The sequence below is a fragment of the Metopolophium dirhodum genome, chromosome 1, assembly GCF_019925205.1.
Source record: "Metopolophium dirhodum isolate CAU chromosome 1, ASM1992520v1, whole genome shotgun sequence".
NCBI lineage: Eukaryota > Metazoa > Arthropoda > Insecta > Hemiptera > Aphididae > Metopolophium > Metopolophium dirhodum.
Window position 1 is genome coordinate 107,979,776 of NC_083560.1, and position 144,179 is coordinate 108,123,954.

A 144,179-nucleotide genomic window follows, 5' to 3' on the forward strand; every position below is an offset into this window, starting at 1 on the left:
TTTAGTATAATAGTATGTAAGTAATTCTAGTTATTACATATGTGCATAGCGTATAATATGGTGTTGGTAGTATAAATATGTAATATTATTTTAATATGTATATTGTACCTATACCCTGCAACTGTATAATATAGGTGCCAATAGCTAACTTATTCACGTTTTTACAAACCTAGTAATATAACTTATAAGAAACAGACAAAATATTCTTTTGTTTATATAACATACACCCCAATGAATAAATCAAATAGAAAACTATAAAATATGTCGTTATATATTATCTACTCGGTTTATTAAAACGATCATCGTACGGTTATAATTGTATTTAATTTACACTTAACAAACCAATAGACAACGAATCATCATTATTGTTTCATTATTGACAATTTATATTTTATTGTGATTTATGATATAATAGTTTTACGAGTTGCGACGTATCGATCTAACCTAAATTAAAATTGAATCGGTATAGTTGAATTCGTTTTCACTGATAGAAATTATACACCAATAAAGATAATTTTAATTTGATACATAATATGCAAATTAATGGGAAATATAATAAAATATTTAATTTAATTTTCTAGAATAAAAAAAATTGAATATTAAAACCAGCTTTGTGAGATTAGGTACTCATTATAGTCATTAGTTGTTTTACAATTATTGCTATTTATACAATATATGGACTTATATATAACGTACACGGTTTCGTCCATAATTTAAACGTAATTGATTTAAAAATAGATAAATCAGAATAATATGTCCAAACCAAATTGTTTCGATAACAATATGCTTATGTAAAAATACTTGATTTTAATAATCGTACAAAATACAGATGACTAATTTTTAGATATTATTTATTCTGTGGACTCAATTATATAAATGCGTATAATTATTGAAAATTACTCAATGCTCATTATTATTACTTATTCAAATATTCAATATATATATATATATATATATATATATATATATATATATTATAACACATACAAACAAGAATTGAAGAATGGTATTTAAACACTAGCTGGGCGGCTGATTTAATGTTCGTTTCAGGACGGAGTAGAAATATTAATAATAATTCCATAATGGGTTTCACTGTAGTTAGTTTATAGTTATTTAAACATTGGGAATCGGCGTTGTTAAAAGAAGCGTATTATATTCTTTCAGAGATAAGGAACACACGTGTTAAAGATTAAAAACGAAAAAACTCATAAAAAAAATTGTGGTGTTGCCTCATGCCTATAATATATTATAATATTATGAAGTTGTTAGGTATATACTAGTATATATTATTCGCATAATAGGTGAATTTTGAATTTCAAATTTAAACCTTTTTGTTTTCTTTGTCCGGCTAAAATGGAGTTTCGATAGTCTAATATAATATTATAATACCTATACATATCGTCTTATAATAATATGTCGATAGTCGATGAGTCGATCATACTACTAACCTCGCGTATTACGTATATGGTAGGTATATAGGATTAGGTATACCTACATATATTTTATACCTTAACTCAGTTACCTACATTACTCAGTGCCTTATACATATTTTAGAATTCTGTTTGCGGGGATTGATGATCCAATAAATTGTCCAGTTTCATGACCTGCAAACAGAATTCAAAAATATGTATAGGGTACTGAGTAATATGGGTAATTAATTATACAGTCTACCCTGTTTTTGAGGACATATGGTATAGAATATAGATATTATATTGCATTGATATTTACATAATGTGCGTAGGTAATATACTGTACGTAGTACGTATAATGGTATTATAATGAATAGTGAATTGTGAAAAGTAAAAACCAATAGGACATTTATTTTTACATATAAAATATTTGAATTTCAGGTACAATAATTGTATAGTTGGTAAGTGGTAACCTGGTATGATTTTGTTGGTGCATCCGAATTACAAAATTCCAATAATACTAATAAACATTTTTTATAAGTGTTTAAATTTACAAACTATTTTGTAACTAGTCCAAAATTCATAAAATTTGAAATTTATACATTATACTTGATATCTATAGTCTTGAAAATTTGATACTAAAAATTAAAAAACCTATTTAGTGTGAAGACACGAACATATTTGATGAGCGATTGAAATTAAAATTTTGTAAATTGGATATTCAAATGTGTATAATAACGATTGTTAATAATATTATCCAGTAATCTAAATACTCAACCATTGTGAAATAACCTATGTATATGCACAAAGGTTAAACATTCTTAATTTATAGACGTACTTAAGTTTAGTCAGGAAAATTATTAAAAATAATTTAAAAAAAAGCTGGTTAGTGAATGTCACTCTGCTGTACAGTAGGTTACAAGTGGGTCACTGTATAATGCGGATGGTATTAAATTTGAATTCAATGATATAATATCATATTATTCATATTGCATACGAACAAAATTTTGAGCGGAGACGGTTTTTCAGTAAGAAAAATACACAGTTCCGAAACATTTCACCATGCGTAGGTATAGGCGAATACCTTTTATTATTTCTAGTATACCTATATATATATACTCACCTACACAATGACATTTAAAAATATATTATAGACTTTTTTATTATTTATTCTACGAACGACGAACCTATTCACACCATTCCGGCACGTGCGTCGGTATTGAGCACTATATTATGACCTACAAGGTATTACGATATTTTTGGCAAAAATTAGTTGAACCTATGGGAGCTCTAATTTTTAAAATATAAATACAAGACAAGCGTATTAAATTTTTATACTTATACATATGAATCCCCTAATAAATAACCCCCCCCCCCCCCCCAAAAAAAAAAAAAAAAGAAACACTATAATAAAAATTATGTAGGTAACATAACAAATATTATATAATCACGAGATTTCAATAAATGTAATACAAGGCTCCTCATTATATAACGTTACATAGCAGTTGAACAATATTTAAAATACATTGGCACAATTTTTTTTTTACGAAAATGTGGAAATTATTTTGAGTTAGAAATTCATAAAAATGTTTCTTTTTAAATCTAAGAGTTTAAAATTGTATAAAAGATTTCTCATAAGTTTTTCTTATTGTATCAACAGCAAAAAAGTCTACCGGAAAGTCAAATTAAATTTTTATGAGCGTTTGAACTATTGACATTTTTACAACATTCGGACGATCGGTAAATCGGTTCATCTGCAGATTTAAACGGGTTTTCTAATTTTTAATATCATTTTTAATAGTTGTGGATAACTGTATTCGATAACTTTGCTGATCGAAACGATTTCCAAGATATCTTATTCCTATTATTGGCCATACCGAGAGAACCGTCAATTTGGGTTTTCTATATAATGTCATTACTTTGCCCAATACATTATAGTATTAAAAACAAAATAATCATGTATGGCTTCATAATAATGTAATGTAAAACTACAAATAAAACGTAAAACGTCTGTATTAAATATTAATACACATACCTACACGTGAGCTAGTTTGCCAGCTGTATACACTGCAAATTGCAAAACCAAAAAACAAATAATCTCCATTCATCGAACAATTTATCTTATATTCTTATCGTGAAACGTTTTTGTACATATCGTACTTTTATTTTTTTTAAATATTTTACTTAGATAGCTGTAAGAGACAAACAAGAATAATCTTAAAAATTATGTGCTTCTGCTGAAAATAATCATAAAACTGATAACATAATAAGTAGGGTGGTACCTACGGCACTGTATTAAATCAAAATGATTATTGGACGATGAATGCTTTTTATCCAGTATTAGCTGATATTATTATTGTACAAAATTTTCAAAAAAAAAAAAATAATTTTCTGATGAGAGCCTTCAATTTGCGATTTGTGTATACACAAGATCTATAGATAATTAGGTAGTTCTGTTTTTTTATGCATTCCAATCAAAATTATACGTTTGTATAATGTATTTTACTCCTTACTACTTAGGATTTGTAGTTTACAATGAATGATTTGAATGCGAGATGACTGTTTTAAAAATATGATTAAAGGAACTCTAAATTATTTATGTATCATAGAAAATATATCAAAAGATGCATTTCTAAATCTTTCTGTAAGTTCTATACTTCTGTCAGTTCTTGAACGGTCATTTTCTGCGACGAGAATAATCAACATTAATTATCTAAAACCTACTATGACACGAGAACGCGTTTTTAAATTTATCAATCTTTAATATTAAAAGATATATTAATATTATCGATATTGAAATTATTTTTAAACCATTCACTACAAATAATAGCAAAATTAAGTTGTAAAACGTAAAATAAATTTATTAAATCTGTTTTACTTTAAACAGCTAGTTTAAACTAAATTTTATTATTTTTTTATATTCCCACTTTTCAATAGACGTATATTTGTCAACAGAGGGGGAATAGTGAAAAAAAGGGTCTCTAATTGCACATATATGTATGTCATTGTGGTAAAAAGATGACGTTCAGAATAACTTCCCCCTTTAAAGACACCACACACTGCAGGTGTGATGCCATGGCAGTAATATTTTATTGTCCTGTAGGTGCATTTTTGATCACGGTAAATCGTGTCCATCTGCATTTTACCGCCACCACTAACGCTGCAGTAAATAGTACTAATTTTTATATTTTGTGGTACTAAGCAATATGGCCTACGGGAAGAGAGGCTTGAGTCTCCCCAAAAAATTTAGTCAATTTGCGCCTATGGTTTACACAGTAATAGTATTGCAGGCTATCTATAGGCACTGTCTATAATATAATCACAGATGACATAATATTATGTATATTCGGATATTCCACCACCTTTGATTAAAACGAAAAAGTATTTTTTTATGTGTTCGACGTTGCACTAAAGCAAAATTAAAAATGGAATCGAAGTAAAATAAATTAATAAATTTTTTTTAAATATTAGCTACCTATCAATATACTATTATTATGTTCATTTTTTATATTAGGTATCTTATACATTATACATGTAAACATAAATGTTGTCGTTTGCACATTTGTTGCCTTGTATTATAATTTATAGTTGCACACTTGTATTACTGTATAACAGTCTGTATCCTTCAAACACTAATTTCGTTTTTTTTTATATTTCATTTTTAGATCTCCGTAGCTGTTAAAATATGTTAAACGCTGTAAATTTAAAACAGTACAGGCTTACACTGTAAATTATAATAATATGATTGCTATTTATTTTGCTAAAATAAAATCTGTTATCATTGAACACTTATTATTTCAAAAGAATATTTTACAAATTCTTATTTGATATATAAAAATCAAATGTAAGACAAATATAGTTTATAAGTTATCTGTAAGCTCATATAAGTATTTAAAGTATAAATTTACTTAATTAACGGAAGGGAGTGGTACGTGGTCACCCCGCAAAATGTTAGTTCACTACTCCGCTCATCAATATTTTAAATACTTATAAATTATAAGTTATAAGCTTTTCGCTCTAAATTCGATTTGTATACAATTAAATACTCAAAAAAAATTTTGCTTTCGAAAATGAAATTAAAATTGCAGAATATGCATGATATTGCAGAATGTTGTAATTTAAAAAAATAAAACACTTAAGAAATTATAAGGATAAAAAATATTTCAAAATATTGTTTTTTGTAAAAACTTTGTTTTATAACGACTTAAAACCATGTAAAAAATGTTTAATGTTTTTTTTTCAAACACATAAACACTTTGATTAATGAGTGTCCTGGTTAAATGATTAATCCGGTAAATATTTTAGGCACATTACAATACACCTAGACTAAAAATTACTGACAATAAACAACAGTAGGTACAACACGGAGACTGAAATAGGTACCTATATTTTATATTTATCGTTATTATTATCTATATTCTATTGGCTATTAGAATATTACTTAGGTAAGTAATACGTGACTACGTCTTATTAATTATTAGTTATTACTGTTATTAGTTATTTAATAGTCGATACGGGCGGTGCTATATTCATTATTTTAATTTCCGAATCGAATGACAGTAGGTAGTTAAGTAGTTTTATTATTTTATTAGTTCTTTTCCGTTGGTTTGGTTTAAGGTTTTAAACACATTAATTATCTACAATCACGGTAACATAATACATTGCATAGGTTATACAGATTGTAGATATAGTGTACATTTAAGCTTATTTATAACTTCCTTTTTTTATTGGCCACAAGGAAATACTACACCGGAAAACAATATTGAGCATTTTTTTCCCGGTAGGTATTATACTCCTATAGGGTACTATTTAGTATTTATTACTATAATATCTATAGGCCCGAGGTTAAAGTATATTTGACTTTACCGGACGTCCATCATCGAATATAGGTAGGTACGTATTATCATTGAGTGATGGGTAATTATTGTATACCAATATATTTTTTTTTACAATATAAACCTACACTCTTACTCATTAGTATTAATGTATTATGTATAATTATTATTAATTTATGTAGGTAGTTACCTAATTTGTTATAATTGTTACTTCTATTTTTTTTTAATCTCTCTCTACCTTAGGTACTGCGTGTATAATTGTCATGTATTTTATAATATAGGCAATAGATTGTATCATACAATTTATATGTAAAAAATTTTTATTTTTTTTTTTTAGTTAACTTTTTATCTCCAGTACAAGCAACGCTTATAGGATACTATCATTTTAAACTGTAAATATATAAATAATTGCAATATTGTTCCATTTTGATAAAATTATCACTTTAGTTGCTACTAGGCACCAGCGGTTTGTGTGCAACCATGATCTAATTTGTATAGGGTCAACAACTCAACAAATTAACGTAATAGTTGTAACAACTATGCAAGTAATGTAAATGTGTAATGCTAAACTGCAAATTGTATACGAGTAGTTATAGTTAGGTACTTAGAGTTTAGTTTGCGAAAAAAAAATTTGGCAAAATGGACAAGGGGATTTTAGATCAGCATCGTTGTGGCGCCAATGCGAATAACTATAAATTAAAAAACAAGTCGCCCCGGTGTGGTGCCTTACAAGTGTACAGCATCGTCGGAACGTGCTCATGATAAGGCCGGGTTCGGACACGTACGCGCACGCGCAAGACCGTGCGGCTTCGTGTCTTGAGTGGCGGCAGCAGCTACAGCAGCTGTGCGTGGTCGTGGTGTGAAAAACACGCATCGTCGAACAACAACGGGAGAGACATTCACGCGCATGCGCACTACTGCTCGACACATTGAGTCGTATTTTAAACCGATCGCAACACATGTTTTATTTCCCCCGTTCAAAATGTGATGTAGTCGGTGTAGACAGCATAACATAAATTCTAATAAGAATCGGTTGTTGTTTCTTCCCCTCACTCAATCCTTCTCTCTCACTCTCTCTTTCTATCTGTCTCACTCTCTCTCCATTCCATTTAATTTGTTATTCCTTTCCGCTAATTATTCAATTATTATTTATTATTATTATTCACGTTCGCTCCATTCGTTCGCCGTCGTTACCGTTTTCTTCCGATATCAGACCGCCCGCCCGCACGCCGCCGGTCAACAAACACCCCCCCCCCCCCCCACACATGCACACACACACACACAACGCGAGCGAGCGCGCACGTTTCGTATTTTTCCTTTCTCGTTGTTAATTTTTTGTTGGATTTCTCCTCACTTCGGAGTCCGGACAATCCGTTTTAGCGCGAGCCCGCCCGTCCGCGTGCTTGTGTGTGTGTATGTGCCTCTCCGTACGACCGTACGTAATTGTCCGCGTGCGTGCGTGCCCGCATAATAATATTTTACAATAACGCACATACGCATATTACGTACATTGTATAGGTATTATTATTATTAATTATTTAATTATTATTATTATTACTATTGTAATAATTCATATATGACACTCTCTCTCGTCCTGCTCCTAACACTCCGGTTCCGCCGGCCGCCGTCGACTCACGCGCTCGTCTCTCGCGTCGTCGTCGTCGTCGGTGTCGCCGTTTTCGCAGCAGTAGCGTTGTTTGGTGTAGCTGTGCTAGCGAGGCAACACGAGCGCCAGCTGACCGGTGCCGCCACGACTGAACAGTCAGAAGCTGCCGGAGGATTGCAACCACCGGTTAACGCGTCCGCCCCGACCCACGAGACAGCGTACGTTGACTACTCGACATCGGACTTTGACTCGACATCTGAAGCCGACTGGACATCGGACGACGACACAACAGCTTCATCGGACATCGACGATTATACGGTATAAAGCACTGTGTTTTCGCGCCCTGTACACTCGCCTGTCGCTACGGTGTGACCATGTGCTAGAGCGCCGTGCCTAGTCGTAATCGTCTACTGCAAAACGCCGGGTGCGTTCAATACCGATTCACTAGAGAATTGAAATGTCAGTCAAGGACGGACCTATCGTCAAGATGGATGTAGACTGCCCGTCAAATCTTAAGAGATCCAACAGTGCGCCGATGATCAATGACATGAATGCTTCCACCATTGTCGGGTCACCTACTACTCTGTCTAGGTAGGTACCTACTATTATATCCAGACGGTAACTCTAACCGTCTTCAGTGTCTGCTATTATAACTTTTTCTCTTTTATTATTTGCTGTTCTTACAGTATGTATCTACCTAACCTAATGATTTGTTTGTTTAAATAGATATTTTCAGTACCTAGCATTGTTAACTGAGTAAGACCTTTTACATTTTGATCCTGGTTTGGTATCGGAACAATAATATTATTTTAGTCCTACTATGCCAGGTGTATTAAATACATTTTGAATTACTAAGTAAACCATTTCAATAAATAGATATCCATTAGAAATTATTTAAAAATCAAGCAATAAATGTAATGCAAAATGATGTTCATGTAACGTTATACTAAATTGGATTCTATTTTGTTTCAGAGAAAATACGTGTAACATATTTTTACGAAATGTACAAGTACAACCACGCTTTCGTAGATTTAGCACAAGTGGAAGTCCTCATAATGTAATGCCAAATGTAAGTCACTAATGGTTCTTTTGTCAACATAATATGCACTTATCTTTGTCTGTAGTTTATAAGGCAATCTTTTGAATTTTTATATATTTACAAAATTAATTTTAAGCTTAATTAATGATAATGATATAAAACTCGATATTATTTTCAAATGATCCGGAAAATGATATGTGTATATTAAGTTACCCATTTTTGATTTTATTATGGTTTTTATTAAATTATAAATGTTATAATACAATTACGGGTCTAGTTTTATGGAATGAAAATATTCTCTTATCAAATCGCTTTTTTATGTTTACATCATAACCTATATAAATCAAAGTTATTAATATTCATACTAGTAGGAAAAATATAAATTTATTGGAAATATATTAACATATTTAGGTAACTTCAAGTATGAAAAAGTAGTGAAATATTAAAATAAATATTTTTATTTCAGACTTCACCAAAGTTAGTTCATAGAGTTAATCAGCTGCGACAAGAAGAAACAGTTGATTTGATTAACAGAGAAGTGGCCCATGAAAGAGAAATACACTCTGCAATGCAAATATCACAATCATGGGAAGATTTATCTATCATGATGGATTCACCGACAAAGGTAATCTAATAATTCATACCAACATCATCATTATGATCTAATAGTACCTACCATATTATGATATGTGTTCACTGTGAATACGATTGTTTCGATAAAAAACTATCTTTTGGTTGTGGCTATTTGAGATGTACATCCTTGTACTAATGAAATTATTCAACTACCAATTAATACATATTGAAATGATTTTACAATATGTTTGAATATTGATACTTGTAGCATGAAATATCTTTAAGTTATAAAAACATTTTAGTTAAGATTTGTATTTATATTTTTTTTAACATAAAAACAAGAACACCTAATTAGTAAACTGAAAGTTGTATTGTGTGTAATATATTTTTTATTTTACAGCCAGATGAAGGAGGACAGTTTGGTAAACAACCTGGTGGAATGCATGGTAGACCTAATGTATATGATCCACTGCATTTAAATTTTTCAATGACTTCTGCTCCATCATCACCATCGCCAACCAGATCATTGAGACATTGCGTATCTCCATCACTTTTTAAACCAAATTTATCGCCTAGTCCTACTCGTAAAACCTTTACATCGGGGTAATTATTTCTAAAATATTTAATTTAAAAGTTAATGCTTATAATACAGTTGTCATAAAAATTGAGCCACTTAAAATAAACTAACAACAATGTCATTGTAATTTATAATAAAGGACCCGGTGCCGGTTTTTTTAAATTTTGAGCAATTCTATACAATTCGAATTTTATATTTTAATTGCCACCTTAATTATAATACTTTTTCACTAAACTACTGTCCAATACTGTCGAATCCAGCGCTCGCCGACGCGGTTATACGAAACCCCCCCGATCTATCTCGTACGAGAGCAGTCGGCGGGGGACCGTCAGCCTGGCGCCAGGGCGCCCTGACGTAACCCGTCGGAGGGATGTTTCCGCGTCACCCAAAGGCGTGAAGGAGCCGCCCTCGCGACATATGGCTAAAGGTGTAAAAACCCCCGAGGGAATGGTCTTACAACTCCCCGTCACACAGTGGTTAGAAATGTCCAATACTGTGGTGGTAATACGGTGTATTATATCCGAAAAAATGACTTCACTGGAATAATTCTCTGGCCTTGTAGAATTATTAAATTTTGATAACTATTTTTTTATCTAAACGAAGATACACAGGCTGCATTGAACTCTGATTTTTTATTTTAATACAGATAATGGTACAATATAATTTGTAAAAAAAAAGCTTAAAATTGAATTATTTTTGAAACCATATTATAAATTTTTGATGAAAATATTGATAAACTGAGTTCAATGCAACCTGTAGAATATTACCCTCTATTAGTTAAACAATAAATTATTAAATTTGGTTGGTTCTACAGAACAGGATCATAATTCCCATACTGTATTTTTGTGGATAAAATTATATTGGTGCCTTAACAATAAATTTAATAACATTATTCTCTTTTTTGAAGCATAATGCTTCTCAACACATTCAAGTTGTGCTGCATAATTCATAATAAAGTACGAGTTTCTTGTCGTAGTTGCTCACAGTCTTTTTTATGCATAATATATTAATATTTTAAAGGATTTTAGATTTGATAATTGTTTACATAGTTTATGTTTTAGACGAAGCTTGAGTCCAATTTCAATGCGTCCTAGCACTTTAGGACCTGTTAAAAGGAAATGTGACATGGATGACTACGAACCAATTCCAAAGAAATGGGGATTGCTGATTACCAATAATAGGTTTGTTAAATCATTTTTATTTAACTTATTTACTAACAAAATCATTTTGCATCAGAATATTAAATGCATTTTGATAAAACTATTATTATTGCACAATTAATGCAACGAACAATTAAAAAACAATTTTATATATTGTTGTATTTTTATCCTTTTTATATAGGTACATATAAAGATACAGTGTGTTAATAAATAAGTTCTGTACAGTACACATATTATTTAAATGTTGATTATTGTACTCTGATTAAATATTTCATCTTGAAACTAATGCTTATTTATATTTTAATTCATATTTCAGTTATTTAATTAGCACTTGTCACATTTAATTTAACTAAATAATTTAAATTGTTTGGTACACAATTAATTTTATTCTTACATTATATAATTAGGAGAACACTGTTAACACTGAGTTAATCTGTAATCTTGTTAAATAATAAATACATAACATAGACAAATTAAATGATAAGAATTTTATTTTAATTTGAGTCTCTGGGTTTTGTTTTGATTAAATTAAATGCTTAGCATATTAATTTAAAAATTAAATGCATTTCAAATTATCACAGATTTTATTATTTAATAGATTCCCTAAGTAATAAATATAACATTTTTGTTATCTGTAAAAGTGATACCAAAAAATAATATACTCAAACAAAAATATTTAGGTATTGTTTGTATTTATCCTTATACTTGTTATGCTTACATGTTAATAGTTATAATTAATGTCGTTTATTATTTATTAAATGTGGTATTAATACATTTTAGGCCTGAACCAATGCAAGTGACCGGTATTGTTCCTACAACAATGAATGCAACTTTAGTTACAGATTCCATTTGTAGTAGCAGTGGTGATTCATCAAACAGTAATCATTCATTTTCCTTTAGACCATTGCAATCTCTAATGGATGAATCAAAAAGTAATTCCCAATAACTACAATATTTTTACAAGAAATAATATTTTCACATTTTACTGTTGACTATTATAATTTTGGCTATTATTATTTTATTATTACAGAAACAATAATTTTTATTACTATTATTATTTTTATTATTATTATTATTATTATTATTATTATTATTATTACAATTATTATTATTATTATCATTACTATTATTATTATAATTAAAATTATTCTTATTATCCTCATTATTATCATGTCTCGGTTTTACAAAGGTCTAAACAAATAGAAAATTATTGAAAAAATTATTTTTGACTAGTCTCCATGTATATAATCAAAGTATAAGTTTGCATTTAATTAATATTGATTTTAACAAAATTGCATTATTCGATTTGTGTGAATTTGGAATTTTGTTGAAATCTAATTAATATATGATGTTAAAATTTTAGTTTTTTAATATTTTATTTTGTACTTTTTAAAACTACCTCTATCGTATTCATTATTATTGCTTGGTTAATCAAATCCTAAAATATGCTAATTTAAGCATTAAAAAATCATTATTTTATATTACAAACGACAAAACATATTTAAAATAATGTTATTAAAGAATTTTGTTAACTAGTCCAATGTACATAAGTTATCATTTATTAATTAATGTCGATTTTAACAAAATTGCATTATTCTATTGATGTAAATTTGGAATTTTGTTGAAATCTTATTAATATATTATGTTTAGTTTTTACTATTTTATTTTATACTTTTTAAAACTACCTCTATCGTATATATCATTATTCATTATTATGGCTGGGTTAATCATGTCCTAAAATATGCTAGTTAAGCATTGAAGAAGATTTTTTTACTTTTAGTTGGTATATGTTAATGTTTTTATGTTCTGATGTTTTTTATAAAACAAAAAATATAAATTGTTACAGCAAGACTGAAATACCGTATTAAAATTGATATTGTATATTTGTGTCTTTTATTTGTATTTTGGTGATAAAAAATCGATAAATAAAATTTTAATACTGACTTAAAATTGAAAATAAAATTATAATTGCCAGTTAGTGTTAAATGAAACATGATATTTTAATTTACCTATAAAGCTATATACTAGTATAATAAGCCTATAAAAATATATATGTGGTAATTTTGATTTTTACTGATATGTTATCTTTGATATGCTACTGCCGTAGCAGGGGCCAGCAACCCATATAATCTATATAAAAACTAATAGGAGTAATCAAAATAAATACATTATTGTGCTCCTTACATTTTAGATAATGTGTTTGTTAATGTGGAACTAGTAATTCATAAATCATGTTCTTTGTGCATAATATTGGTACATGTAAAATTTTAACAGAATTCTACAGTGTTTAATACTTTAATTTAAGGTTAAACCATGTAATTTCTATATATTTTTTTAAACTAGTATATACTATATTTTGTTATGTGAACACAATTAAATCTTTTATAATTTATTTATAACTTCCAATTCCTTACTAAAAAAAAATAAACATAACTTTTTGTGGCCATTGATATAAAAAAAATGTTAACTGGGAAAAAAATTGTATTACGTTTTATGAGTGATTTGAGATAATATCATTTAATATCAATGAATATTTTTATTCTTAGTTAATCCTATTTCTATTGTTTAAATTAGATAGCTCAGTTTATGTAATGAAATATTTCAACTCAATTTTATTATAAAGTCGAAAACATTTTGAAATGTAGGTCATATGGTGACTAAATTACAACACTCCAAAAGATAAAAATCAAGTTATTAGAATTGTATGAGAAAGAAAATGTGAACAGGCAGGCCTTAGCAAATAAAATTACCATAGAGAAAACTCAAGCCACCGATCTCATAAGAAAAAAAAATGAAGCAATATTTAAAATAAAGACCACAATTGGTAATAAAACTGAATCGGCCAATGTCTACATTGTTTATAAATAGTTTTGTGCTGCTTTACAAAATATTAGACAATTTTAAATGTATATGCGGTTTATAACATTCAGCTACATGTAACCTACTTCTATATAGCGTTCATCACTTCTAGTCCATTTGGTGACTATTATACCGAAGTTACACTGTTTATTATGTAATATGAACTATAAATTAATATGTTTAATTATTGCTAGGTACAAATTACTTTGTTTTCTTGTTTTTTAATTTTTAACATAATTATTATTTTATTAATTTAGGTGTATTGTTTTCAAACCTATCTTCACTGATTGCTTCAACTATATACTCTGGCCCCCCATGGCACGAGTTTAACATAATGACTTAGATGGTCCTAACTTTACTATCATATTCCATATTGCTATTTTCTATGTATTATTCAAGTAAAATTCATAATTTTTAAATTCTGAGAGTCACAAATGTATTCATTTCACTATATTTTTTTTGTTTGTTATAAAAATATTTTATTTTTTTATATTATTTTTCTGTAAAATTTTTGTAAAAATTTTTGAAAATCTAATACAATATTCTTCATACATTTTTATTATTGCTATTTAAAAATATTAAAAATACATAGGTACAATTTTCTTTATAATCATTCAAAGTTTAAATTTTTACAAAATTCATCAAAATCATAAAAATGTTTAAATAATTTATTAGTTAAAAATATTTAAAAATACTTCAGCCGCAGTTTTGTCTATAGACATTTAAGTTCAAATTTGGACGAAATTATAAATATTTAAAAAAAAATGTTTGATATTTTTTTGGAAATTTAAATTTTAAATATATTATTCATGGTAGGTACTTGAAACATTTAAAATAATAAACCTATTATTATATCTTAAACATACAATGCTATTTTATAATTCAATATTATCATCAAAAATTGTATTACTATTAATAAAATATATTACTTTAATAGCATATAATATATTTAGTAATATAGGTTGATAAACCATCTTGGTGTCTTCACTCAGAATCATTTTTCATATACAAAGATAATTTCATTAAATTAAAATTCAACACATTGATTATAGTGACCCACACGACTCATAATGTACAACACAGCTGTATCCATTTACCCACCTTTTCATTAATAAATTTGTTATGAAAAAACAGGTGACATGCGTATTTTTTCCAGTATCGGGCTATATACATGATTTTATGAAAATTTGTTTAATAGCATACTGCATAAGTATTCATAAATGTACTAATCAGTGTTCGGACTTATCTAGATAAATAGTGACAAGGTATCTAAACGTTCATCTTAGATAATTTGTTCACTAATCTAAATAAATTCATCTAGATACATTTTTTATTGATAAAAATCGTGAAAAACGCATTTTAAATATTTATACAAATTCTCAAACCAAGTTTATAGTTTATAAATAATGTAATTATTTTTATTTATATCTTTATTATTATTATGTTCCTAGTTCTCAACTAAAGTATACCTAAATTTAAAACCCATTTAAAAAAAAATTGTATCTTTTTTTATCTAGATAAATATGAGTTAAGTTATCTTTTATATCTATCTAGATACATTTGAGTTCCATTATCTTTATCTTTATCTAGATAAAAAATTACTTATCTTATCCGAACACTGGTACTAATGTAATATACATAATTTCCAACATAATTATGTTATAGGACTCATATAAAATAATTAAACATATATTAGTTATTTTTATAACTAAACATTATTTAATAAACTTTATTTAGGATTTAATTTTTTAATCATATAATAATTAAGAACAATAATATATGTCTTGCTAAATTAAATACAAATACAGTAGGTAATTCAGTAAATACCATGTTATTACTTTTTCAATGTAACAAGGACAAAGCTAACTATAATACTAACTACATGAATTAAAACAATTTTTTTAATTTATTTTATACTTTAATAGTTTATTAGTTTTAATAGCCAAATAGTACATACAATACATAAATACGATTTTTCATTTGGAATATTTTTATTTACATATTGTTTGAAGTTTCGATTTTTTTATAATACTTTTTTTTTTTGGTTGTCCAACTGGGAACCGTTTATTTCCCTTTTTTAGCTTAGGCTCCTATGTTGCAATTAAATTGAACTTCCAGCTGTGTTTTATTACTGCAGCACTAAAGCTTTCGTGCTGTTAATGATTTCAAATTTTTTAGAGACATTTTGAAATAGCATGGAATGATGGAGCTAGGATTTTTTTTTAAATTATTGATCATGGCTAATTATTTGTCTAATTTTCAATAGTAGGTCCTTTTTTCTACAACTAGACACTAGTACGAGTAGTGCAATCATAGTATAGGTAGGTATTATACTATTTTTTGTATTATCTTTTTTAATTATATTAATACTTTCTATGGGACTATAAGTTAAAGGCATAACAACTTAATTTGTCTGTGCTTCATTACCAAAAGCTAATTTAGCTTGTAAATATTGTATATTCATATTTCAGGTTCTATGAAAAATAGGTAGTAAGTTTGGAATTTGTTGTGATGTAAATACTAAATTGTATGCAGCAGCTTAATAATATGTAAATATATTATGTCTATGGACTATGGTTAATTGTGGTTATTCAAGTCAGATTACAATTAATAAAGAAACAAATGAGGTAAATAATTAAAATTATTCACTAAGTTTTTCAATTTTTCCCTTACCTATTAGGTTTATAATAAATATAGGTAATATTTTAGACATTTAATTATTGCAGATAGGTACATTATATTCATTACACAATAATTTTAAGTTAATTTTTATCATAGACCAGAGGTCTCCAACCTACGGCCCGCCAAGTTTTTTTCACTGGCCAGCCAAGCTAATTAACGTTTTGAAAATAATATATTTCCTATGTTATTTTCATGAAGTTTTTAATTTACTGAATTAGGAACTAAGTACTAACACTGATTAATAATAGAAAAACTCGTTATAAAATAAAAAAAAGAATATAAACAAACATTCATTTTTCTAAATAAATCTTATCTATTCTTCAATTTCTTAATCGCTCTATTCCTCTAAAAATGTTGGCCCACGATACCAAAGCGTGTCTCAAATTTGGCCCGCCGTAAAAAAAGGTTGGAGACCCCTGTCACAGACAATATATTATGTCAATGATTTTTAAGATTTTTTATCAACAGAAGTTTTTTGCATAAGTACATTTAAAATTACATTATACAATACACCCAGGTGATTATTAACTTATTCATTTTAATTATTGTCTTATAGTCACTATCAATGGAGTCTTCGTTTAGTTTTGAAATATGTATGGTATTGATTGAAGAAAACCTGGAATTGCAAAGAAAGATAGCAGAAATAGACCACCTGTTGGCAGTTTGTAATGCTCTGGAAAACAAAAATGTTTAAACAAGAAATATTCTTACATTTAAGTTTGACTATAGGTAAATAAATTCACTATAATATTAAAACTTGCAATGTTGTACATTTGTAAGACGGAGACAACACATGCAAGTATAATATTCTCCGTAATATAACTTATATTGTGATTTTACTTAAATTATTTTTTACACTGCCTTACATGTATCATGGCAATTTAATATTTAAACTTTCTTTTGTATTTTTTTTTTATTTTAAAAGCCACTAGTATATAACTTTGATAACTTTACAATTATTGTAAAATTTGTATCATTTATATTAATATAGTCGTATATAATTTAAATACAACATTTTATATAACATAGTAACATAATACACTTGGACTGGTATCTTTTAATCTGTTAACTTTCAAGAGGATACAATTTATTTTAACCCTTTCATTTATATATTATATATATACATCTTATTTTTTTTGTAGTTCCGTTTACCAAAATGTTAACATGAGATAAGAGGAAAATTCAATTAAAAAAAAATAAAACAATAGATTACTAATAACAATATTTAATATGGATAATCAATTTTACATCAATTTTTCTTTTTCTTTCTGAATGAGTGGATCCTTCATGTGATTGTAAATATCTGTTTGTAGTAGGTACTTTTGCAATTTACGGTTTAATGTGCTGTATGAAACTATAGGAAATTTTGTTTCGTGTAAGTAATTATACCCACTCACACCAAGACTACGTTTTAGCTTTAGTGATTTGACAATAGTTTCTTTAGACCATTCATGCATTTTGTTGGTTGACAACGCCATAATTTGGTCTTTATTCAAAAATGTTTCTAACAACTTTGATCGATCATCTAGTTGTTGTTTAAAATGTTCATTTGTCTGTTCTAGATATTTAACAAACTGCTCATTTTCTCTTTTTAAACGGTCGTTTTCCTTTCTCAACACTTCATTTTCCATTTGTAATGACTGTAAATAAAAATAAAAATAAAAAATAAATTAGTGTATGGCATAGTACAAAGAAAACACAATTTTAATGTATTGTTTCACAAATACTACCAAATCATATAGGTAGTTAGTTTAATATTTTATTTTATGATCATACTTACAGACTGCAATGACTGCATATTTTCATCAGTTTTATTTTCAATTTCATTTTGTCCAACACTCAATGTAGTATCATCAGGTATCTAAAACATTCAACAATTAATTCAATAGATAATATTTTATTAATGGCAGTTTATAATAAAAATGAATGTGCTATATTTTTGTACATAATTCAAGTTGATCAAGTTTAATTTTCATACTTACAGACTGCAATGACTGCATACTTGCACCAGTTGTATTTTCAATTTCATTTGGTTGAACATTCAAAGAAGGATCAAGTATCTAAAACATTAAACTATTTATTCAGTAAATAATTAAAAACATTATTTTATTATTTTTTTAAGGGAGACTCTAACGTAGCTACATAATACTACATATTTACTTAATTAAATTAAATATTTAACTAATAATTGTGTGTACAATTACAAAATTAATTTAAAAAATACTATAAAGGGAATTAAAAGGTTGCTTTAGGTACTAAATTATTATATATTTGTATTCCTCACTGTGTACCTATACATTTTCAATTGTGGTGATAGTCCAAAATCATAGAGTAATAATATAAAATACATTATTTGGTACATTTAATTCTTGACAAGAAAGAAAACAAATTTAATATAATTTAATGTATTTTGTATATTGCACACCTTGTTTTTGCATTTTCTTTTTGTCATTGTGCTCTTCGGAGGATTTGGATCATTAAAAATTGTAGGAATGGCGTCCCATTTTAATTTAATCCAGCCATCTATCCTTTTTCTTTCAAATTGGCTCTCTTCAAAATGAACCTGGTATTTTAAAAAAATAGATTAATGGCAGCAACAACTGATTAATCAAAATAATTAATTAAACCATAAATATTTACGTATATTAATTTTAAACCTTGATAAATCATAAAAATGCAGGTAGTGTAATTAATTTAAATGTACCCACATATTTGTTAATTATTTGAAACTATGATAATGTTAATAATTTTTAGGCTAATTTGGTAGATTTGTATGAAAATCTACTGTAAGAAACTACGTTTCTATATTTTTGTGTTACTCTAATAGTTTTAATAAACAGAAGTACATATTTAATCACTATTGAATATCAAATAATACTTACTTCACACAGACGAGAAGATTCTGTAGGTTGCCATTGAGCTCTTCTGGTTATATTTATCCAAATTTTTCTGCGTTTAAGTTGAGCCGGAAATCTGAATAGACGTATACCCTGACTACTTCGATTCGTGCAGTTTACGGCAGAACACGACATTTTAATATAATATTAAGATGTGAAGAAGTCAAGACCATAGTTAATATAAGAATGGATAGGGCATAAGAACTTATCACATGAAACTTTAGTGATACTATTTTTAAGGTTATATGGGGCAAATATTGATATGATAATTGATAAATAATAATTAATATTTTTAATATTTTAAATATTTAACAAAGTTTAGAGTAATTTTCCAGGCACAAGTGGTACAACAATCAAAATACAAACTGACAAATATCTAAATATAACTGACTATCATTGTTATTCATTATTATTTAATAAAATAGTTTTGCACATAACCTTAAAAAGCCCCATATCGTCTTTCTCTCTTTACGTTCTCTCTCCCCCAAAAAAGCACACGGCCCCATATGGAACTGGTATAGTCATAGATAATATAAGAATGGATAGGACATGCCTATACCAGTTCCATATGGGGCCGTGTGCTTTTTGGGGGAGAGGTTATGTGCAAAACTATTTTATTAAATAATAATGAATAACATGATAGTCAGTTATATTTAGATATTTGTCAGTTTGTATTTTGATTGCTGTACCACTTGTGCCTGGAAAATTACTCTAAACTTTGTTAAATATTTAAAATATTAAAAATATTAATTATTATCTATCAATTATCATATCAATATTTGCCCCATATAACCTTAAAAATAGTATCACTAAAGTTTCATGTGATAAGTTCTTATGTCCTATCCATTCTTATATTAACTATGGTATAGGCATGTCCTATCCATTCTTATATTATCTATGGTCAAGACGTAAAGAAATTAATCAGATAAAATTAAATGCGTACATATTATTATGTTGTTCTGTGATTTTGGCGGTATTTTACTGTTATCTAGAATATGTTATTGCAAAAAAAATGGCGGATGCGCATACTCACATATTATAGAGCCTTAGTTAAAAGGTAACATCTAAAAAATCATAAATTTAAATTGACAAGTTAAAAGTTAATTTTGAAAAAAAATATTTACTTAACTCAGGTTAAAAAAAGTTAATATACTTTTATTAATTAGTAGGTATGTGGGTCACATTAAGAGTGACTGCGTAATGTGTTCTTTCAATTTTCCTAAATTTTAATAAACAAATTTATTGAACTTTCAACTTGATGTACAGTGTATAATATAACCTAACCTATTTTACTTTAGGTACATGATTATTAAATATTTAAACTATACCAACACATATAAATAAATTAATAAATAAATAACACACCCCAATTGATAATTTATCATGTATACATTTTTAATATCAAATAGCAATTTAAGGTCATATAATATTATGCCTATCTAATCTACTAATAACAGAAATGTTTGTATTATTACAGGTAGGTAGTAGGTTGTTGCACTTTTCCTTGTCCCACGGGCACCCGTTTTTCCATGCGTAAACCAAGCAGTCAAGGTGACCTGAAGCATGTCCTCTCGTTCCAGAGGCACCCATTTTCCCGTGCATAAATCAGACAGTTCAGGAGACCGCGCATTGCAGCCCAGGTGCTCGTATTTGGACCCCAGGGGCACCAGGGGCGTAATTAGGGGGGGATTATGGGGATGGATCCCCCAAAACTTTCTTTTTACCGTTAACATTTTGATCAAAGTATTTATAATGACCATTATTCATGTTTGCTAAAACTTATATCCCCCCCCCCCCCCCAAACCAAATTCCTAATTACGCCACTGAAGGGCACCCGTTCTCGAAGACGTATTTTAGACCCTCCATATTGCCCGTTTCCACAGCCATGTCGCACACTGTCCTGCCGACCAATCTTGACTCACTGTCTCAAGGGACGCCGACTTCGTGAGCGAGTTTCATGCAATCGATGTGCATGTGAAACACTGCTGTTTCGCGTATGTAATTAAACCTGTGGTAATCGGTGCGGAATTGCGATCTGCCTCGTTTTGGTTTTTGTCGATTTTTAAAAATTCTAACAGTAACACGCAACAACTTCGCAAACCCGCGTCCGGTGTTTCCAGCAAGTCGAACTTTTTACGCTCGTTCATGTTGCAAGCGTAGTGCGCCGTTTTCAGCAGGCTAGGTGGTTCGTACATTTCCCCGTTAGGTCCGACAACGTAGCTGTCCGCTCTAAACGTGACTAATACTACAGAAGAGTGCTGTCTACCTGTATAAGTAAACAGCTCGCGAGGAAAATAATGTTCAACGATAAAAATATTATTGGCAATCGACGTGTGATGATGGCGCGCACGAATAACGACGTTAAAAAAAATGAAGAAAAAAATAATCCACTATTCCACTCAAGAGCATGCGTGTGTATCCGTGCAACAGAGAAGGCCGTGGCGCAACTAGCGGGTAAGTTAGCAAAGTGAAACTTTGGGGCCCCCGATTTATCGGAGCTCCCATAATAAAAATTGGTTTTTAGTATTTTCTCACATTTTATAATTATTATTATTATTATTATTATTACCTATATTTTTTTTATAAACATCTACATTAAAATGAAATGGTTATGCTATAATTACCTATACTGTTATTTTAATAGTTATTGTTATTTGCCTATGGATCACCTATATTACACTACGAGTTATTGATTTAATAATATTATAAAATCATTACCATGGATTAATGGAGGCCAAGAATAGTCATTATTTAGAATTGTCTTATTCTGTGGAATAGTGTTCTATATACAACAATCAACAGTCCACTCGTACCTATTATTATTATTTTAACAGGGACTTATGTTAAATCAATGTGAAAATAATGTTTAACAATATATATGTTTTGTAATTACATTATGATGGATATATCATAAATGGGAATTTCCACTGGCACCTGCATATATGTATAATATTAAATATTACCTATCAATTAACAATATACAATATTATGTGTTACGGTGTTAACAGTCTCGACACTTGAGTGTTAAGTCTTGACATTTATCTAGTTGTGCCAGTGTTGAGACTTATCTAGATAATTATTTAGTTACCTATCTTTTATCTTATCTAGATAAATAGTTGAGTTTTATCTAAATAACTATCTAAGATAAAAAATTCATCCATCTAGATAAATTCGTATCTATACAAAAAAAGAAAATACACTTTTTATTGTCAATTTACTTTTTTTGATAACTAATACTTTAAATTTGAATTGTTGTCATCTCAGTAAAAAAATTGTATGTTCATAATAATATTATATATTAGGTAGGTAGGTACCTATTATTTATTATTAATTTTTTCGTTAGGGGCCCAGCTTAGTGCTCAAATATACCTACATTTCATTGTTATCTTTTGTTGGTGACTTGTCAACAGTAAATTTTTCTTATGTAAAAAGTGTCATGTCGAAAACTGTGTTGGAGTGTCTAGCAAGTCAGTCATCTCAAGTCAAAGTCGATTAACTTTCAAGTTATCCACCTACGTCAGGTAGGCAATCCATCTATGGTGGATTGCAGACCCGACACGTCGAGCGGATATAAGGGAAAACCCTATCACACAATATACATACAAACAATTAATATAATATGTATTTATCGTATGATGTATAACAATGAACATTTTGAGAAATGTGCAATTATAATTCCTAATAAAATGAATAACATATATAGATACATAATATATTAACCAATACAATACATGTACCTGTAGTGTATATATAATTATATGAAAAAAAATCGAAAAAACTCGGGAGACGGGCGGCTGTGCTAATCCATACGGCACAGTCAGTCTCCGCCCGGAGAGCGTACCTACGACAGATTCGAACTCGGACCTGCCTAACAACCTACGTTTGGGAAATCTACAACTAATCTACCGAGTCACAGTGTTACTTTCAACGGTCAAAACTTCAACACTTAAGCTGTGTGTACTGTGTATACCACGGATTGTTTAGCACTAATGCCTTGTTCGATGGCGACAAAATTGCATATTGCCTAAATATTGCCCCTTATTAAAAACATACGAGCACTGAGCAGGCCTCTACATTATAAAAAAAAATCCATTCACTATAATATTTGTTTGGTAAAACGCCCTTTCGCTGAAGACTGAAGAGTAACTATTCTTTGAAATATATGTATTTATAGTATGTTATAACCGAATGCCCAAAATTAAAATAATAAACAAGTTGAATTGTTAAAAGTAAACATGCTAGTTTAAAAAATGTCTAAAAAGATAAGTAATACAGAGACAATTAGATAATTCGAGTTGTCAAAATCAGTTTATAAATACATAACATTATTATGTAGGTATTTATTATATTCATCATTAACGTGAATTATTCAACAGTGACTCGAGAGATGAATTTTTTACCGGCACAGCCACACATTTTATCAGACTTTATCTTATATAATATAGGTATGTATAATTTTTTTTTATTTCAAATGAAAAATGTGATAATTTTTTGTTGATTTTGAGCATAAACATACTTTGCCGGAAATGACGTGTATACACATTGAAAAAAAAACCTTTGATTAAACATATAGATAATGCATTATTTTTTCTAATATATATTATACACAAAATAAAAAAAAATGACCTATACAACAACATCTTACATCTATATGAACAAGTGTACAACCATTATTTTACGAGCCGCAATACATTTTTGTACTACAATACCGTATACTACTTACTATTGGATAATTTGTAAATTTCTTTAATAATTGTGCACCATTTAAAATAATAAGTAAGTAATAGGAAAAAACCAGTTTAACTAATTTTCATTTTAACCAAAAACTGTCATTTGTTTTTAAATACATAATATGGAAGTTTTTAATTGATTTATATTGCCATAGAGCAAAATTGACATGCATACCCATATAAATATATATATAGATATCAGATACCTATATTGTAAGTTGTAACCGATACACAAAATTCACATAATACCACTCAGATAAATATAAAGATATTTAAATAGTTACAAAATATGAAACCAAAAAACAAAATAATAAAATAATATCAGCATATATAGGTTTAACTATGTGGGAGCTTGAGCTTAAGGAGATAGACCTTAGCCTCCTCCCAAATATTTGTATAGGTCTCTCAAATTTATGCACAAAATAAATGTACAATAGTACATTATATTTGTATATTTATAATGGTCCTAAGGTACTTATTAGTTATTATGAAAAAAAAATTCATAATTTGAAGCTTAAACGGCTAGGAAAATCAGTCTTGCAATGTGCATTTGTTTTGGATATTACATAAAGAGTTGGACTTATAATAAATTTTTAATTAAGATACATAATTCAATAATTATATCAAAACAATAAATAATATATTTTTTTAAATACGTAGATACATAATACAATGTATAAATTTTAAAATGTATTTACATTTATAATTTAGATTGACCAGTCCTCTTAATGCATTCTCCTCTTTTTTTCTAGCAAATTCGTTAACAACTAAGTCAATATCTATATGTTTGTGTGTATGAACATTTAATAGAGGTAAGCCATTCTGCAACCTATAGACTCATTCATTGTTGTGTGCGTGTAATTTTTTAATCTCCTTAAGTTAGAGAATATCCTCTCAGCAGTTGTTGTCGAATTGTCGATACTGGGAGCGTAACTAATAATTGTCCGAGGATTTCGGTGTTTGGAAAAAAATCTTCACAATATGGGAGAGATGTAATAGCAGTATGACTGTATGAGGAACATTTTCAAACTAAGTTTGAATGAATAAAACAATAACATTAATTCACTGAAAAGTCTGAAACTCTGAACATGTACTATATAGTACTACTACATTTGAAATTGTAGAGCAATTATATTGATATGAGTCACCACATTAAATATTCATCATATTCATTATTTCTAGTTTTTTTACTAAAATTAGATGTTATACTGGTATTTGCTGGACTGAAATTTCTTTTAATATTCTTGTTCATTTCATTCATAGTAAATTAATAATGTTAAAATTTTTGATGTAAAAAAAACAAATTTTAATATTTTTGAAAACCGTTTACCGAAAAAATGAAATAGCTAATGGTAAACAAGCCGACCCCGCTAGCACACCCCGCCTATGTGGCAGTAAACGTTTAAATTAACGTCTGAATACGGGTAAACAAGGGTCTATTTTCATGTTGGTGATATCTGTGCACAGTGCACGAACATGCTGCCGGCGAAATCGTGGTAAGTCCTAAGAACAAGTATACACCGAAAAAGAAATTACTATAATATTATAGATAAACAAGTTAAAGTAAATACAACTATTTAATAGGTAAAATAACTAAAATGATCTTATTATTACTATATAAATATAGTTATTAGTTATGGTTAGGCTTACTATATTTTATAGTTAATGCAGTTTTTAATGTTTGAATTAACGAAAAAATATAGTTAAAATAGCATATTTCAGTTCGAATAACTATAATAACTTGACTATAATATTTTAGTAAATCTGATTAATCTTATAGCTATCCCTTTAGCAAAATTATAATGTTCAGTAAATCCTACTATTTTTATAGTACAAACAACTGTTTTGTTTTTTCCGTGTACTTCAAAAATGCTCATTTTTCTATGGTTTCCATGATGTAAAATGGTATATAATTGTTTATATATGGATTGCAGTGTTTTCATCAGAAAGAAAACTATTTAAAATACTTTTAGGTATTTAATTCCGATGTTTAGTCTATACCTACCTATATCTTAAATAATAAAATAATTATAAAACTATTTAAATAAAAATACATTTGTATAAGATAACGTACCTAAACGAATATTTTATTAGTGAACTTTAGGTATACTGCAGTATATAATAAGTGCAATAATATAGGTACATATTATAACATATTACACAAAGGTGGGCAAGTCAATGAAAATAATTAAGTGTGGCAAGTTAAGTTAATTTAATTAAATTGCCTCCAGTTAAGTTAAAATGTAACAAAAAAAAAATTAATTAGTTAAGTTTAAAGTTAAGATGGAAAATACAATTAACTTAACTCAGTTAAAAAAAAGTTAATTTTTTCAAGTTACAATATTTTTAAGTCATAAACTGCCTTAGTATTTTGTTATACACAAAAATTTACTAAGACGTTTAACGCTGTATAAAAAATTAGATTATTATAATATATGATTCAAAAATAAATAACCAAATAATAAATCAAAAAAGAGTCAATGAGTCAGTATTGTCTAGTTCAGCGTTTCCCAACCTTTTTGCAATGGCAACCCATAGATTTTATATTTATTGGGTACGCGACCTCCTGCTAAAAAAAAAAAGTAAGCGTAAATAAATAAGATTTTTATTATAATCCATTTTATCATTGAGTTTTTATAAAATACAATATACTGAATAATAATAACTTAATAAATAAATAAAATAAATTATAAAAGTATAATAGAAAATTGCTGAATTTAGTGTGAATTTTGATTCTGGATGCGCAAACTGATGCGCATGTCATGTGTGACATCTAATCTGTTTCTGTGTTTTGTTTTAATATTAGCCATGGTAGAAAATCCTTTTTCACACAAATAAGTGGTAGGGAAAAGTAATAGTTTTTTTATTGCATTAATTGAAAGTTCTGGATATTCATTATATACTGCACACCAAAAATCTACAAGAGTTTCATTTTTAAATTTATTTTCATAAGTTTTATCACAGGAAAGTTCGATAATCTGAGTTTCAAGAAGCGTATTGAAGTTCATCTCTTCAATAGAAACAGTAAAAGGATTTTCAATCCATTGAAAATCGTCACGAATATCTTTGGGAAATAACTATTTAATGCAATTGATATTTGATTTAAATGCAATGAAATAATTGTTTTGATATCATTGACATTCGCTAAGTTGTCTTCTTCTAGAAACTCGCTAAGTACAAAAAAACATATCAATATTTCCTATTTCTACTTTTTTTTTTGAACGAAGCAATTTTTTTTGATTGTTCAAAAATGTCAAAATTTTTACCTTGCATCGACAAATTTAAATTATTAAGCATGGTAAAAATATCTACTAAATATGCCAACTTTATTAGCCATTTACTGTCACAAAAATAGTTTTTAAAATAGGAATTTTTATTGTTGAGAAATTCTAAGACTTCGTGACGAAGTTTTAATAGTCTGAATACGTATTTTCCTCGAGAAAGCCAACGTACTTCTGAATGAAGTAAAAGTGATTTAACGTTTTGTTCATTTTCTTCACTGAGTTTGTAAAACAGTCTACCATTCAATGCTCCAGATTTAATAAAATTATAAATTTTAACAGATTCACTAAGAACTTTATTTAATTCAGTTGACATTTTTTTTGACACAAGTGCCTCTCTGTGAAGCATACAATGAGTCCATTCGGCATCTGGGGCTACTTCTTTTATACGTCGTACCACACCAACATGTTTACCCGTCATCGATACCGCACCATCAGTAGTTATACCTACACAGTTTGTCCACTGAATATTGTTTTCCAAAAAAAAATTGTCTAAAGAGCTATAAATATCTGCACCGGTCGTCGTTGTGCTCGAGCTATTGCAGTACAAAAAATCTTCGTGAATATTCTCGTCATAATAATACCTTATAAATACAGATGATATAGCTTTATTTTGAACGTCTATACTTTCATCTAATTGAATAGAAAATAGATTCATGGGCTTTGAGCTTAATCTGTTTAATAATTGTTGTTTTATGATTTCGCTTATATCAACAATACGTATCTGAACAGTATTATTTTAAGCTGGTATTGTTTTTAATTTATTTGCCGCTTCTTTTCCTAATATTTCTGTACACATATCTATTACAGCGGGCAGAATAAGATATTCACCAATAGTATGAGGTTTATTATTTTTAGCAATCCTATATGCTAATAAATATAAAACCTTCGCAGCAGAAACTGTAGCGTGACAATAGGTCTTCATTGCATTTGTACTACTTTTAAACTGGTCATTTAAGCGTTCAAAATATTTGGTAGGTTTGTTTTTTACATTTGGGTGTTTGGTATCAAGATGTCTTTTTAATTTGGAGGGTTTTAAACTTTCATTGGCTAAAATTTCTCCATCACATACAACGCATTGTGGTTGAACCATTTTATTATTTTCATAACGTCGAAACCGATTCATAACGATTACCTGATGTTTTCTTGTTTTGTACTGAACTGCCTGATGGAACTGGTTGGCTAGTACCACTGCCTGTAGTTTGACGAATCATAAATTTATCCATTAGGTAAAAATTTGTTAAAATAGTTAAAAATGTGTGTTTAATCGTAAACTTAAACTTTTCTTAGTCTCGATGTACCTCTCGTTGCTCAACTGCATATTATGGACAAAGCTGGGCACTAACTAGTTAGAAAGTTAAAATTAAGTTAGAAAGTTACTTTTTAAGTAACTTTCTAACTTAACTAGTTAGTTTTAAATCATATTAACTTTGTAACTTAACTAGTTGAATTTAATGTGTAAAATAGTCTTATCTAACTCGTTAGAAAAAAAAGTAACTAGTTATTATTATAATTTTTTTTTCATTCCAAAATTCCAAAAGCTGTTCATTAATCATAACATTACGGCTAGGTTATATAGATTATTGGCTCATATAATATAATATTATTAAATATTAGTATTTACTATTTATAATAATGTACGCACAGAAACCACGGTTTTTCCGCGTAGTCTGTAGAATGTAGATATCTACTAGATGTCTAGATATAAATAGTATCTATACGGGTGGCTTAACCAATTAGTATAGACACAATATCGTATAAATCGTATAATATCAAATAATATTTACGACTGTCGCGACGCGCGATTATTCTAGAATCCTACACACATGCACATGACGACTGAGAACCAAGACACTTTTGTGACACTTTACGATCGTGATTCATACGCGCTGTTGCCTGTTGTTGTTTTCTTTTTTTAAACAGTTTTCAGTACCAATACGTCTCGTGCCTACTTTCGTTGTTGTGCAAATTGTTCATTATAAAATTGAAATGAGTGTTATCGTTGCTGATTCGGCTGTTGCCGATAGTAATTATAATTTAAAATGGCCACAGTTACAACAGTTTTTTGAACAACAAGGAAAGATTGAGGATAAAAATATTGAATTTAAATGTGTATTATGTAAACCTAAACATAAAACATTATCCACTTCAAGTACATCGTATTCAAACTTGAGAGCACATATTAAGGTAAATTTAATCTTGGAATATATTTAATTATTTTTAATAAATAAATTTTTTTCTTCTACTTACTGGCATGGTTGTATGGTTATTATTTGTCCAATTAAAGTATACATTTGCTGATTATTATTTAAAAAAATTAATAACATATACTTGAAAAATGAATAAATAATCACCCGCCTACCAGCAAATTAGTTACTATGACTAGATATGGCCTAAGCTATTTAGCCATTAAAATAAAAGGTGGTTCTTTATTATTTTTGTTAATGGTTAAATCTGAAAAATTACTAATTAATAATTATAGATTATATATTTATACTTGTCATTGTTTGATTTTTTTAGAGTACACATAAATCTATGTTAGATAAGTTTAATGATATGGTTAAAAAAAGATCACTTAATCAAGATAAACCGAGTACATTGAAACAATTAAATTTACATGAATTTAAAAAACAAAAAACTAAGTTGTCTCAAGCTACTTTTGATAGAGCCAACATGGAATTAATAATTAGTACGGTGTCCCCTTTTTCATTCATTGAACATCCTGCATTCCTCAAATATACTAATACTGTGGCACAAATGGTACCAGTATCTAGAAGAACATTGATGAGAAATATTAATTCAAGTTTTGAAGAAATGAAAAATTCAATTATCAAAAAGTTTAATGATTTGGAATATGTATGTGTTACTGCAGATTGCTGGACTGCATTCAGAAGGTAAATGTTTTAGTACATATAAAAATATTTCCTGTTTGATTTATCAGCTTTTTCTCTAGTTTTTACTATATTAATGCAACAGTTTTAAATAAAATTACTTTTTAATAATACCTACCTACCAGTCCTATCATCATGTCTTTTTTCAACTACTTAGGTACCTTCGTATTATAATATATATATATTTTAAATTAATCACAATCTATTCAAACTATTCACAAATCATTGTTACTTACACACTTCTAATGCTTGTAATTTATTTTATTTCATTATTTGGTAGGTCTTATATGGGCTTTACTGCACACTGGATTGATCCATTCACCTTTGAACGCAAGTCGAATGCCATTGCTTGTAGGCGTATAATTGGTAAACATACATATGATGTTCTAGCTGATATGATTGAACTTGTGTTGAATGAATACAAAATAAATACAAAAGTAACCTATATGGTTACAGATAATGCATCAAACTTTGCTAAGGCATTCAGGTATAATAAATATTTATTATTAAAAGAATAAAAGAAGAGAATCGGCTAACCATTTGTATTATTTGGTATTTTAATTTTTAAACAAATAGTGAACTGACATCTTCTAAATATTGTATTGTGAGACAATTGTTTTACTCATACCTACTTAAAGTAGTATTTTTCTTTTTACATGCCTACTTACTTATATCATAATTACAATTACAATTTTTTCATTAGACTTTATAGCACTACTGAAGATGAAATAGAAACTCCAGAAAATGATTCACTTATATATTCAACGGATATTTTTGAAATTTTAAGTGAAGGGGAAGAAAGACATTTTAGGCTGCCTAAACAACTGCGCTGTGCTTCGCATACATTCAATTTGCTGGCCACGAATGATGTGAATAAATTACAAATCAAAGATGGACCATATAAAACATTAAGTAGAAGGGCTTTTGGAAAGTGTAATGCACTTTTCAATAAACAAAATATGAGTACATTGGTGGCAGATAAAATTAAAAATCATCTAGGTCGATATTTAATCACACCAAATGATACACGGTATTTAAAATGACTAACTATCATAGTATACATCTATATAATTAATATCTTTATTTTGAATATGCCTATTAGTTATTCTTTTTGTTTTTGTAGTTGGAATGCTTTGTATGACTCTTTGAGTTTTATTATAAGCCACTTTGATGAAGTAGAGAATATTTGTACTGATATTCAGTTGCCTTGCCTAAGTAAACCACAAGAAACAGATTTTTTGACTGAATATTGCAAAGTAACTTTTAATTATAATATAAATGTTGATAGTATTATTAACCCCTAAAGCAGTAATGATTTAACCAATAGACAATCTCAATATGCTTTGATAAATAAACTATTATATTTTGATCTTTAATTTTTCTAGGTTATGAAACCTATTGCAAAAGCTTTAGATATACTGCAAGGAGAAAAATATATTTCTATTGGTTATCTTCTCCCTACATTAACAGCTGTAAAAAAATCATTAAATCAACTTATATTGCATGGAAACCTAAAATATTGCAAGCCATTAGTTGAAGTGCTGATCAGTGGATTAAAAAAACGGTGATTAATGATTTTGAAATTGATTAATGAAATTTTATTAATTTTAAATATAATTTATAAAATATTTCATTTATAGGTTTGATACAAATTTTGAATCTTCAGACATGAAATTAGCTGCTACTTTAGAACCAAAGTTTAAGTGGAATTGGGCTGAAGTAGAAATGGTCAATGAGTTGAAAGAATGTTTAAAAGCAAGATTGTCTGAGCTAATTGCAGAAAATACTGAATGTATTATGAATGATAAAACCAATGAAGTCACATATGATGATTTTTTACATTTCGATGCTTTAGAAAATCCAGAAACAGATAAACTTCAAAATTTATTTAATGAATATTCAAACTCTTCTCCTAAACTACCATTAAACACATTTTCTGAAGAAATACAAAAATTATATATTAAGTATAATACAAGTATTCCCTCTAGTGCTCACGTCGAGAGACTTTTTAGTGCAGGAGGCCAATTGTTCGATGAAAGGCGTGGATCTATGTCCGATGATACTTTTGAAATGTCACTTCTGTTAAAATTTAACAAATATTTTGAATAAAATATACTAGCATATAGTCATATAAATTATATTATGTATTATTATTAAATATTAACTTATTATTTACATTTTAACAAAAAATTTTTTTAATTTTTATAAACTAACTTCTAACTTCTACTCTAACTTAGTTACTATTTTCACCAAACTAACTTCTAACTAACTAAGTTAGAAATTTTTACAGTTTCAGAAACTAACTTATATTCTAACTTAGTTAGTTTTTTTATTGAAGTAACTTAACTTCAACTAGTTGAAAAAAATGACTAACTTGCCCAGCTTTGATTATGGATTATGGACAAACGACCGATACCGATCGCATCGACTAGTGACTAGTCATTAGCACAATTACCGATAAGATAAAAAATACTCCATAATCGTAATAATTTTACGTCATTTATTCTACAATACTAGTTAGACTTCACATTATTATTATACAGTATAGAATATAGATTATAGAAATATAGAGTATGAAATAAAATATAACATAAGCATTTCTCAATTTACGGCTAAAATAACTGTAATCGTAACCGCGAGTCGTGACCCATTAAAAAAATTTCGCGACCCATGGTTTGGGAAACGCTGGTCTAGTTGATTACTCATGACACGAAAAGAAAATTAACTTAACTGCACGACAATGATAATTAATTATAATTAGATAATAAGTTACAACAATAACAATTTTAACTGAATAAATTAAAAACAAAAATAATTAGGTATCTAGTTAAGTTAAAAAAGTTAAAAAAAATAACTTTTTTACTTAGTTTTAACTTTTTAACAAGTTAATGCCCACCATTAATATTATTACATAATATCATATACATACATATACCTCCCAGCTCCCCTGTGCCTGGTGGTTAGCTACAGCCTACCTATATATATAATACATTCACTTAAGTTAAATCAACGGCAGAGATAGATATTTAAATTTTAATTGTTGTGTTTAAATTTATTTATAGGTAAATTCTTATCTATATAGATTGAAAATAAGTAATAAATTAGAATTTACATTTACACATTTTAAGCAAAAATAAATCATTGTTCAATATATAAGGCGTATCAATTGTATATTATCATCATGCTTTAAAAAAATTACGTGTATACGATGGTCCATGAAGTCATGCGGCCTGTAGTCCATCTAAAAATATTCTGTCCAATATAATATTGTATTACCTATACAAGGATTCAAGAACATTACAATAATACCTTTGTGAGTATAGGTGCATACATGTCTATTATAACTTTTACGCTATAGTTATGATTTATGTTTAATGTCTTTAATATTGTAAAAATGTGTGTATACTTGTAGATATATTTTAGTATAGTTATTATTATGTTTTATCATTACTCATTACTCATCAGTGTTAATAAGGGGTTTCACTGTAATTTTTCTAAAAAAATATTTGAAGGACAATTTTTATTAATACGGCAAGGATTTTATTGCAAAAAACGTAGAATATGCACATTTTTATGCATACAAAAGTTAAAAAATATTATTCATTAATTATTTTATACATGCAAATATTTAGGAAATGGTATAACGTTCTTAATGGTGTAAAATATTCTAAATGTTAGTAATTTAAATGTCATTAATAACCACAGATATATACTAATATCTGTATTAGTATATATCTGTGTTAATAACAAACTATAATGAATGTATCCAGCCGATCGTTCGGTTATTTATTAGGCTCGAAATACCTTAGTATACACTATATAGCCACTTAAAAGTCGAAGCAAATATCGCAGTGTATATAATATTATTAAACATATATAGGAAACTACTAAACTACCTATCTATTATAGAAACTATGAGAATGAGACCAATGTCTACAGACTATAGTAATTATAAATAGGTAACTATACTGGCTACTACAATTGTTTGCTTTAAGAACAATTATATTGGGAGGGTTAATAGTAATAGGGCTTTAATATTACATACCTTGGTGAATGAATAATTATGTTTCTTTAACTTAACTCCATTTCATAAATATAAACTAAAGTAATTGTGTTTAGTAATGAACAGATGAATTTGTTTAAATTCTTTTAATGCAATGATTTGGGATACCTAAATACTAAAGTATTTCATAAATTCTTTGATATAGCTCTTTTAAAATGGAAACAATATGTTGTTGCGGCGATGGGCCTTAAAGGCCTGTAAAAGCCCAGAAAGAAAGAAGAAAGAAGAAGCTCTTTTAAAAATAATGTTTTAAGACTTTATTATAATATCGTGCATATTTTAGAACCCAAATAATTTTTTGGGTTTCGGTTGCTGGATGTAGTTAAGTGTCCAAACACCGGAATAAAAAATGTAAACAAACATTCGGGTTTTAATAACCGTTATTATTCAAGTTAATACAGGTGTTCAGTAGTCTAGAAACAACATAACTTTTAAAAGCTGATGAGCCATTCCAAAAATTACTAAGCCGAAAAAAAATGTACTTCTTAAAAAAATGATTTATTTTAAGTATTTGATATAAATTCCTAACACGAATGCACAACATTTGTTTTAGACCAAACTCGGTCTATTAATGTACAGTAGTTCCATTTTTCTAAGAAACTACAAGAACTAAGACAGTGCGAAATTAATTAGGTACCTATTTATTTACCATATATCAACGGATATAAGTTACCTAACTAAAAAGTTTAAAATATAATGTATGTCATAGGGGCCGTAAAGAAATAAAATAAAATATAAGTTACGATTTTGCGATTTTAGAAAAACTGGTAAATATAGCCACGGCCCACGGAATTATGATATTCGTTATTAAATTATAATAACAGCACTTGAGAAGTTGGTTGGCAAATAATAATATATTATTGGTATTAATTATAGGTATTGTGATTTATTAAGTATTGCACTTAAAGGAGGTAGACACTTTATTGTAAATATTTTAATAATATTATGTAAATCATATATCTTATTTATACTTTAAAATAAAATTAAAAAAAAAAAAAATTATACTTATTACTTAATTATTACTTATTAGTATTTGGTATTTTGGTCACGACTGTCAATACGTTGTTCGGTTTTGTTCAGACCATGTCTATATTTTATATTTTTATTTTATTCCTATACAAACCTTATATTCTATCACTTCACTTCTTCCACGCGTAATCGTTACACGCACACTTTTGTTAATTTATTAAATATTCACTGTCGTTATTATATTTATCTATAAATAAGTTACTGTGTACATAATACATTTATTAATATTATGTACTGTATTGTTAAACGCCCGTATGGCGTTTTAGGTAAAAAATAAAAAATAAACTCGAAGCAGGGCAGGTGTTAACAGTCCGATAAAAAATAAAATAATATTGATGTACCTAAATAACCGAACATACTTAATACTTAGAAGTTAGAATTTATTGTTTAGTCATGAAACTAAAGCTACCTATAAAACAAAATTGGTACACAATACCATCATAGGTACGTGAAATCGCTCAATAACTTGTATTACCTATATAATACGCGTAAATGTGTAATTAAAATGACTAATATATATATATTTATAACTACAGGAGTGATACAGACTTATTGATTACCTGAAGATATAGATAGATTTCGTTTATGCTAGATATATTTTGCTTAATCCAAATAGGTAAGGGGTTAAAAGTAACTTTAAAAATATATTAGTAGGTAGGTAGTTTTTGAATAAATAAAAAAAAGATTGTAACCACTCAGATGTTATTGAGTTAAGTTTGGTTTTTAACAAAAAATATTTGGGGGGGGAGGTGTCAACATATGAAATCCACAGTACCTAGTTTTCAAAAGCACCGGGAAAACAAGGAAAAACGAGAATTTTTACGCAAAATCGATTTTGGTTTTTGGTGTACCTCTAAATAATGACCGTACATAAAATTTTATTTGTTAGGTAAAAAAGCTTGAAAATGTAATACAAGGTTCCTAATACATTGTTACAATGGTAGTTGAAAAATATTAAAAATACAGTCACAATTTTTTTTTTATAAGCATTTAAAGTTCCTTCAAATTTTGACAAAATAATTAAAAATCACGAATATTTGCAAATTATTTTGTGTTAGAAATTAATGAAAATTTTTCTTTTTAAATCTAAGATCTGAAAAATTAATACAAGATTCCTCATCAGTTTGCCTAAATTTATCAGAAAAAAAAAATGTTTACCGGAAAGTCAAAATTCAAATCAAACTTTTATGAGCATTTGAAGTTCAAATTTCTACAATATTGGATATTTACTCAATTTCTCTTGTAGTGATTTACATATTATGTTGTAATTCAAAAACAAATAACTGTAGATACTTGAAATGTACACCATATTTTTATTTTATAAATTCCTATACCTATTTGATAAAATTTTCAAAATATTTTGACTCGTTTTGAGCAGTTTGCGGACATTTTCAGTTTTAAATTTTTTTAGTTTTATTTCCATAATTTTATTGACAAAATTTTATTCGTTGGATAAAAAATTTTTTAAATGTAATATAAGGCTCCTGATATATTGTAACAATGGTAGTTGAAAAATATTATTCATAAAAAATTTCTTTGTAAATCTAAGATTTTATAATTTAATACAAGACATATAGTTTGTTTATCTTATCAACAAAAAAAATGTCTACCGGAAAGTAAAATTAAATTTTTATGAGTGTTTGAACTTTTACAAAATTTTTTCATGGGATATTCACTCGATTTCTCATGTAGCAATTTTCTTATTTTGTTGTAATTCAAAAAGAAATAACTGTAGATACTTGAAATCTACACCATGTGTTTAATTTATAAATTCCTATACCTATTTGATAAAATTTTCAAAATATTTTCACTCGTTTTGAGCTGTTTACGGGCAATTTCAAATTTCAATTTTTTTAGTTTTTTTTCTTTAAATGTTATAAAAGCTTATAAAAGCATTATTAAAGTTCAAATGTTGACAAAATGTATCAAATTGAAAATTATTTTGTAGTTAAAATTGTATAAAATGTTCTATTTTAATAGCTAAGAATTTAAAATTTAAAACAGTGTTCCATGTAAGTAGCTCATATTGTATCCAAAAAATTCTAAAACTATACAAACACAGTTATTTTAAGTTAGTTTTAAGTTCAATATAATATAACCATAGTATTATAACTGTAGAGAGAGAACTAACATAAAGTAGTGAAGGAGCCCGCATAAGGAACTGTATACATTTTACTACTTTGATTCCTTTCTCGCTCACTCTATATCAGGGGTGGCTAACTTTAATAGACTTGTGATCGACCTCCGAGTTTTTCTAGGTTGTCGCGATCGACCAAAATTATATTATATTATATGGACCTACACGTGTCATGCGTGTTACACTTTTAATGAGTTCACCGTCTGAAAAAGGTTTACATTTTACCGCTATTTTATGACTTACAATAAAGGAAGCGATAGTTGCATATCTTGATTGATTTAGTGGTTTTAAAAATATGTTACGCTGAGCAATTAGGCTCAAAAAAAAATTCAATAAAATGCGAAAGGGTGTCGCGATCGACCGGTTGGCGGCCACCCCTGGGCCCCGAGTCCTGACTTCTCTCTCTAAGCTCTGTCCATTAGTTTGGATTTCTATGTTCGTAGCTATAGACTATAGTTGTACTGTTGTTGTAGAAGTAAGTAACTGTATTCGTCGTTGATACGGGCGACGCGCGACGGTGCGAACCGTTCAGCGTCCGTCGATAACCGCACCGCGCGATCACGCCCAGTTCATACCACTGTTTTCTACGAATTGCCTACGGGCTACGACTACTTACTACGTCTTGTGCTCGGTGCACAGCAGCTGCTCGAAAACCTCAGATACTATATAGATATGTGTCGAAAACACCAGCTCAACGACACCTGCCGTATCTTCTTTAAAAACGATTACGTCGTTATCACAACATAAGCACAAAAATAATATTGTAATAATATAATCATTATGATGATAATGATTATGGTATAATTATACCAAAATCACAACATTGTCATATTCTGTGATCATAATAACAAAAGTTGGTACCTGTTTCAATGCGTACCGCGTATCATTCGTGTGTGTCAGCTGCTGGTGTCTACGATATAAATTGTCAATATATGATAATATTGTCGCACAATTTATTATTATAAATAATTAAAACAATAATAATTGCGATTTGCGAATACGGTAAGCACCAAGCAGTAAGCACTAAGCACACGGCGGCCGCGCAGCTTGTGCAACAGCAGTTGCGCACTTGCGCGTAAAGTGCGGTGGCGTGCGTGTGTGTGTGTTTGCGTGTGTGTTTGCGTGCGTGTGTGAGTGTGTGCGAATACATGTGTGTGCGCGCGCGCGTGTCGTGTTATCTCGTCCACTCGCGAGTTTGCGACCCAAAACGCACTCTCTCTCCGCTTAAACAACTATAGCTGGTATAGTTAAATAGTTTGGAAAATTAACCCACGCACGCAATTGTTGCTACTGTCATCGTAATTTACTACTGTCATTTATTATTTCAAATTGTACGGCACAATTCGTACGACAATATTGTGTGTGTTAAGCTGATCACGGTCGACCGTATTCGTTCCGAAAGATAATAATCGATTGGTAGTAGTCAACGATCTCTCTGTCGTCCAGTCGCTGAGATCGCCGCCGCTGCCTCAACGGTGACATAACTCGTCGTGGTCTTAAGTGCGGTGCTGATAAACACTCATGGCGTCATCGTGTCCGCCGCCGTAATACAATCGGCGATCGTCGGTAACGGCGGGAAAGACGTTTCGCCATTCTTCCTGCTCTTCTCCGTTTCACTCGGTCCCTGTGCTGCCTACTTCCACCGACGAGTCCAGCGCAGACCCGAACCGGAGCAAGTATTGTAATATTCTATATTGGAGTGCACTTGCCGCCACCGAGCTGCTGTGAGACGTCAATACACGGTAAGTGCCACTCCCCCTCGCCCCTTCACCACGACCGTAGTTTACAGTGTCATGATTCATGACGCAAATTTTTTTGCGCATAATGTTAAATAGTTTTTTGTTGTCTTCTTCCTTATCGTGTTGCTCGAGCTTGCCATTGGTGGTGTCAACCAGACAACGAGCACTATACGCCAGCTCGCCGCTTATCGCATGCTCGTCGTCATGCCTTGACATGAAAATACAATTTCATTCACACTCTGCACTATTACCCTGTCTGCAGTCAGTGAGTGTTCGGCTGGCCGACGAGTGTGGCTGATAAGCGGGACATGGGTCATCATTGTTGTTTCTGGGTCAGGAAGATTGATGAGCGTTTCGGACAGTGCTATTATATTACAACATGTTAAACTGGTGGGTTTCTGTCCTAGGTACTCTTTGGTCTTATCTTTTTTATTACACTTCAGAAATAATATGTCCAAGACTCAAGTGTTAACATAATCCATTTTCAAGATTTATTTTCTTTTTTATTAGACGGTCTTTCTTTTTTGTACTAAGTGATTATAAATTGTATTGGGTAAGTCAATCATAGAACAAATCACTTCTCATTTGATACATTAGCTGCTGATGGTAATTATTATTTTAATTGCGGGTGCCTGTAATAATAATGTAAGTATGACTTGGGGTGTTACTTGAGTAAACTGTACCTAAACTGTTTTATAACTACTAAATTTTGGTGTCACTGCATTATCTAATGTAAAATTTTTATTAGGGCCAAGAACTTGATGACCTAAAAATCTTTAAGAAATGCACACAGAAAAAAATGTTAAAATTTATAAACATCAAAAAATGACCTCAAAAATACCAAAAATTACTTTATAATATCTTAACATTTTTAACAACAAACGATAAACATAATAATTGTCGATAATTGACAAGTAATGGAAACTGAATGACTTACAATAAAGTGTAACTTTCAATAAGAAAATGCAAATATATTTTAAAAGAAGTACAAAATTGAATAAAAGGCACCATGAATACTAAAAAATGGCCATAAAGCAATAAATTCCCTAAAAATTCAAAAAATGCAAAATAAAAATTGTACCATTACCTAATCTTTATATTCCATGAATCTAATTTCTATAAAGACGAGTATCAAATGTAATTCGATTCATTAGAAAAAATGATGCAAATGCTTCAAGTTCCGAGCCCTATTTATTATTAACGTTTGATTCATGATAACGTCACTTCTTTTGTAAATGTTGGGCATAATATTTTGGAGACAACAAAATGGGGTTTCTGGTTGAGAAGCATAGGCACAACTAGGGTTAAAATTCTGGGGGGCTAACAAAACTATTTATTTAAAATAACCTTCTGGGGGGCTTATATCTAAATCAATAAGGGATATTTGTGGGAGGATAAATCTAAGTTAGGGGGGGGGGGTTAAGCCCCCTTAGTTGCGCCAATGTTGAGAAGGTGCTTGAGTTATTTTTAAGACAAAAAATTGGTATGGACGGCTACAACTATAAATTAGTATTGGTAATACTAATCACTAATGTGATACTGTGTAATACCAACTTTGAAATTTAACAAAACAGATTCTAATTTTAGTCAGGAATTCATAAACTTATTAATATGGCATTTAGTTTAGTATAAATAGGTACACAACAACTGCTACTAGTCAGGGCTGTATTTTAGAAATGTCTTGAGGGGGGAGGGAGGCACAAACAAAAAATTCAAATTATACATGGGTATAAATTATCCTAACTCATATTTTCCATCTCAAAATAAGTTTTAATTTATAACCAAATAGTCAAAATACTAATGTTAACTTTTAACTTAACTGAAGGCAATTTAATTAAATTAACTTAACTTGTCACACTTAATTATTTTCACTAACTTGCCCAATGCCCATCTAGGTAATCTGACAAAACTCATATAGCAAATGCTTTAAAGCAGTTCCTACCTATTTAAAAGATTAAAATTAAACTTTATACCTACCAATGCTAATTTATCTAATCCTCGGTCTAACCTTACTAATTACTTAAATAATATTTGGTCTTAATCTAAATATAAAACAAATAAATTAAGACTACCTAATTGATTTTGCCATATTATTTTCTATAATCCTTGAATTATTTTTTTTTAACTAAAATAAATATGAGAATATTAATTATCTAATATGGTTCATTTGTTATAACTTATTATAATCATAAACAGTACTATGAGTTCAATAATGTTGTATATTGTTACATTTTATTCTGAATTAAAAATTAGTAAGATATAAATTTGCTTCATTAGGTATATTACCATTCTAAATAAAAGATTGTATTTATCATATTTTAGATGTAAATGCATATAAATACTATAGTACCTACCAACTAGTTTTTTTTTATTGTAAAAAAATATGGATTTGATGTTGTACACTAATATAATATCCATGTAGGTACCTATATAAATGTGAAAATGGAAGTCTTTGTCATGCATGTTCTCTGGAACCATTCATACAAAATTCATACGAGTTTTTTTAACTGATAGGGTAACTATTTCGCTGAGCAGATTTAAAGTATAGTTTTATGGACCCAACTTCTGTCCAGGAAATATTGAGGGATAAAATAGGAATAAACTGGTCGAGCCCCGGGTGGCACTATCTGTCCAGTTAAATGAAATCAAAATATAATTTTGAAAATGTTGTCTTTGTCAAAGTGGGATAACACAACCAGATATTGTTAACTTAGGTAACTATAATTGAGTAATTATTTATTTATAGTTCTTTATTTTTCAATACCCTATGACGCAGAGCTGAAAAAAAAAACACAGACGCGTGCTCTCCCATTAATGTTGAGTGGTGACGTAAATGGTAAATTAGTTAATGTAGGTATCTATGGTTGTTGCCCATTGCAAACAATCTACTCTTTCTTTGAAACTTCTGATCTGATTATCTTGATTTTTTTTTCAAATGAAACGAATACAATACAATATAATATATAGTTCTTTTGGTAAACTGTTACAAGAGATACATTTTATTGTTTGGGATGAATCAACGATGGCAAATAAAGGCCATGGTTCTATACCTGAGGCTCTTGATAGGACGCTGAGGGACTTGATTATGATAACCCGATGGGAGGATTTGTTATTCTTTTTGCTGGTGACTAGGCAAAATTTAATACTACTAGTTATGCCAATAAGCACTAAAGTCTAAAATTGATGAAATCAATGCTTGCCCTAAGTCATAATACCTGTGGTCTTACATCCTTAAAGCTAACAACCAATATGCGGATGCATCTCTCAGGTGACCATAATGCAGAACGTTTTTCACAAACTCTCTTGAACTCTGGAAACAAAACTTTCCAGAATAACGACGATAGAACAGTACAGATAGATTCGTCTTTTGCAATTTTGGTTCATGAACAAAATGATTTAATCAACAAACTATATCCTAAAATCTCAAATTTCTAATGAATTCAATGAATAGCTTTGTGACTGTTCTACCAAATTTTTTTTTTTGTAAATCCATCAGATCTCCCACCACAAAAACTCAATTAAAAAATCGGTGCTCCTATTATTCTCATCAAAATTTGAATGCACCCAAATTTTCCAATGGAACCAGGGTATAAAATTCTTATTGGTATTGAGAATGGTCAAATTGTATACATTCCAAGAATACCGATAATTACAAATTGATATCCATTCGAATTCAAATGTGTTCAGTGTACAATTCCCCATTAAACTTTGTTTTGCAATTTTAATTAATAAAGCACAAGGACAGACAATGAAAGTTTCAGGAATCAACAACACAGATCCTTTACTCATGGCCAATTTTATGTTGGTTGCTCCTGTGTTAGCTCAGAAATAAACTTATACATCTATATATAGAGAAATTTTAGAACATCAGTAGTTATGTAGTATCCAGGATCGGCTCAAGGGAAAATAGTGAACTAGGCAAAATCAAATTTTGCTGCCCTTAACAATAGAATATTATCAGTATTTTGAAAACGCCTCCCTCTTACTAATGTGCAGCTTAAGTGCCGCCCTAGCGCATGGGCCTATGTCGCCTACCCCTTGAGCCGGGCCTGGTAGTATCTATTATGTAGATTATTTTTGTACCTATTTTTTTTATCTTGTTTTTAATGTTCTACTAGTATTATTTATTAGAACAAGCCGTAAACTGAATTGCTAATTAATTTTATTAAAAACATTTTGCATAATTTTGCATTGTTTAGAATTATTTGTGCATATTTTTCTATTTTTGAGTGTATAAATTATATGTAAATTAATTAATTCATAGCTCTGATCATAAATTATATATGTAGGTAGGTAGTTAATAAACTAAGAGGTTCATTTTGTGACCTATTTGTTGTTTAAATCTAAACGAACATCTATTATATATTTTGACCTTCACATCTATTATATAATAAGTGTTATATCTATTTATATTATTTTTATTAATAGATATAAGTTTACGATCATCTAGAATAAGAAAAACTTATAGTCCATAGGTACCTACAACATTTTTATATATTATATAAGTAAACAATAATTCTAATCTTACTTAATTTAAGTTATTAAAATAATTTTTTTTTTAGTTTCTGAGCGGAACACTGAATGTATTGATTTTACAATAATGTGTTTTTCTTTTAATTTTTTAAATTTTTTTAAATTTTGAGTGTCATCACTGTTTGGGGCAGTAAAACTGCTTTGATTTTCTTTAACAGTATCTTGTTTGATGGGAAAGTGAATCTTGTTGGTGCACTGGGAGGTCAAAATTTATAATTCCTAATAGTTTTCAAACGCGTAGGGAAAAACAAAATTAAGGAAAAACAGGAATTTTTACGCAAATTATGTTTATGATTTTGCAATTTCTCTGAATGTCAATAAAACTTTATTTGTTGGGTCAAAAAGCTTGAAAATTTAATACAAGGCTTCTAATATATTATTACAATGACAGATTGAAATATTAAAAATTCATTGCCGCAATTTTTTTTTTATATGCATTTAAAGTTAGAATTTTTACAAAAGGCGTAGAAATTACAAAAATGTGCAAATTATTTTGAGTTAGAAATTCCTAAAAAATTTTCTTTTTAAATCTAAGATTTTAAAATGTCATGCAAGGTTCCTTATAAGATTATCTATCTTTATCAACAAAAAAAAAATTGTCTAAGGAAGTCATGTTACATTTTTATGAGCATTTGAAGTTCAAAGGTTACAACATTTTTTCTAACTATTTCTCAAGTAGCGATTTTCTTGTTTTGTTGTAATTCAGAAACTTATGTTTTATAATTTATGTCAATAAAATGTTATTTGTTCATCCACTTTCCCATCTTTTTTATTAATGATATTTTCAGCATTTGTTTTTATCTTTGGTTATAGGCTTATTATTCTTTTTAATAATAACTTAGCAATTACATTTTTTTTAAATATTTTGATAAGACATTGAGCCATATAGATATAGTAAGTCGAGTAGTAAGTTATAGTTATAAAAAAAGGTAATTAGGAAAAGAATAGAGAATACAGAATAACGATTCAAAATCAAAAATGCTTAGGTATTGCCCTTTTAATTTTGTTGTTTAAATAATTATTTTATTTTTAATATTAGGTATATAATATCTAATAAATATTAAAAAACTTTACATAATACCAATTTCATATGCATAATGTGTAATAGATATTTATTTATAAAATTTACAATAATATATTATTGTACCTAACCATAATAAATATTATTTTGCTATTCCAACTCTAAAGTTGTAGTTATGAGATAAGTATATTACTATTCATTTGTGAGTATCTAAATTTTCATACTTGGTATTATACATGAGTTTTCTTGTGAATTTTGTAACTTGAACTTAAATTTTATTTTTAATATTCATTAATTTATGAAGTACCTAATTAATAAAATTTAAAATATTTTTTAAAGGTAGGTTAGGTTATATAATATTGGTTAGCTTTAGCTATTTAGGTATAATATATTGGTACCTATTTATTTTTCATTAAGTATCTATTGAAATAAATGAATTTATTATACAGTTTAAATTTAAATCAATTGTTACATTTAATAAGCTTTTTTGATACAATATTACATGTAAACAATAATTTATTTAAATTGATATGAATTATTTAATCACAATTATTTTGTTTTTTATTTTATAGGTTAGCCATAATTGTGTTAAAATATTTGATGGTTTGAAAGTCACTGTAAAGTGAAAAATTCTGATTGCCATGGGTACTATTGTAGAGAGTTTTGCCAATTGTTCAATATCGACTCGGGATAGGGTAATTGCTCCTTCAAATCAAATTCAAATTTTTCAACTCATTGTAACAAGTAAGTTCAACATTTGTATTAACAGAATACCAGCATCTATAAATTGTTAATTTAATATTGTTTCGCGTGGGAAATAACCACTCAAAATATTGTTATAGCTAAGCCAAGTTATATTCACCAAAAAGAGAAGAACTTGTGCAATATCACAGGCAAATTGCAAACATAATACTTTTTTTTTTAACTTAAATGCATTTTACAATAATTAAGTTTGATTGATGATTCATTTGAGTTTTATTGCTGTTTTAGTTGAAAGCGCAAGTTTAAAAAATAATGGTGGATTGATTAAACCGCATCCATATGTTGAACTTATTGTTGATGATTGCAAAAGAAATAAAACTGAAGTTATTAAAAATACATATCAACCGAAATGGAATGAAGAATTCACTGTGTATGTTAATAATTATTATATAAAGATTAAATTAAATTATAATTGGTATTGGTATTTTTTTTTTTTTAGACTTGTTACTCCATACTCAATATTACACTATCGTGTATTAGATTATTGTAAATTTCAAAAAGATGTGCTTATAGCAGAGAAGAGTATTAGTCTTTATGATATTTTAAGTAATTATAATGGTGTCTGTGATAATTTGGAGTTGACAATTGATTTGATACGAGTTCGTCATCATGATCATCAAGCATCAAGTTCATCCACATCTAACAATTTGGTCAAAGTTGGAGAGTTGATTACTATATTACATGGTTTTCATATTGATATGTCTCAAGTTTCGAATCCATCTAGAGAAACAGGCAGTAGTACTCATAATCATCAAGGTACCTACTTATACTCAATATATAAAAGAAAAATTAATTTAAGTCATTATTTTTCTATAGGATTATCAAATGGCGATTTTAGTAACGGAGTTAGAGCTCGTAGTCGTTCCTCGACAATGGTCGCTATTGTATCACCACTAGGTAATTGCTGTTTTTTTATTATTTGAACCATTTATAATAGATTTTTTAATGAAATTCATTTATACATATTTTAGACATGGATGTATCAAATAATCTTGTAAATAATGCGTTAACTAATAACATTCGGACATCACAAACTCCACCATCACACAATAATTCTGCTGAGGGAACAATTACTGTTCATCATCAAAACGGTCCTGTTACATTACCAATAGAAGAACCATTGCCCGCTGGGTTTGTGAAAATAATTAATAATATATTATTTTTGAGCTACTACATTTAATTAACAAATTTTATTTTAGTTGGGAAATGAGATTTGATTCATTTGGACGAAAATATTATGTAGATCATAACACAAAATCAACTTCTTGGGAACGACCACAACCATTACCAGCTGGTTGGGAGCTTAGAAGGGATAGCCGTGGGCGTATTTATTATGTGGATCATAATACTCGTACTACCACATGGCAACGACCAAACGTTGAAAGACTGCAGCATTACCAACATTGGCAAGGGGAAAGAGCTCATGTAGTTCAACAAGGAAACCAAAGGTTTCTGTATCCTCAGGTAAAATGTATAAATACTGTATATTTTTCTATGTAACTAATTATTTTTGTATGGTATGTTTAGCATGCTTTAGGAACAGGTTCTGGACCAAATAATAGACAAACTACAGGAGTTCCACCTACCCCTGTTGTCGAAGAGGAAGGACAGTTACCCAATGGTTGGGAAAAGCGTCTCCAACCGGATGGTAGAACTTATTTTGTTAATCATAAAAGTCGCATTACTCAATGGGAGGATCCACGTACACAAGGGTATAAATGAGAAATATTTTTTAAATTTAATTTTAATGTTAATTGATTTGATTAGAACTGAGATGATTATTGAAAATTCTGATTTACCAACTGGTTGGGAAGTAAGAAAAACCACTGATGGAATTAGATATTTTGTTGATCATAATACACATACAACTACTTTTGAAGATCCTCGTAACCATGTACTACCCATTCAGTGGTAAATAATAAGAAAGAATATTATTATAATAATTATGTATTATAAATATAAACATATTTATAATTTTAGTTCTACTGGTCCTTATGGGGTACCTGCGGCTTATGAAAGGTCATTCCGTTGGAAATTAAGCCAGTTCCGGTATTTGTGTCAAAGTAATGCAATATCAAGCCACATTAAGATAACGGTTTCCAGACAAACACTGTTTGAAGATTCCTATCATCAAATAATGAGATCTGCTGCGTATGAAATGAGGAAACGTTTGTATATAGTATTCCGTGGAGAAGAAGGCTTAGATTATGGCGGTGTTTCACGGTACATAGTTTATTCATTATTAAAACAATTCAATACCAGTATAATAATATAATTATTGAATTCCACAGAGAATGGTTCTTTTTACTTTCACACGAAGTACTCAACCCAATGTACTGTCTGTTTGAATATGCCAACAAAAATAATTATAGTCTACAAATTAATCCTGCTTCGTATGTGAATCCAGACCATTTGTTATATTTCAAATTTATTGGACGATTCATAGCTATGGCAAGTATTATATTAAATATGTTTTAAATCATGTGGAATATTATATAAATATTATGATTACAATTACAGGCTTTATATCATGGACGTTTTATTTACTCTGGTTTCACAATGCCCTTTTACAAGCGTATGCTGAACAAAAAACTTACCATGAAAGATATCGAATCTATTGACCCAGAATTTTATAATTCATTGGTTTGGATACGTGACAATAATTTAGAAGAAAGTGATATTGAAATGTACTTTGGTGTGGATTTTGAAGTACTTGGTCAAGTTGTCCATCACGAGTTGATAGAAAATGGTGACAAAGTGAAGGTTACTGATACTAACAAAGATGAATACATTAGATTAATGACTGAATGGAGAATGACACGTGGCATTGAAGAACAGACTCAAGCATTATTAGATGGATTTAATGAAGTAGTTGCATTAGAATGGTTGAAATATTTTGATGAACGTGAACTTGAACTCATGCTGTGTGGCATGCAAGAGATTGACGTCGAAGACTGGCAACAGCATACAATTTATCGCCACTACAATAGAACTAGCAAGCAAATTAACTGGTTTTGGCAGGTACTAAAGTTAATTGAATTGATATTCTTATTATTAACCTTTTCACTGCTACACTATTTATGCTCAACAACCTGTGTAATATGCTACGTAAAATAAAATATTTTTAATTGTTTTAATTAAATATATTATGTATTTTTTTTATTACATTTAATATTATGATCTAATTATTTAAGTTCAAAATAATGCAAGCCAGGGTTCCTAAAATTGTACAGTTGCCAACAAATGATATTATTATAAAATACAGTAACATAAAAGTATGTCTGATTAGTGAATGGTAGAAATGTTTAGGATGTAATATTATGGCTGGAGCAGTGAAAGGGTTAACAACAATTTTAAGAATTATCCTAAATACGTAATTTTATATTTATATTCATATTATATTTATGAATAACAATAGATAAAACCATTGATTATAAATACTGTAGATTGCAAAGCACAAATTCGTGATTAGTAATGGACAATACCGTTGTAATCGCTAGTAATTTTTTCGTCTAGCCATTTACTGGTAATAAATATTTTGTGCCACCGTTAAACCTGGTCCGTGAGCAACCTATAGTATTTATAACTAATGATTAAACCTACATTCTTCGAAAAAAAGAAATTATTCTAAATTATATGTATATAATATATATTTTCAATATTAAGTTATTACATCTTATATATAAATGTGAAAATGAAAACCTTTGAGTGATATGTTCTCGGAAACTACTGAACCGATCGTTATGGTTTTTTTTTTTTAAATTGAAAAGCTCATTGCGGAGAAGGTTTAAGGCTTTTGATCGATTCTCTAACTTTAAAAACAAAGGAGTTATCAATTATCATAAATAATGGCCTGTTACGTAATAATAAATCAGTATTATTCTCAACTCCTATAACCCATAGCAACCATTAATAAACAACAATTTCTATCGTAAATCTCAAAATTATTGAGATTATAATTATAATTATAATTACAACTTCGTTGCCCGTTAAATGTATCAACTCTATATGACTCAAACTTTGTTCAATTCGTTATTTAATATTCGGTGTATAGTATTCAAAATTTATTTTAACTTTTCCGTTTCACGGAATAAAAATTCTGATATACGCAGCAGTATATTATCAGGTAGGCAATCTACCTACGGTAGATCGCGGACACCATGCTGTTTGTACGTATGATTTAACTCTAAAGTATCAAAGTTATACCAAGTTTGTTGTTTTTACTTAATATAATCAATTTAAACAAAATCCTATCCTAACCTAACTGACTGAAATCCGATGAATGAAATAAAAAACAAATTTAACCCTTTGTAAATATTAACCTATCTTCTTCCCAGAGGTCTAATCTACCAACTAACTATATAAATACACAGACTATAACTACACGGACTAAACACTGGAACTACTTATCAGATCTTATATGTATATTGACAAAAGACACTAATACAAATCAACAAATATGCCCGATTAACCAATAGCAACAAATATATTATACACAGGTGAATTTTCCTAAAATTTTCTTTTATATAAACCTTCTCTGTGAAATACTCTTTCGTTTAAAAAAAAAAATCAAGACATTTATAATATATACAAGAAGATCTGATAAGTAGTTCCAATGTTTTGTCTGTATAGTTATAGTCTGTGTATTTATATAGTTAGATATATATATAAATTAATGTTTGTGGGTAGATTGGACCTCTGAGAAGAAGATATAGGTTAATTTACAAAGGGTTAAATTTGTTTTCTTTTTTATTCATCGGATTTTAGTACGGTTAGGTTAGAATAGGATTTTGTATAAATTGATTATATTAATCCACTGTAGGTGGAATTAAGTAAAAACGACAAACTTGGTATAATTTTAATACTTTAGACTCTTTAGAGTTATACACTATAATCATACACTTACGCACAAACAGCACGGAGTCCGCGATCTACCACAGGTAGATTGCCTACCTGATAATGTACTGCTGTGAATCAGAATTTTTATTCCGGGCAACGGAAAAGTTAAGATAAATTTTGAACACCATACACCGAATATTAAATAACAAATTGAACAAAGTTTGAGTCATATAGAGTTGATACATTTAACGGGCAACAAAGTGCTCGGGATCAGCTAGTTTATTATAAAATCTAAATATTTCAATGAAATTAATTTTAAAATTTTACTTAATATTTACAATCTTACATACCAATTATTTAAAATATTTTTTTCAAATAAATTGTAAATATAAAATAATTAATATTATAATACCAAAAACTTAAGTAGGTAATTAAATAAATTATTTTTTAAAAAATGGATACTATTTTAATGTCCCAATATGATTTTATAATTTTTACTTAGTTTAAAAAGTAGTTTAAGATTTTAATTTTTATTGATTTTATGCATTATAAAGTTAGGATATATAAGTATTTTCCTTTTTATTTTTGAACACTTGTATTTTGGTCACTAAATAAAAACAAATCTACCTATTCTATTTGAATATTCTAAGAAATTGGCCTATAAATAAAAATTAAATTTCAAAACTATTATTATCTTAACAGTTTAATCTTTTATTTGTACTTGGGTTTTGGCGATATTCAATATAATTTGTTTTAAAATATAGTTTGTAAAACAAGCTGACAATGAAAAACGAGCAAGACTTCTTCAGTTTGTGACTGGAACATGTAGAGTTCCGGTGGGAGGGTTTGCTGAACTTATGGGTGAGTTAAACCAAAAACTACAAATATTATTGTTAAAAAACTTTTCATTTTCTTTAGATTTATGCTGTGATTAGTAATTACTATTAAATACAATTATACTTCTGTTTAGGGAGCAATGGAGCGCAGAGGTTTTGCATTGAAAAGGTTGGTAAGGAAACATGGTTACCTCGGTCTCACACATGCTTTAACAGGTTAGACTTACCGCCATACAAGAGCTATGACCAACTAGTCGAAAAACTCAATTATGCTATTGAGGAGACTGAAGGGTTTGCTCAAGAATGAAACACAAATATATTCAGGTTAATGTTCCATCAATTGTTACGATTTGAAATATAGATATAGTAGTATATACTAATATTTACAAGACCGAACAGTGATATCATGACCTCATAATATCAAATAAACGGTGAAACCGTATTTAGCCCTTTAGAGGTTTAAAATACATTCCTTAATTTATATTCTGTTTTTATTTTATGCATCGTTAATTAATTTTGGAGTTAAAGTGTTTTATTCATTGATGTTTCTCGTTATATATCTCCCATTCATATAGTTACTATTACTTATAGAATTTAAGAACTGTGTTTTTATAAATAAGGCGCATGTATGTATTAAATAAATAAATACAAAAATACTTTTAATGTAATGTACAAAAAAAAAAGTGAATAATAATGGTTATGATTTATTACAAACTTCGATTTAGGTGAACGAAAGTATAATTTATGTATAAATAAATCATATTCCACTTATTCACTTTAAATAATTTTTACTATAACATTCAACTAATATCTGTTATAATTTGTTAACTAAACATAGGGTACTTAAATATTATATGATAAATTAAAATATTTATTTATTGCAGTACTAAGCAATCATTAGAATTGAAAATACATGTGACCTAAAGCTGCGATAATAATTACATTTATTATTGTTGTTTTTCTTAGATTGTGCTTACGCTTTTGCGAACATGTTTATTTTTTTAAAACATAAAAAGTTACCATGTATGACAATTGTTTATTTTGTATTCTGAAATCTTATTATGAACAATTTTAGCATTAATTACAATATATAAGATTAGGTACCATACAGCATTTAGTAAACAATTTTGTTTAAAAATGTATTCAATTTTTTTTTTAAGAAAGAGCATTTACAAAAAATAAAATTTAGCTCAAACTATTTAAAATATTTTTTAGGAAATATCTTTAGAAAATGTTTATAAAATTTATTCAGACATTATTTTCCCTAAAATACTTTTAATATGTTATTACAAAATGAAAATTCATCTTAATGATTTTAAATACAATACATACTTTTCTAAAAATTGACCGTTTTATAGTACTACTTTGCTGTGTGTGAGCATATTGTATCGCTTAAATATAAATTAATTTTACTTTATTATTATAAAAAATATTTATATAATTCCTGTGCTCTAAATTTATTCTCTGTTTTTGTTAAATTAAATAAATCTAACCCTGTGAACATAGGCGTGCTCTCAGATGTGGCTTGTAGGGCTATAGCTTCATCTCAAGTTTTTTTATTTAGGTAGGCACCAAAAAAGTCTATCCCCTAAAGAAGAAATCGCAAATTTGTTGCGTGCGAAAAATAAAATATTAATTATATTGTATTTTTAGTAATAATTAACAAGACCACAATTTATTTCTTATTTATATAATATACACCTATATTTCATAATTTAATGGCTTGTAAGAAAATAAATCAGTTCATTTTTGGCACGGAATATTAGAAAAATTTGACTTCCCTGCTCTTCTGTAAAGTCTTTTCAAACTAACTGCTGGAATTCGGAAGTATTAACACAACGACTACATCGCATTTCAGAACATGTGAGATGCGTTATTATATAACAATTATATATTCAATATTACATTTAATTTTTCTGTTTCGAGTATATTTTATATATTCATTTTTTAGTATGTATACTTTTTTTGTGGGGGGGGGGGGGGAGGCAGTGAGTGAATTGTGAAGGGGAAAGTCGTGAATGGTCAAAAAAATAGTAGCCACATCTGCAACAAAAGTGTGCACGCCTGTGCATGGAAATCTAGTTAGTTTTATATAAATAGACACAATTTATGATACAAATATTATACTATTTGGACAGTTATTAAATATTATTGTACATATACTTTTAGAATATTATATATTATCTCAATATTGTTGTTAAATATTATATTTCATTAATAAAAAAAATATTTAAACATGAATTTTGTTTTTAACATTTTTCAAGTTGTTTTAGAAGAATTTCCCACTGATACCAGTATTATTGGTTATATATAATAATTAATCCTTTCACTGCTACACTATTATCCACTGCAACAGGTGTAAGCTACGTAAAATACGATGTTAATTGTTTTATTCTTAAATTTTGAGATCTATAATCTATATGATCTAATTATTTATGTTTAAAATAATGCAAACCATGGTTTCCAAAACTTGTACGGTTACCAGAAAATGAAAATTGTATAAATTACAGGGATGTAACATCTGGATCAATGAAAGGGTCAGTAATCAATATTAGTAATAATACTCTATGACTCAATTTGCAATAATTATACTATTGTTTTGCTTTTTATATTAGTATTTATTAATATGTATATTGAATAAAATTCCAACTAAAACAAAATTATGTAAAAACAAAATTATTGTTATAACTAAATAGAGTTGGTCACCTCCAAGCCAACGACTGTCCAGAGATGAGAGTTCTAATAACTTATAAAGTTTCTAATACATGCCTGGAAAATTGAAGTTAAATTTAAAGAAATAGCGGTTCAAAACTTTTGTAAATTAAATAAATAAAATGTATAGGTGCAATAAAAATCTTAATAATAGTGTAAATTAACCAATTATGTACATCAGGGATGGGGCAACTCAATGCTACTAGAAGGCCAATAGTTGTGAATGTGCGAAAATCTAGCGGGCCAGAGAACATAGGAAGTAAAAAAAAACCCCCAATGTTAACTATACCTCTATAAATAATATAATATTATTTACATTTAATAGTTCAATACTAGATAAGAATTTATATCTACAATTTGCGATAAATTTTATATCGATTTTAATAATTTTATAAATATAATAAAATAAAATACAGAAAATTTTATATTTTTATAAACTAAATTCAAATGTACCGCGGGCCGCCAGTTGCCCATTCCTGATGTATATTATTATGCGCTTGTTTACAATTTATTTACAATGGTATCCATAACACATTGTTTGATACAATTGGTATTATAAAGGTCTTGAGGATTAATTTTAAATGTAACACAGACATTTATAAATGCATAATAATATGGTCCCGATTGTGTTAAAGTTGTTTCTAATTTGGGAATATTTATATTAACCTTATTTAAAATCTTGTATTATATGACTGAGCAGATCTGTATTTGAACATTTTGACATTTGGCTCCCCGGGACAACATATTTTGCCCTCCCCCCCCCATGTTATCAGCTTTAAAATGCACCCTTTTTTTGGAGGGGGGTTAAGGTTATTTTTTTTATTATTTAATGTAATTCATGGTATAGCATATCGATATATAATATAATATTGAGGTTCAAGACCCAAATTTGATTTAATTTGATATTTGTTATTAAAAAAAAATTATTTTTTTAGAATAACTTACTATATAATAAACTATGACTAAAATCAGTGTATAATAGATTACTTTTAGAATCGAAACTAAAAGTAGGGAGCAGCAAAGTTAAACTCTATATTAAAGTAGAGATTGCAACTATCTATAAAATGTGACAATGGATGTGGAGCATTAGAGAAACACATGGGATAAGTGTATTTAAATCACTTCTTTTCTCTAGCTTAATGATTAATATTACAAATACCGTTATTATACATCAAATTTACCACAAAATATAAAACTATTGTTGGAAAAAAAGCATTTATACAAACCTTTAACATATAAACTATCAAATATTTTATAACTTTTTGGTGAATCATATTATTAGAATTTACTTATAATGATTTACAATTTACAAATGGGGATAATTAATCAAAAATGTTAACATTATTGTACTTTTTCAAATTAAAATAGTAATTTCTTTAATAAATAGTTTTTTTTTTCGAAAATTGTTTGCAAAACACAATTCAACAAAATATACTGTTAGCGCACTCTTTTAAACCTGGTGTTTCAAAGGGTACTCGGGTCGGGACAATTAAATAACGGATTCGATATATTAACGATTTAACTTTATTAACCTCTTAATACAGTAGGTACGAGTGTTAGTACGGCACTTGTAGGCGAACGGTGACGGCGATCGCAATAATACAAAACTATAGTAATTATCATACAAATAATTAGTATACGTCAAATAATAGGCTAAAACTGAGCCACAGTAAACGGTTCGACTGGACGCGGGACGAAAACGACGTCACCGATCACTTCAAAAATGAGCAAAATACAAAACGGAACAGACATGTCGGTCGTGCCGTCACCGCGGTCGTATACCGGCCAATCAAGTGGGCCCCGGGCCAACAGCCCTTTCAATAAAAACTTAATTACCGTGGTAATAACATTTTTTATTACTGGGTGTCAAAAACACTAAGGTCTTTCCACTCTTTTATTTCAGAAAAAAAATAGACTTGGGCAGCTTTTTTTTATTTTAAAACACTGCGCGACATGGACATTTGCTGTCTCCGTCTTACTAATGTACAACATAACAAATTGTACGTACACAATAACACATTTTAGAGTGATTGACCTCTTACAAAATGTGAAGGTAAGATTATTATTTAGAGCATCGCGGTGCGTGGCTTTAGTTGAAATTTTCATTAAGAAGCAAGCTATAACCATTTTTAAGCTGTACATTATTTGTAAATCTTAAAACTATTATTACTTACTCAAAAATAATAATATCAATGAAATCCTCCGAGATGCCCTAGTTAATATTTTTACCTTTGCATTATATAAGAGGTAAATTCACTCTAGTTTTAGAAATTACGAAGTAAAATGTGTTATTGTGAACGTATAATTTGCCATGTTGTACGTTAGTAAGACAGAGACAACAAAATATGCCCGTGTGGCATCCTCTTAAGGAACTTAAATAAAACTTGTACTACCTCGGGCAAAATTATAATATAGTGATAGTAGTTCTTTGTTTTTCACTGTTAAATATTGTTAAACTATGTGACTATATTAATATATTATATTGGTGTTAAGATGTATTAATTAAAATATTACATGGTTAAAATTATATAATAATTTTTTCTTAAAAAGAAATTTCGTTTTATTTCTAGATGGTGTTGCATATACAAACATGTGTATTGTGTATATTTCATTTTACTTGAGCACCCGGGTAAAATTACATAGTTCATATTATATTTTTATAATACACGTTTATGCCAGTATGTTATATATTACATAGGTATCATAAAAATAAAATTTAAACTGGAAAAAATGTATTGTTTATTATTATTGCATTTTTTCTGTTCTTAATTTTATTTATAATAATAATTTAGAATCTAGATTGGAGATTTGAAAATAAAGTGATAATTTCTTCAAAATCGGTTTTATCTACTTGCTATTTTTAATTCAATTGTGAATGAAAGCAAATCATTTTTCTTGGTTCACAGTTGACCTTAAATATTTTTTGTAATTATTAATATTATTTTCCGACTAATTAATGAAAACAATATACATTTTTGAGATGTAATAATTGCTTTTAACAAAAGGTTTTAATAATAATTAGAATATATAGAATAAATGTATTTATTTTTCGATACATTTAATAATAATATATCAGTATACATTTGACGCCCCCTAAATGGACTAAAAATGTCTTCCCCAGGCAACAGGATTCACTTTCCTCCCCCTCCCCTAAATACGTGTCTGACTATGAGTATATATGGCGAAGTAATAGTATTCTTATGATTCAATATTAGTGTACAAACAAATAATAAGTGATAGGGAAATTAGAATTAATAGTAAATATTTTTAATTTTTTATATAGGTATACCTATTAAAAAAATAGAGTGAAACCATGGCTTGTTGAATAAATCTCTACTTAATTAATGAATTTAATATGGGTTGGATAATTTGATAGTATACGTTTTAAAAGCATAATCCCAGAGGGCTATATGGATTGTATTAAAAATTTGTACACTATAACTTTAAATTTATCGCTCAGAATAATTTTTAGAGTCTTAAAAACATATACGAATTGTCTTAACTCTTAAGTTACCTATGTATTAGTTTATTTGTAGGTATATTCCACTTTTAAACGGTCGTCAAGACACAGGCATAACTATTTGACTGAGTTTGTCTTTTTAATAGAGCAACAACAATGTCTAGTATAAAAGTGTACTCAAGTTATTATGTAGTATTATATTTATTAAACTCTTATGGTTGTTATTTGAAAGTGTAAAAGTGAGCCGCAGTTGACACGAGTAACTCGGCGCCAATTAGTATTTAACTATAAACATTAAACAAGACGAATATTTAAATATTATGTTTTAGTCTCTTTTGAAATCTGTAATTTTCTGAAAAAAAAATACTATATTTTAATTAAACTGATCAAAAAAATAAATTTTCTTTTATTATTTAATATGTTTTATTAAACACGGGTTTCTTGCTTATCAGGGTCTGGTAGTCGTGTATAACGAACTAACGTTTCTGGTGATCGAAACAAATATATTAACATTGCGTATAAATCTTCTTCCATTTCGTATTCTTTGAAGAATCTCACCACATAAATTTCGTAACAAAGCTACAAATATTGCATTTCACCATATAGACCACAATATATTACCAAATTAGCATGATTTATGTTACTTGTAGTATACGGTCTGGGTAAGGTGTTTCGGTGTATCCCAATTTGAATTTAAATGATCGAAATATATCAAACGCCAACTTATATCCAACATAAACTATAATTATTGTGTATAAGCCTGAAATTCTGAAATTAGTTGAATTAGTTTATATTCGAATAATTATAAATGTACGTCAGTTTCACAGTATAATTATTTAATAACAATAATGATAATATAATTAAATTATTACATTAAATATATATACAATGTTTATGTATGTTAAACAGAAAAATTACCCTTTGTCGTCTAAAAATTGTATTGTGCTTGAATATCTATCGCTAAACACATATATATTATATATGGTGTTCATACAACTGTTGTTGGTTATGCTCAAATTTATATCAATATCAGCACACGATGAATAAGGCAATTTTCTCAAATAACTGGTCTTTTCGTCATTTCTCGGACATATTTCTACCAAATCCCACCAGTACGTAAATTTAGATACATCGTCGTAATGAAATGTTAGACCGACGTCCATGTATGGTTTAGCTATAATATTATTTAATTTTTTTTAACTGTACTTATATAATTGTACATCCATTTGTTTTTCAGATTGGATGTGTACAAAGACACTCTTACAACTATTGACACTACTCTATGTTGTATAAGAATAGCGCTCAGCCCTGTATTTAGCAAAGAGTTAACATAAGGAAAGTGATTTTTTGTTTAATTGTATAATTATTGTATAGTTGTATACATGTTTAATATGTACACTCAACTTAAGTACCTATTTCTTCACTTCACCTATAATATCGCTATAATCCATTCCAAAAAAAGAGCACACCGAGGAACAATAGCGTCATACCCCTGGCGATGTCTAATCGTTCAGTTTAATTGGTTGTCATTGGGTCAACGGTGCCACTCGTACCTACACTCAGGGCCATATTTACGCACGGACAAAATAGACATTTGTCCTGGGCCCACCGGTGACTATAACTATGTAATATATTATTTTGTACTATACAAAGTTCAACAACAAATATATCGATAATAGTACCATTATACAATTCTCTATTTGATTTTATACAAAATGTCCGAGAAAATTTTGAAATATACGAAAATGAATCCTATTTAATAGTAGAAAACCCAATTGATTACAAATGCGAAAGAATAAAAAAAAATGTTGAAGAGAGACAACAAAGTTTAAGACAAAATTTCATTACTGATACACATTATGTAATTTGCGATACATTATTGGCAGAAATAGGTACAAAAAAGAAGAGAAGTTTATGTTAATGTGGAAAAAAGATTTGGATTTTTATTTAAAGAAAACCTAACCAGAAATGAAATGATGACTAAAATTAAAGCATTAATATTGTTATATGAAAATGAGCTTTATATTGACGCCGAAAGCTTCGTAGATAAATTTATTCAATTTCAAAGTCTTATTTCATCTACCAACAATAGCACGACAATGACGCTAACCGATCAATTAAAGTTTATAAGAAATATGCAAATAGCACATGCGTTTCCAAATGTAGAAACATGTTTGCATATATTTTTAACAATGCCAATAACTAAAATTGTTCAAGTGAAAGATCATTTTCATTTCTGAAAAGAATAAAAAACAGATTAAGGTCATCAATGAGTCAAGAAAAATTGGAAGCCTTAGGAATACTTTCAATAGAAAGCGATGTCACGGCAAGTATTGATTTTGATGAAGTTATAGATGTATTTTCCAAACAAAAGGCCAGAAAAAAAATTTACAATAATTTATTACAAATACCTAATTGTATTTTATAAATTATAATACTTTAATTTTATTTATTGACAAGTGCTTTAAAGAATAAAGTATAATTTTGATATTCATATTGTATTTGTGTATATTTATTCTTTATTTATATTATAATTTATAGGCCAAATTTTTTATTTTGTCCTGGGCCATATATATGGTAAATCAGGCTCTGCCTACACTAGCTGGTTTATAGTTTCTATGTACAAATACATAGAAAAGGAAAATAACTAGAACTAGTTTCACGTAATTTTATACATCCATTGGAACTTCAAAATATAATATCAAGACAATTTTTTCTTTTGAAAAATTTCATTGTAGTAAATAAATGGGTATGATTTTCACAAAAGTTTAGAATTTCATATATTTGAGGAGATCACATATTTGGCTTGCTGACTGAACATTCAATGCTTGTCCTAGCATTTTTAAATAAATATTTACAATACATGGGTCAATTTTCCGAGGCGTCAATACCAACATTTGTGTACCTACCCTTGTTATAGGTATATACCTACTGATAACCAGCCAAACTGAAAATGATCTTAAGACAGTGCTTAAACTGTGTTTTAATAATTTTGAGATTGAAAATAAAATGTTAAAAGTAAAAAGGAACTTAAAATAATAACGAAAAGCTTCAATCAACGCGATTAATGACGTATTTGACGTCAACTACTGTTTGTAATCTGTTCTGCTTGTTTTTTTCACTTTTGCCGAAATATTCGGTGTCATATTCAGAAAGAGGGGCTATAATATATTTAAATATTTAATATGAGTGTAAATTGTTTTTCAATATGCATTATATATGAACAAAAGGTGAAAATTTGAAAGTTATTTGAAGATTTTAAACTCATAAACCTATATATAACTTATCCTATTCCACCTCCTGAAAATCAATCCTGGTAGTTGTGCCACTACGGTGTATGGTATTCATATGAATGTTGTTCAGTGGTGGTCGATTTATTTTGTTATTGCGAGAGGAGGGGTTGATACATTCATAGTTCATACCTATCTATTTTTCATGTTCAGAGTACCTATACCCAGTATACCCTGTTCCAAAAGAGAAGACACCAGGCGGCCACAGACAAAACCGATGAATCTGGTGTCTTCTCTTTTGGAACAGGGTATAATATATAGTTTGCCAATCACACCGGTTAATTGAAATAAATAAGAGACCTTAATAAATATTTAATATTATAGACTTGCATGGGTTATGTATCATCAATTCCGATTTTACTTCCGTTTCAGTATATTTTAAATGTAGTATTAAAAATTTTGGTATTAGGTTGGGTATGATCACTTGTTTACAAGAACCCGGCATATCATTAGAACTTTTATTTAATGTTTTCAGGCACTCGGTCAATATGGAATGCACGTAATCTTCCATCATGACTGTGTTTTTTCCGCGGCTTATCTTAACACCATCGTGGTGTGTCAGTGCCCATTCTACTGCAATTTTAATACTGAAACCTGTCGCAGTAAATACCAATTTAAACACCTATCATGCGATTTAAATATAAAGGTAATAAAGTTAATTATATTGAAATATGATTAAAAATTATTCCTACTTAATTAAATAAATTAAATACTATTTCAAAATTAATATAGTTTAACTTTTTTCCTATAAAAGAATATTTAAGATTAATATTAATGTACAGTTGAATATAGTTCAATATACATTTATATCTACCTATATTGTATTTTAATATGAAAAAAAACGTAAGTACTTGTAAGAATAATCTTTTTAAACTTGTTGAACTCATAAGAGGTAATGGGCCATGTATTTATGGCCTGTGGCATTACGTTAATTGAGCTTATTTCGTCAAATACGTATTGATTTGAAAATTCTGGAATATCGACATGGTTTATTTTTGATGACTTATCATATATGTCTTTCATTAATTTAACATCCGTTCTATCTAGTCTGAAAATTAATATTTTGGTTCATACATTATATTTGCAAAACTTGTGAATTCCCTGTAAATTGCAGGGCTTGAAACCTGTTTCAAAATCGATTTCAGAAACCGGTATAAACCTTTAAAAAACCGAAACTGAAAAAATTGGATACCGGTATTATAATCTAAAACCGAAATTAAAAAAATTAAAAACTGGTATACAAAATCTAAACCGAAACCGAATATTATTCAATTAGTTTCAAGCCCTGGTAAATCGACTTACATTGGTTAAATTAAGTGTTAATTGCGCATTTCACTTTTTATAAATATTTTAAATAAAATTATTGTATGGATTATTTAAAGTAGGTAGTTTATTTTATAGATAAATTCAGAATTACCAATAATACATTTTAAAATTTAACCTTTAACTAAAGTGGGTGCTACATTATTTTGTATAATTTATTAGTACCTAATCTATTAGGTATATTAAAGGGAATGTCTAACTTAAAATACCTATGTATGTCATCTGATTTGGTGGAGAACACAGTTGAATCTTCTCCAAATGTTACAGTTAATTCAATTGACGACGGTGTGTCTGGTTCACTTTTAAACATTGAAAACCATACTAATGGAAATATTATTATTGTCAATATGGCTATTATAATCCCTCCACCAACAAATAGCTTAAATATCCAGGATACATTTTCACCTCGTTTACTATCTACTAATTGACGAAAATTATAAATGCTCTATAAACATAAATAAAGTACCAACGCTTTCATTTAAATTCAAAACAATTTAAAGATAAATTACAATTTAAGTGAGACCAGTTTCTTAATTAATTTAATGAGTCATTTATAATAATTTTTCTTCTACCTTAATACAACACACATGGGTAAAAAGTTCATCCATTTTGAACCATTCCATAATTGTCAACGACGAATCCGTCCATATCCAATCCAATACTGTACGGATTTCGTGTAGAAATGGACAATAGTAATATCTTATAAAATATTGAATCGTTTGTAATTTATTTCAATCTCAATAATTTCAAATTAACTTACAGTTTGTAAGCCATCAAATTGAATATTGTATATCGTGACCAAAGAAATGAACTTGCGTGACGATATAAATAACCATTTCTTATTTGATAGGCTGAAACTAAAATATACACAAATCTGATGTACAGAAATAATTTGTCTATTGTATTTCCAATGTCTCTATAAGTATAAAAAAAAAAAAAAACTGTTACAATTTAATAAACAATAATCAGTACTTAATATCGGATACTTGCTTATGAATTATAAAATATATACAAAAAAGTATATAGAATATGTGAAAAATTAGTTTCCCTCGAACAAAACGCTTGGAGTAAAACCATCGATCTATGATTATGATTATTGGGGCTATTAAGTTTGAAAAACTCAAAATTCCAGATATTCGATTAAAAGCAAATTCTGCGACTGTCTACAAGATTACAAAACTGTATGAATTATAGAATTGATTAACTACATAGTCTTTCGTTAGTAATTATTTTCTAAACTTCTAATAATTATTAATAATTTCTGCAGTTTTTAAATAATTTACTTACACTTGTTTGAATAAGTGAGAGAGGTATTTGTATGGCTAGTAATAAGAGCATAGTTGGATACACATCAACAGATCCTTCGGTGTGATCCTTCCGAAGGGCTTGAAAAAATTCATTTATAGGTCTTAAATGAGTTTTGATACTTGCAACGATAATTCAACATTAGACATTTTATATTTAAATTTGAATTAAAACATTCTAATTCTAAACATGGCTTATATAACTTATATTTACTTAAAAATTAACATCCTTAATGATGATACATTTGTATTTTTATACTGTAACATTTTTTTGTTTACAATCCATCCTTTATGCTGGCTATTACACGTCCAAAGACCTAATCTTACCAATGTCCGTCTGCAAGTTTACATTGTCAATACATAATACTGTGAATATTAATGAAACCACACAAACTTACCTGTGTAGAAACAATAGCAACAAAACAATTAGGTCTGTTAGTATTTTATCTGGGTAGTTTCCAATTCCTATGTTCACGGTTGGATACAAATAAAACCCTGCTAAACTTGTTTTCTGTAGAGCTACTTCCTCTTGTATCCATGGAATTTCTTGAAAAGAACAAATGTATTTTACTAAGCCTGTAATCTAGTCAAATAAAATATTTAGGTAGCAAATATTTATGGTTTATGATGCGTTTGTTTCATTTACCTGCATATATGTGATTAAAACAATCCAAAATGTTTTCGTTGGTCTGGGTACCGATAATTGTCCCCACAACAATATCATTGCAGTAGGTATCATTGAAATTGTATCGTTTGACTTTTGAACTGCGTTGTAAAATATAGAGAAGTAACATAACACGTGTGTAGACGATTGTATTACATTCCAAATTGCCAAAAAAAATTGTATTGACCAATGCTTATGTTTGTTAATGTCTTCATGATAGTGCATGCTACAAAGTGAACACATGGTGACAAATACAAAACGAAACCAACATAAATACTATATATTTATTAAATTAATATAAATACTCATAGTCTGCAATGGATATAATATTTTTTATTGGAGTCCATAACATTGAAGATCCTTTGTGTTGACCCAATTTAAATAGTTCTGAATCTTTCTATATTAAAATATCAATAGAAGAACAATTTTACTGATTTGTAAAAAAATTACATTTAATTTTTTCCTAAGGAAATTTTAACTGTTCATAAATAAATGCCATTACAGATTTTATTTCATGAATGTAACTTTTATGCTTAAAATAGGTGAACATGGAGCAAACCAAGGATGCTAAGGTGTGAATTATGTTTAAGTTCTTTATTTTTCATGATATACTTCTATTAATATAAATATAAATACGTAATAATATGAAAATTAATATTATCATGACTTATGACTAGTGTTTGAAGTATGAAATATTTCACTATATGGTGAAATATTTCATAAAAACATGAAACATTGAATTTTTTCAACACAAATAAAAACACAATTTATTTATTTTGCTATACAATAACACATTGTTCAGTGTTCTAAATCCTAATGTAAGAATTCAGTAGGTATACAATAGACATGTATACTATTGTATACCTACTTGTATCATTTCAACATTAAAATATTTAAACATTTTGAATACCATTTTAAATGTTTAATACCAAAGGTTAGGTATACATTTAGGTACCAAACAATTATGAAGGTGATTTATGACAATTATATGTAAACATATAACTTATTTAAAAATAAAACAAAATTTATTAAAATACTGAAATATTTCACACATTTGCAATATTTCTTGAAATATTTAATTTTTTTAAATTTATGAAATTTTCAAACACTACTCATGACTGACATGAGTCAATTGCAATAACATTAATTTTAGTTTCTAAGAAATAAAAGGTCATTTCACCCCATTTATGGGTCAAAAAGTAGTTATTTAAAAAATATTTAATTCACATATTAATGCAATTAAATTAATAAATTAATAAAGTAGGTAGTATGTAATTAATACATTTTGTTCAACGTAATGTACATTTTATTATTATACAATTAACGATGTGAAACCGGATGGAAGCCATGCAAATGCAATACTTATCTAGCCAAACAGTTGAAACAGAAATAATTAGTTGGTAATAATAGATGACTGCATAATATAATAATAATATGTACTAATTAATTAAATCTACCATTAATAATTTTTTTTCTGCATTTAAAGTTCCCATTATTTGCCTGTGTTCTTCAGAATAACTATTCATTTTTTCTGTTAAATTGAACACAAAATAAACAAACTGTCGATATAGCCATGGGCCATTTATTGAATCTCCATGGTACTTAGAAAAGAAATGACGGTCATATTTTTCAACTAGATTTACATCATCATAAATTTTCTCAAACATAAATTCACCATCTAAACAAGCTGAGTAATATGCATTATAAAAAATATTAATATTTCTGCTAATTTTTATATAAGAAGATTAAAAAATACCTCTGGAATGTTTCAATTGTGTTTCACTTAATCGCTTTTTAGACTCTCTAATATTATTAAGTTTTACTTTGATTTTTTCTAATGAATCTAAATCTATTTTACGATTTATGTCTTTTTTAGACTGCTCCCATGCATTGACCATGTGACACATTTTGCTAGCCAGTACGGCTACTACTTTAGTGTCATCAATTAGTTTAAGAAAGTGTCCACTTTCGAAAAACCGTCTTTGAAACAATACCAACATAAATATAAACACATCCAAAAATAAACCAATATCATTTTTGAATATTCCACATGTTTCTAATAAAATTTTGAAAAAAAAAACAATAAATAAATACAATATTTTTAAACAAATCAAATTTTTACGTTTTTCTGAAGTCTGTACTGGACAAAAGATTGAAAAAATACGCATAAAAATGCACGAATGCCATTCAAAATAGTTTAAAATCAAACATCCTAATAAATGTAATAGTACTTTCATAAACATCACTGTAATTGTATATTTCAATAATCCATTCCAACTGAAAATGAATAAAAAAAATAAAATATACGTTACAAGTGTATAACACTTAAATTTATTACTTGAACATTTTACATTATAATTGTTTTATAAAACAGTAGAGTAATATTTATGTGCATAATTGTATAAATATCTAGTTAGTAGTTACATATTTTTGGTTATACATTTTTTTTAATGTTTGAAATGGTATTCTACGGTTTGTTTATTATTCTTTGTGAATTATAATGCTAACTTACAATCATTATATTTTAAAATAAATTTTAAACTTTAATAGTTTTACTCACAGTTGAAGTATCATATTCAATGGCATTAGAAAATAGTATGTACCTTTCCAAAAGAATAAAGTACCTGCACATAAATAGCCAAGAGAAAATATGTTAACATTACTTGTACCGGTCCAAAATATAAAAAATAAAATTAACCACACAGAATTATTGAAAATAATTTTTTTCAAAACGTCTAAATAAGACCTGAAATTAGACATTTTATGTAATATAATATATTTTTAAAGGTTTCGATCCAAACAAACTTGTTTTGTGATAAATAATCCGGAAAATGTTCAAAACTTGTATTATTATTCTCTTGAAAATAGTTTCCGTGTGATAATTGTGAACTCTCTTTTTTAAAAACTGTGAATAGATGTGATGCAAATACTAACAATATAAAATCAAATGCTGTGAAATAATTTAAAAAGTAAATTATCAATATATTTAAGTTTTCTGTAAACATCTTACACGTTAATGGCCGTATCAAAGCGTTGTAGCTTACATCATATAATATTATTGTTGAATTATTTATAATATTGATTGTTTTCCATGAAATTCCTGTAAAAAAATTTATATTTAAAAACAATAAAAGGAATATCATAAAATATTTGGAAGAGTGCATAAAATTACAAAGATTACCAGCATTGAGATTAAATGTTGTTTCAATATGTAACACATACTTAATTATTATTACTAAGTACACAAATATTACAAAATATGACCAATAAAATGAAACTGTTTGTCTGCTTTTAACAGCAAATCTCAAAAGCCATAAAGCACATAATAATGCATACACATCCAAAGACAAATAAATCACAGTCGCAATAGCAGTAAAAGTTATCTAATTTAACAATTTTTAATAAGTTCATTAGTTAATTTATCAAACATTGTCGTATAGTTTGTTAGATGTTTATACAGTTTCCTACCTCCAAGCCAAAAAAAGAGAAACCATTATTTGCCAAGTACATGACAAGTTCTGGAATTCCTTTATTTGTGTCAGTATATGTAATATTTGGAAATATTAATAATGACGACGGTTTTTGAGGGTAGTATTTGAATTTCAAATAAACCAAGATGATATTTTGTAAAACCATAACCGACAAAATTACTGTAAGTATAAAACTATGTAGGTGAATTTATTTTAAATAAATATAGTTTTTTATGACTTACAGAGCTCGCATGCTAAGAAATTAATTAATACTTCATTTGTATCAATTTTTTTCATACCAAATAATTCCGCAATATTTAGTTGATGAGATGTAAAATTTTCTTGTAACTTAATATATTGTTCATCAATTATAGGTAACTACAATGAAAATAATTTATTGTCTAAAAATATTAACATACATTTTATATTTATGATCTTTTTGTATAAGTATAATAATATATACTATAATTAGTAATTATATTGTCTTACTCGAAATTGGGATATAAACTTTTCATGGCTAAAATATGATAATTGGTACACAAGTATAACTATTATATAAATAGCAATGTGTAAGAATAATATATTTGTTATAATTTTATTGTAATCCAATAATATCCATAATAGCATTGAGATGAGTAGTATAAAGTTCAAGAAACAAGGCTAAAATAAGTATAAAATATTGTTAACATAAATATTGTAATGCCTATTGTATTTTTTGTTATCCATTATTATAACATTTTATACAATTGCATTAGCTAGGTAATTAATAAAAGCCAAAAATAATCTATGAATTGGACTTACTTTACTCATGATCAATATCATCACTAACATGATTAATAATTTATTAATATGTACATGAAAAACTAATATTAAAATATTTAATATTTTTGAAAAATACATTTTCTTTGCTAATTGAGCTTCAATGTTGTGTGTCTCTTCACTAGTTTTTGAAATATTAATTGGTATCTTGATATTCAAAGAGCTAATTAAATGTTTGTGAAAATATTGGAATTGAACTAGAATAGTAATTGAAATTGTAGCTGGTACAATTGTTTTAAAAGAGTCTGTCTTATCCAATCCAATATCACTTTGTCTTTAATAATTTATTTTAATTAATTAAAATATGTATGGTATTAAAATAAAATATTTACAAGTCATTTGATATATGTAAATGCGTGATTAAAATGTCTGCAAATCCATGTAATTGAAACACATATGTTACGGTTATCACAATTAAACAATACAACATTACTACTGTCCAATATAGATACAAGGTTTTACTCCATACTTGAAAAGACACCTATAATATTTTTTATATTTAAAAAATAAAAATAATTTTTTTAGTGACTATCAACTTTAACCTATTATTTATACACATTTTCAAGTAAATAAAACATTATAATAACCATAATATAATGATACAAATATAATATTGTTAGTGTTCTTTAAGGAGAATGGATGAAAATTGATAGTCAAGTATCTACACAAAACTATACTCTATTCCAAATAAGATCAGGCTTTGGCGGCGACCAGTTTTTGTTCCCAAACGGTCACACGCCGTCCTCACTATGGTGGCGCATCAGGCGCTGCCACGGGAACAAAGCTACACCTATGCGCATTTATGTGCACAACTCAGCCGCCAAAGCCTGATCTTATTTAGAATAGAGTATAGTGGGTATTTAAATCTTACATTAATAATTGTAGTTACTTGAAAAAGAATTAAAAATAAAAGTGTTAAGGTTATGTAACCAATTTGGATCAAGTTGATCTTATGATAACCAAAAAACCCATATGTAATCATAATGAAAATCATTGATGTAGTCCATATGTAAGATATGTAATATTTTGAATTTGTTGACCACAGTTTCAAATTAACCTCGTTTGATTTGTGTTGATTAATTTGGTCTAATGTTATCCAAAATGTTACAGTAAACAATGTCTGTAGAAAATGAATAATTTATTTTGTATTCAATTTATAATATTTTTATTAATACTTGCCTTGATGAAAATATCCAAAGACAATTGTTTATAAAAAATCCGTTCTTTAAAATATGAACCAAACACTTGTTTAAGCAGATCGTTACCCATAACGATGTATGTATATTCACAAAGAAGTGTGCTAATAGCAAGTAACAGAATAATTATGAGATTTCCACGAGAATTTAAATTCATCCAAAAAACTATTGTCCATAATAGCATTATAAATGTTAGCCATCCAGGATAACAAATACACCAAACCTATAATAATATATTGTAGTACATATAAGACATTATGTTACTAAATACTAATAGTTTCACTATACAAAAGCTTGTCTAGAAATAAACTTACTAGAATACCAATCTTAAATCCTATTGTCTTTATGCCTACCAAAATATACTTTAATATAAATTTATTTGTCATTAATATTTTTGATTGTGTTGAATTTTTGATAGATGCATTTTTAGAAATCTAATTCATTCAAAAATATACTCAAGTTATAAGTTACATACATTTGATAAGATAAAAAATGATTTTTTTTCAATGAAAATATACAAATAAAACATAAATCATTTATACAAACCATATTAGAGTATGTCCATAACATATGGTGTTGAATAATTAATACAATTGGTAATAAATAATTATTCAACTCGAGTTCAGGCAATACCTCGGGTGTATAACATTTTGAATTATGAAAAGCAAAAAACCCAAACTGTCTGAAAAGTTAATATTTTTTAATTAACAATTAATGATTAACACAATATTTGAATAAATTTAATTTTACCCACTTTAAACTCATATTAATTTTGATATTTTGAATCCATTCTATTTGATAAGTAAATAGCATAAATATATGGAGACTTGTGTATAAAAATATTGTTCGAAATAAACGAGCAATAGTTTTATTTGACAGTTTAAATAAAACAATGATTGTTGTAAGTATTGCAAACATTATGTAATAAACACAACATGCTAATGAAGGGACCATAATTCCGCTTAAACACATTGCAGCCAAGCATGAATACTTTGTAACAAACATTGAGTAATAGTTTTTCTTGTCAACAGGTATACTTATTAAAACCTGATTGGTACTTGTGTCAACACTATCACTTTTGGGGAAATAATATAAAATTATTGCAAATATAATTAACAATACAGCATCCAGTGTCACATCGGATATCATATTAACCATTCCTAACGTCTCTAACAATTGCCCAATATAATCACCTTAATTGATGAAATGAAATATGAATCTTTTTTTCATGCTATTATAGTATATGGAAATACAATTACTTACATGACTGATTTATATTTTGATATTGAGGCATTACATAGACCATAACTATGTAAATCATTTTCAATATTAATATAACCAAAGTTATATAGACCATTAATTTAACAAATTGTTTGAGTCTATAACTCTGAAATACATCTAAAAATACAATGTTAAGTGTTAAAAGTTATTGACAGTAAAATCAAAAACCTGTTGACTTGTCATTCAGAAATATTTAGTACCTACATGTTAAATTATTTTTATAGAAACTAGAAACAATTACTGTTATATTAAAATATGAGTAATTAGGTAATAATTAGTGTTAAAACATAATTATTTCTACGAAAACTAAGGAAGCTAGTAGGAACATTTACAAAGTATTAATACATTCAATGTATATTACCTCATTTAACTACAATAATATTATGGATATATAATATATACAAATCATAGTTTTACCAGCAATATATTAGTGTGCTTTTGTGTATAAATGCAGTTTAGTGCTTTTGATGTGCTTAGACATTATTGTAGTCTTAAGTATTATATATTTTTTCTGTACATACCATTTAGATTGTGATGTTTTGATGTTTGGAATAGTGGAAAACAAATAAGAAATATTAAATGGATCATTGAAAAAACATTTTGTCTGAGACATACACCTGTTAATAGACACATCATAAGGAGTGGATTATTTAAATCAAACTCATACATTGTTATAATACCTATACTATGATATTATGTGATGCAATTTATGACAGTAAAATGTTAATGATTATAATTATTTTGTTAACCTTTATATAAATAAAAAATATTCAACTAATGACAATTAATGTACCTACTTATACTTTGTAATAAATGTCAAAAATATTGTAATGAATGGTGGGAAATTATCAAAGGATGGATTAAAAATGTATTGCACAATACGATAGGTAAAATTTAATCTTTTATATATATACAAATTACAAAGTACCTAATGAATTTTGTAAATTTTGTTGCACTTATGTGCATATAATACATAAAAAAATGCATACACAATATTACTTACTTATACATAAACATATTGTAATAATTAAATTGATTAAAAAGAATGACGCGATATGATTCTGCATACCTAATATGCAATTGTCTTATTAAATTAAATCTATAATTCATACTGTTTGGTGGATTTTAGATAGGTATTGTTTGTTTTAAATTGACAGAATAAACATTTAGAATAACTCCATGGTAACTCATTTGACTTAAGATGTTTAATTTAATGCATTTGACGGAATTAAAAATATTAAAAAGCGAATCTTAGTATAATATTTTTGATGACAATTGTATTATCATTATTAGATTATAAGGGACTAGCTGAATTTTGATTGATTAACTCCTTTTGGGTATAACTTGCTGTGCATATGGAAATAAAATCATATTATATTTTAATTTTTAGCCTTCCGTCCATCCCACGGGAGATGGTAATGTGAACAGTAGGAATATTATCAGGTAGGCAATTTACCTGCGATAGATTGCGGAGTGCGGAGACAGCGAGGTGGGTGATAAAATTTAACCTATATTACTATATTGGTATATCTTTGTAGTTCAAATAAATGTTTATACAGTGTACCTAAAATAGTATTGAAGTCATAATAAGTTGATCATCCAGAATTTTTAGGAATATTTAATATTTATATATTAATTTATGTTTGGGGTTATTTTATTTTAATTTATTTCATTTTATTTTTACGGACAAATCGGCGTAATTGTACCTAGCTTTGTGACATAATTCGTACATATAACCTGCAACCAAAAGCAACCGAAAAAAAAGTTTCAATTTCCACCGTGAATCTTAAGATCCCCGCTGTTTGACCACCTCTTTAAAATATAAATATCAGAAAATCCTATTGAAAGATTGATAGCTGAACTGGATAAAAGTATATATGTAAATGTAATATGTCTAAAAGTTCGTATGCGTTTTGACAGTTATAGTCATATTATATCGACATATCGTGTGTGAAGTGTTATTGTTTGAGAATTGTATTAGTTTCGTTCAGTGGAGCAACCAGATTTTTTTCAAGGAAAAGTGTATACTTGTTGGAACGTTATGAAACTTTTTTCATAGTATTTGGGCCGTATTTGGAAAATTTGCTACTCGGGGCAACATATTTCCACCACCCATTACCCTCCCACCCCCCCCATACCTTATTAAGTATTGCATTTATTATTAATAATTATAATCTAAATTGGTACATAAATAAATATTATATAACTTTCTTCTTGACTGAAGGTTTGAGAATAAAACTATAATTTACGAATTTCATTAATTGAATAGGTACTGCGTTATATTATGAAAAAAGGAACATTTTCTTACCAAATTATAAAATAAAGACTCGAGTTTTAGTAAATTATCTAGGATAAAAAAATAACATTACATTAAAACTTTCTCAACCGGATAATATCACTTTATTGGATCTATTTTCGCCATGCAGTAACTTACGTCTTCTTTTTCGTTTCTCATTATCTTTGTAGTCACTTAATCCAGACCAGTCTTTGAGGGGGAGGGGGTCTGGACCTGGGACCCCCCCCCTGGTTGCACAACTGGTTACGTTACATAAAATTTAAAATTCCAAAAATACAAAGTGCTTTTCCAAACCTTTGAAGAGTTTTCTAGTACCTATTAATTTAAAAACTGATAAAAAAACTATATTTTTTCATATTTGTGACCGAGCAGTTTCATAAAATAAGCGCTTTTAATTAACTCAACATATAAGTACAGCAAAACACCTCATTAATTCAATAAGAAAAGAAAAAATGAAACAAATTTTATAAAAGACTTACTCGGAGATAAGAACTCAGAATTTTCCCTCGATTTATGCCGAGCATTTTTGGCTTTCGTTATCCCCTAATAGAAATAGCATAATACAACTTTAAACACATTTTTGGAAAACTTACAGTTAGACATGATCAGTCTACAAATCGTAAAAAATATGTATCAGTTCTTTGCAATGGAGTTATTGCCGAATTCGTAAAAAAATTTAAGAGCGTCGAGGCATCATGTATGTTTAAATTTTTGAAACTGCAGAAGTACAGAAATCGACGGAAGGTACGTGGCTAATGCTTAAGTTGGTCTTGTATCCGAAGAAACATAAGTCATACTTTTTAATATGTGGGAAACTTTCAAAGTTCAACCATTAAACTGTGGGGAAATTATTTAACGATGCTTTAAATATACCTTGGCTTAACAGATTTAATAAAATATAAAGTTTTAGATTCTGAGCGAAGTGATGAATGTATTGATTTTACAATGATGTGTGTTTTTTTTATTTTTTTTTTGTGTCTGTCATCACCTTTTAGGACGGTAAAAATGCTTGGATTTTATTCAACAGTAAATTTTCTGATAGAAAAGTGAATCTAGTTGGTACTTTGGAGGGGCCAAAAGTAAAAATTTCTCAGTAGTTTTCAAACGCGACGTGAAAAACAAAAGAACATTTAAGGGAAAACGGGAATTTTCACGCAAAATCTGTTTTCGAGAAAATCGATTTTGGTTTTTTAATATAAGGCTTCTAGATTATTATTTCAAAGGCAGATGAAAAAAATTAAAAATCCCGTATAGTGACTAAGGATTTTTAATATTTTTCAAATGTAACTGTAACAATATAGTAGGAGCCTTGTATTACATTTTCAAGCTTTTTTACCCAACAAATAAAATTGTATTGATATTTATAGAAAAAAAAAACTTAAAAAAATGGAAACTGAAAATGTTCGTAAACAGCTCAAAATATTTGGAAAATGTTATGGTGTATGGAAAATGCTAATATAAACATTCAGTCAAAATGTCATGTACCTACGATACTGTATAAATAAACCGCCGCGACAGAAATACTGAATTTATATTTTGTAAACATTAAATGAACGCAGAATGGAACGAAAAAAATCGTTCATGTTCCTCTAAAAAGTGAACGAAATTCCAGTACGTTCCTAAACATGAAAAAGGAACTACGTTGCCAATAAGTTCCTAATAATGGAACGAAATTAAAGGAATGGATTCCTTTGAACACGTTCCTTCCAAGCACTGAGTTAGAACTTACTTTTGTTACATAATTTCGTTCTGTTTGCCTTGTATGCGGTAAAAAAAAATGATCTAATACATTTTTTTAACGATTATTATTATAAGACAATTGGTAATTTAATAAAAATCCTTTTATTAAGAATATCTAAATAGTAATATATTACATAATTTCCTAAATATAAAATAATTGACGGACTATAGAATCTGCGAATTCTTATCAATGTCGCTATTTTCTATAAAATCTAACTGATTGTGATGAGGCATCTGTGAATAACTCTTTTGCGGCTGTCGATACAATAAATACAATATCATTCTTATAATCGGCAGTCCCCTCAAGTCAACCCACTGAGATAGATAAGAATATACTGGAGCGCGGACTCGGCCGTAAAAACGAGCCGTCGCGTTTGACGTTACCCCCACTCCTGTATGGCAAAAAATGTTTGTATATTACGACTTATGTTATGGCTGCAGACGTGCAGTATATTTTAGTATTCACTGTATTAAGTATTTGTTTTGTTTTATGTAATTACCTGTATAAAGTAATTAAAGGATTGAGACATTAAGTTGCTCTCCATACAGGAATTAAAATGGTTTTGTCATGTTTGGCTTTTGCATGTACCAACAGGTGGAGCAAAGAAAGTAAATTAAAGTCTATTCAATTCCATAGGTGAGTATTATTTTCTTGTAACATTTTAAATTTAATATAAGTAGTCATGGTAAATATATTTTTAATTTAAATTCATGCTATTTATTGCAATTAATAGCTTCTATTACTGTTGTAATAAAATATAAATTAGAATCCAATTGAAACCTTAATTTTAATATTTAGATTTCCACTCAACAAACCAGAGTTACTACAAAAATGGGTGAAAATGATCAAAAGAAAAGATTTCATTCCTACAAAATACTCTTTTATATGCAGTGAACATTTCATACCTGAGGACTATCAAATTCGCCCTGCAGCAAGTGTGAGACTATTGAAAGAAGACGCTTATCCTAGAATATTCAATGGTTTTCCTAAGTATTTACAAGAAAAAATGCCTGTTAAACGCTGTCTGCTTAACAGAAATGAAGTAAGTTTTTATGAACAAATTAAATTTTTTTTTTTTAAATTAGATTTAATGTTTTAACTATTGTATTTACTGTTTAGTTAACTGGGGATGTAACAATAATCCTAATTGCATTCAGTTTAAACATACTTTGAAGCAGCTATTATTTACAAGAAATATAACAGTTGAGAGTGGTAACTGTTGTGATTTTGATGCACTTGAAGATGACATTTTAGAATTTCGCTCTGATAAAAGAAGTGTAAGGAGTGTACAGGAAGAAACAACATTTGATGATGATGAAAGTGAAATTCAAACATATATAGATCAAATTAACAATTTACAGTTAGGAAAATATACTACTGATATTTTAGATTATATTTCGGGATATATTATTCGTAACTTGGTAAAAAAAATTTCCTGTACTTTTTGTATTGAAGCATTAACAGAACATCAATCTGATCATATTTATGCAAACAGTTTAACATTTACTTCTTCTGTTAATAGAAGAAAACTGTTTATTGTTTCAAAGGCTATTTCTTTGATTGTTCAACATTTAGAAAAATCATTTCAAAATATTGTTGTAAAGGAAAAAGCATTACATAAAAATGTATCCTTAAATATTTTTGAGTGTGCTAAGAGAAGCATACTAGCTAAAAGTAAAAATTTATTTTTTACTGGATTCCATCCTATCAATGTTGATCTTGGTACTCCTAGTCATGAATACACATTATTTAAAGCTATTTGTAAACATTTTATTAATATAAGAATGCGTCACTATCAAAAAGAGTACAATATTCGTGAAGTATAAAAAAATAAATCTTCATTAAAGGTTAAGCTTTCCAAATTAGTTTTATTTAAAAATTTATAAATGTTTTTATGTACTTAATAAATGTATGTATTAATGAATATTATGTTTGTGGAATTACCTAACTTTTATATATAAAACCAAGCAAAATGTTTATTTTTTCATTAGTAAAAATGTTGTTAATATAATTTTTATTTTTGGTAAATTAAATAAATATATATGCATATAAATTATAATTACAATATGTATATAAATTTGAAGTCCACATGAACATAAAAAAGTTGGTAACAAAGTTAACGCAATACGACCATTTATCCCAAAGTTATGTTAAGTTAAAATGTGTAGTCTTTCAATGTTATTTTTATGGGAGCTCAATTTCATGCTATACGGTGGTGGGGGTAGCGGCAGATGAGAAGTCAACCATAACCACAGATAATAATATTATAAAACTGTGTCCATAACATTGATAGCTTTAAATAGTTGTATCCCGTAATAGCCGTGATTATAATTATTGTAAATATATGAATTATTGTTTGATATTGATATGATGGTTATTAGTCGATTATCATTAAGGGGACGCTACACATGTATAAATTCGTCCGTAAAAACTGCTTCGCGCGGGAAAGAACCGAGAAGGCTAGAGTCATAACTTAGAAACGAAATTTTCACCACATATTAAGGAGAACTTAAGCTGTGAAATGTCGTTTTTATTTTTTCGATATCATTTATACTAAAAAAGTTATAATTGTTTAAAAATCGATTTTTTTTTTGATTTTTTAAATTTGAATAACTTTTTTTGAAGTACCAATATTAAAAAAATAAAAACGACATTTCACAGCTAAAGTTCTCCATTATATGTGGTGAAAATTTCGTTTCTTAGTTATGACTCTAGACTTCTCGGTTCTTTCCCGCGCGAAGCAGTTTTTACGTAGAGATTTCAGTTTTATTTGGCTGTAATGTGCTGCTGCCTACGGTCGTTACGGCAGCCAATAAGATTTACCCCACCACATCGTGTCCAGTGCCGCGCGCTATGATTATCGGCATTCAGTGCGCCCATCATAATTTCCAGAAATAGTTTTGTTATGATGTTATTATGAAATAATTTAATAATAAATGACACACTGATATTATGTAAACTCGTAATATACAAAAATAAACACATTATAATTATTGTAATAGACCCTAGATATTATACTTACTATGCATTACCCCATCAGAAATTTACTTTTAGTTGAACATTAATTGTTAAGTGAAGAGTATTCACTGTTCATTCATAAAATTAATTTTATATTAATTTATTATTTATACGATGTCACCCAATTAACACGCGCAAAAAAACGTTCCACTGGAAAGAAGGCAATTAGTAAACGTATGAAAAATTTAGTTTTAAAAAAAAAAGTAAGTAAAACATTTATAAAATAAAAACTTATAAAAAATCGAATATTTCATACGTCTACGTATAAATAACTAAAATAATCGAAATATTTAGAAAATTTAATAATCTAAAATCGTAATCGTATACGATTACGGAAAAATTCAAATTTTAGAATCTCATAAGATTGTTTTCCATAATAACGCTCGAATTTTTTACTGTACCTATCTGAAGAAAAGCTTATAGAACACATTGTATTGAAGTTTTTGAACTTTAGGTATAAATACTAAAAAATAAAGGGGTAGTCAAGTGGGTAACGCTCTGCTGTATAGTAGGTCACTATAATAATGAATGTATTAAATTTGAATATAATGTTTGGTAAAGAGCGGGTTTTTAGGTTCTTAAAAGCTTAATATATGATGAATTGATGAAAATATCTTCTATAAAAAAAACTAAAATATTCTTGAAACTTGTAAGTAAACAAATAATATGTTTTTTTTCTAAAATAGTTGAATAAAAACAATAAATAATTGCTATGCACCATTCCTTTGGTAACAGATAAATTATATATAATTTTATACTTAGCGCCACGGAAGTAATCTATAATATATACAAGTATAAATATATGTATAATATAATATATTTATTTATTCTATTTATCTGCGACAATCACGGATTGAGAGTAATAGAATGACCACTATTACCAATTTGATTACAAAAAAGTAGGTAATTGAATGAATTTTATTTTTTTTTTATGCTTAAATATACGTGGTTAATTATAAGCTAAAAATGTGAAGTCAATATTTTTTTGTGGGGGGGAGAAGGGTGTCAAATATTGTTGCCCTAGAGCGTTATTGGTGGTTAGAGCAGCACTATTTTCTATACGCAACGATATTTTTAAAATATTTAGATTAATTTTGGGCTATTTATATGCATTTGACATTGTTTATTCGACCAAGTATCAATGATCTTTTATAAGTCGTCCTTAAAATATTGAAAATACATACCTAAAATTTATCGAGAAAACATGTTAGAAATTAAATTGGCAAATACCTATGTATATTAGGGTGGTCCTTATTTATATGGGTCAAATATTTTTGTTTGAAAATTGAACACGGTACCCCCTTAATTTGTTAAGTTATATAAGTTAGTTATTTGGGTAAAATTTTGAAGATCTCACTCAACCCCTTCTGGTGCCGCATTAGGGTTGAAATATGGAAAAAGAGGGTGGTTTTTTGTTTTTTTTATTTAATTCAGAAGGTATGGTATTTAACGAAAATATGTGAAAAGCTAAATGATAGATTTTAACATTGTCTATAAAAAAGCATATTTCGTAAATTCTCGTAAGTCCATTGGTTTTCATGGAAAACTATATAATAAAAATATTCAATGTATTGTAATATACATTTTTCTCGTTTATTTAAAAGCATATAATGTAAATATATATGGATGTATGATAACAGTACAATTTTTATTTAATATGTAATAGTTAATCAGTCGAAAAAAAACTGTAAACATTTGTCGGTGGCTATGGAAATAATTATTTTTAGAATTCAACTTTTCTGTTACCCTTGTTATCACTGAATAATATTGCTAAGTCTTATCTTATCTTATTTTTTTCGTTGGCACATATTTTTATCAAAACATTTACGATATTGTCTTCATAGTTTAATAAACCGAACATCAATTAAAAGGTCTCGTGAAGACTATCGACAAAAAATATCGGAAAATATTAATTCCGAATTTCACGAAAAAAAATTAAATTATGTAGTGATCCATTGGGATTCAAAAATACTTCCAGCCCTTACCGGAAAGAATAATGTTGATCGTTTGCCAATTATTTCAACAGTCATGAATGTTGAACAACTTCTTGAAGTCCCGCAAATACCTTCTGGGACAGGATATGAAATATCTTCAGCTGTGTATGATACTTTACAAAAATGGTCATAACTAGATAAAGTCCAAGCATTCGTATTTGATACTACAGCTTCTAACACAGGGAGGTTGAATGGGGCATGCATACTATTAGAACAAAATTTAGAAAGAGAAATTTTATTTTTGGCGTGCCGACATCACATTTTTGAACTTGTTTTACAAGGTGTATTTTTAGAAGTTAAGTTGTTTCCCATGATAGGACCAGATATATTACTTTTTTAAAGATTTCAACACGCGTGGGAAAATATTGATAAAAGCAAATTTTCCACATAGGTTCCTGATTTCTATATTCATAATATTTTAAAAAATGACGCTGACGAAATTATTTTATATGCGAAAAAAAAATTACTGAAAATCTTCCTCGAGATGATTACCAAGAGTTTTTAGAACTCGTCATCATATTTTTAGGCGGTGTTCTACCTCGAGGCATTGCTTTTAGGCAGCCTGGTCCATACCATTTAGCCAGATGGATGGCTAAGGCCATATATTCTTTAAAGCTATACATATTTAAAGATCAATTTAAATTAAATAGAAAAGAAGAAAAGGCGTTAAAAGATATTTGTTGTTTTATAGTTAAATGTTACGTTCAGGCTTGGTTTTCGTCACCCAATGCAATTGAAGCTCCACTTAATGATATATTATTTTTAAAAAAATTAGAAGAATATACATTGTACAAATAAAGAATTTCAGACGTAGCTATAAAGAAAATAATAAATCATTCGTGGTATTTAAATCCAGAGTGTGTTGCATTTTCGATATTTGACGATCGTGTAGATAACAGTACGAAACTTAAAATGGCTGAGAAAATTTTGAGTACCTACGATTCAAGCATAAACGATAATGAGGAAAATATCGAGTTGAAAAAAAAAATAGCACTGAAATTGGTAGATGTTTCATAGTTTATTCAAAAAGATCTTTTAATTGATTTAATAAACTCTAAATCGATTGGAATGTTCAAGAGATTTCAAATTTCCACACAATTTTTAACTATTGACCCGGCCAATTGGAATAATCACGAGGACTACAAAATAGGAAAACAAATTATAAACTCACTAAAAGTCGTAAATGACACAGCTGAGAGGGGAGTCAAGCTCGTTGAAGAATATAACAAGAAATTTACAAAAAACAAAGAGCAAAAACCACTTGTTTTACAAGTAATATATTTTACTATTTTCAAAATAAATTAAACTTAAAAAAGTTATTATATTTTCTATTCTGTTCAAGACTACCGGAAAAAATACCCGCAAAGTGACAGACATACGCTAAAGAAACCATTTTAGGTGTCATTAATTAATTATACCTACAGTTTGATGAAAAAAATTCATATTGGTAATTCTATTTTTATGTTATAAAAATTACACGAAAATCAAGTAAATAAAACCAAAACGTATATTACAGAATCTTAAGACTTTTTTAGCCGTAATGTTTTTTTTATATTATTTAATTCTGTATAATTGTTACTCAACATATTTTGTCATATATCCAACCGTACGTTGTACATATTTAAAAACAAAATAAATCCAATTTCGTTAAATATATACAATATTTTGTAAAGTAATGAGTTTTCTTAAAAATAAATGGACTTACGAGAATTTATGTAATATGCTTTTTTATATACAATGTTAAAATATATCATTTAGTTCTTTACATATTTTCGCTAAACACTATACATTCTGAGTTAAATAAAAAAAACAAAAAACTACCCTCTTTTTCCATATTTCAACCCTAATGCGGAACCAGAAGGGGTTGAGTGAGATCTTCCAAATTTTACCCAAATGACTTATTCATATAACTTAGCAAATTAGGGGGGTACTGTATTAAAAAAATCACATTGAAAAAATAAGGACCACCCTAATGTATATATTAGAATAAAAGCTAGGTACCAATCTAGTAAATTGTAATTCATTAAATTTAAAAGGTTAGTTTTATTTACGATGATTCTACTTATTATTGTCAGTATTTTTGAACCTGAAATTACTGTCAGACCTGTGCGTGTAAAAATAATTAACAAAAAGTTATCTAAGGGTCACCATTACATTTATTTTTTGTAAGTGATATTGTATAGCAATTCTCTGTACCTTCATCTTGTGAAGGTGAAAAATCTTTTTCAGTCTCAAAAAAAAAGTTAAAAATTGGCAAGGTTTGATATTAAGACAAATACAACTATGTAATAACTTCTCTTCTATCAATTGCATTTTAATTGATAATCAAAAATCAATACTCGATAACATAATTTATATTTTATATAAGTTTGTAAGTTATTACATTTTAGTTATATATAACATTTTTATTACCTAAGCTATTAGATAGTCACTTAATTTGTTTATATTTCTGACGGATTAATTTATACTTAAAAATAATTGTTCGAATTCAGCTATTTATTGGAGTTTAAAATGTTTGAAGGTTTGTTGCTAATTCAAATTTGTGTTTAATAATAGTTTTATATTATTATTATCATATCCGTATAGTATTATAATAGTTAATGACGTGATTTAATAACATTATAATTACGCACGATATTATAATACGTACTATTTGAGAATATAATACCTAACCGCAAATTTAAAACAGGTATAACTTCTATTTTCTAAAATAATAGTTTTCGGAAAACTTTGTGAATTAATTTCAATAAATTCAGTGTTGGGAATAGATAACTAAAATATTATCCAGATAAAGATAATAGATTATCGATAGGAATTTATCTAGATAAAAAATAGATAATGATTTTTTTGTATTTTGTTCATGTTTAACAAAAACTATGCGGTGGCTTTTCTAAAAACCTCCCAAGGTGAGGGGAACTATATATACTATATACCTTTGCCTGTATACTACACAAACCAAGGGGTGTGACCGGACCCCTCGAATATCCAAAATACGCCACTGGAACTATGAGTATAACGATTTATCAACAGACTTTAAACAATTAAAAAAATTCTTTAAAACATCAATAGCTGTAGTCTATGTTGCACATATTACTTAAATCATTAATTTAATAATGTTTTTAAACTAATGCTTTTACTCAAATTCAATAAATATACTTAGGTATGTACTTAGATAATAAAATAAAATAAAATATCCTAAAATATTGTCCAGTAATTAAAATATATTATAAATTATAATAAACAAATTGGTTAGGTTACAAAAACACAAGATATAATGATAATGATTAATGAGTAGGTAATGACAGATACTGCCCCCGTTGACGTGTAGTTTTGTGTGTTGATAATCCGATTCCAAAATATAAACTCTGAAGTACCTATATAGATATTATGACGTATTGGTTTTATAATGATGTGTGATTTTTTATTTTTTTTTTTATTCTTGTGTCTGTGTACACGATTAGTAGTCGAAATAATGATCCGATTTTCAACTTCAGAATCTTTTCTGATCGAAAAATAAATCTATAGTTGGTGAATCTTGTGGTAAATACATTCCAAAAGCGTACGGAAAAACAAAAAAAAACAGACAAATCAGAATTTTTACGCAAATCCAATTTTCGACCAAATCAATTTTTTTTTTTGGTGTAGGTAACTCAAAAACCAATAATCATGGATACATTTTCACCAGATGTTAATATCAACATTTTAAAGTTAACAAATCATTTTTCGCTCCATTTAAAAACCTGAAAATATCATACAAAATTCCACATAAGTTGTTAATACTGTAAAAAAGTTGTGCGGAAAACGGAAATCCACAATCATTTTTTCTGATAATCTGATTTTAGAATTTTGACCTATTTCAATTCGTTTTCTTTCATAGCCAACATTAGAAAATGTAGTACAAGGTTCTTCAAGATTTTTCTACTTAGAACAAAAAAACAAGTTAACTTGCAAGAAATTCTATTTATGGCCATTTTTTAGGCTAGGATTTTTTTTTTAGTTGTTAAATTTGTATATTTGATTATTTATTCAAAGTATAGGTATGCAGACTGTCACACCGTCACCTCTCTGAATCGTTTTTTGAATAGTTGTATACTCTGATGTATACAGCAGAAGGTACCCACTTGTTCACCTTTTTATCATACTTTTTACTCATATTAGTTACTACGTTAGTTAAATATGAAATTAAAGGTATTTAGTAATTATATAACCAAACAATTTTGGGAATCATTGTTTTTATTTTTTTTCGGATTTTTACTTTCCGGGAAATTACGTTCCGGGATTTTATATTCCGGAATTTTACGTTCCGGAATATTACGGTCCGGGATTTTACATTCCTGATTTTTACTGTCCGGATTTTTACGGTCCGGGATCTTACTTTCCGGCGTTTTACTTTCCGGAATCCTACGTTCCGCACATTTTACCTTCCGGATTTTTATCGTTCCGCCCTATTATTTTCCGGAAATTTACGGCCTTCCATTAACTATGGTTCATATTTATATAAGCTTTTTTTTTATTGGTATAGAAATTGTACAAATTCTTCTTCGACTACTATGGTCATTAGCATAACATTATAAACATAAATACATTGCATTTATAATGGAGAACAGAGAAAAAAGAAAAAAGGTACAATAAAAGCAGTATTGAATTAGTTATTTTGATATTTTGTACATTGCAAATGTTGGCTAAACTAGCTTAAGTAATTTAGTTGTTTTAAAGAATTTAATTGTGTTGGTTTCGTTGTCTGGATTTGAACAATGTTGTAAAGTATCTGAGTTAATGTATTTGAGTAAAAGTATTCAAATACTTTTTTTTTACTATTGAATACTATTTTATTGAAAAAAAACCACGCCGTCATGTTTATCCTTCAACATAATAACAATATTATATTATATATTTATCATTTATGGACAATTCGATATCGGTTTACGTCGATTAATAGTTTCATTAAATGTTTTTTTCTCCAGTCGTTCGACGACTACGGTACCAGAATGAGCTAATTAAGTCGATAACAAAATATATATTATGCAACAAACTTTTGCTTAACAGCTATTATATTTTATAATTTATTTAACTATACGAAAATATTATTACTAACTAACAAGGCTGGGCATTAACGAGTTAAAAAGTTAAAGTTAAGTTAAAAAGTTAATTTTATTTTAACTTTTTAACTTAACTAGTTACTTTTGGCTTTTCATTAACTTAACTGTTAACTTACTAAATTTCTTTCTTAATTAACAAGTTAATATTTCACTATTTCAGTCTATTATGTTTTCATGTCAAAAAATATGTATTGTAAATTGTATAAAGTTAAAAATTTATATCATTCGAATCTTACTTATATGGAAATCTGTATGAAGTATTAACACTATATCCTATAATTTAGTTTTGGGTTGGAAAAAAATTAAGTACGTTAGCGTTGTATAAACAAATTAACTTTTTTTTAACTTCATAAAAAGTTAACAAAAAATGTGTATTAACTTTTAACTTAACTGAGTTAACCTATAGTTAAATTAACTTTTAACTTTTAACTTTTTGTTATTGGTGCATATTAATTTAACTTAACTGAGTTAAAAAAAATCATTAACTTGCCCAGCCTTGCTAACTAATAACTATTAGTACTACCTATTTACCAAGAAAATGGTTATCAATAATATCATTATTGTTTATCGTCGATGAGGATCGATGACGGTATGGGATATCCAATTATCCAAATACATACCTATATAGTTTTAATCTAATATATTATACCTCTGTAGAGAAAAGTTCATTGTTGTGATGGAACTATCACTAAAAAGGAACTAACATGACTGATCAGATTTTTGATTATAACAAATTATATCAGAACTAAATAGAATTTTTTTTTGTATCTAAAGGTTATTTCAAATACTTTTAAAAAATAATTTAATAAAAATACTAAAAAAGTATTTAAATACTTTTTAAAAGTATTTTTACAACACTGGATTTGGACCTAGGTTTGCACCAATTTTTATTAACTCTGCGCCTTTATTGCTGTCTAAATTCCTTCTGACAAAGTCAGTTGACCTGCAATTGTGTACAGAGCTTGAAAAGGTGCTTCTGAAGTACCATACGTAACCGTACAGAGCTGATATTCGTCAATAAGAAACGAGGATGAAAATCAATACAGGATTCTCAAATAATCTCGATCTGAAGGTTGAACTAAGATTTTGTGATACATCTTTTTCATGTCAGCCATAAAAAGGTACTTCCAGAAACGAGCATTAAAACTTGGATATCTGGGTGTCACTTTGGACCTTACATACTCTCATTCAGAGAAGCTCCAGTTGAAGTACGGGCAGAAGCATTAAATACAACACGCAATTTTGTTGTCTTGCTGTTAGGTTCTATGACACAATAATGTGGTATACAGTAAGTCAATGGACTGTCACGCTTATACATTGGTACAAGTTCCATGGGCCTACTTGACAAGTAATCTCGCATGAAGTCGATGTAGTGTTTATGAAGATCAGGTTGTCGACTAAACCGGATCTCAATGGCCTTGTACCGTTGAAAAGCATGATACTTGGAATCATCTAATACAGGAAACTGTTTTCAAAAAGGAATGGTAACCATAAAATGACCTGAACTTAGCCGAGTGGTGTGTTGAGATGTAGAATCCTTCTGCAACGTTGTCATCTGGACTTAAGTCGTGAACGACAGGCAGTTCTCCCAGGTCCCAAAACTTTCTTAGAGTTGTATCAAGGGTGTTGAACGTTGACACACGCATTGTGGTAAGTGACACAGGTGGAGCTGAATTGGTTGGCCCAAACAGAATCAAATCGTTAATTGTTTTTAACGCCAGTAAGCTCACCTACATTACCCGAAATGAGACAGTCACACAGTATGGATGACAGAATGTCGGCACCCAAAAGCTAATATACATCTACAGGAATGTGATATAACGGATCAGCTAACCGCAAGTTGTGGATATGTTTCCATTGTCCAGAAGTGACCGCAATTTGAGGGGTTTTGCCTGTGGTGCAGTGGCGGTTTTGACATGTAACTTTACATGATGTGGAAAAATATTAAATAGTAAATACCCTATTGGCTATTACTCTAAGGGCCAGTTGTACCGTCTAAGGGGTAAGTGGTAAGGGGTACATAGGGGTAAGAGGTATAACAAAATATGTTTTAAAACATATCACAAAGACAAAACAATTATTTCATCATATTCATAGATATAGATAATATTTCACGACCAAATGATAACAGACGTGCGACACTGCGACGGCAGTGTTTCAGTGACAACAGCCCTCCACCTGGCAAGTAGCGCGGCTGCATACAATACGTATGTACCCGGTGCCCGGTGGGCGGCGGCCAACGTCTATAATATCGTTGAGCGGTTAATTTAAGTCTTCTCTGGTGGTGGTCTGCGCATGCGCTATTCACATTATTTTACGAGCTTACATGTGTGTACGTAGACGAACCTTGCATGCACAAACTTATCGACGGCGGTGAGTGGGAATGTCGACGGCGACGGGCCACCGGGCGCAATATTTAAAATTGAAACAGCTAGCAATAATAGCTCATAAGTTACGTTACAGGGACGCGCAGCCATTCTCGCGTTCGTACAAGTTCTGAACAAAAAAATAATATTCAATATTTTTGTTTATTAAACTTAAATTATAAAGCATTTAATGTCTGAAATATATAAATAAAAATTAAAAATTAAAGTATATGATTAAAATTTTTAAATTCAAAATAGTACAAAATACCAATATAAAGAAACAAATATTTTTATTTTCCTGATAATTACAAGTGAGGTGGTGCCTCACTTGCCTCACCCCTAAAACCGCCACTGCTGTGATGTGTGGTACAATCAAAGTGGCAATACTAAGTGCGGGCGTTTTTTTGCAGGAGTCATAATGACAATCGATGATTCACAAACAGGAGTAGTAGTAGTATTGGCAAACGTGGTTACATTTACAGGCGAACGTCGGCGATTGAACATGAGAATGTCAGCCGATTGTCCGTTATGAAACTAGCTTGAAAACCACAGTCTAATAAGACTAAAAAAGAATGACGACGACCATCGGTAGCACAACTGTTCAGTAGCACAGTGGATAATAAGAACACTTTATGGGGCTGGTCCTTTACAACTAACGATACCGTGCTTGGAGGATCCTGACCGGACTAGCATGGAACAACTTGGTGGTCTAGTTGTGGCTGGATTAGACTTAAAAAAACAGTGTATGGTGGGATCATTTGAGTGATTGACATTTGAATTTTGAAGGACACGAAATTGACGAGTGTCCACAGCCAAGACAGTTTATGCAGAGACGCTGTGTTTTTGCAAGTTAAAATTATAATGGTTAAAAAGGTTGTATTTAGAGCAAATTTCCTGACAAAACTGCAGGACTGGTTCAATCAATTCTAATTTTTAAAACGTTTTTTTTTATTTGTTATCAAGTTTTACTATGTTTAAGTTTATTTTTTTATAATATTTGCTTTTTCTAAAATATTTATAAACGAAAAATTCATATATTTATATTATAGTTGTACTCAGAGATTACTGGGAGGCTCTGTTGGTAAGATTCTCCAACTTGGCGTCCAGGTTAAGGTCAAGATCCTTCACCTAGACCCTGTGTCCTCCACAACCGAGGTGCTAGAAGTTCTACGCTTCGCCATCCCCAAACAGGACGATCCCACCACCAAGGCTGAGCGCGAAGCGATTGAAGGAGTGCGGGTTTTGCTCTACTCGTTCCGGGCAACAAATTGTTACAGCCAAAATGTCTAGACGCGCTGCCACTCGTTGATAACTAGAATTTCTGTTGGGTGGACTATGTGCAGGGTCTGCCCCAGGACACATCTAACCGAGAGATGCTACAGGTGCCAGTTATTCAGCCACAACTCAATAACTTGCACGGCCCCCGATAGGATCAGAGCCAACTGGAGTTGTGGGAATATTGGATACTCCATGAAGGAGTGTAAGGAGGATGAATATGAAATGCGAAATGGTGGGTTTCTCGAAGGTTGCCCACAAGCCTGGCTCGGGTATCTGCGACGCCAGAAAGTCAGCTGTGGGTCAAAAGATCACCTCGATGGTTAATTTTTAACAAATCAACTTGAACGGGTGCTGGTCTGCCGAGCAGCTCATGACCTAGACCGCCGTCGAGAAGGATTCAGACGAGAACGTTGTTACGGAACAAATCATTAAATCAATACAACACCAAGAAAGGTCTTTCTCAAGACCACAGTATGACAAACAAGTGCAACACCAGATGACATAGGGAACACACTTACAAAAGTGTATTTTAAACAATTATGCCTCAGCGTTATGACGGATGAAAAGCACACCAACTAAAGGGAAACAACCAGACAACGGTGTGGTTTTATCCGGCAAAACAACAAAACGTCAACCAATCAGCACCGGTAAAGATAGCTCGGAAGGTATATATATACCGGTGCACTTTCACTAACAAGTCTATCATCATTATCATTATCACATATTAGCCGTTCAGCGTTCAGAGCTGCAGCACGTCAGTTTTCAAGATCCTCCAGCTTCGAATCCAGCAGTTTCGTACTCAGACATGGGCGGCCGCAAAGCTGGCTCAAAGAGAAACCACACACCTCCAGTGACGACCAACGTCAAGAAATCGCGTGGTGGGTGCGTCTCTCCTCAGCCACTGGCCGAGGTCGCGACACTCGCTCAACGTGCAGAACCAAAATCACCCGATCCTGACACCGAGTCATTATCTGGCGAATCCTACATTTCATGAAGTGACTTGGGCTCACAATCATCCAGTGATGTATCTGAAGCTGACCCGATCCCGACATCCAAGCCTGGTGATCATATTACCAATGATACCTCCCCAGGTTATCATATATCTCCTAAAAACTCCCTACCACCGGCATTTATAATCGCCGAGCCCTTGTGGCGTCAAGCGGCTCCGCTTGTTTGTCTTTCAAAACCCAGATATCTTGTCTATCGGCTTAACCACCAAATCTTCATCCGACGGAAAGATCATTCTAAAAACATCAAACGAAGCACAATTCCGTCAAATTCAGAAGACTCTTCATGCCAACAACATCGGGTTTCATTCCTTTTCCCTAGCCGCCGATCGCCAACTAATAGTAGTCATTAAAGGAATCCCTACAGCTATTTCCGACGAAGAACTCAAAAACGAACTGGCAGCCCATAATTTCGATGTTAAAATGGTAAGACGTTTCGGCCCCACCGATAAGCGTATGCCTATCTGCCTTGTCATCTTAACCGGTGCTCATGCTAAAAACATTTATGAAATATCCGAATTATTTTACTTAAAGATTTCTATCGAGTCTTACAAGAAATCTGGGCCTTCCCAATGCCACTCCTGCCAACAATTCGGTCATGGCTCCCAAAACTGCGGCAACCCACCTCGATGCGTCAAATGCGCCGGGTCTCACCGCACCAGCGAGTGCTCGAAGACCCCTGACCAAACTCCTACTTGTATCAACTGTACAGGCTTACACACGGCAAACTACCGTGGCTGCCCTTTGTACATCCAGATCTTAAACAATCAACCCTCGAAACAACCAATCTCCAAAAATCCGTTAACAACTGAATACGCTCCTCTTCCGACCAATTCTCTAGTATCTTCACCAATTTGCACATCCAACTCAACAAAACCCATCACTCAGCAAAAAAGCTATGCAAATGCCACCAAGAACAATCCGAGCACTAACACCACAACAATAATCAACATCCTAACAGAACTCCTGTCATCCATCTCATTGGCGGAAGACCCAAAAGAAGTTATCACTATAACCATTAAATCATTCATATCCCTCTCAACTAACAGTTATGAATGACCTTAAAATTCTTTATTGGAATTCAAATGGCATCAAATCAAAATTAAACGAACTACACGCTCTAATAGTAAAAAGAAAAGTCGACATTGTACTAATAAATGAGACAAAATTAAAACCGCTCAACCAACTAAAACTCCGAAACTACCATGTCTACCGCTTGGACAATACCTCAGCACGCGGTCATGCATGCGGAGGCACCGCCGTTCTCGTTCACCGTAGAATCGTGCACAGGCGTATCATGATTCCGACCTCATTATCATCAACCACCATCGAAATATCCACAGAAATCTATCATCAAATTCAAATCTCCGCCGTGTACAAGAGTCCAAACCAACCATTGAACACCGCTGATATTGACGCCCTGACCAACGGAAACCACTGGCTTGTCATTGCAGGTGACCTGAACGCCAAGCATCCCACCTGGCACAGCCGCTGCGCTAATACTGCAGGTAACGTTTTATACAATCCCTCCCTAAACGACGATTACATCATTACAGCCCCGGCCTCCCCTACGTTCTTCACAGCTGTCACTGGTCATAGGCCAGATGTTTTAGACATCGCACTTATCCGCCTTCCACAACTTTCTCACGAATTAGTTAACCTAAACGAATTATCCTCAGACCACAACCCAGTTCTAATCATACTGTCTGACTCTCCAGTCACCTCGTCGCCACCTATCATCTCAAGATGCATAAATTGGTCTAAATACATGGCTACAATTGGCTCTCTATCACCGCCGGTTAATCCACCAATCAAAACGCCCCACGACATCGACGTGGCTCTTGCCCATCTCACCTTGAGCATTAACACTGCTACAAATGTAAGTAATTACACCAAAAACAACCGTATTTTCAAAAACGCCTTGCCTCCCGAAATCGTCGAGGAAATATTACTAAAAAATCGCTTGCGCCGTGAATGGCAACGCTTCCACGACCCACAGATTAAAAGACATCTCAACATCAAAATCAAATTTATCCGCCTAATCCTCAAAACTCATCTCGCTGATGAATGGGATCATTTTCTTGACTCCTTAGACGCTCACGACGGCTCTATCTTCAAACTAAATAAAAAACTCCTCAACAAAACCCCAGCTACCCATCCACTGATTGGCCCAAATGGCCTAACGTTCAAAGACGAAGATAAGGCTGAACTGTTCGCCGATACTTACAAACAAAAATTCAAATCATCTGCCGGCCGTGACCTACCAGAGGTCACCGACCTCATCTGCTCACTTCGTACCTCTCCATCATCCAGCTGCTACACGTCACCTGGCATAGTCCAACAAATCATCCATAAAATCCCCATTCACAAAGCTCCTGGCTCGGACTCTATCACAAACACGGCAATCAAACTATTACCCAAGAAAATAGTTCTGCTTCTCACCCACATCTTCAACGGTTGTCTACGCATCGGTCACTTCCCGTCGTCCTGGAAGCACGCGATCGTCATTACCATCCCAAAACCTGGTAAGGATCACCACCACCCGTACAACTACCGCCCGATTGAACTGCTATCTTCACTGTCCAAGATTTTTGAACGTGTAATTCTAGTGAAGCTTAACGCTGCTATTGGCCCAGAGATAAGAAATGAACAATTTGCATTTCGCCCACAACATTCCACGTCCCACCAGTTAGTCAGCCTGGTCGACCAATTAACAACGAATTACAATAGTAAGTTGCGCACAGCCACCGTCTTCCTAGACGTGGAAAAAGCCTTTGACCGTGTCTGGCACGCTGGTTTACTGTACAAACTCAACACACTTGGCACCCCTATTTCACTGTTAAACATCATAAATTCGTTTCTTTCGGAGCGTAGCTTCTCGGTACGTATTTACCACTCAACATCTAGCAGCAGGTCGGTCCAATCAGGTGTCCCACAGGGCTCTTGCCTCTCGCCGACGCTTTATCTAGCTTACACCAACGACGTCCCTCTAAATCAGAACACCCAGCTTTACCTCTTCGCAGACGACACTACGTTCTCTACCACGAACAAAAACCCTAAAAGAGCCGCCATTCAACTTCAAAAGCAACTTGATCTAACTCTGGTCTGGTGCAACAAGTGGCGTCTAACCATAAACGCTCAAAAAACAGTGGCAGTTATGTTTAATGGCCCAGCTAGGTTCTCGACTCATCTCCTGAAAATAAACGGACACCAAATCCCCTGGTCCCCGTCATCCAAATACCTTAGAGTGACCCTCGACAGGAACCTGACGTTTTCCGCACACATCAAGTCAACAATAAAGAAAGCCACCGCCGTCCGCGGTATGTTGTACCCAGTTATAAACAGATCCAGTCCCATTCCCACCATAACAAAACTCAACCTTCTCCAACTGTATGTCAAGCCAATATTTATTGTCCTACGCTGGCCCGGCATGGGGACCACTCTTGTCGGAAACAAATTGGCGTAAACTCGAAGCCGTCCAAAACATTGGTCTCCGCACCATAACCGCCTCCCCATGGTTTGTGTCAAATAGGACAATTCTCTCCTCAACTCGTACCTCCTCCCTAAAACAAACAGTTAAATCAAATAGTAAAAACCTCTTCTACCGAAACTCTCTTTCAACTTACACTCACATCCGAAAATTAGGCCTGTCGACATTTCTAACCACTGTGTGACGGGGAGTTATAAGACCATTCCCTCGGGGGTTTTTACACCTTTAGCCATATGTCTCTGGCCTCCGGCTACTGTGGTGCCGGAAGCCCCGCGTCGGAATCTTACTTTAACGCCGAGTCGCGTCTAACGGGCACGTCCTTCCTCAGAGCGGCTCAGTGTTGCGTGTGCAAACTGTTTCACCGCCTGGAACAAGACCTCGGATCTGGTCATGAACTCGGGCTCACACGGCCAGTCCGCACCGGCCGCTCGCACCGTGAGCTCGAGTTTATTTCTTTCCTGGTCAGCAAGAGGGCATTCAAACAGCAGATGCTCGGCGGTCTGGTTCGGGGACCCGCAACTGCAAGCTGCATCGCCTCTCAGGTTGAACATGTGGAGTTTTGCGTTAAAGTCCCCGTGGCCCGTCATCAATTGCGACGTGTAATAGTCCGCGACGCACCAGGTGCGCTCCAACCGATGACGGATACTTGGGAACCAAGCGTAAGTCCACCTTCCCTTGTCTATAGCGACCCATCGCTGCTGCCAGAGGTCAATGGTTTCACTCGTATAATTTAACAGGTTGTGGCCGGCCTCTACAGCCGTCATAGCGCCGTTTCTCACTAAGATCCTGTCCTTCTCGGTTTTTGCCATTTCTTTTAGTTTCAGGTCCAGGGGAGGAACTCCCGCTAGTACCTGCAGCGCCACCGTTGACGTCGTATTGTAAGCTCCTGTTATCGCCCGCAGCGGTAGTCTCTGGGCGGAGTTTGCTCTGCCCCGATGGTGAGCCAGCGACATGCAGTCCATGGCCCACACCGAGGCCGCGTAACTCATTTTCGGTATGAAGACCGTTTTATAAATCAGGAGCGGTGCTCCGGATTTCAATCCCCAGTTGGTCTTAGCGACTCCGTGCAGGCGACCGAACAGGGCTTTCGTGCTTTTCGCTTTTTCCGCCAAGTGGTCGTTGAACTTTGCGCCTTCGTCAAACGTAACACCGAGGTATTTCGCTGACTTAGTTGGCTTTATTCTATCGGCTCCGAGAAGGAGGACCAGTGGCTTGGAAAGCGATCCTTTCAGCCAGAGTGTTTGTGACTTCACCGCTGAGAACGTAAGTTTACGCTGCTTCGCCCATAGCGACGCTCTCTCGAGAAGTGCGTTTGCCCTCGTGGTCAGTTCGGCTCTGTTTTTGCCCGAGATCAGCAGTGCTAGATCATCTGCATACGCGACAAGTTCTGTACCTATGGGCAGCACCTCTGACAGGAGTGGATTTACAGCGTATTTCCAGAGGTCAGGGCCATATTCGCTGCCCTGCGGGCATCCCTTGGTAAGGGTTTTCCTTATGACTTGGTCGCCGATTTTCATTTCTGATTGGCGACCGTCGAGGTAACTTTTCGTGAGCTCGACGAGGCGGTCGCTGCAGCCGGCAGCCTCCATGTCCTTTATTAGTTGCGGCCACCAAAGGCAGTCGAACGCGCCCGAGATGTCCAGGAAGATCGCGTGGACGTACTTCTCCGTTCTCGCCTTTGACCAGTCGAGGACGTGTTGGATAGCATCGACCGTTGAGAGGTTTTTCGTGAACCCGAACTGCCTTTTCGACATGCGCGCGTTGGTTTCGCGTCTTATCTTGTCTACTATTACATGTTCGAGTGCTTTGGATAGCACGAGTAGGAGGCTTATAGGACGGTAAGATTTGGCCTCCGCTGGGTCTTTATCGGGTGATTTCTTGATCACCACGAGCCTGGCCGCCTTCCATGTGCTCGGGAATCTTTTCGCCCTGAGGCAGTTGTTAAATATCGCAGATATATTGTGCCCGAGCACCGGCCAGGCTTGCCTCAGGATTCCGGCCGTTATACCGTCCATGCCCGGAGCCTTCTTAGGTGCCATCCGCCATATGGCCCCTTTCACCTCCTCAACGTCGCAGGGTTCGATGTGCCCAGGGTTTTCAGACCATTTACTGAAGGTGCCGACTCTCACTCCCGTCTCCGTCCTGGCCGCTATCTGCTCAGGACCTTCGTTATCGTAGCTGTCACAGGGAACCAGGGTATCCATCAGCTTTTCCCCGGTTTCCCTTAGAGACGTGGTGAACGTGCCGTCGCTTTTGCGAACGGCTGTTGGAAGGTTCTCAGAGGGTCTAGTACCACCTGTCTTGAGCCATTTGAAGACGGGGCCCCAAGGTTTCTCGTTCCCCGTCGCCGTCACAAAGTCGCGCCAGGCTTTGCGTCTGGCCCTGAAGCAGTTTCTCTTATGGGCCTTTTTCAGCCTCTTGAACTTGGCGCGCGCAGCCCGACGTTCGAATGCGTTGCTGGCATTTCTGAGTTTCACCTTCCAACGGCCGAGGGTGCTCAATTCTTGGCCCAGCGTTCCGGTCCACCATGGAGGAGGTCTATGCTTGGTCTCCTGTCTTTTAGCCATGTGTGCTTCACACGCTTCTCTTAGCACGTCTGAGAGCTTTATCGTACTACTCTCGACGTCCGGGCACTCGAGTTCCCTTATCCTAGCGTCTCTCCTGTCGGCTAAGGTCTTTCTGAACTTTTTCCAGTCCGTCCGGCTGCAGCTAAAGCCTTGTGCATTCTCCCTAGGAGGCCCTCGGGCGCTATTCTGTGTAATGATATTAAAGCAGATCAACGCATGGTCGCTTGACGTCAGGCCTGTCGACAGTCACCGAAACAGCTAATCACCCAAAACCTCGCCCCCACTCATGGGCTAACTCAAATATCTAATTCATTACATCAACTCATATATAAATAACAAAGTTTTAAGAAATCCAGACTGATAAATCGTCTCCACTCAGAATCGTTTTTCTTATACAATGATATTATATCATTGAATTCAAGTTTAATACAATCCATTATACATTGACTCACTTGTAACCTACTGTACAGCAGAGCAACATCCACTTACCCGCTTTTTTTTACTTTTTTTTTTATTCAAGCAAGAGGTACTTATATTGAAAATAATTTAACAGTCGAAGGTAATTTGAGTACTAATTGCTGTTAAATAAATTTAAAAAAAACACGTAATGGTAAACGACAGTTGACGAATAAATCATATGCCAAAGATCACAGCTCCACAGAAAGCAGTATGAAAACTAGAATGTGAAAAATAATTTTTGATAATAACACGTGACACAGTCGAGACTCGGCAGACTATATATTTTGGTTATGAACTTATGTCCACTACTCCATTTTTAAAATCTATTACAGCCCGTAATTATTGGTTGGTTTATTGAAAAATAAAAATGAATCAGCGTCCCGGGTATTTATTTAATTAGGTAAATAGTAAATACGATGAACTACCACGCTACTACAGGTATTATTTACACCGACGGGCCAAGTTATCGCTGTAATTCTATGAATGAATACAATTATAATAATAAGTAATAATATTAATAATGATTAGCAAGGCTGGGCATTAACGAGTTAAAAAGTTAAAGTTAAGTTAAAAAGTTAATTTTATTTTAACTTTTTAACTTAACTAGTTACTTTTGGCTTTTCATTAACTTAACTGTTAACTTATTAAATTTATTTCTTAACTAACGTGAAATTAACGAGTTTATTTTTCATTTTAAGAAGTAAGTTAAGTTAATTTATTTTGTTTTTACTTTTATAATATTTCACTATTTCAATCTATTTCGTTTTCATGTCAAAAAATATGTATTGTAAATTGTTTAAAGTTAAAAATTTATATCATTCGAATCTTACTTATATGGAAATCTGTATGAAGTATTAACACTATATCCTATAATTTAGTTTTGGGTTGGAAAAAAATTAAGTACGTTAGCGTTGTATAAACAAATTAATTAACTTTTTTTTAACTTAATAAAAAGTTAACAAAAAATGTGTATTAACTTTTAACTTAACTGAGTTAACCTATAGTTAAATTAACTTTTAACTTTTAACTTTTTGTTATTGGTGCATATTAACTTAACTTAACTGAGTTAAAAAAAATCATTAACTTGCCCAGCCTTGATGATTAGGTATAGGTTATGTTATATTTAGTGTACGGGATTTAGGTACCTACTAAGTAAATTGTTATATTTTTATTTTATTAATGACGCCGTGTTACCCCTATAACATTTCCGTTTATAATATGGTTAATAGTTAATTAGTTATACAGTAAAACCTCTCTATAACGGAATCGCTTGGGACCAACAATTTTTCCGTTATAAAGAGTTTTCCGTAATAGAGAGGTATGTAAAAAAAAAAAAAAAATGAAGTTTCAAGAAGTATTATGTATGTATTTATGTATGTATCTGTTAAAAAATATATATTTTAGGTAAAATTGTATTTAAATGTGATAAAAATAATAATAAATGTGTAATAAATAAATGTATTAAATACATACTTAAAAAATAAAACTAAGAACTAAAAAAAACATTTTACACAATTCGATATTTGTACTCTTTTTTAATTAAGAAAAATAATTTTTAATATTTGATTGCTTTTTGTGTTTAAGAGCAGCATGTTCGGCACATTCTCGAGCTTTTGTGGTAAGTTCTAACAGATTTGAATTAGATATCATGGCTGAAAACTTTTGTAAATCTTCTAAATATGAGATTGCGGTTTTAAAATCTTTTATTTTTGGCTCATCATTGGTCTCGCTGTCATCATTATCATCGTTTTCTTCTTCTTTTTCCTCGTCTTCTAAAAAAGTCACCGAATCGTAAGTTTGATGCGTCTCTAATTTACTATCAAATGTAATGAAATCTTCTACATCAACATTTGCTGTAACGCACTCCTCATTCATTTCTTTCAAAGCATTTTCTGGTAAATCTATATTGGTTCCTTCATTTGAAAGAAACCCGGCTTTACGAAAACAATTTCGCACACATTCAGCTTTCACATTATTGCAAGCCAACGCTATCCAGTTGACAGCATCCAAGACACTTATTGATTTCGCAAACTGATGGGCTGAAGAACAATTATCCATCTTGCATAATAAAGATTGAAGTAAAAACTTACGATAGTAAGATTTGAACGTGTAAATCACTCCTTGATCCATTGGTTGGGTGATTGATGTAGTATTTGGGGGCAGCATAAGTATTTTCATATTAGATAGTTCGATCTTTGGGTGACATGCAGCATTATCTAAGAACATTAAGACGTTTCTATTCTGAGATCGCATATCTGCGTTAAAATAACGCAACCACTGCTCCATTATTTCTGTAGTCATCCAGGCTTTTTTATTAAATTTCCATATGACAGGTAATGAAGAAATGTCCATGTTCTTAAAACACCGTGGTTTTTTAGACTTGCCTATTACCAATGGCTTCCTTATTTCTCCAGCCATACTACCACACATGAGCACTGTTAAGCGATCCTTGGCTTTTTTTCCTCCAGAACATGATTCACTTTTCATTACAAGTGACTTAGTTGGAATACCTTTAAAAAAAAGCCCCGTTTCGTCAGCATTATAGACGTCTTTTGCTTCATATCCAGCAATGAGTCTTGAGATTTTTTGCTTCCACTCCTCCACAGTTTCTTGATTAACGTCATTGGCTTCACCACTCACTTGTTTCCAAACAATATCATGCCTTTTTTTAAATTTTTCTAGCCAACCATTCGAAGCCTTGAAATCGTTGACATTCATTTTTTCAGCCAATTTCATAGCTTCTGTTTGTAAAATTGGACCGGAAATTGGTAAATTTTTTGACCGAACGCTGTTAAACCACTCATATAACTTTTGGTCAATTTGTTCAAACAAGGGATTTTTCACTCTTTTGCTCTTTCCGGAATTTTTGCTATTTACCCAATCATCCATAATTTTTTCTTTATTTTTTATCGCGTCGTAAACTTGAGTTTTTCCACATTTAAATCTAGTAATAAGTTCTTTCGTACTTAGTTTTTGTGTCTCCTTCAACTCGATTAGTTTAACTTTATCGGACAAAGTCAGGGCTGTACGTGGCATATTAACAATTAAAAACAGTACAAAAACAAGCGAAATCACAACGATAAAACAGACCGTGAGCACTACACGTTGACTAAACGATATGAACAATTCGACAGAAAAAAGACGACTGGGCAGTTCATATTAACAAAATTATATTGTAGGTACATATTATGTACACAAGTATCTAATCTTTATCTAATCTTTGCTATACATTGTACTATAAATATTCGTTAGAAGGTAATAAACAATTCAATATGACAATCGTGAAGCGATACTGTCGACTGATATTTCAGGTAATAATAAAGTTAAGATTATCTAGTCACCAAATATATATGTATGTACATAGTATATATGTATCTACATAATTGTAATTTATCTTTAAATAATTTTATTTTCCGTTTAATAGAGATTATTTTTACTATTTGGATCACGAAAATTGTCCGTTTCCGTTTTGTAGAGGTTCCGTCTTAGAGAGGTTAATTTCATATATTATTTGAACCGGGACTATTGACATTTTCCGTTATAAAGAGGATTCCGTTTAATAGAGGGTCCGTTATAGGGAGGTTTTACTGTATAATATTTTCTGTGAATATGCAATATAATAACTTACTGATATTATAAATCGTCATACAAAAAAAATTAAAAAAATTCTTCGAGTTAACAAATACCATAAATTTTACCTGGAATTGCCCATTACGTGGACTTTTTAAGTTAAGCGGGTGTATACCCACCACCTACGTCTAGTTTCCGAGCCTACGCATAAATTAGGTATTCACTGTTTACTGTTAAGCACATTGATTGAACTATAATGGCACTGTAGTGCTAACACCACATATTTTTTTGTCAACATGACTTGAGTTTCATCATTTTTTTACAACTCCATCTCACGAACAATAGTGTGGATGCTATCGTAGGTAAATACATACCAGTTTGTTCAGACAAGATTGATTTCTCACATAAACATTTTTAAGTTGCTTGTCAATAAGTGGAATGAATTTAAAACATATTTGTGCAAATGTATTTATAATGGAAAATATTCCATTATAAATTGAGTTCCCTTGCTATAATATCAATTAAAAAATGAACTAACTCTGGCGATCACACTCCTTGATTCCCTATAAATAACCATTTATCATCACTTTGGCAAAAATTAACATATTATATGAATCATATGAAAAAATCTAATGGTTAAAAGTCAAAGCTGTATTTGCAAGTTTTCAACCCATCGTTGTTCCATACAGTCTGTAAGTACCTATACCACATAAATATAAAACATAAACTATAATATTTGGAAGGACAAATTCAGCCAATATTATTATGATTTTATCTCTAGGTTTATCATAAGTTAATTAGTTTAGTCAAACTACCCATACAATAAATAGAAGGGTTTTATATAGGCAAATTCAATGCATTTTTAGTATTTATAAAAATCTAAAATTTAGGAAACAAAATATATATAAACTTATGAACTTATGTAGTTTTTGGGATAAAAAAGATTAAAACTAATAGAAGGCCATAGGTTACACAGTTATGTACAACATTTTTATATTTGAACATTTGAACGGGAAAATCGCAAAACTATTAAATTTTCAGTTATATTGCCTATACAAAACTCCTTCAAAATTGTATGTTTGAATATTATAATGAAACTATCTGCTCCTGCGCACTTCATGGCCCGTAAAAAATGACAACTCTTAAAAAAATTGTGACTGTTCAACTCCTTTTTGGTGTAACTCACTGCGGTAAGTGCATATAAACCACCCTGTTAGGCAATGTGCGAAAATTCGATTTGATGCATGCTTGTACTTGATCTGCCCGATTAACCAATGGCAACCAATAATAAATAAATACTTTATCTATTAATTATTTCTTCAATAACCAATAGCGACCATTTATATAAACAAACATTTCCACCGTAAATCTCAAAATCCCTGTTTGAGCACTTCCTCAGGCTTCTATTAATTTGTCGTAGCGTGCTATTATATAGCCTATAACCTTCCTCGATGAATGGACTATCCAACAAAAAAATAATTTTTCAATTCGAACCAGAAGTTCCTGAGATTGCGCTCGTTCAAAGAAACTCTACAGCTTTATATATTAGTATAGATACATAATGTGTTCACTATTTGAAGTCTACAGTATAGTAAAAATAGTATTATTTGTCCCTAAATTGTTTATTTTTTTTTTAATAAAACTCAAGGGGAAAATCATAAGAATTTTGGCTGGATTTGTCCTCCCAAATAGTGTTTTTATAATCATGTACTATACTAACGACTGTATGGAGAGCAATAGGTTAAAAATACAGCCTTAAGTATTACATTTTGCATATGATTCACATTATATGTTAATTTTTGCCAGTGATAATCTATAGGGAATTGAGGAGTGCGTTGTTTTTATTGGAAATTTAACATCCGCTATTTAATATAACAATACTTATTTGCACATCGATAATTGTATTAATGTCTATGCCGTGGTCGCAATATGATGATAATATGGTAAATTTTTACAACTTTTATTTTAATATTATTTTGATAGATATAACAAATAAACTATGTTACTATAATAGATAACTTGTTTTCTACTACCTACTACTAAATCATAGTATTTTTTTTGAATCAGTCCTATTTTACATACTAATTTTTAGGGAAAATTTTATAATTTCTAATTATTTTTCTGATTTTTAAATGCCCATGGAAATACCTACTATCTTACAGTTTTCTAGAAATATTGATTAATTTAAATAAAATAATAAATAATTACACTTTTTGGATTTTTTTCAAGAATTATATAATTCATAATTTATAATATAGTTTACACTAAAATAAATAACAAAACTCCAGTGTTGTATATTGTTAACTATTATAATACATTCAGTAAGTCTATAACATATTTTAATTATTTATTAAGTAAGTAAATAATTACTACTATTTTATAACATAATATTTACAACATTTACCAAGGTAGGGTATTCATGTGTTTCAATATGAAGTTATGTTACATAAATCTAACAATTTATTTTTAAAAACTTCAACGTTACCAAGAAAATTAGATTATTTCATACTTCATTAACTAGTAACTTAACTAAAGACATTTAGACTGAAGTATTTTTTATTTAAACTTTGTTTATATTTTGTATTTGCTTCGACCGTATATTATAAAACAATATACAATAATGAGGTAATCGATACCAGCTGAATAACGACTAATAGCTACATTAAGATGTACAGCCACTGATCAATTTTTTGAATTAAACATAAGAAATGTAATACAAACTGTAGTTTACCAGATACTTGTAAAGCTATTTATGAAGTGGGTACTGACAAAATATTAGCTAATAGGATGAAACAGTTTGGTGAACACGCGTGTTTTGGTTTGGCAGAATTTTCAAGTGGGTACCCGTGGAGCCCGAAGAGAAGTGCCGCCCAAGGCCGAGGTTTGAACCGGCGTCGGTGCGCGTCGCAACCGACGCCTTAGTCGGCTCGGCCACTCCGTCCACCAAAATTTTTTAATTGTCAACTTGAATAACAATTATTCACATTTGAACAATAATAAATAATTGGAACACATTATAATGATAAACATTACAATTTTATAAATAACATAGTATTTATGACATATAATAATTAATAATATTATGTTTTATAAATAGATATACCTAGTCATTTTTTAATATTAAGTAAAAAATATTTTTATTTGAAAACAACCCGTTATAATATTGACTGTCGTCTTAGGTTTGTGATTATTTGTAACAAAAACGGCAAGAAAAACGGTTAGCTAAAATTAATATTTGTATATAAAATACTTAATAATATGATTGATTGTCCTGAATTGCTGTAAAATATTAACTTTAAAATAAATCCAATAAACAGTAGAATTATGAATCTTATTTATATATAAATAGTATTACGTCTGTACCTAAGACCTATATACGGCTATACAATTCCACTTCAATTACTGTGATAAAAGACTTATGAGACCTGAGAGACCCAAAATTGTAACTCTATTAAGATGACGCTACCCATGTATTCGTTGTCTCCGTCTTACACACGTACGACATATACAATTTTCATTCGCTAGTTTCAATAGTATACTGCCACGAAGTAATTATTTGAATGAAAACCCTTTTGACAGTCAACCTGTTCAATAATACCTAAACCGGGGAAGTCGCTCTGCTATACTTATGTATGTTTCGGTTGACGGTTGTACCTGGTAATTGACTAGGTCACTGTTATGTAGGTATTTTTAATTACATTTGGCAACGTTGTGTGAACTGATCGCACTCAATCGTAATAGTTAAAAAGGTATCGATAAGAAACGTTGTCAATTGTATTCCTACTCAAAAAAATTATATGCAGGTAAAACTATCAGGATCAATTTCGGAGTTTCGTCATTATTTAACTTCTGATTATGAGCAACAGGTAAAAATGTTAGCGTACATTGATATGTAAAATAAATATGCCTATGTATAAAATATTATTTTAACGTTATTAACTTATAAGTTATAAGTTAATGGGATATAGCTGGGTAACTTTTCACATGTTGAATGATGTACATGGTGTGAATAGGTTCATGGCACATCGCTTAAAATTAGTCTTAATATGTTAAAAATACCATTGTACTATAGTAGCTATAGCTTATATAAAAATTAATAAAATCAAGTCTTCATCTTATTTAAAAATTTTTTATTTATTTTAAAAATGAAGATATGAGGGTGAAAAAAAGTAAAATATATTCTTAAAATAGATAAGTTTTATTAATCAGTCAAACATTAATACATGGGTCACTAACTTGCGATTAACCGTTGCCGAACTATATTAGTTCGTAATCGGTTGAAGACTTTTGAAACACCCTGTATATGTACCTACATGGCTACGTAATAGCCTTACACGCTACACAAATAATAATTTTTGTTTTACAATAAATTAACTAAATTTGTTATTTCTTGTTTCGATATCAAATGTCACCAAAATATAAAATCTGAACTTCAAAGTCCAAATAATCAAATTCTTTATTTTTTTATGGCAGTAAGAACCTATATAAGTTATCATGGGCTTCTAACCAAATGGTGCTGTCTCGAAATATCAAATGGTACAACTGTACGAGAAAGCAATTTCAAAAGTCTAACTCTAATATATTTTTTTGTAACGAATGATTTGTAATAATGGTCAAATCTAAAAAGGGGGAAAGTAAGCACTCTGCTTTTTTGCTTTACATGCAGTAAGTGTCTATAAAGTGCGTATCTCACCAGTCACCATTGAAGGTAAGTCCTTATTATAAGTTCATATTTTTTTGTTTTTCTCGATTATTTTGAAAAACACTGAGATTTTTAATTTTTATATGAAACATATATGAAATTTGAACACGCTTACATTCTGTTATAAGTGGTATAGCTAGTATAAGTATACCTAGATATAATTTCAATATTACCTACATAAATGAACGACGTATCGTTTATACAAACATTGGAAGATCATATGCGAATGGGAATGCTGTGAACGAATGGGTACTTTTCATACGCCAGTTCGGACAATACACGAATTACAAATAAAGGATCAACAGAAATATATTTTCAAAATAGTTTATGTTTACATCCGTAATGGCATTTCGTCCATTACCGTCGAAATATTTCGATTGTTGTAGGACTGTTATTAATATCGACAATGGATAATAATATAGAAAGCAACAGCATTCGATGAGTTGCGCCTTATATAAAGGATTATACTGCTAGCAGACATCGAGGCAATATATACTTAACGGTTGTTAAATCAATAATAAAACTGTGTCTGCAAAGTGAGACCGTTATAAAAGAGTAATTTTGTTTTGTTTTTGATGGTTGGATACAATTTAGTATCATATTGTTTGTGCAGTACCAATATAAGTAGGTACTCGTGGATAGGGGAATTAGGGGACGAATCTGTGGAGTAAAAATTATTATTATTGGAACCTTGATAAATCGAAAACCTTAATAAGTCGAAATAAATTCCGTTCCTTTGTCTAATCTAGCCTAAGATAATATTACCTAAGTAAGTCGAAAACCACGACAAGTCGAAAAAATTTCATTTTCCTTGGAGAATATAGCCTTATCAAAGTTCCACTGTACATGAATAGCTAAATTCTAGCCTTTGAACGGCCATTATGAGCGTAATAATATGATGAAATGTGATAAAATGATCAGTAGCCAAATTAATACTATGTAATTTTTAGTAATTTTTAATAACTTCAATAATAACTATTTTTATTATTTTTTCTAGTATTTTATGGAAAACCGTGGAGAAATTTGAATACCTAAATCTAAATTGAGCATTGTCAATTTACAAGAACTTTCAGGCTTTAGTGTACAACTTGTTGATCTATTTATTGCAGCTATACAATATTGAAAACACAAATTATATTTTAAGCAATGTAGGCCTATAGTTATAATACCTCTCCCGCTACGTTCTGAATTAAAAATGACTTAGTAGAGGGACTGAAAAATAATTTATGCACACAAATGATGTAGAGCAGTCCATTATAACTACTGGGAATTAAAAAGAAATGGTATAAAATAATTTTAATTGAATAAATATATTACAACTTATAACTGTTTTAGTTGAATGGAGTTCATACTATTGCCCGAGCGGCGTGTGAATTTTATTTTTTTAATTGGTATGCACATTTTCACGTAAATTCATTTCAAAAATGAAAATTGTTTTTTCTGTTCGTCATTTTACCTGTCATTAAATAGTTTGCAATTATTCTAATATTCACCTGTAAGTACATATGAGCACAAGACGTATACCTACATAATAATATAATATACAGTAATATACCTATATAGTTTGTCGTTAATCACTCGACTTTGATATTAGATGCCTTATCCAAATAGGCAAAAGGTAGCTTTTCTGATTTTATATTTTACTAGTCTTCGACTGTATGAATCAACTACGGTGAGGTCTGTGACAGTGTGACATCCAGAGTAACCACGTACGCATACATAAGCACACTGTATAATGTATGATGTATCATTATAATATAGTGTAGGTATACCATATACATATCATATACCATAAGTACAAATAGGCAGTAGCTAGTACAATATTAAATAACCTACGATGAATACCTCTACCTATACTTGTTACGTTGATGCATATTGTAAAATATTATGGTAACTGTAAAATGTACACGCGATCATATTTTGTCGATTATAGACTGATCACTGATCAGTGTACTTAGAGAGTTACATACATACATATACATATAATTTAAATATGTGAAGAGGAAATAATAAACAAATATAATATATAATGCCTATTATAATATGTTGGTACGGTACCGTTATAATAGTACCAATGGTACCTATGTAATATATTATAATGATATGATGATAATAATATTATAGATTAAAGGTATATTTATAATATCGTTAGTTGTAATTTTCAATAACATACTACTTTAAACATTTTTTAACTTTGAGGATGGTTTCTGACAGAAAATTGAATCTAGACTGTACTTTTAAGAGGTAACAATTTAAAAATCTTAGAACGTGGAAAACGGGTATTTTTACGCAAAACGGATTTTGTTTTTTGGTGTAACTCAAAACTAATAACCGTAGGTAGACTTGACATTTTCCCCAAATGTTTATTTTATTTATTATAATATTATTTTCAAAATATTTTGACTCGTTTTGAGCTATTTAGAGACATTCAGTATTTTTTAGTTTTTTTTTTCTATAAATATCAATAAACAGTTTCCGTTGGGCCAGAAAGCTTGGAAAATCTCGAAAATTTGCAAATTAATTTGTAGTTAAATATGTATAAAATTTAAAAAATTTATGTCTAATCCTTAGTCGGGATTATTACTAACCCGACAAGAAAATTAATTATAATAATTCTACACACACACACTTTGATTTTCGGGTAGGGTTTGAACTACACCAATAAATAGTATTACTATTAAAATAAAATTACAGTTAAAAAATTTAAATTTTCTTCATGGTTTATGACTTTTAAATACTCAAATTCTTTAAATATGTGGTGAAGTTAATATATTTAATGCGGCTAAGGTTAGCTAATATATGCTTTATATGGTAATGATAATATTAGGTAACAGAGGGAACAGACCCACGTTCTTCCTGAACGGCCCTTTATGCCTATTATATAAATATAACTATGTGATAAAAAAAAGTAAAGGTACAAATCTGGTATTACCACACATATTGTGAGAAATAATATACCAAATAAAATTATCAGTGAGGACGTGTTAAATAAACTATAATACCATCAGATCATGGCAGATAACTCAGATCGTTGTTAATAAATTGCTATATTAAACGGTTTTAAACAAATAAAATTATTAATTAGGTACATTCATTACAGTCGGCTTTGAACAATATAATATCATATAATCTATGTGGACATGTATAGTATTCATTATTCAGACAATAGTGTTTAGTGTTTACAACTCTACATGGTCATCTATGTGTGTAAAATACTGTTTAGTGTTTACATTAGTAAACGGTTTTTTATTGTTTATAGGCGACATTAATAAAATATACATATGTCTATTGTACCTAGTATACTATACGACATGCTGCATTTAAAATTTAAATTGACAAGGATGACGGCTGACGGGTATTGTATTGAACAGTTTTTGTGATACATATTTGTATATAATATTATGTTATTATGATGTGAAGTTAGAAAAAAATAATAAATAAAAAAATTGTTTACGATTTTTATTCAATATTGTGGTTTAATATATTTGGTAATATTTCTGGTACCTACATCAAACAATTTTGAGTTCAGACATTCTTTTAAAATTCTAAGAGTTATACAATATGTAGACCTTATATCTATTATAGATTTAAAAAAGGTTGTTATAAGCGCAATAATATGCTCTTAAAAAGTTAAAAACATTCATATCATAAGCGGTTAATTAATGTACACTAAAAATACTAAAATATGTAAAAAATGTAAGTAGGTTTATTTAGCTTCTTGGGTTTTCTGAAATTAATTTATAGCTCACATGTGAGGCATCTCTAGGACCTCTCAAAATAATATTGCTAGAACTTACGAGCCATAGTTATTATTGACATTAATATATAATTTTTTTTTTTTGTAATTTTTTGAGTTAAACAGTTTATACATATTTTGTATGATAAGCTTAAGATTACATTACAAGGTTACTGCCAGATGGTATGGCGGAGAAACCGCCCACTTGCGACACTTCTGGTGTGGAATATAATATAAATATACTGTATGATAAAATTACAAAATAAAACGAATTAAAGTAATACGTTGTAGTATTATAGCTGTATTATACTTACTTTATAGTTCATTTACATTTTGATTATTGGTAGAAGTTATTGATTCAGTATCAAGCGTCAAATGTCTAGTATAGGTATATGGCTATAATATAGGTAATAGCATTGGTTAAAGTATTTTATAATCAATGGTAATAGGTACTCTAGTAAAATGTTCACGCGACACAAGATTAATTTTTATAGATAGGTGTATAATATATTATCTTATATATAGACTCATTTAAACGTGTATACGGGTAGGTACCTGGGCACTCGCTGAAATTTTTGAAAAGCGCCGGTCAACCGAGTTTTAAGTCAGATGGGTTACAACTTTATTTTTTAAACAAATTTCTTATAATAAGTACCTATGCATTTTTATAAAGATATGTTTGACAAAATTAGGTAGGTTTGTTAGTAAAATGTATTATCGAATTTATGTCTCCCTCCATTAACGATTCATAACGCAAATCGCAATATAATATGTATATGGGTAACTGGTGCAATTTAAATTAATTATTTTCAAAACTATTGAAGGCAGATAAGTACTATAGTAAATCCCGTAGGCACGGCACGGAGTTGTGGTGCCGACCCCACTTAAGTTCGGTAAAATGTGTAGGTATACTATAAGACTTAATATGGTATGGTATGGTTCAAATCTATTATTGAATATTTTTGTATCATTTTTTGGTTTCTAGGTAAGTGGAGTAATCCTGGGCCGTCAATGAATAATATATCTGAAGTCAAATTTAAACTTTAAAGGTACTAAGAATACTGTGTATTGTCAATTGTAAATAGGCAATACAATCTTTTTTTTTATTACTTAAACATTTAATAAGGAGATAGGGGGGATAGGGCTTTAAAACATAATAGCCTTGGGTGTATGCTTTTTTCGGTTCATTGAGGTAGTGCCGGTCATTAGTTAGGCTGCCACTGCGGATGAAGTCTATAGTCACGCATATGAGTGAAGTGAGTGATATAGACTTATTCGTATTTTTTTACATAAACCGAATTTGGAGCTAACAAAATAGCTCTTTACGTCTTTATTTCACATTTTCGCGTATTAATATTTTATTGATAGACGACTATATACGATGTCACCAAAATACGTAATTATAACAATATAATAATATTAATAATAATATGTTATGTCTGCACATACTCTGTAGCCATTTAGGTGATATTGATATAATATGTTTTTTGATGTAAACAGTAAAAATTACGTTTTTCCCATAGGAACGTATAATAATATTATGTACCTATATAATATATTCAAGATGGGCTCTTGTACAATAGGTATAAATAACATTATAATACTCGTATATACCTACCCAATATTATTATGTGGTACATTCCAAAATCGATTTAAATGGTTTACGACACATATTATATTATTATTATGGTAACGATCGCGAGACCCTAAAAACACACACAATATAATATATAAACGAACAATAATATTCGTATATATGTATGTAATGTCTGATATGTATTATAGGGTGTGGGAAAAAAATGACCCTCGTCGTTCCGTGGGACACACGCACGGCGCGCGTATTACACACGCAAACACACACACACACACACCATCGGAAGAATAATGTAATAATATTATCACTATACACATAATCATCCACATTATAAAATAGGCTCTCTATATAATATATTATAATAGTCGTCGTTCATCAGTTGATATAATGATAATATCTTGTTACGCGTGGTCAACAATCTTTCTCGATATTATAGTTTAGAAGTTTACAGTTGTACACTTGTACATTATGCCTAATAATATACCTAGTGCACGCGTTCCCACTTCCTGCACGAGTGCCTTTTTACTGTATAGTGTATAATATTAATTATTACCAATTAAAATAGGTGCGTATATTATATATCGTGTAAATATATAAAATGTATAGATATACCTGCCCACTTCAATATGTCGTATATTGTAAATCTTTATCAAACGCGAACTTAATAAAATGATATACTGATATAATGATCAAAAAAAAAAATTATACAGAATACGTATTCGAATATTTTTTTCAAAAAGTGTTTTTAAAATAGTATTCGAATAAAACGGAAAATTATTTAAATACGAATTTATTCGAATACTTTACAAGACTGCTAAGTCGCAATGTATTTGACGTATGTCTATATAATATATTGGCTCAAAAGTCTATACTATATAATACTAAATAGGTTAAATCCTTTATACAATTATTAGGTTAAAAAATTACATTGTTTATTTAATGCAGGTACAGTTTAAATTATGTGCACAGTTATATTTATTATTTACTACTATAATAATTCTGACAACAGGTATTCTAGTACCTACGGCTAAAAATACATTTTATACATTTGGGTCCTCTTATTGTTATAATAGAAAATATTATTATAATGTACCTAAGCACCAGTTATATAAACAGAATTTATTCTCAAAGAATAAGACATCGACGGAAGTTGTTTTTCTAAAAAAAAAAAAAAACAAAATAGAAAGAATTTGGAATCCAACATTATGTGTAATTAAATATAATTTTCATATAAAGAAGTTTGAAAAACAGGAAGTCGGACCGGCCGTGTACTCGACTTTGATTTGCTTTGTGCGTCTAACAATACGCATTAATTCAATATAATTTTCTTTAAATAATTAATCTGTTTAACGTAGGTACCTACCTTTAGGCTATATAATGTAGTAAATGTAGGTATATAGGTACTTTACATTTTTTATTTTATTTTTAATTCAAATACGTGTATTCATAAATTCTATTAACTCGACACAAAAAAATGTAAATCTCATCGATGGATCGTTATCGAAGCCCCATATAAATCCTATGGTTTGTTTTTAAATATTATAATAATTAATAGGTGTTAGTGTATATAGGTATTTAAACGTGCCGCAGTTATACACGGGAATGGAATACGGAATTATGTTGGGCGTCTACATCATCATAGCAGGTACATCGATATTTCGATATCGTATACACTTAACAGTTAACGGATGATTTTGGGTAGCAGAATTTTGGTCCAATTCATAAGGTCCAAAATAAGTTAGTCACTCCTATGCCATTTTAGTCTAATATATTTTGTCCTATAAAGTTAAGGCCAGAATATGGTATAGTCCAATATATTTTTCGTCAAATTACATATTTATATTCTAGTTCAAAATACTTAATTTAAAAAATGTGTTAAAGCTAATGGGTATACCATTTATAATATTAGATGACTTGCAAGACATTTTCGATAACTTATTTATGGAAAACTTTGATGAAAGCGTTGTTGACTTTGCTTCTTACATTGCATCAATATATTCGGAGACGACCAGCGAATGATATAAGAGACAACAAACTGTCCCTCCTAAATTCCCCCCAGAAATGTGGAATGTATATATGAACTTGTATTAAGTCGAAGTCAGAGAAACAACAATGTTGTGGGAAGTAGAATGTTGTTGAAACTGGGAAAAGTCCTATTAACTCATCATTCTAATAATTGTATATTTCTAGAAAATACAAAACATATTCAAGAAGAAATCGAAAATACTATTATACAGATAATATGTCAAACCAATAGACCCCCAAAAATATGTACTGCTAATCAGGAACGAGTTGTAAATAGAATAAATAATTATACCTATTGGCTATTACCTACTCATTACATCAGAACGAATTAACTGTACCCACCTATATCTTAAATCATTGGCTTATTACCACTTTAAACTACACAGTGATCTAAATGCTGTAATAAACTTAATTTACAATAAATGTGTAGTAAAGTTCTTATTCAATTGGTTTTCTTAAGACATAGACTTATAAAATAATACATAAAATTACTTTGAACATTAAAAATAATAGATAAAATGACATTGGACCAAAATGTATATTGTACATAAGTAACTGATAGCGTTGGACTAAACAACAATTTTACTTAATGTATGGGACCAATATTCTTGTAACCCTAATTTAATTCTGTATAATATTACAATTAAAATATTGATACAAAAGTGTTTTGGAGAATTTATATTGATTTAGCAGGTTGAAATGTAGATGTACGTCAATATCTTTAAAAATAAAACAAACAATGTTTAATTTCTCGAGTGAGATAATAATTTGTTAGAAAATATTGAATTTTAAATTGGTTATACGCGAATACGTGAGATATGCACAATACTGCTATCATTAATAATTGTAGCATGCAGGCCCGGAGTCTATAGCAATAGTCTATATCAATCTAAGGTCTATAGCCTACAGAACCACAAATAACCATGAATTGAGGGGCACCATCCACGAATCACAATATTGTTTTTATGATACAAAATATAAATTATTTTTCAACTATTTCTGATCAAGTTCAAGAGTCTATGGTAAGTACCTACTGAGTGCTGATACATTAGATTGTATTCATACCAAAAATCCATCTAGTACTTGTCATACTGAAGTTAAATTGAAACTGTTTACAGTTGAACCATAATACGGTAACAGGGACTTATGATTTTTTATTTATTATATACGTATTTAAAATAAAATAAGCCTCATGTAATTTAATTTAATTGTTATTGTACATGTCCGATAAATTGACAATATTTTGTACAATTAATTCAAGTTTTTTCACTCAGTTTTTTGTAAGTTTATTGAAAAATGTAAAAAGTGAGTACAATACATTTATAAACTAACACAAATTAAATATTAAAAATATTTTCACAAAGAGTTTGTAAAATATAAGGGGAACCAAATTGTTTACAGGTCACAGCCTACGGGCACTGTAGATCTAAAACTTACCCTGGTAGTATGATAAGTGATAACATTATTGAAACAATACAAACTTACAATAACTTGACAACATTTTTGATTTAACGGTAATGGTTTGACGTTTTCAAATATGTTGGTGTTTATAAATCTTTTAAACAATGAATATGCCAAACGTAAGTAAGTTTATTTGCATAATATTATTTATAATTATTAAGTATGCATATTTTATAATAATAGTAGAATTTTCGCTCATTTTTTGATGTTATGACGTGGGAAAAAAAATATTTAGAAGTGACTTACAAGTTACAATTATTTTTTCTTTAATAGTTTTTTTTTAACTCAAACAAATTTTATAATTTGTTAAATTAAATTAAATTAAATTAAATTAAATTAAATAACCTACTCATTATAGAAACCAGGAACTGAATTCGTATTTGTATTTTTAATTAGGTAACCAAGACTTAGAAACAAGAGATGTAATGATGAAATTGTATAACGTTGTACAATTTTGACTATCCAAATCATCTTTCCGAAATACTTATACGAGATCCAGTTGGTCAGTGAAGGCACATCGTATATGCTTAGTAATCATAAAGGTAAAATGGGTAGGTATAGTCCGGATAGTTTGTATTTTTTGTATAATATAATAATATTATCTAGTTAAAAAGTTAATTTTTATCAAGTTACTTTATTATCCAAACAACTAGGTACATTCGGTAGGTGCGTAAAGTCATGTGGTATAGATATCTAAAAGCCATCAGTATACAAATAAATTATATACCTAAATACTTTTTTTTTTTAAGTATAATCAAATTTAATATTTTTTTAGTATTTAAAAGATAGAACATTACCTATAGGTGTGTTTGTAGCAACGATGTCCTGTCAACATTATCAGATTGGCAGGGACGTATTTTGAGTATTGTCCTATATGAAAAACTATGGTACCAGATGGTCATCCCCCCACCACTTTTTCATCAAATTAACCACCGATAGTTTTTTAGGTACAAAAAGTTTGCAAGAACTACAATCATGATGTGCACTCAAAATGTCATGACGTCATGTAAAATCTTCAGATAATCATAATATTATACTATTTTCCAATTTAGGAACTTTTAAAATATCAATTGCATTTTTTTTAATTGTTTTCTATTTCTATACTTTTCTAGAAGCACCACTACTTAGATAATAGTTAGATATATTATTTTGTCAAACATAATATTACACACCATGCATTACCTGTAGATAAAATAATGTTTTTATTATCTGTGAAAATATCTATAACTATAATAACCAAGCATGATAAAAAAAAAGAAAATTATATTTTTATAAATGAGATAATCTTGATTTATACAGAAAATGCCCCTGCAGATAACAACTGCTGGATTTGTTCCAAAATTTAAACTAAATTGTACAAAACCCCCAAAATTAATATATAAAATAACGAAACAACCATTGTACGCATATTTATTATACATTATACCATATAAATTATATAATTAAAATTAAGGATTTTTTTGGTTTTTTTTTGTTTTTTTTTTAACAGATCCTACTTGGCCGTTTTCTGCTATATGATATAGACAGTAAGTAGGTACTTATTAATAATTAATATAACTGTAGACATTATATTTATATTAATATATAAATATTTAGGTATACTTTAAGTACAAAAATTAAAGAATACCAACGATACCTGCAGTGAGTATTAATAGTAGTATGAATGAGTAAGAGGCCGTTTCGACAGTGAAGTATTTTCGCTTTGGGGACGAGGATGAACTTTTTAAAAATAATTTATTTGTATTCCAATAAAATATACTTTTATAATACAGAAAAAATTCCAGTCCGTAACAGTTGGTCTTCGATAAATGTCAAATAACAATGATACTCAAAGTGGATTCTGAGCAAATAAATATGGGATATTCGAGATTCCAAATGTACATAATATTATATCGTATAAATAATTTATAATCAATAATAATATTATTAATAATAATAATAGGACGTAGGTACGTCCTATAATAAAGTAGAATTATATTAGATATAGTACCTAGATACTAGATATATCTAGCCTAACTGCCGAACGATCACACACCTTTCAAGCCCGGATTAAAATCTCTAGGGACTGATACTATTGGTCGTGGGCCCTGTTCAAAGCGAAAAAATCCATTCTATCCCTGTTTGAATATTATAATATTGGTCACACAGCAACTTTATAATTATAGGTACTCAGCACTGTTAAGAAATAATGGACTATCAAATAACTAATCAATAATATTAATCTCGTTAAATTTAAATATCGTCCCCGTTCATGCAAAACACACCAAGTCCAAAAACATGATTTTTGAGTATGAGCTTTTGCAATTTTTCCAACCTTTAATTCCATAATATTATGTAACCAAATTTTTTTTTTGCTTGTTTTAATTGATTTTCTCTTAAGTAAAGTAGTCATTTATAAATGGCTGTAAACAATATTACACTGTGAATTGTATTATTCTTATTATAGTTAAAATACAATTTACTAAGTTGGACTTAGTGACTTTTGCATAGTTTACATGGACTTAGTGTGTATTGCAAGTATCTAATTGTTGACCTGCAGAATCTAAATAATATAATATAAAAACTCATTTTAATACAATTTAATTCTTTTTATTTTTTTATAATCAATAGGAAACATTTTATATTTTTTCATAATATTATAATGATATTTATAGGTATAAAAAATGCATAAACTTTAACATTTTAAAGAATAACAATTAAAATAACATTTTAGAAATTAACATAAGCAATATACTTTAAAATAAAATAAAAAACTTTAAAAAAATATTATGTAATAACTTTTTTATTCTGAAATCTTATCAGAATTTCTTTCAAGTCCTGAATTTAAATTTAATTCTCAAAATAAAATAAAATGCATAAACAAATATAAAATATAAATTAAAAAAACTTTCACTTTTAAAATGTAATTAACAGAATGATTTTAAATAAAAAAAAAAATTAATAGAAATACATAATACATATTTTTTATTCTGAAGTCTCATCATAATCACTTTCTAGTATAGGATTTAAATCTAACACTCTTAATGTGGATGGCAGAGAAGCATACCAAGCATGGTATTGAGAAGGAATAACATTTTGCTTGCATAACTTTTGCAAATCATTGTACTTAGCTGTTGATATTGGTAACATACTTGTATAGGCTTTTTTAAGTTGATCAGCTTCTTTAGGTACAAACTCAGTTCGTGCAGTTGACCTTCTTTTGACTAATTTTATGTTTATTTTAGAAAACTCATCAGAATAATCATATCGATATAGCAAATGATTTGGATATTCTTTGTCATATCTCAGTGTTTTTATTAAATTTAATTTTTAAGTTTAAGTAGTTTAACTATTTAACTAATAGTTCTTATCAAAATAATATTCTAATCTTCGCGAGAAATAACTATTTATAAACTTCAATAAATATAAAATAAGTATTTATAATAAATATTTATAATCAATTGAATTGTAACCACTAACCACTAACCACGATTAAATACTTTAAATCGTGATTCTAACTACTCAATAATGATAAAAAAAATAATATTATTAATAATTTATAGATTAAAAATGGACTTAATTAATTTTGCATGTTAGTAACTATATTCTATGAATCAACTCATGCAGTCATGCACAACGCATTAAGTCCACGTGTGGACTTAGTGTGTTCTGCGTATTAAGGAAAATATCGAATGGACTTAGTTAACATTTTGAATTGTATATTAAACATCTTTAAATAATATTGGGACTTAGTTGAATACAGCATATTGTAGATATTTTTAAACTGAATTTTATATGTCAATAAACCGGAAAACCCGATTTTTGGACTTAGTGTGTTTTGCATGAACGGGGACGATATACATTAATTAAAATGTCACGTTTTTTAATTAATACAATTTAATGGTTCGAACACTTTGAACCTATATCTTTAACTCTTACGTAAAATATTACTTAAGTATTCAGAGAAATTACGCAGAACTAACACTTTAAAAAATATGTTCTTTATCTTATATGCCTAATATATTAGTAAAATAATATTTTCTACATCACAATATTATTAATTATTCTATTCTCAATATAATAATATAATTTAAAAGTTAAAATTTGTATAAATATTAACAACATAGAACAATTCATAGACTAACCAAACAAATTAATGAATCAAATAATATTCGTTAATTTTAAAATTACTAGAAATAATGAATGTAGGTACCTACTAATTAAGTGTTATATTTTTCACAGTTATAAGTATTTTAAAATATATTTTTTCTAAATATGAAATTTTTTTGTCCCGTAATTTATTGAAGCTTTAAATTAAAATTATTGATGTTTTCCTTTTTTTTCTCTTCTCTGTTTCACTGCAGTGGTATGATTTGTTTTTTCAGACATTACTGTTCATATTCGATACCCATATAATATTTTCTGTTGTTCTGGTTTATTTAACTGTGACCAAAATGATATTAATTATAAACAGTATATTCGATAAATACATAATTGATGACAATTTAGATTATTGTAATAATATTGTTGTCGTTGTTGTTGTCTTGGCTCATCATTTTTCGGGGAAAAAAATATTATAAATATTCTAAAAACAGATAAATAGTCAAATACGGTCTGGTAACTACATGGTAGATATTAGGTGGTACTGATACAGTACATACTATTTGCACAATAATATATAGTATAGGTACCTATAGGCTATAATACAGTTTAATAATTTTTGTTTTCTAAAATTTATCTTAAAAATGTTATATTTTTCACTATAAAAATTAAAAATGACATTAAATATTAAATTTTACAATTTTAAGCCAACAACACTATATATTTACAGACGCAGGCTCAGGGGAGTTTGTACCCCCTGAGGACCCCTTAATCCCTTAGTATTATGTATCCTTAGTTTATATTAAAATGCAATATTTTCACTAGGTATAAAAAGTATAAATTAAATCAAACCTAAAAAAATTAAACCTATTATTTTAAAATTTTTAAAGTTATAGGTACAATCACTTTAATGTGATCCAACACCCAAATTGGTATACCATTCTATAGACGTAACCACGTAGGTGCTTAAAAAAAAAAATATTAATTTTTTACGTAATCAAGTTAATATTTTTTCCAAATCGTACTTAAACCTGTATTATATAATGATTTGTACGATATGCGTCCATTATAAACTCACGGCACGGCGTGGCTCGAGTAAAGTACACAATTTTTTACATATAATTATAAATTTTCTTTTATCTTTTCGTGTTACAACTACTTATAGCACCGTTGTCCAATTTAACTTTAAATTTTTTGTCGAGAGGGTGTTGAATTTGACTACATCAATACTCTTAGCTTTTAGGTAAGAATATTTATTACTTTAATATAAATTAGTTTCAGGGGGTGGAGGGAGGTGAGTGGGAAGTTATTGGATAACCCTCATCATCCCCTCGACCCCTCGAAATACCCAAATATGACTCTTGTACCAAATTATGCTGGTACCAGTGTAGTGTGTGCCACCGTAACATTTTATTGTGGAATTGTAATATCATGTGATGTAAAAATTGAAAAAATTGAATTTATAACAGATGCCTTTGTAAATAATAGAAAATCATTCAATATAGCTACTGTACCTAAATTAAAAATAAGTTTACTTAAATTTAAAAAAAGTGTGCACGTGTTTTTATTTTTCAAGCGCCCATTTTTCGTCTCGTTTCTCAGAATACACATCATCTTATTTAGTATATAGTACGCTTCTCTAAAGTCGAAGTTCGATCTCTGTATACAATTATGTAGCAGGTACGATGCACTGCTCGAGCGAGCCGTATCAAATACGTCTCGAATCGCAATCATATTATAATAATACTATAGTTGGCCAGTTAGGTACAACTTGCTGCATATAGGTGGTACCCTATATATACAATATCATCTCATCGTCATTATCGTAAACATTATCATACACCGCACAAATAAGGGGTAGGTACGATGGGTACCAAGAGAACGGTATAGGTACACGAACAGGCCGACTATAATATAATAATAATATAATATGTGATTATAAAACGTCGCGCGCGGAAGCGATTCATCGTGCGGATGTACGCAATTATACGGAGCATGAAAAACGCGGACGACTTTACCATAAACAATATATATTATCATTATTATACGGGAATCTTCCGCGGCAGTCTTCCTCGGCGGGTGGGTGGGCGGGTGGCGGGGGGTGGGTAACGGGAGCGAAGCGACGAGCGGGGGCGGGGCGGTCGGCGATATTGGAGTAAAGATCGTCGTCGGGCCACCGCCACCGCCACCGCCACCGCCACCGCCGCCGCCGCCGTCGTCGTCGTCGTCACCGCCGTCACCGCCGTCGTCACCGCCGTCGAGCCGCCGCCGCCGCCGCCGCCGGTCGGTAGCGGCTAGTTCCCACAGTCTTTGCACAGTGTACGACGCGCACACACAAACGCACCGTGGGAACCGGCGAGTTCGCCTTGAAATCGGTTCCTCCGCCCCGCCGCGCCGGTCGGTCGGTCGGTCGGTCATGCTACGGCGGGCTGGATGATGGTCTGGCGGACTGGCGGAGGGCGTCCGTCCGCGGAGAGTCGCGGCATCGACGTGTATAGTGTATATATAATATTAGATATTTATATAATATATATATATATATAGCGCGAGCACACGTACACGCACACTTGTATGCGTTTGTACACGCGTATAATATCATACACACACACACACACACACACACACACACACATATATATATATATATATTATGTATATTCGTATAATATTGTACAGCGCCACTGCCGATTTAGGCATGAATGGTTTACAAGCGGCGGCGCAACCGGAGCGACTACGCTATGATATTATATATATGTACATATAGTACACGATAATAGTAATAGCAATAGCAATTGAAATAGTACAGTACGGTCGCGAGAGAGCGCAACGGCGGCGGCGGCGGTGGTGGTGGTGGTGGTGGTATGAGCTGTGCTGCCCCGTCGTCGTCGTCGTCGTCGTCACCGCCGCCGCCGCCGCCGCCGCCACAAGTGTGGAATGTTCCCACGGATCCCATTGGTCCGGGCCCGCTCGGCCGCCGCGGTCCCTCTTTATTTCGTTTTACGTTTGATTTTTTTCCTTTACCCATTTTATTTTCCCCCTTGCGCCGTCCGATATCACACACACACACACACACGTATACGTTCACGTTCACGTACACGCGAACGGTTTTTGCGCGCGCCGCCGCGGATCACGTTTTTCCGCCGCCGCCGAACAGGGTCGTCGTCGGGCACTCGCCACTCAGTCGTCCGCGGTCGCCGCCCGCGTGTACTCGTGTGCAGTTGTCGTCGTCGTCCCGGTGTACCCGAATCCCGACACTTCGCGCCCGACGCACGTCACAACCCGGGACGGGTAAAATCGCTCGACACCACCGATTAACTCCGCACAGCAATAATAGTGTAAATATTATCAAATAGTTTTCGAAAAAAAAAAAAAATATATATCAAATTAATTTCGAAAGAGACTCATCCCGACTTGGCGTACCGCATATAGCTACCTCCGCATCAGTCGTCAGTCGTCTGCAGCACGCGCGTCTCGCGGGTCGTGTGCTCTCACGTGCTCGCCCGGCGCCGTCCAGTCGAGAACAAAATATTATTATTATTCTTATCAGCCGTCGATTTCGACTTGGCATAATAAAATAATATCGTGACTCGTGTCCGCCGGACCAATCGTCCCCATCCGTCCAAGTCGCACTCGAATCCCCCAAAACCAAGTTTCACCACCCTTCGCCGAGAAACCGAACTTTACGCCGGGCTGCCACGGCCGCCGCTCTCGTTCTTCTTCCTATTCTGGACACCGGCGACAAGACTCGAGGTAATTCACAACAATATTATATACCTACCTATGTCTGTTATTATTTTTGTACAATATGATATTAATAGTATCGTTTAAATACAAAGACTTCGACGAGAAGACGTGTAAAAGCTCATTATTATTTTAACGCACTGCTGTGTAATTAGCGATTATATTATTATTATATTATATTATATAATTACCTATTTATATATCCAGCCTTTGGAACAAACCAGTTCAATATAAATATACGAAAGTTCCAATTTAATATACGGACGAAATCATTTTTATATGTTTTAGAATTTACATAGGTACCATATAATTTTGAATATTCATATTTTAAATTTTTAACAAACTTGAACTTTCTGTTGGAAGATCATTGTGTTTCAAAGTTCATATTAAGATACAATAGGAAAATTGAATTAAAAAATATAATAGGTATGCAATACTAAATAGGTAGGTACTTATATCTACAACAGTTTTTTTAATAAAAATGTTTTTGCCCATTAATTTTACTTACGTAGCTTGTGATGAATAATTACTATTAATTAAAATGAGATCACTAGAATTAGTTTCTCATTTTTGTACTGTTAACATTTTTAACTAACATTATAAACTATAGTACCTATAGTCGTAGTAGGGTAGGTACACATGCTAACACATAACGTATTGTACGTATATTTTATTAGAATCAATAAGGACGAAAATGAACAAGTTCATAAACTTTAATGCCTTATATGCCATAAAATGTGTATTCTCAAATGTATAGTCCTGCACCAATAGTATAGTCTATATGAGTCTATGAGCTATTTGTCCTGCACAACATCTGAATATGCACTTTTCCGCAACAGACCAAATCTGGGATATTTTGGGTTCTGATTAACGTACCTACGTGTTTATACATATATGTGTTTACATGGTAATCCATTTAACGTAGGACACTTATTATACGAAAAGTAGATGGTTAAACAATTAAGTGTTTTACGTTAAATGGATCACCCTGTATATATATATATATAATATAATTTATTGAGCACTTTATTGTGTTGTCCGATTTTATTATTGTAACAGTTTTGTTGTTATTAGTTTTTTGGACTACCTATACGAAAAATACACGGGAGTAGCTAGCGAGGGTGTGCGCAAATATTGTTATTAGTTACTACCCATATTTATTATATTTAGGTACCTGACGACGCGACGGGGGTTTAAATGTCTAATACATATATTTATATATATATATTATATATGTATACGTACATACATAAATATATAGTACTAGCTGACCCTTTGCACTTCACATATATACTTAAGATGAGTACCTATTATAGCCATTATATGTTTCAGTATAATATAATGGTATATATATATATGACATACGTAGGTATACCGTAACTACGATATATACTATACACGATAGATAATAACTTCGGTTGTTTTTAATGACGGCTGATCACATATCAAATTTAATAATTTTCGATATTTTTAAAATTCTTTACGACCTTCGTTACCGTTTTTATTTCGAAACTTTACAGTAATTCAGTCTTAATACAAGATGAGAGTTTCAGTTATTTTTTGTAATATAATACAGGTACCCATATATATTATATATTTATTCTAACACAATAATGCTTAAAATGTCTATATTTGTATAAACTTAAAAGTAAAAACTATATCGTGTACGAGTGGGTTGTCTTGCAAATCACTTCTTCAGACTGAAACTCTATATTGTTAAAACTAATAAACTAAAGTTTTGATTGAATTATTCCTCTCTATGTTCAAACGAATCACCTATACAATAATACTACCTATATATTATATTGTTTGTTAATCGTAAACGCGTGTGTATTAATAAAATACCCAGTGTAAACAATTGTCATAATTTAATATACTTTTTAAATAATGCAGACACATTTTTATTTATTACCTACTTACCATGCATTCAATGTCATCGCATTAACTTAGGCGAAACATTTATGCGTAATTTAGTACATTGTACATATGATATAACACCTATAGGCTATAGAGTATAGGTAGGTACACTGTTCTATATTGTTTTTAAATAGGGAGTCAAATGTTTAATAAGAGAATAAGTAGGTAGGTATAACTTATATAGGTTTATCAAAACATAGAATACATAATCATTAATAATAAACATTGTAAATGTTCAGCATACAATTTGTATTAATAATAAGACCGTACATAAAATGTATATAGAATTGATAATGTTACATTCCTAACTAGCCGTATAGTTAAATAAAAACTTAAAATAACATTCTTTACATGTACCTATCGTGTATAATATAATATATATTATAATTGCGGAAGCTTCAAGTTGTCAAATTTTTTAATAAAAGCTTAAAATTATTTAGAACTCTATACTATACGTTAACCTGCATTAAGTGTTTAATATTTATAACATTTTTTTCTTTAAAGCTAATTTTATTTAGACCGCACCGTCCACACTGGTATACGTCTTAAGATTACCTACGTGTTTATGAATATTAAATATTATTATACTTCTATATTAGTTGTATCCTATAATAGGTAGGTATAATATGAATGTTTTGATATGCATTGTTAAAATATTTATATAATTTTAAATACAGTATATTATCTGCAGATATTGTTATACTATTATTTATATTAAACACCTAAATGACCGATTCTATGGTTTAGTGACATATATATTTTGTAGAGGATTTGTAGTGTATACGGTATACTTAAACCCGATGATTAGAATTTTTTTATTAATTTCCACATGCCGTATAGATTGACGAGAGAATACTATACTTACGTCCAATATACCTTCTGGTGAATATGTTGTGATAAGTTGTGTCCAATAGAGTATAAACTAGTAAAGTTGTATGCGGTATATTTGAGAGTGATATTTAAATACTAAGTATGGGTCCTTTACATACTACATATTATACAATAATGAAAATGTTTCATCAATAATCAATAAAAATCATATTATTATCAAAAATAAAATAATGTATACCTATATATATACATAATGAAATGTTAAATTAAAAATTCGAAACAATATTTTGCATATTTGATATCTGCAATGATAATATATTAAATACCCTATAGATTTAGCCTATAATAGTAACTTTCGTCTTTAACGCAAATAATCTGTGAAATAAATTAAACTGAACGTAATTTGTTATCTGGGACGTGCTTAACTATAGTTTGTCATTTATTTGACAATAAGCTAGGTACACACTTCATGACATAAAAAATCAAGATATTTTGTATTTGCATATTATTTATTTCTATTTTTAATTACTTAATTCATTTTTTATAATATATTAATATAATTATTTAGGCTTGTTATAAAATATCAGTCACAAAAAAATGTGTCTTAAATTAAACATTGAATCAAATACTTGGAATAGTTTTATTTATTTAGCCCAAACGTTTGAATGAAAAGTCAATGTAATTAAACTGATACAAATTGTAGGAGGCTAATCGTTTATGTGAATAAATTATTTTTATTTTTATTATTTTCTATCTATATTTATAAAAAAAACTAATAATAATATAATAGGTTAATAGTAATTATTAATAGTAATAGAAAATAATCGTGTATAAAAAGATATTGACAATGTACCTATGTATTTGAAATTTAATTTAAATATAATATTATCTAAATTATATTATTATTTAACTACAGTCTACGATTTTAAGCGTTATTATAGTTTATGTTATTTGGTTAGTTGGATTATGCCTATACCATTAAAATGAATCGATGACAACTTAAATCATACTCTCAAAGTATCTAGCTTAAATAATGTTTAGGCGTAAGCACTACCGTTTACTGTTAATATTAATTTAAATTTATTTTGGTAGACGTTGAACAAACAACAATATAATGAAATAATTCATTATTTTTTTAAATACCTATACATAAAATCTGTAATAAATTATTATTTTTACTTTAAAAAAAAAGATACGTTTTACATTCATAACTTCACAAAAAGTAATAGAAATAATATCTGTAATATCCCATAAATAAAGTACAAACATATACTTTTGAACCATAGAAGTATCATAAGTTATGATAGGTACTACCTATACAATGTATACTGGAGAGTCACACACTCACACGGTGCTGTAGACCTGGCGATATCATAAAATATTTATACTAACAATGATTTCAGAAACGCAAACTGTAAGAAATACAAAATATCTTGACAACAGTAGAATTTTAATATGTTTTTTTTTAATTTTAATTATTAAACTGACATTAAAATATATACATTTATAATACAAAAAGTATTTATAGTTTATTACATTAATACTGTACTTCAATTTAAATATTATTGTTACAAAGAATTGTTTATAACATAATTTTTTTAATAGTTGAATTTCTACTCCAGGTTGTATTATATTATATTCACAAGGAGAAAACTAAAAAAGCGAGGTATAAATCGTGAGGCGGATAAAATTATTTAAACGTATAATACCTACGTAAATAAATATATATAGTTAATTTATGTATATACATATTATATTACATGTATATATTTATACATTTATAAATTAAATGTTCTTATATTATGTGAATGATAAAATATCAATATATTGTTTTGTAATAATTATATTTTTTTGTGTCGATACATTCGGAAGACGTAGAAATATAGGGTACCTAATGAATTGTTTTTGTTTTCATCGTCCGTATAATATGTAGATACGTAAAACATATTATACTAAGTCTTTTACTGCAGTATAATAGTATAATATATTTTATAAATTATTATGGGGTCCATTTTTGTGCACTTAAAAGGAGATTATCCCTTCAAGTGCATGTAGGGTGTCCAATATATTAATTGAATATTCTACCCTCCCTATCACATGTTATTATACACATTGTGCACCGCACTTAATACTATTTCCATACCGTACATATTGTATTGAATATCCCTATTGTTAAGCTCAGTCCGTAGTATATAGCGAGTAGGCAGGAAATAGGAAAAATATCGATTGAGTTATTCGATAACATTAATTTGAATTATCAAAATTCAGTGGACCACCATGCACAGTCATCAGTTTTCAGTTTTCAGAGACTCGGGGGAGGGTGTTTGATTAGGAAAGATTAGAAAGGTTTTTGTGTTATAATAAAAGTTAAATAAAAATATAAAACACATTAACATGAATCAATTATTAATTTGCAAATATTGTCGGGCAATATTGGTTTGTTCTCAAACTAATATTTTTGAGCATATTATTATGGATTTATAACAATGTTAAAATAAAAACTATAACGATTAGGTATAAAATGCATACTTATATTTATATCATGGTGTTAATTAATAAATTAAAATATTCTAAAAATCTAAACTGTTACTAGTAGGCACATCATTAAAGTGAAAATATAAATTAAATTACTGAAATAAACGAAAATATTTAATAAATTATTATTTTGCAGTTTTATAAAAAGAAAATAATTACCAACATAACTATAACTATGATGCGTTTTCTAACTATAGGTATACTTAATAGTGTTAATACTGAGTTATGATATAATTTCTATTTTATTTTTAAAATAGTTAAAACACGTGTACAAATATAAAACTTTAAAGTTATTCTGTTTCAATATTTGATTTGTAACATTTACGATCAGTACCTAACTATACGATTTGTATACGTATATAGTAGCACTACTAACAGATCCAGAAGATTACCACAGATGCACGTGCTTTTGTATCACTAGTTCAGACCGTGAGGGGGGACGATAAAGCTATTGTTTTTTTCCTATAGGTAGTTCCTAGTGTATTGTTATTTGCTGTTAACACGTCTTTTTTGAGTGGCACAAGTTCTTAAAAAATGTCACATAAACACATTGATCGGAAAATAAACACAAACGGCACCCTATGGAAAAGTCATTTATTAGTCTTATCTATGAATACCATTGATATATTATTTTCTATACATTCCAATAATAGCTTGTAGAACAATATACATTTAAAAACAGTTGTTGTGTAAGGTAATTTATTGTTTTTTATATTAATATTGTTCTTTTTAATAAAATGTGTAAAGTTATAATTTTTTTAAGAAAATACTATACGCGCAATACCTACCAACTATAATTTAGTACTACAATGTTTTATCATTAGTGGTTTATATATAGTATATCTATAGCCATATAGTCTATAGGTGTATGTTATTTTATTCTATTGAACTTTGGATTTTAAAATAACTTTTAAGGCTTTTCTACTCTGTTAAATTACAAAGTTGATTTTGTTTAATTAAAAATATTGTATTAAATTGAATTTTGAATCACTTTTAAATATATATTTTTTGTGTTTTTATTAGATTTATGGGAACTTGGACGCTAAAATCAGAGAAAGATGGTGATACGGATGATGGAGAAGTGGTAGGCTCTTTAAGCTGTTATAACTCCGTGGATCTTCTTGGAGTGCCAGCAAGGATGCCTCACCATTATGGTCCCGAAGCTCCCATGCAGTTTCGACCTGAACAACGTCTAACTAGAGATGCAATGGAGAGGTATCTACGAGATCGCAACGATTTAGTGTTGGTTATTCTCCATGCTAAAGTAGCTCAGAAATCGTACGGTAATGAAAAACGATTTTTTTGTCCACCCCCTTGTATATATTTGTTTGGTGATGGCTGGAGACTTCGTCAAGAACAACTATTAAGAGAAGGCGTGTCTGAAGCTAATTCTCAGATGAGCGCATTCATTGGTATTGGAAGCACTGACCAAGAGTTACAGCCTCTTGACCTTAACAATGGAAAGCAGTATTGTGCTGCTAAAACGTTGTTCATTTCAGATTCGGACAAAAGAAAACATTTTATGTTGATGGTTAGAATGTTTTATAATATTGGTTATGACATTGGTACATTCCATAGTAAACGAATAAAGGTTATATCAAAACCATCAAAGAAAAAACAATCGTTAAAAAATGCTGATTTATGTATCGCAAGTGGAACAAAAGTAGCATTATTCAATAGGTTAAGATCCCAAACAGTCAGTACACGATACTTGCACGTGGAGAAGGGTAACTTTCATGCCAGTTCGACGCAGTGGGGTGCATTTACTATTCACTTGTTGGACGATGATGAAAGCGAGAGTGAAGAATTCAATGTTAGAGATGGATATGTTCATTATGGCAGTACTATCAAGCTAGTCTGTAGTGTCACTGGTATGGCATTGCCTAGACTTATAATAAGGAAAGTCGATAAACAGATGGCTCTTCTGGAAGCTGACGATCCTGTGTCACAACTACATAAGTGTGCGTTTTACATGAAAGATACAGAGCATATGTATTTATGTTTATCCCAAGAGCGTATAATTCAGTTTCAAGCAACTCCTTGTCCCAAGGAACCCAATAAAGAAATGATTAACGATGGTGCCTGTTGGACGATTATAAGCACGGACAAGGCCGAGTATCAGTTTTACGAAGGCATGGGTCCCGTGAACTCTCCAATAACACCTGTTCCAGTCGTTCACAGTTTGAACTTGAACGGCGGTGGTGATGTGGCTATGTTAGAATTGACTGGAGAAAATTTCACACCTCACCTACAAGTATGGTTTGGTGATGTTGAATCTGAAACTATGTATCGCTGCCAGGAGAGTATGTTGGCAGTTGTACCAGATATATCATCATTTAGGGGTGATTGGCTCTGGGTCAGGCAGCCAACCCAAGTACCAGTATCTCTAGTGAGAAACGATGGTATAATTTATGCCACGGGGCTGACATTTACATACACGCCAGAATCTGGACCCAGGAATCACATCCAACCCACAGACGACATTATGCGAGCGCCACATCCTCATAATAGGTTACAGCCAGCCATAAACGACGTTCCATGGAACCAACATTCCAATATTAAAGATTATCAATGATGATGTGTAGCGTGAGTACAATTGGACCAAAGAAAAGTACTTTTATGGAGTATGAATTAAAAAATGTACGAAAATGTATTGAAAACTATCTATACATTTTCTTTGCATTTTATGCGGTACGGATAAATAATAATAATAAACACACTAATCATGGATAATTTTTAGTTGCACATAATTGTTTGCATATTGGTTCCTTTTAATTATTTTCTACGATTATTCTTGTAAATGATTTTTTTCCGTCCATTTGATTGGTCAAACAAGCGAATTTCTTACCAAAGTCTAAAGATCGTAATTCTTGGCATGAAATTGGACGCTACACCTGTTCTGTTATTATATAATTGTGCAATGTCATTAAGATACATTTTGGGAAAACGTCACTGCATATCTTATAGTTAGTTGAAATTATACATTTGTAAATTAGTATGTGGAGCTCATGTAATATCTTGAATTTCAAATGTGAATCAATTACCTTCTATGCAATATTCATCCTGGTCTTAGCTCCCGTTACGAACAGTTTTGATTTTAATGACTAACCGTAATTATCTATAAGCTTCTCACGAAATTACTAGTTACTGACATAAATTAGTCTTGTCTACAAATCAACAAGACTCAAGAGTAGGAACAAGTTTGATCGTTAATTGAAGTTGTAAACAGCTTTACATTTTAAGTCTAACAAATGTTCTTAAACATATAATTATAAAACGATCAATACAATAAATTAAAAATGATTTTCGTATCTAAAAATTAAAGAGAAAAAAATTAATTATTTTATTTTTGAAATTCATGACCCTTTCAGTTAACAGTATTTTAAAATTTATTTTTTAATTAGGTATAGAAAAGCATAATGCATATTCTACGGTGCTTAGAATTATATATATAACAAAAACAATAACATCGTACAATGGCTAATGATATTTTGTTTTCAAACCCAATTTTGAAGTTTTGGTTTATATTTGTATGAAACAAAATATATTTTTTTTAAGGAGTGCATTTTTTTTATCATTATGGTTATTTTAGTTATGCGTGATATATATGGTTATATTATAGTTTAAAAACGGTAATATTATGAAATCTGATTACTGTGAATCTATGTTATTATATTTAGTATTATTAAATATTAACTTGTGGTCAAAAAAAAATCTTAATTTTAACACACATCGTAATCGCGGAATGATTCGTTTATTTTCTTGAACAACATCACGTGGTACCTACTACCTACCTACTACAACATTATGTTTTATTTTATTTTTTATTTTAATTATATTACTACTTATATATATATATATATGATATGTATTATGTATGTACTAATAATTATTACTGTACCTGTACTTGACTGATTTTATAAACAAAACGTAGTGTTTTTTTTTTTTTTTTACTTTGACCTGTTGTAGCTAAAACTTGGTTGATTTTAATTATTAGTTTTGCCGCCATTCATGCCAAACACTTGATGACTATAATTTATTACTGTGTAATTATATTTTATATAGTGTAACTATAAGACAGTAATGCCAAAGAAAATTTAGTTTGTAATGGTTGTGATCGATATTTTAGAGCATTTATTTTGTTATTCTTGTATAGCTTTCTTCCGTAGATATTTTCATGAGAAATCTGTCGTTTATAAACATTTTATATTTTATTTTATTTCTTTGGTGGGTATATTTTGTTTGTGATTTATTAGGGCTGTTAAATATGTATTAATCTATTTTCTCACTCATCTATAATCTGTATGTTAAACAGCCACAGATGTAAAATGTAATTTTTATTAGTTTTGAAAATGTATTTAATTGTAAATACATGTAGAATTAATTGTTTTCGATGTTATAACTTACAACATTTATTGTGAAATTTTATTGTGTTTTACTGAATTTACGATCTATAATTTACAGAATTATGCGTATAAAATGATAAATAAGTTACTTATTTACTATAATTTGTACTAAAAAACAAAATTTAAAAGAATATTTTGTGAACGAATTCAGATACATATTTTGTAATAACTATGATAAAAATAATGTTGTAAACAATGTAATGTTATCAGCTCTAATAAATAATTATCATTTTATTTTTAACGAAAAAATATTTATTGCCTTTATAACTATGAATTATTATACAATAATGTGTGTATTATAAAGCGTTTTAATATTCTATATAGAAAATATATATATACATACTATTTAGGTACTTGTATAGGTAATATACACGTATGTTTATATATATATATATGTATAATATATTTGTGAATATAAACTTAAAACGTATTTATCTATCAAAATGCTTGTCGGTTTCGTACTTTATTGTTCTACTATATGACATTTTCAAGTTTTTCCCAATTGATTCCTATTAAAAAAAATGAATTAATAATAACAACAACGGGCCTACATTATAATATAATAGGATTGTAATAATGCGTAAAGTAGTACGTAAATATAATAACACTTAAATACTGCCCTCATCGCTTATACGAAAAGTGCAGTAAACGGCGGTGAAGCGTTCACAATCAAGTCTGAACCACTAAAAGGAATATTTATTTCGGTTAAGTACTTTTAAATTTTAATATTTATAATTACAATTTTTTCGGAGCGAGTGCCACATGCATTTGACGAGCATATAGTATAGGTAATAGGTTATAGGTATATCCCCGAAATACGCTAAAATCACAGACATTTTAAGTAGGTATGAAAAAAAAACATGTTTTAGTTATGATATTGACTTATACTGTCATTATCGAATGAAAAAGTCTACCCAGAGACCAGAATAACTTAATGGATATTTTATAAAAACGATATTGAGAAAAATTCGACATTCGACCTCTTAAAGCCATCGAAATAATATTAGAAAACAATAACTGATGATAATATAATATTATATAGTTATAACAGTGTTCTAAAAATAAATAAAGCTCAAAATAAGTAAATAGTACCTAAAGCGCGAATAATGGGGGAAAAGAACAATAATAATAATAATAATAATAATAATACATTCTGATTCTGGTCACGATGAGATGTTCAGGTTCAATAATTATATGATTATTGTGACATTATATAATGAACGTGATTTGATTTGTAAAACTTACCCACTACACGCAACTACTATATATACCTACAAGCAGAAAGGAACCAGCTCGGCTACGACTGTAGCACACCCGTAGCGAATAGCGATAGGTATTATAGTATAAGTGGCCAAGTGGGTATATACCTAGACCTAGGTACCTCTACATAAGTACCTAGCTGACATGCAATCATTAATCACACACACGTGAGGTTTTTCATCCACAGCATATACGAATTAAAAATAAATATTCGTATTATTAGGTACATAATATATAACTATTATTTGAACTGTTTGAAAACACACATATTTATACGTCTATTATAATATATTAAGCGCGAACTCCTCGTTATAATATTATGGTTTATAATTTACAATGATTATTATTCGCGGTCTTGCGTAATTGGCACGCATTATACCTCTACCCATGTATCATATTATTATTGTTATTATTTGAATTCAATTATTTTATTGTGCGGGAGAAGGTTGCGCATGTATAATATTATAATAAAATAATATATATGATATTATATAGTGTATCGTTGTCGTACGACGTAACGATTGTAATGGTCGAGAGGAGCATCGGTATTTTACTATTTTACAAATAAACGATGATGCCGAGGTTTTAAGAATTCATAATCAGAAAATTATATATATATATATATACCAACGTATTATAATATAATATCGGTATGGTATTTATTATGTGAATTATTATAATAATGATATATTTTAATATACGTTCGATTTAGCGACAAAAAATCACCTATGGGCTATGAACCGGCACGCTCCATCGACACGAATATTGAATACAATACGCTATAGTAATTAGCATATTATAATATATTATCGTTTATTGTTTGAATTGTGTATGATATATACAAAATCACATATCCGCATAAATGTGATTTTCCTACCTTTTTTTTTTTTTTTTTACATTGCACCGCCAAATAAGGGCCGTTTGCACATTACTTGGATCCACGCTGCAGCATCGTTTATTCAACATAATTTATAGCGTAATTTACAATATAAAATTGAGTTGCTCTCGTGACGCCGAAGCCCATACTTTCCTTAGCAATTGCCGGTTTGTATAATATGATGGCTCCTGGCGGCACGAGAGTGTCCCTGCAGCGTTCTATACCGATATGTACTTGTGCGCAGGTAAATAATTGATAGGTACCTAATGATACTTTTTCGTGATTTGCTCATGCTATAATAATATGATAAACGGTATAGGTGTAGACATATTGATTTTTGTTACATATTACGGTGTTGTGAGTTCACAAATCAATAAATTGATTAAAACGTATAGGTTCATAAGTGCGCTAACGTAGGTATTGCTGTGTGGAAAGGTTCGATAATATTTTACTTTTTATTAGAAACTCTATTAATTTCATTACGATATTGCAAGACAACGATATTTGTTATTATTATTATTATTTTTTTTTTTTGGTTGGGTATAGGCATCAGTAAGTGGTTCAAAAGTTCACAGTAAAACCTCTTTAACGCGCGCTGGAACGGCGACGGGACAATATTGACTACTTTTATTTTCATATAGGTATGGAAAGCCTCTGGATTACCTGCAATCACTCTAAATAACTGGAGACGCTTTAAAGGGAATTATAGTATCATGAAATTATATTAAAATAATTTTTCAAAAAAATGTTATTTGGTGAAATTATATTATAACAAATAGGTAAGATATGAACCTTTTATGACTAATTTATAACCACCGTTCGAGGACGATATTTAATTGATATTTTAGCCCTGTGCAGCACAGACATATAAGATAGGTAGGTTCGTTTTGTACACCTATATAGGTATGTAATATTATGTTAGACGATATTATGGTTGAGATAAACATGTAATAACATATAAGTATAATATATGAATTTTTAACTAGCTGTAATGTGTATTTTGGATGAACGTGTCGACCAAATAATATTATTTATTATTATACTCGGAAAAGTACACAAGCTTGCGGACTCAAAAAACATCACCGCTAGCGTGAAGAATATTTATGTCCTTTTCCGAGTTTCGAGGGCTATAATACTGCTCGCGGATGATATTATATCATGTTTGTTTTTTTACCACTCACTGTCTGCAGTCATCGATGTGAAAAAATGGTAGGTATACATCGCATATTAAATTTTAAATCTACGGTAAGAATTGCGCCTGTAAAGCCGTAAAGTATATATATAGGCGTGTATGCATTAATTAAAAATTTAAACTCATATAATTATTATGGTTTTATGTACATGCAAAACGTAAAGACGTAATCAAGTAGTAAGTATAGATAATAATTCGAAAAATAAAAATAAACTCTTACGAAATTATCGAGGAAATGAAATATATTATGATGGAAATTGATTCAACATTAAAATATATGAAATTTTCATTTCGTAACAATATTACAGGACACGCGCACGCAGAACGTATAATTAATACAACTGATAATATATAGGTATGATGGAATAATATGAGATTTCACAACTTGTAAATCAATATCACTTGTTTCGCTATATATACCTAGGTATAGATACTATCCGTACTATATAAATGAATAAGGTACATTGACAAGTGAGAAAAACCTTATCGCTAAAACTGATGGGCTAAAATTTTCTGCAAAGATCGAATTATAAATGTCAACCATATATAATTTTATTGGTTTTTTTTTTTTTAAATTAACAAAGTTTAATCACTATCAATAAAATAATTAATAACCCATAGTGAAAACTAATAAGTAATCATGACAAAATCCAGTGTAATTGCTAAAATCACATAATAACAACCTAACCTGTAAATACCTTAAATAATAAATTATCATTTATTATATTACGCAATGACTATACACTGTCAATAAAATATAAATAAAAATATTCACATTCTCTAATTAGAAATATACGAATAAAAAATGTTGGTATAATCTAAGAAATAAAATTACTACCTACCTATGTTATAAATTAATAATATATGAAATGTAAATCGTTAATCGTATAATCGTATAATGTGTAAACACTGTAAACAAATAATCAATATTTATAATATGTTGTCCTAACGCTCCTACCGTGCTGCAATTAGTTCCAATAAATGTTTCATAATTAATTTCGTTATCTATATTATTAAAACTATAATATTTACAGAATTAACGTAAAAAAAAGGACTGCAGTTTACGATTTGTTTCATCCACACCGAATTCGTTTTAATAAATATCCGGTTCGTTTGGACTATCTATAATTTTATTTATCACATTATTCATACAATAATAATATACAGTCGAGCTTTCATATGAATTCGGCTGTTTGAACGCATCTTGAATTTATTATTATCAAATTCATAGGTCTAAAGTATCTTTTTTTACGTGTGTAAGGCTATATAATATTATTTTATTAATCTAAAAAATGTGTATAACCGTAAACGTACAAACTATAAATATACCTACGTGTGTACCTATACTAAGTAAAAATATTATACCCGTGCATTCTACTGCTTAGTACTTACGTCTAACACCAAAACATCTGAAGAAATTTATTCACTTTTAAAAACAATTTTCGTTTTTTGCCTGTAGCTATAGGTACCTGGTACCTATAATGGAATTATATGTCTGCGGACATCGGTGAAAAAATTGATTTGATTCATAATATTATGGGTACACCTCTATACCTGTATTATAATATATTATATTATGTAGGCACGAATTATGTTTAGCGTACCTATATAAAATGTTATAATTGTGCTCGTTTTAAAATGTTTGGCAGTTGGCACATGTGTTTTATTTTTTTTACATATAATTATGTAAAACATAATCATTATTTAATAGGTACGTTATGTTATATTACTTATAAGTTGTATTGCAGAAAATGTAATCGATTTTTAAAATCACTCGCCGTTTCAATCAATAGGACCATTGCATGTATAGTACGCTGACGACCGTATATACAATAGATAGGTGCGTATTATATCTGCAGCAAACCAGAAGAGGTACGTTTTTTTTAAAATTTTATTTAATTAAATCGTTTTGGCATTATATTATAATGTATAATAAACGCGCGTAATGCGCGCATCGTAATCCCCTGTAGTCTTTTGTATTATTATTATATTTCGTTTTTAATAATAATTATTATTATTATACCCTTCTGTAGTTCTGCCCGCGCGTCCCGTAGGTGTACACTTGGAATTCTTTTCATTGAGTTTTCGTGTATAATAACTATCATCAATATCCATAAAACGTGAAGAAAGAATGATTACAACTATAGGTAATTTGAATAACGATTAACACGTACACCTCTATATACAGCACAAAACCAGCTTATATTAATATTACAATGTCCCACGCACAGGAAAATAACAAAACTGGATAGTGTTTCATATATATTGTTATTTTTTGTATATATACGTACGCCTTGTCCAGGATGTATTCATAAGGGTTAATGAGTGAAATATTAGCTAGGCTAAGCGTCGTAGTATAGTGTTATTGGGTTCAATCGCGTAGCACCACTTATAGTTTTTCAATAAAGCAACAGGTTTGAAAATAAATCTTTTCCAACATAAAACATTAAATTTCAAGAACGAAACATTTTTACATGCTGTATGTGAGTTGTAAACACGTTTTTAATCAAATTCATTGCTTTTATTATAACACGTGTATTTTATAAAAAATTATCATTTATTGCGTTCATTTTATAATATTTATCGTTATGCATCGTAATGATAGCCTCTGAACAGGATAAAGCATGCGGGTAAAGCATGTATATAATAATAATATAGTAATACATGTATTATCAAGTATACAGTTTTATGTTGTATTATGATTGACCATAAATTCGGGTTTTCAAACTTCTTCAGTATATAACTATTAGTCTGCACAATGGCGTCCATATAGGAATAAAGCATTTTCTAAATTTTCTAAATTTTTCTAAATTAGGTATAACACACTTCGCATCAGTGGCTTTCGCTTTTTTCGGGATTTTTTAATAGAGAATATACAAAAATGTATTGCAAAGTTTGTCATGGGGTCGTTGTCTCCACCACTACCAACAATAACAATGAAATATAAGCACCTACATTAAATCTCAATAAATATTATTTTTAGTATGCCTCATATTAAAAAATACCTATACATTTTTCTGGATTTTTAATGCACGTCATGAGAAACTTTTCAGGATCAATATCCATTTTTTATGAATGACCCACAAATCTTAACCTATTGTGCCATTGAGATATGGTTCTAAAAAATTACGTTAAATAAGAAAATACAATAATAGGCACATGAGAAAATGTAATGAAAATATTTCCTCATGAGTTGACACTTGATATGGTGCATAATATTTTGAATGATTGGTATATACTAGATTATAAATTATAATTTTCATCTAATAATTTTTCGGTATCTTTATTCAAATTCCGTCAATTGATATGTTTAAAAAACATTTTTTTTTGTTATTTTTTTTTTTTGTCCAATGAAATAATAAAGTCTAAAGATGAATAAAGTACCCGAAAATTAATATATTTAAGTTTGTTTTATTATTTTAACAAAATAAATACATAAAAAAATTTTTAAAAATTTTTAAAAATGTTTCAGGTGAATAGGTAGCATTAAACAAAATTCAAATTCAATCAATATTTTTACTATTTTTTTTTTAAATAAACACATTTTTATGTTTATAAATTAATGTAATGTACTAATGTATAATATCCTATAATATCAATATAAATTTAAAAATTAAATTAAAAACCATTTAAAGTGAATTTTATACCTACTATAATTTTTGGCATTTTATATTGAATTTTTTACATTTTAAATGCATATTTTATCGCATGATTGTTTTAGGAAATCTACGATTCTTTCAGTTTTGCCAGTCATAGTACTATAGTACTGTATACAGGTATTCTTAGTTCAGTAATAACACCAATAACGGTTTGAATGTCTGAGTCAAGGTAAAATGTAACATGTTTTTCAAATAATGATTGAAACCTAGTCAACAAAAAAAGCGGATAACCGCTTTGCTGTACAGTAGGTGTCGAGTATACCTATTGGCTATTGTCATTGAGTAGGTTATAGTGATTTAGTGTAAAATAAGAAATTGATTTCGATGATAAATCAATCATTGGGTTCTTATACGAAAAAAAATACTGAGTGAAGACGGTCTGAAGAAAGTACTAAGTATATTTTATGATATACCTATTATATTATTTTATACGACTAATATAGTAATTTACTTTACTATTAGTAATTAGGTCGATTGATATTAAATTTTTCCGAAAAAATCAGATTTTAAAATGCCATTTGTTATGTATAAAATGTAATAATTAATAACATAGGTATACGTTGAAAGTTTCAAGTGCCCATGAATAATATTTGTCAATTATCACAAAATACATATCATTTGCCAGTTGCCACTTTCTAAAGTTATAAAAAACACTCCAATATAAAAAGCACTATTTATTTGAGATTATAAAAGGTCATGTGGGGAGAGGAAATAATCATCCATATTATCTCCCGTGACAACTTCTATGCGTCGTATATATTATTATGTAAAGCTGCAAACAACAACATTTTCAAAATAAATTAAATATTCAGTAAAAGTTAAAAAGTATAAGAGTAGGTGAGTACTTCGAAATACAGTAATTAAATAAATATAAATTGGTAAATAAATTATGAAATAAAAATGTCATCCAAACGCTAAAGGCGTTTGTTTTGCTATTATTATAGGTTATGACTTATATGAATATAAAAGAAACATAGTTCTGGTGATAAATTGTTGATAGGTTGTAGGTACAATAAAATATTAAAATACATACAATTATTTACATGTATTTTAATAATTCAATTAAAAGTAATGTATATACATATACATTTAAATACTGTATTCGAATGCTTAGAAATATACGCTGCAATCATGTAGGTGGGTGATGAACTGGGTGGTGTGGGAGTGGCGGTTCTTTGTGGTATATAATGAATCGTCAGCAGAGTGAACAATATATCATAAAGACGATGTGAACATCAAGCTAAAGAAAATAGTAAAAGGTACTGAGTAACGCGATAGCAGTTATAAAGTATAAGAACAATTATTAGATAATAATATTATAATAATCGATGTGTTATGTCTTTAAAATACAAATTGGTGATAGAAAATTGGTAATGCTTATAGCTGTTATAATATATGAATTTTATCAAAATTATATTCTGTAGTTATATGAAACCTACCCCAGCAAGGAGCAAGTGTATGCAACTATATATTATAATAACCAATATTAGGTTCTACATCGTTTTTGTCGCGTATTCATTAAAATGTTAACCGTAACGTTTGTAACCCTAACGTGCGTGCCATAGTTACAACTGTTACGACGTGTAAACTACGTGCAGGTCAAGCCTAAATCAAGTATTGATGGGAGGCAGAGAGAAGGGTTATTGTCACTGGGCCAACGTTTGTAATAGAGAAAATAGTATGTAGTAGGTACCTTTATATGTATACTAGTGTCCAGTATGGCAGTACCATCCACCTTGTCGTTACCAGACCATGTTTCGACTATTGCCTGTTTTTAGAAATTTGTTAAATTTTTTTCCTGGAAGATGACGAGTGTTGAAGATTACAACAATAATAATTGTTATTGAATAAAATATTTTTATCATTGATATAATTTTGAACATCAATTGGTGTATTTAAATTTAATGAAAAATAAAAGATATATAAGTAGGTACCGATAATAATGTTCCAAACAAAAAATCAACACAGTGGAGCACAGAAGAGAAAAATAGAAAGAAAATATGAACAAATTAATTTTTATGCTTTCAAAATTAATAAGATTTTAAAATTTTTATATACTTTATACTTTTTTATATTTTTTTATTTTAATTATATTTATAATTAGGGTTCTAAATTTGAAATATTTCACTTGAAATTTTTCAATTGAAATATTTTAAAATTGAAAATTTCTCAGTTCTTGAAATACTTCAATGAAATTATGAAAAATATTTTTTCTTCTTTTCAACGTATTCGGTTATAGATGATTAGAAACAATACATTGATTACACACTAAGAATTTATTAAAGAAAAACATATTATTTTTGTTGATTTATTATTTCGTATTTGTATATTCTATATTATATAGTGCTGAAAAATATTCCTGGCATTATTTTGAGACTAAAAACATTTTTAACATGAGTTTTAAAATATTGTTGTATATCAGCGATCCAAAAGATAATGGTTTGAAATAAAGTTGAAGTCAATTCCAACAATGAATGAAATAATAGTGTATTTTCAGTAATAAATTATAAAGTAAATAATAAATTTAATACTTAGATCATATAGTTTGATATAACTATTATAGATTTGTTAAACAACTTATAAATTATAAGTATATATGTTACATAGTTTCTTTGTTTCATACAATAAACCAACTTTTAAAAATATTCACTTAGAAGTTGACGACTATAAACTTTTAGGTATAATAAACATTTTATTTTTATTTTTTACAAAATGAAATATTTCAAGAAAATAAATTTCATGAAATTTTAAGACCCTATTAATAATATATATTTAAAAATACTAAATTGGGAAAAATAAAACAATTAATTACTACATTTATTTTTTCCAGTAATTTTGAAATCAAAGAATATTTTTTATTGATTGAGTTTTTAATTAATAGAAATAAAATATGTTAAACCATTGAACTCTAATATATGAATTTAAACCATAAAAATTTTAATTAAAACTGCATTTGCTTGTTCCAATTATAGGTACTTGAATAAAAAAATGTTACTACAGTCTTGTGTTATTGACCTATCTATTCCAATATACTGCTATAATAACTCGCATAACTTTTAATTACTAACACGTTTCTATATTTGTCATTTTAATAAAAAGTAGATCATTGTAAATCGTTTTTCAAATAATTATTAATTATAACCAACATATTATTGCAAATTAAAATCCATACCTACTAATTAAAAAATTAATTAAATTTTTCATTTAAGATTAAAATATATACTTATTAAAATAAATAACTACATGTGTAATATATAATATATTATAACATATATAAACATATACTTATCTAAACCACTACTCAGGCACGAAATTAAATTACATTTTTAATTAATACATATTTATATATAGCCATATAGGTAATGATAACACGTACCTACATTATATTATTAAAAAATAATGAATATAATCGGTTTAAATTGTTATTTAAAGACAGAGCCACATACTATATAGGTATGTATTTTATAATATTATGCAAAACACACACAATATGATGTACCTATCTATTATAGGTATTATAATATAAGTGTATAAACTGTAACTATATATAATATACCTATAGAACTTGTCGTGCTACACTATATGCTCGTATATTATATTAGTATATAGGTATAGGAAGTATATACCTATTGTACCTATATAGTATATATATATTATATTATTATAGGATATCATATATAGGTACGTAATACGTACAATTCATAAAATTACATCTGAAAATGTTTATATTTTTATATACTAATAATAGATAATACCTATAACTATTATAATTATTCATTATTACACCTACTATTATAATTATATTATAATTCACATAATACGACTTACGAATATTACTAATAAATAATAATAATAACTACAATGATAACTATACCTATACTGAATAGTATAATAATATTATAAGATCCGTCGTCTATTTTATACTCACATTATTCGATTTATTATTTAAATTTCACATATATAATATGATGTATATATTATGCTATATATTAACGCGGACTACCGTAATGGTATAAGCATGATGCGGTTTGTATGCATGGATACGGTCGTTTTATGTATAGACTATAGACTTGTTATTTTTTTTCATATGAACGGGCAATGTAATAGTAGGTACTCAGACATAAAAATTGGAATAGGGGGTAATAAATATATAATAATATACATATTTACGGCAATGGATGGATATGTCACGGTACGTCGCTATACACACATACAAACACACAAACTGTAACTAGAAATTACATGGATGGTCTATTACTATTATTATTATTATTATTATATAATATTGTTCAGTAAAAATGATATTCAATATAATGTTCTCGATTTGTAGGTACATTGATAATAATAATGTCATAAACACAATTTTAAATATTAAACAAATATTTTGTTCTTTTTTTATATATACACGAAGGTAAGTACTATATATATATATATTGAACTAATACACTAGTATTACTGCATATATACAGACTTATATATTAAATGTAACATGTTACAAGTGTGAATAGCAACGAAAGGTAATATCGGAAGCAAAGAAACTCCCAAACGCGCACCTGTTAATCAGTGGGATTGCACTCGTGGGAAAAAAGGTCCGTGAGAATTCCGCTCGGTACAATATTCAACGGTGGCACATCGAAATTTTTGAGTGAATTGAACCGGTTTCCCACGGTCAATATTTTTTTTACTTATATTTATTTTGAAAAACTGAGACATTTTTTACCTAAACATTATAATATATTTTTGTTTCGTACATTATATTAGGTATACACCGTATACACCTACATAATATATTATATGTAGAGGTACACGTTACTTGCTAAAAATACATAATGTATTGATAATATAGATATTAACAAAAAATATACTGGTTTAGGCGCAACAATCGTGAGCTATCTACTGCAGACATTAATCTGATTCCAATTGTTCAATATATAATATATCTATCAAATAATTTTAAAACGAATTTTTTAACTTCGATAAAGGAATATTTTTAAAACATCTTCCATTTGGTTTTTGTTTTAGTTTTTTTTTGTTATATTAATTATTAACCACAGCTATCATTATCTATCATAGTACGTTTCATTAAAAAAAGTGTTTAAATTAAATTTATTGAACAAGAAAGTAGAAGATTGTATTATTGATTATTGTGCAAAGTTCATTATATATAGATATTAAAACTTGAATGTTGCCTGTATTTAGGTTAAGATAGTGATGAGAACAATATTGTTATTTACTTATTTGAGGATTTTAATTAGTTGAACGTTGTTATATAGAAAATAAGACAATTTACATCATATAAAGAAATATTGATACTACCTATACTAAGGAAAGAGGAAGTATCTTTTTAATATGATACTGCAGTTCGATAGCTGCGTGATAGTTAACGGGTAAGCGAGAGAAGTCTGCACAAAGCACCTCTACCAGTTGATCTAAAAACAATTGATAAAATATATGAGTGAGTAGGTACTTATTTTTTTTTTTGTGATGAAAATTCATTGTTGTAAAGTTATAATATTAAGTTTGTCCAAGCGTAAAGATATTCAACTAAACATGTCATTACCCGTGTGATAATTATGTTTGTGTTTAACACATCGTATTTATAAAATAATATATTATTTATGATTTAAAAAAAATAGATTATCTAGTTCGTTTTATATTAATTATTAATTTAATAATAGCGATATCATATAACTACCATATAATTAATTAAATTACAGTCTCCCGCATGCTCTTAAATGTTGTTTATTTTATTACCTGTAAGCCATACGTTTATATTTGTTGTATTTTATAATTACGTATTAGTTATATTTTCTATTCATTTTTTCTTCAAAGAACGTTTTTTCAAAAGTCCAATTATGAATCATTACTACTGATTAATATTATATAATATATTTAATATTTGAATAGGCTATAATAAAAATAATAATAATATCAGTATATAAATTATACAGGTTAAAGTAATATTAATAAATAAAAAGTAATAAATTTAAAATATGTAGCTATATATCCATATACGATATACTTGTAGGCCATATAAGTATAATATACTAATTATAATACCTATTATAGGTATGTATCGATTATAATTGGTGTGATTTGAAACGTGCAAACATGCAGGTACTCCGGTACTCGTGTGCAAAGGTTGATCTATAGGATTGAAAAAAAGTTTAGGATAGTTAGAAAAAACGCACTTATATAATATAAGTCGTATTAACAGTGTCTGGTTTAGGGAGGTATGAGTTTGGGTAGATCTTAGATAAT

At 29.5% G+C, this 144,179-nt stretch overlaps 8 protein-coding genes and 3 pseudogenes across 11 annotated transcripts; 6 read left to right on the forward strand and 5 right to left on the reverse strand.

The window, feature by feature from the left end:
* Positions 1–7,195: 7,195 nt before the first annotated feature.
* On the forward strand, positions 7,196–12,275 carry LOC132935852 (P2R1A-PPP2R2A-interacting phosphatase regulator 1). Of its 3 annotated transcripts, XM_061002484.1 has the most exons (7): positions 7,197–7,762; positions 7,933–8,441; positions 8,823–8,919; positions 9,356–9,514; positions 9,863–10,065; positions 11,089–11,220; positions 11,980–12,275. In XM_061002484.1, exons 2-7 carry the CDS (start codon positions 8,308–8,310, stop codon positions 12,143–12,145), a joined length of 891 nt encoding a protein of 296 aa, XP_060858467.1. In that variant the 5' UTR covers positions 7,197–7,762; positions 7,933–8,307; the 3' UTR covers positions 12,146–12,275. The 3 variants fall into 3 exon arrangements, with proteins under 3 accessions (XP_060858468.1, XP_060858467.1, XP_060858466.1); XM_061002485.1 differs by having other exon boundaries at positions 7,196–8,441; positions 11,101–11,220; XM_061002483.1 differs by having other exon boundaries at positions 7,197–8,441.
* A 5,731-nt stretch (positions 12,276–18,006) lies between these two features.
* Positions 18,007–19,915, reverse strand: LOC132935199 (THAP domain-containing protein 1 A-like; annotated as a pseudogene).
* Positions 19,916–20,366: 451 nt separating this feature from the next.
* LOC132949447 (uncharacterized) lies at positions 20,367–28,817 on the reverse strand (annotated as a pseudogene).
* LOC132949455 (SCAN domain-containing protein 3-like) lies at positions 27,085–28,069 on the reverse strand. The gene is made up of 2 exons (XM_061020358.1): positions 27,821–28,069; positions 27,085–27,444 (listed from the first exon to the last, which is right to left on the reverse strand). Exons 1-2 carry the CDS (start codon positions 28,067–28,069, stop codon positions 27,085–27,087), a joined length of 609 nt encoding a protein of 202 aa, XP_060876341.1.
* Positions 28,818–28,827: 10 nt separating the features above from the next.
* On the forward strand, positions 28,828–32,898 carry LOC132935198 (uncharacterized). The gene is made up of 7 exons (XM_061001674.1): positions 28,828–29,835; positions 30,169–30,542; positions 30,820–31,026; positions 31,243–31,569; positions 31,663–31,795; positions 31,925–32,103; positions 32,180–32,898. The coding sequence occupies exons 1-7, from the start codon at positions 29,638–29,640 to the stop codon at positions 32,646–32,648; spliced, it is 1,887 nt and encodes a 628-aa protein (XP_060857657.1). The 5' UTR covers positions 28,828–29,637; the 3' UTR covers positions 32,649–32,898.
* Positions 32,899–38,619: 5,721 nt separating this feature from the next.
* LOC132935197 (E3 ubiquitin-protein ligase Su(dx)) lies at positions 38,620–53,739 on the forward strand. Of its 2 annotated transcripts, none has more exons than XM_061001672.1 (14): positions 38,620–39,510; positions 45,634–45,805; positions 46,052–46,193; positions 46,263–46,579; positions 46,640–46,720; positions 46,795–46,954; positions 47,023–47,287; positions 47,351–47,535; positions 47,591–47,734; positions 47,804–48,046; positions 48,115–48,274; positions 48,344–48,844; positions 51,427–51,523; positions 51,633–53,739. In XM_061001672.1, the coding sequence occupies exons 2-14, from the start codon at positions 45,703–45,705 to the stop codon at positions 51,803–51,805; spliced, it is 2,571 nt and encodes an 856-aa protein (XP_060857655.1). In that variant the 5' UTR covers positions 38,620–39,510; positions 45,634–45,702; the 3' UTR covers positions 51,806–53,739. The 2 variants fall into 2 exon arrangements, with proteins under 2 accessions (XP_060857655.1, XP_060857656.1); XM_061001673.1 differs by lacking the exon at positions 38,620–39,510 and adding an exon at positions 39,879–39,897.
* Positions 53,740–61,261: 7,522 nt separating this feature from the next.
* Positions 61,262–61,983, reverse strand: LOC132949462 (uncharacterized). The gene is made up of 2 exons (XM_061020372.1): positions 61,812–61,983; positions 61,262–61,554 (listed from the first exon to the last, which is right to left on the reverse strand). The coding sequence occupies exons 1-2, from the start codon at positions 61,981–61,983 to the stop codon at positions 61,262–61,264; spliced, it is 465 nt and encodes a 154-aa protein (XP_060876355.1).
* A 13,627-nt stretch (positions 61,984–75,610) lies between these two features.
* On the forward strand, positions 75,611–80,199 carry LOC132949470 (THAP domain-containing protein 1-like). The gene is made up of 5 exons (XM_061020383.1): positions 75,611–75,690; positions 75,853–76,096; positions 76,212–76,374; positions 76,510–76,728; positions 80,021–80,199. The coding sequence occupies exons 1-5, from the start codon at positions 75,611–75,613 to the stop codon at positions 80,197–80,199; spliced, it is 885 nt and encodes a 294-aa protein (XP_060876366.1).
* A 779-nt stretch (positions 80,200–80,978) lies between these two features.
* LOC132934612 (uncharacterized) lies at positions 80,979–81,464 on the forward strand (annotated as a pseudogene).
* A 16,407-nt stretch (positions 81,465–97,871) lies between these two features.
* On the reverse strand, positions 97,872–99,368 carry LOC132949497 (tigger transposable element-derived protein 6-like). The gene has a single exon (XM_061020431.1). The coding sequence runs from the start codon at positions 99,366–99,368 to the stop codon at positions 97,872–97,874; it is 1,497 nt and encodes a 498-aa protein (XP_060876414.1).
* Positions 99,369–120,453: 21,085 nt separating this feature from the next.
* LOC132935526 (suppressor of hairless protein-like) lies at positions 120,454–131,254 on the forward strand. Its single transcript, XM_061002112.1, has 2 exons — positions 120,454–121,250; positions 127,548–131,254. The coding sequence occupies exon 2, from the start codon at positions 127,552–127,554 to the stop codon at positions 129,097–129,099; it is 1,548 nt and encodes a 515-aa protein (XP_060858095.1). The 5' UTR covers positions 120,454–121,250; positions 127,548–127,551; the 3' UTR covers positions 129,100–131,254.
* Positions 131,255–144,179: the final 12,925 nt, after the last annotated feature.

What these genes read in the sequence shown, in the direction of transcription:
- LOC132949470 (XM_061020383.1), top strand. Translation starts at nt 75,611, where the DNA reads ATGGTTTTGTCATGTTTGGCTTTTGCATGTACCAACAGGTGGAGCAAA. An exon ending in AAGTCTATTCAATTCCATAG is followed by an intron (nt 75,691 to 75,852) that starts GTGAGTATTATT and finishes TTTAATATTTAG; the next exon opens with ATTTCCACTCAACAAACCAG. An exon ending in AACATTTGATGATGATGAAA is followed by an intron (nt 76,375 to 76,509) that starts GTGAAATTCAAA and finishes TTTGTATTGAAG; the next exon opens with CATTAACAGAACATCAATCT.
- LOC132949455 (XM_061020358.1), bottom strand. Translation starts at nt 28,069, where the DNA reads ATGACGGGTAAACATGTTGGTGTGGTACGACGTATAAAAGAAGTAGCC. An exon ending in CACTTTTACTTCATTCAGAA is followed by an intron (nt 27,445 to 27,820) that starts GTACGTTGGCTT and finishes TGCATTAAATAG; the next exon opens with TTATTTCCCAAAGATATTCG.
- LOC132949497 (XM_061020431.1), bottom strand. Translation starts at nt 99,368, where the DNA reads ATGCCACGTACAGCCCTGACTTTGTCCGATAAAGTTAAACTAATCGAG.
- LOC132949462 (XM_061020372.1), bottom strand. Translation starts at nt 61,983, where the DNA reads ATGAAAGACATATATGATAAGTCATCAAAAATAAACCATGTCGATATT. An exon ending in TAAAAAGATTATTCTTACAA is followed by an intron (nt 61,555 to 61,811) that starts GTACTTACGTTT and finishes TTACTGCGACAG; the next exon opens with GTTTCAGTATTAAAATTGCA.
- LOC132935852 (XM_061002483.1), top strand. Translation starts at nt 8,308, where the DNA reads ATGTCAGTCAAGGACGGACCTATCGTCAAGATGGATGTAGACTGCCCG. An exon ending in CGTAAAACCTTTACATCGGG is followed by an intron (nt 10,066 to 11,088) that starts GTAATTATTTCT and finishes TTGTTTACATAG; the next exon opens with TTTATGTTTTAGACGAAGCT. An exon ending in TTGCTGATTACCAATAATAG is followed by an intron (nt 11,221 to 11,979) that starts GTTTGTTAAATC and finishes AATACATTTTAG; the next exon opens with GCCTGAACCAATGCAAGTGA.
- LOC132935197 (XM_061001672.1), top strand. Translation starts at nt 45,703, where the DNA reads ATGGGTACTATTGTAGAGAGTTTTGCCAATTGTTCAATATCGACTCGG. An exon ending in GAAGAACCATTGCCCGCTGG is followed by an intron (nt 46,955 to 47,022) that starts GTTTGTGAAAAT and finishes ATTTTATTTTAG; the next exon opens with TTGGGAAATGAGATTTGATT. An exon ending in TTGGACGATTCATAGCTATG is followed by an intron (nt 48,275 to 48,343) that starts GCAAGTATTATA and finishes TTACAATTACAG; the next exon opens with GCTTTATATCATGGACGTTT.
- LOC132935526 (XM_061002112.1), top strand. Translation starts at nt 127,552, where the DNA reads ATGGGAACTTGGACGCTAAAATCAGAGAAAGATGGTGATACGGATGAT.
- LOC132935198 (XM_061001674.1), top strand. Translation starts at nt 29,638, where the DNA reads ATGAGTGTTATCGTTGCTGATTCGGCTGTTGCCGATAGTAATTATAAT. An exon ending in ACTTGAGAGCACATATTAAG is followed by an intron (nt 29,836 to 30,168) that starts GTAAATTTAATC and finishes TGATTTTTTTAG; the next exon opens with AGTACACATAAATCTATGTT. An exon ending in ATCAGTGGATTAAAAAAACG is followed by an intron (nt 32,104 to 32,179) that starts GTGATTAATGAT and finishes TTTCATTTATAG; the next exon opens with GTTTGATACAAATTTTGAAT.